The 144179-nt window shown below is 38.5% G+C and overlaps 1 protein-coding gene and 1 pseudogene across 2 annotated transcripts; both read right to left on the bottom strand.

Moving 5' to 3' along the window:
- Nucleotides 1-47146: 47146 nt before the first annotated feature.
- Nucleotides 47147-143823, bottom strand: MTMR9 (myotubularin related protein 9). Its single transcript, XM_082620303.1, has 10 exons — nucleotides 143162-143823; nucleotides 132108-132216; nucleotides 127524-127649; nucleotides 99873-100046; nucleotides 96909-97126; nucleotides 95855-96016; nucleotides 81800-81941; nucleotides 79773-79993; nucleotides 59259-59410; nucleotides 47147-51938 (listed from the first exon to the last, which is right to left on the bottom strand). Exons 1-10 carry the CDS (start codon nucleotides 143341-143343, stop codon nucleotides 51775-51777), a joined length of 1650 nt encoding a protein of 549 aa, XP_082476429.1. The 5' UTR covers nucleotides 143344-143823; the 3' UTR covers nucleotides 47147-51774.
- On the bottom strand, nucleotides 120855-122820 carry LOC309801664 (large ribosomal subunit protein P1-like; annotated as a pseudogene). The gene has a single exon. The product of its transcript is annotated as a large ribosomal subunit protein P1-like (transcript).
- Nucleotides 143824-144179: the final 356 nt, after the last annotated feature.

The raw sequence follows: 144179 nt of genomic DNA, 5'->3' as shown, positions 1-144179 counted from the left end.
CCCAAAGCACAGGCTAGCACTCTTCCAAGACGGTCCTATGCTGGAAAAGGTGTGGGACCACAGCAAGTAAAAATGCCACAAATATTTCCTGAAGTTTTCAACTTGCCTTTTTTTTAAAAAAATTCAGCATGTTCTTGGTTCCTGTAAATCTTTGACCGTTTTCCAGGCTTATGACACACATGGTTTTGCAGTTTGTTTCTTGTTGTCTCTGTGTGGGCATAAGAGGTTGGATCTGCTATTCTGTCAATTTGCTGATGTCACCCTATATGCTGTTTCAACGGTTTACTGTTTGCTGAACATTACAGTGGTTTAAAAATATTTAAAAACCATAAATTGGTTTATTAACCTCACAATATTACTTTATTATAAAAATTAATAATCTTAATCCTTTTTAACTGTACCGTTCAGTATTTTTAAGTATATTCACCACAATATATTTCCCCCTCACCCAGCCTCTGGCAACCACCATTGTACTTTCTATTGCTAGAAATTTGACTACTTTAGATACCTTATAGAAGTGAAATCATACAGTATTGGTCTTTTTGTGACTGGTTTATTCCTTTTCGCCTAATGTCCAAGTTCATCCATGTTGTAGCAAGTGACAGGATGTCCTTCTTTTGAAAGACTAAATAATATTCCATTGTATGGCTAGACCACATTTTCTTTATTCATTCATCTACTGATGGCTCTTCGTGTCGTTTCCACCTCTTGGTTATTCTGACTATTGCTGCAGTGAACATGGGTGTGCAAGTAGGTTTTAGAGATCTTGTTTTCAATTTGTTTGTGTATATAGCCAGAAGTAGGATTGCTGAATCATAAGGTAATTGTCTTTGTAATGTTTAAAAACAAGTTTCAATTTCTTGAGGCACTGTCATACTGTTTTCCATAGCGACCCCACCCTTTTACTTTGCCAGCAATTGGACATAAGGGTTCCAGCTTCTACACATCCTCAATACACCTTATTTTTTGTTTTTCCTACAGTGGCCGTCATAATGGCTATGAGATGATATCTCATTGTGGTTTTGATTTGTATTTCTCTAATGACTAGTGATGTTGAGTATAATTTCACAGCCTTGTAGACCACTTTCTTGTGGAGCAGGTGTAGTGGTAACAAGCTCCGTGGGTTTTTTTTTTTTTTCTTAATCTGGGTATATCTTAATTTTTGGAGCACAGTTTTTCTGAATATACAAATCTCAGTTGACAAGTTTCTTTCTTTCCGCATTACAAGTGTATCATCCCACTGCCTTCAGTTGATTATCAGTTGATAATTATCAAATTATCAGTTGAGAATGTCATTGAGTGTCCCTTGCACGTGTTGATTTTCTCACTGCTTTTAAGATTCCCTCATTGTGACTTTCAGTAGTTTGATTATAATGTCTTTCAGTGAAGATCTCTGTGAATTGACAGTACTTGGAAGGTTTTGAGGTTTTTGGATTTGTAGGTACATTGTCTTTCTTCAAATCTGGGAAGGTTTTGGCCCTTAACGTTTCCAATAATCTTTCTTCTCGTTTCCGTTTGACTCCCATAATCTATATGTTGTTCCACTTGATGGTGTCTCAGGTCTCTCGGGCGTATTCACTTTTCTTCATGCTTTTTCTTTCTGTTCCTCAGACGGGATAATTTAAAATTTCCTGTCTTCATCTTGGCGGATTGTTTCCTCTGCCTGATCAGATAATTTGTTGAACCCTTCTCGTTAATTTTCCGTTTCAGTTGTTGTACTTTATGGCTCCAAACTTTCTGTTTGGTTCCTTTTTCGAATGTCTTTTTGTTGCTCTTTGTATTTTGATCATACATTTTCGGGTTTTCCATTATTTCTCTGTCCATGTTTCTCTTCGGGTCATGAAGCCTCTTCAAAACAGTTATTTTAGTCTTTTTCTAGTATATCCAATGTCTGGAATTTCTCAGGGATAGTTACTTTCCATTAATTTTGTTCCTTTCAATGCACCATACTTCCTGTTTCTTTGTATGCCCTGTGAATTCTGTTGTTGTTGTTATCAAAACCTTGATGTTTGAATATTCTAGTGTGGTATCACTGGAGATTAGATTCTTGCCTAATTTGCTAGTTTGCTACGGGCTTTATGTTTGTTTTCTTATAATTATTGAAGGCTGTCGTAGTCCATTGGTTTAGTTACTTTTCCAATGTGGTTTTGAGAAGATGCATTCCTTGTCCTGTGTTGTCACTGAGGTGTGTGTTCCTTTAGCTCACGTTCACCTATTCTTTTGACAGAGATTTCTTGGAATGCCAGAAGGTTACAAAAATAACTAAAAACAAGCCAACCCAAAAGAAGAAAAACCTCTTCCAGTCTTTGCAGATCCAGTTCTGTGTTGGGGCCCTCCTTCAATACCATGCTTGCCCTGAACCTAGGGATAACTGTGAAGTGGAAATTTGGGGTCTCCTCAACGCTTTTCTAAATGTGTCTTAATCTAGGCATGCACATAGCCTCCATTACCTAAATTACCCCATGTACATGCTTTTGTTTTCGTTTTTGTTTTGGCTGCTTTGGGTGTTTGTTGCTGTGCACGGGATTTCTTTAGTTGCAGCGAGCGGTGGCTACTCTTCGTTTGCGGTGTGCGTGCTTCTCGTTGTGGTGGCTTGTCTTGTCGCTGAGCACGGGCTCTAGGCACATGGGCTTCAGGAGTTGTGGCTTGTGGGATCTAGAGCACAGGCTCAGTAGTTGTGGCGCACGGGCTTAGTTGCCCCGTGGCATGTGGGACCTTCCCAGAACAGGGTGCAGACCCGTGTCCCCTGCATTGGCAGGCAGATACTTAACCACTGCACCACCAGGGAAGACCTACACGACATTTTTGAATGTCTTAATCTGCCAAGGAATGTCCCCCAGCTTTTCCTCCCATGCTTTAGGTATCTTGACTGTTATATAGTTTGACTGTAACCTTTTCCCCCAGGTGTTTATGGGTTGTTAGTTCTCCTTGCAGTATTTTCAATCAAAGCCAACTACTTTTCCAGCCTGAGTTCTGAGTTAGGTAAAACAGAGATGAAATCCTTCTGTAAGTCCTTCAAGTATTCTTTAGACAGGTTACCACAGATATAAGCAATAATTTGTGACTAGAGTCTGCTCTCCTCGCTCGGAACCAGACAGTAGGTGCCCAAAGCACAGGCTAGCACTCTTCCAAGACGGTCCTATGCTGGAAAAGGTGTGGGACCACAGCAAGTAAAAATGCCACAAATATTTCCTGAAGTTTTCAACTTGCCTTTTTTTTAAAAAAATTCAGCATGTTCTTGGTTCCTGTAAATCTTTGACCGTTTTCCAGGCTTATGACACACATGGTTTTGCAGTTTGTTTTTGTTGCTTCTGTGTGGGCATAAGAGGTTGGATCTGCTATTCTGTCAATTTGCTGATGTCACCCTATATGCTGTTTCAACGGTTTACTGTTTGCTGAACATTACAGTGGTTTAAAAATATTTAAAAACCATAAATTGGTTTATTAACCTCACAATATTACTTTATTATAAAAATTAATAATCTTAATCCTTTTTAACTGTACCGTTCAGTATTTTTAAGTATATTCACCACAATATATTTCCCCCTCACCCAGCCTCTGGCAACCACCATTGTACTTTCTATTGCTAGAAATTTGACTACTTTAGATACCTTATAGAAGTGAAATCATACAGTATTGGTCTTTTTGTGACTGGTTTATTCCTTTTCGCCTAATGTCCAAGTTCATCCATGTTGTAGCAAGTGACAGGATGTCCTTCTTTTGAAAGACTAAATAATATTCCATTGTATGGCTAGACCACATTTTCTTTATTCATTCATCTACTGATGGCTCTTCGTGTCGTTTCCACCTCTTGGTTATTCTGACTATTGCTGCAGTGAACATGGGTGTGCAAGTAGGTTTTAGAGATCTTGTTTTCAATTTGTTTGTGTATATAGCCAGAAGTAGGATTGCTGAATCATAAGGTAATTGTCTTTGTAATGTTTAAAAACAAGTTTCAATTTCTTGAGGCACTGTCATACTGTTTTCCATAGCGACCCCACCATTTTACTTTGCCAGCAATTGGACATAAGGGTTCCAGCTTCTACACATCCTCAATACACCTTATTTTTTGTTTTTCCTACAGTGGCCGTCATAATGGCTATGAGATGATATCTCATTGTGGTTTTGATTTGTATTTCTCTAATGACTAGTGATGTTGAGTATAATTTCACAGCCTTGTAGACCACTTTCTTGTGGAGCAGGTGTAGTGGTAACAAGCTCCGTGGGTTTGTTTTTTTTTTTTCTTAATCTGGGTATATCTTAATTTTTGGAGCACAGTTTTTCTGAATATACAAATCTCAGTTGACAAGTTTCCTTCTTTCCGCATTACAAGTGTATCATCCCACTGCCTTCAGTTGATTATCAGTTGATAATTATCAAATTATCAGTTGAGAATGTCATTGAGTGTCCCTTGCACGTGTTGATTTTCTCACTGCTTTTAAGATTCCCTCATTGTGACTTTCAGTAGTTTGATTATAATGTCTTTCAGTGAAGATCTCTGTGAATTGACAGTACTTGGAAGGTTTTGAGGTTTTTGGATTTGTAGGTACATTGTCCTTCTTCAAATCTGGGAAGGTTTCGGCCCTTAACGTTTCCAATAATCTTTCTTCTCGTTTCCGTTTGACTCCCATAATCTATATGTTGTTCCACTTGATGGTGTCTCAGGTCTCTCGGGCGTATTCACTTTTCTTCATGCTTTTTCTTTCTGTTCCTCAGACGGGATAATTTAAAATTTCCTGTCTTCATCTTGGCGGATTGTTTCCTCTGCCTGATCAGATAATTTGTTGAACCCTTCTCGTTAATTTTCCGTTTCAGTTGTTGTACTTTACGGCTCCAAACTTTCTGTTTGGTTCCTTTTTCGAATGTCTTTTCGTTGCTCTTTGTATTTTGATCATACATTTTCGGGTTTTCCATTATTTCTCTGTCCATGTTTCTCTTCGGGTCATGAAGCCTCTTCAAAACAGTTATTTTAGTCTTTTTCTAGTATATCCAATGTCTGGAATTTCTCAGGGATAGTTACTTTCCATTAATTTTGTTCCTTTCAATGCACCATACTTCCTGTTTCTTTGTATGCCCTGTGAATTTTGTTGTTGTTGTTATCAAAACCTTGATGTTTGAATATTCTAGTGTGGTATCACTGGAGATTAGATTCTTGCCTAATTTGCTAGTTTGCTACGTGCTTTATGTTTGTTTTCTTATAATTATTGAAGGCTGTCGTAGTCCATTGGTTTAGTTACTTTTCCAATGTGGTTTTGAGAAGATGCATTCCTTGTCCTGTGTTGTCACTGAGGTGTGTGTTCCTTTAGCTCACGTTCACCTATTCTTTTGACAGAGATTTCTTTGAATGCCAGAAGGTTACAAAAATAACTAAAAACAAGCCAACCCAAAAGAAGAAAAACCTCTTCCAGTCTTTGCAGATCCAGTTCTGTGTTGGGGCCCTCCTTCAATACCATGCTTGCCCTGAACCTAGGGATAACTGTGAAGTGGAAATTTGGGGTCTCCTCAACGCTTTTCTAAATGTGTCTTAATCTAGGCATGCACATAGCCTCCATTACCTAAATTACCCCATGTACATGCTTTTGTTTTCGTTTTTGTTTTGGCTGCTTTGGGTGTTTGTTGCTGTGCACGGGATTTCTTTAGTTGCAGCGAGCGGTGGCTACTCTTCGTTTGCGGTGTGCGTGCTTCTCGTTGTGGTGGCTTGTCTTGTCGCTGAGCACGGGCTCTAGGCACATGGGCTTCAGGAGTTGTGGCTTGTGGGATCTAGAGCACAGGCTCAGTAGTTGTGGCGCACGGGCTTAGTTGCCCCGTGGCATGTGGGACCTTCCCAGAACAGGGTGCAGACCCGTGTCCCCTGCATTGGCAGGCAGATACTTAACCACTGCACCACCAAGGAAGACCTACACGACATTTTTGAATGTCTTAATCTGCCAAGGAATGTCCCCCAGCTTTTCCTCCCATGCTTTAGGTATCTTGACTGTTATATATTTTGACTGTAACCTTTTCCCCCAGGTGTTTATGCGTTGTTAGTTCTCCTTGCAGTATTTTCAATCAAAGCCAGCTACTTTTCCAGCCTGAGTTCTGAGTTAGGTAAAACAGAGATGAAATCCTTCTGTAAGTCCTTCAAGTATCCTTTAGACAGGTTACCACAGATATAAGCAATAATTTGTGACTAGAGTCTGCTCTCCTCGCTCGGAACCAGACAGTAGGTGCCCAAAGCACAGGCTAGCACTCTTCCAAGACGGTCCTATGCTGGAAAAGGTGTGGGACCACAGCAAGTAAAAATGCCACAAATATTTCCTGAAGTTTTCAACTTGCCTTTTTTTTTTTTAAATTCAGCATGTTCTTGGTTCCTGTAAATCTTTGACCGTTTTCCAGGCTTATGACACACATGGTTTTGCAGTTTGTTTCTTGTTGTCTCTGTGTGGGCATAAGAGGTTGGATCTGCTATTCTGTCAATTTGCTGATGTCACCCTATATGCTGTTTCAACGGTTTACTGTTTGCTGAACATTACAGTGGTTTAAAAATATTTAAAAACCATAAATTGGTTTATTAACCTCACAATATTACTTTATTATAAAAATTAATAATCTTAATCCTTTTTAACTGTACCGTTCAGTATTTTTAAGTATATTCACCACAATATATTTCCCCCTCACCCAGCCTCTGGCAACCACCATTGTACTTTCTATTGCTAGAAATTTGACTACTTTAGATACCTTATAGAAGTGAAATCATACAGTATTGGTCTTTTTGTGACTGGTTTATTCCTTTTCGCCTAATGTCCAAGTTCATCCATGTTGTAGCAAGTGACAGGATGTCCTTCTTTTGAAAGACTAAATAATATTCCATTGTATGGCTAGACCACATTTTCTTTATTCATTCATCTACTGATGGCTCTTCGTGTCGTTTCCACCTCTTGGTTATTCTGACTATTGCTGCAGTGAACATGGGTGTGCAAGTAGGTTTTAGAGATCTTGTTTTCAATTTGTTTGTGTATATAGCCAGAAGTAGGATTGCTGAATCATAAGGTAATTGTCTTTGTAATGTTTAAAAACAAGTTTCAATTTCTTGAGGCACTGTCATACTGTTTTCCATAGCGACCCCACCCTTTTACTTTGCCAGCAATTGGACATAAGGGTTCCAGCTTCTACACATCCTCAATACACCTTATTTTTTGTTTTTCCTACAGTGGCCGTCATAATGGCTATGAGATGATATCTCATTGTGGTTTTGATTTGTATTTCTCTAATGACTAGTGATGTTGAGTATAATTTCACAGCCTTGTAGACCACTTTCTTGTGGAGCAGGTGTAGTGGTAACAAGCTCCGTGGGTTTTTTTTTTTTTTTCTTAATCTGGGTATATCTTAATTTTTGGAGCACAGTTTTTCTGAATATACAAATCTCAGTTGACAAGTTTCTTTCTTTCCGCATTACAAGTGTATCATCCCACTGCCTTCAGTTGATTATCAGTTGATAATTATCAAATTATCAGTTGAGAATGTCATTGAGTGTCCCTTGCACGTGTTGATTTTCTCACTGCTTTTAAGATTCCCTCATTGTGACTTTCAGTAGTTTGATTATAATGTCTTTCAGTGAAGATCTCTGTGAATTGACAGTACTTGGAAGGTTTTGAGGTTTTTGGATTTGTAGGTACATTGTCTTTCTTCAAATCTGGGAAGGTTTTGGCCCTTAACGTTTCCAATAATCTTTCTTCTCGTTTCCGTTTGACTCCCATAATCTATATGTTGTTCCACTTGATGGTGTCTCAGGTCTCTCGGGCGTATTCACTTTTCTTCATGCTTTTTCTTTCTGTTCCTCAGACGGGATAATTTAAAATTTCCTGTCTTCATCTTGGCGGATTGTTTCCTCTGCCTGATCAGATAATTTGTTGAACCCTTCTCGTTAATTTTCCGTTTCAGTTGTTGTACTTTATGGCTCCAAACTTTCTGTTTGGTTCCTTTTTCGAATGTCTTTTTGTTGCTCTTTGTATTTTGATCATACATTTTCGGGTTTTCCATTATTTCTCTGTCCATGTTTCTCTTCGGGTCATGAAGCCTCTTCAAAACAGTTATTTTAGTCTTTTTCTAGTATATCCAATGTCTGGAATTTCTCAGGGATAGTTACTTTCCATTAATTTTGTTCCTTTCAATGCACCATACTTCCTGTTTCTTTGTATGCCCTGTGAATTCTGTTGTTGTTGTTATCAAAACCTTGATGTTTGAATATTCTAGTGTGGTATCACTGGAGATTAGATTCTTGCCTAATTTGCTAGTTTGCTACGGGCTTTATGTTTGTTTTCTTATAATTATTGAAGGCTGTCGTAGTCCATTGGTTTAGTTACTTTTCCAATGTGGTTTTGAGAAGATGCATTCCTTGTCCTGTGTTGTCACTGAGGTGTGTGTTCCTTTAGCTCACGTTCACCTATTCTTTTGACAGAGATTTCTTGGAATGCCAGAAGGTTACAAAAATAACTAAAAACAAGCCAACCCAAAAGAAGAAAAACCTCTTCCAGTCTTTGCAGATCCAGTTCTGTGTTGGGGCCCTCCTTCAATACCATGCTTGCCCTGAACCTAGGGATAACTGTGAAGTGGAAATTTGGGGTCTCCTCAACGCTTTTCTAAATGTGTCTTAATCTAGGCATGCACATAGCCTCCATTACCTAAATTACCCCATGTACATGCTTTTGTTTTCGTTTTTGTTTTGGCTGCTTTGGGTGTTTGTTGCTGTGCACGGGATTTCTTTAGTTGCAGCGAGCGGTGGCTACTCTTCGTTTGCGGTGTGCGTGCTTCTCGTTGTGGTGGCTTGTCTTGTCGCTGAGCACGGGCTCTAGGCACATGGGCTTCAGGAGTTGTGGCTTGTGGGATCTAGAGCACAGGCTCAGTAGTTGTGGCGCACGGGCTTAGTTGCCCCGTGGCATGTGGGACCTTCCCAGAACAGGGTGCAGACCCGTGTCCCCTGCATTGGCAGGCAGATACTTAACCACTGCACCACCAAGGAAGACCTACACGACATTTTTGAATGTCTTAATCTGCCAAGGAATGTCCCCCAGCTTTTCCTCCCATGCTTTAGGTATCTTGACTGTTATATATTTTGACTGTAACCTTTTCCCCCAGGTGTTTATGCGTTGTTAGTTCTCCTTGCAGTATTTTCAATCAAAGCCAGCTACTTTTCCAGCCTGAGTTCTGAGTTAGGTAAAACAGAGATGAAATCCTTCTGTAAGTCCTTCAAGTATCCTTTAGACAGGTTACCACAGATATAAGCAATAATTTGTGACTAGAGTCTGCTCTCCTCGCTCGGAACCAGACAGTAGGTGCCCAAAGCACAGGCTAGCACTCTTCCAAGACGGTCCTATGCTGGAAAAGGTGTGGGACCACAGCAAGTAAAAATGCCACAAATATTTCCTGAAGTTTTCAACTTGCCTTTTTTTTAAAAAAATTCAGCATGTTCTTGGTTCCTGTAAATCTTTGACCGTTTTCCAGGCTTATGACACACATGGTTTTGCAGTTTGTTTCTTGTTGTCTCTGTGTGGGCATAAGAGGTTGGATCTGCTATTCTGTCAATTTCCTGATGTCACCCTATATGCTGTTTCAACGGTTTACTGTTTGCTGAACATTACAGTGGTTTAAAAATATTTAAAAACCATAAATTGGTTTATTAACCTCACAATATTACTTTATTATAAAAATTAATAATCTTAATCCTTTTTAACTGTACCGTTCAGTATTTTTAAGTATATTCACCACAATATATTTCCCCCTCACCCAGCCTCTGGCAACCACCATTGTACTTTCTATTGCTAGAAATTTGACTACTTTAGATACCTTATAGAAGTGAAATCATACAGTATTGGTCTTTTTGTGACTGGTTTATTCCTTTTCGCCTAATGTCCAAGTTCATCCATGTTGTAGCAAGTGACAGGATGTCCTTCTTTTGAAAGACTAAATAATATTCCATTGTATGGCTAGACCACATTTTCTTTATTCATTCATCTACTGATGGCTCTTCGTGTCGTTTCCACCTCTTGGTTATTCTGACTATTGCTGCAGTGAACATGGGTGTGCAAGTAGGTTTTAGAGATCTTGTTTTCAATTTGTTTGTGTATATAGCCAGAAGTAGGATTGCTGAATCATAAGGTAATTGTCTTTGTAATGTTTAAAAACAAGTTTCAATTTCTTGAGGCACTGTCATACTGTTTTCCATAGCGACCCCACCATTTTACTTTGCCAGCAATTGGACATAAGGGTTCCAGCTTCTACACATCCTCAATACACCTTATTTTTTGTTTTTCCTACAGTGGCCGTCATAATGGCTATGAGATGATATCTCATTGTGGTTTTGATTTGTATTTCTCTAATGACTAGTGATGTTGAGTATAATTTCACAGCCTTGTAGACCACTTTCTTGTGGAGCAGGTGTAGTGGTAACAAGCTCCGTGGGTTTTTTTTTTTTTTCTTAATCTGGGTATATCTTAATTTTTGGAGCACAGTTTTTCTGAATATACAAATCTCAGTTGACAAGTTTCTTTCTTTCCGCATTACAAGTGTATCATCCCACTGCCTTCAGTTGATTATCAGTTGATAATTATCAAATTATAGGTTGAGAATGTCATTGAGTGTCCCTTGCACGTGTTGATTTTCTCACTGCTTTTAAGATTCCCTCATTGTGACTTTCAGTAGTTTGATTATAATGTCTTTCAGTGAAGATCTCTGTGAATTGACAGTACTTGGAAGGTTTTGAGGTTTTTGGATTTGTAGGTACATTGTCTTTCTTCAAATCTGGGAAGGTTTTGGCCCTTAACGTTTCCAATAATCTTTCTTCTCGTTTCCGTTTGACTCCCATAATCTATATGTTGTTCCACTTGATGGTGTCTCAGGTCTCTCGGGCGTATTCACTTTTCTTCATGCTTTTTCTTTCTGTTCCTCAGACGGGATAATTTAAAATTTCCTGTCTTCATCTTGGCGGATTGTTTCCTCTGCCTGATCAGATAATTTGTTGAACCCTTCTCGTTAATTTTCCGTTTCAGTTGTTGTACTTTATGGCTCCAAACTTTCTGTTTGGTTCCTTTTTCGAATGTCTTTTTGTTGCTCTTTGTATTTTGATCATACATTTTCGGGTTTTCCATTATTTCTCTGTCCATGTTTCTCTTTGGGTCATGAAGCCTCTTCAAAACAGTTATTTTAGTCTTTTTCTAGTATATCCAATGTCTGGAATTTCTCAGGGATAGTTACTTTCCATTAATTTTGTTCCTTTCAATGCACCATACTTCCTGTTTCTTTGTATGCCCTGTGAATTCTGTTGTTGTTGTTATCAAAACCTTGATGTTTGAATATTCTAGTGTGGTATCACTGGAGATTAGATTCTTGCCTAATTTGCTAGTTTGCTACGGGCTTTATGTTTGTTTTCTTATAATTATTGAAGGCTGTCGTAGTGCATTTGTTTAGTTACTTTTCCAATGTGGTTTTGAGAAGATGCATTCCTTGTCCTGTGTTGTCACTGAGGTGTGTGTTCCTTTAGCTCACGTTCACCTATTCTTTTGACAGAGATTTCTTGGAATGCCAGAAGGTTACAAAAATAACTAAAAACAAGCCAACCCAAAAGAAGAAAAACCTCTTCCAGTCTTTGCAGATCCAGTTCTGTGTTGGGGCCCTCCTTCAATACCATGCTTGCCCTGAACCTAGGGATAACTGTGAAGTGGAAATTTGGGGTCTCCTCAACGCTTTTCTAAATGTGTCTTAATCTAGGCATGCACATAGCCTCCATTACCTAAATTACCCCATGTACATGCTTTTGTTTTCGTTTTTGTTTTGGCTGCTTTGGGTGTTTGTTGCTGTGCACGGGATTTCTTTAGTTGCAGCGAGCGGTGGCTACTCTTCGTTTGCGGTGTGCGTGCTTCTCGTTGTGGTGGCTTGTCTTGTCGCTGAGCACGGGCTCTAGGCACATGGGCTTCAGGAGTTGTGGCTTGTGGGATCTAGAGCACAGGCTCAGTAGTTGTGGCGCACGGGCTTAGTTGCCCCGTGGCATGTGGGACCTTCCCAGAACAGGGTGCAGACCCGTGTCCCCTGCATTGGCAGGCAGATACTTAACCACTGCACCACCAGGGAAGACCTACACGACATTTTTGAATGTCTTAATCTGCCAAGGAATGTCCCCCAGCTTTTCCTCCCATGCTTTAGGTATCTTGACTGTTATATAGTTTGACTGTAACCTTTTCCCCCAGGTGTTTATGCGTTGTTAGTTCTCCTTGCAGTATTTTCAATCAAAGCCAACTACTTTTCCAGCCTGAGTTCTGAGTTAGGTAAAACAGAGATGAAATCCTTCTGTAAGTCCTTCAAGTATCCTTTAGACAGGTTACCACAGATATAAGCAATAATTTGTGACTAGAGTCTGCTCTCCTCGCTCGGAACCAGACAGTAGGTGCCCAAAGCACAGGCTAGCACTCTTCCAAGACGGTCCTATGCTGGAAAAGGTGTGGGACCACAGCAAGTAAAAATGCCACAAATATTTCCTGAAGTTTTCAACTTGCCTTTTTTTTAAAAAAATTCAGCATGTTCTTGGTTCCTGTAAATCTTTGACCGTTTTCCAGGCTTATGACACACATGGTTTTGCAGTTTGTTTTTGTTGCTTCTGTGTGGGCATAAGAGGTTGGATCTGCTATTCTGTCAATTTGCTGATGTCACCCTATATGCTGTTTCAACGGTTTACTGTTTGCTGAACATTACAGTGGTTTAAAAATATTTAAAAACCATAAATTGGTTTATTAACCTCACAATATTACTTTATTATAAAAATTAATAATCTTAATCCTTTTTAACTGTACCGTTCAGTATTTTTAAGTATATTCACCACAATATATTTCCCCCTCACCCAGCCTCTGGCAACCACCATTGTACTTTCTATTGCTAGAAATTTGACTACTTTAGATACCTTATAGAAGTGAAATCATACAGTATTGGTCTTTTTGTGACTGGTTTATTCCTTTTCGCCTAATGTCCAAGTTCATCCATGTTGTAGCAAGTGACAGGATGTCCTTCTTTTGAAAGACTAAATAATATTCCATTGTATGGCTAGACCACATTTTCTTTATTCATTCATCTACTGATGGCTCTTCGTGTCGTTTCCACCTCTTGGTTATTCTGACTATTGCTGCAGTGAAAATGGGTGTGCAAGTAGGTTTTAGAGATCTTGTTTTCAATTTGTTTGTGTATATAGCCAGAAGTAGGATTGCTGAATCATAAGGTAATTGTCTTTGTAATGTTTAAAAACAAGTTTCAATTTCTTGAGGCACTGTCATACTGTTTTCCATAGCGACCCCACCATTTTACTTTGCCAGCAATTGGACATAAGGGTTCCAGCTTCTACACATCCTCAATACACCTTATTTTTTGTTTTTCCTACAGTGGCCGTCATAATGGCTATGAGATGATATCTCATTGTGGTTTTGATTTGTATTTCTCTAATGACTAGTGATGTTGAGTATAATTTCACAGCCTTGTAGACCACTTTCTTGTGGAGCAGGTGTAGTGGTAACAAGCTCCGTGGGTTTGTTTTTTTTTTTTCTTAATCTGGGTATATCTTAATTTTTGGAGCACAGTTTTTCTGAATATACAAATCTCAGTTGACAAGTTTCCTTCTTTCCGCATTACAAGTGTATCATCCCACTGCCTTCAGTTGATTATCAGTTGATAATTATCAAATTATCAGTTGAGAATGTCATTGAGTGTCCCTTGCACGTGTTGATTTTCTCACTGCTTTTAAGATTCCCTCATTGTGACTTTCAGTAGTTTGATTATAATGTCTTTCAGTGAAGATCTCTGTGAATTGACAGTACTTGGAAGGTTTTGAGGTTTTTGGATTTGTAGGTACATTGTCTTTCTTCAAATCTGGGAAGGTTTCGGCCCTTAACGTTTCCAATAATCTTTCTTCTCGTTTCCGTTTGACTCCCATAATCTATATGTTGTTCCACTTGATGGTGTCTCAGGTCTCTCGGGCGTATTCACTTTTCTTCATGCTTTTTCTTTCTGTTCCTCAGACGGGATAATTTAAAATTTCCTGTCTTCATCTTGGCGGATTGTTTCCTCTGCCTGATCAGATAATTTGTTGAACCCTTCTCGTTAATTTTCCATTTCAGTTGTTGTACTTTACGGCTCCAAACTTTCTGTTTGGTTCCTTTTTCGAATGTCTTTTCGTTGCTCTTTGTATTTTGATCATACATTTTCGGGTTTTCCATTATTTCTCTGTCCATGTTTCTCTTCGGGTCATGAAGCCTCTTCAAAACAGTTATTTTAGTCTTTTTCTAGTATATCCAATGTCTGGAATTTCTCAGGGATAGTTACTTTCCATTAATTTTGTTCCTTTCAATGCACCATACTTCCTGTTTCTTTGTATGCCCTGTGAATTCTGTTGTTGTTGTTATCAAAACCTTGATGTTTGAATATTCTAGTGTGGTATCACTGGAGATTAGATTCTTGCCTAATTTGCTAGTTTGCTACGGGCTTTATGTTTGTTTTCTTATAATTATTGAAGGCTGTCGTAGTGCATTTGTTTAGTTACTTTTCCAATGTGGTTTTGAGAAGATGCATTCCTTGTCCTGTGTTGTCACTGAGGTGTGTGTTCCTTTAGCTCACGTTCACCTATTCTTTTGACAGAGATTTCTTGGAATGCCAGAAGGTTACAAAAATAACTAAAAACAAGCCAACCCAAAAGAAGAAAAACCTCTTCCAGTCTTTGCAGATCCAGTTCTGTGTTGGGGCCCTCCTTCAATACCATGCTTGCCCTGAACCTAGGGATAACTGTGAAGTGGAAATTTGGGGTCTCCTCAACGCTTTTCTAAATGTGTCTTAATCTAGGCATGCACATAGCCTCCATTACCTAAATTACCCCATGTACATGCTTTTGTTTTCGTTTTTGTTTTGGCTGCTTTGGGTGTTTGTTGCTGTGCACGGGATTTCTTTAGTTGCAGCGAGCGGTGGCTACTCTTCGTTTGCGGTGTGCGTGCTTCTCGTTGTGGTGGCTTGTCTTGTCGCTGAGCACGGGCTCTAGGCACATGGGCTTCAGGAGTTGTGGCTTGTGGGATCTAGAGCACAGGCTCAGTAGTTGTGGCGCACGGGCTTAGTTGCCCCGTGGCATGTGGGACCTACCCAGAACAGGGTGCAGACCCGTGTCCCCTGCATTGGCAGGCAGATACTTAACCACTGCACCACCAGGGAAGACCTACACGACTTTTTTGAATGTCTTAATCTGCCAAGGAATGTCCCCCAGCTTTTCCTCCCATGCTTTAGGTATCTTGACTGTTATATAGTTTGACTGTAACCTTTTCCCCCAGGTGTTTATGGGTTGTTAGTTCTCCTTGCAGTATTTTCAATCAAAGCCAACTACTTTTCCAGCCTGAGTTCTGAGTTAGGTAAAACAGAGATGCAATCCTTCTGTAAGTCCTTCAAGTATCCTTTAGACAGGTTACCACAGATATAAGCAATAATTTGTGACTAGAGTCTGCTCTCCTCGCTCGGAACCAGACAGTAGGTGCCCAAAGCACAGGCTAGCACTCTTCCAAGACGGTCCTATGCTGGAAAAGGTGTGGGACCACAGCAAGTAAAAATGCCACAGATATTTCCTGAAGTTTTCAACTTGCCTTTTTTTTTTTTAATTCAGCATGTTCTTGGTTCCTGTAAATCTTTGACCGTTTTCCAGGCTTATGACACACATGGTTTTGCAGTTTGTTTTTGTTGCTTCTGTGTGGGCATAAGAGGTTGGATCTGCTATTCTGTCAATTTGCTGATGTCACCCTATATGCTGTTTCAACGGTTTACTGTTTGCTGAACATTACAGTGGTTTAAAAATATTTAAAAACCATAAATTGGTTTATTAACCTCACAATATTACTTTATTATAAAAATTAATAATCTTAATCCTTTTTAACTGTACCGTTCAGTATTTTTAAGTATATTCACCACAATATATTTCCCCCTCACCCAGCCTCTGGCAACCACCATTGTACTTTCTATTGCTAGAAATTTGACTACTTTAGATACCTTATAGAAGTGAAATCATACAGTATTGGTCTTTTTGTGACTGGTTTATTCCTTTTCGCCTAATGTCCAAGTTCATCCATGTTGTAGCAAGTGACAGGATGTCCTTCTTTTGAAAGACTAAATAATATTCCATTGTATGGCTAGACCACATTTTCTTTATTCATTCATCTACTGATGGCTCTTCGTGTCGTTTCCACCTCCTGGTTATTCTGACTATTGCTGCAGTGAACATGGGTGTGCAAGTAGGTTTTAGAGATCTTGTTTTCAATTTGTTTGTGTATATAGCCAGAAGTAGGATTGCTGAATCATAAGGTAATTGTCTTTGTAATGTTTAAAAACAAGTTTCAATTTCTTGAGGAACTGTCATACTGTTTTCCATAGCGACCCCACCATTTTACTTTGCCAGCAATTGGACATAAGGGTTCCAGCTTCTACACATCCTCAATACACCTTATTTTTTGTTTTTCCTACAGTGGCCGTCATAATGGCTATGAGATGATATCTCATTGTGGTTTTGATTTGTATTTCTCTAATGACTAGTGATGTTGAGTATAATTTCACAGCCTTGTAGACCACTTTCTTGTGGAGCAGGTGTAGTGGTAACAAGCTCCGTGGGTTTTTTTTTTTTTTCTTAATCTGGGTATATCTTAATTTTTGGAGCACAGTTTTTCTGAATATACAAATCTCAGTTGACAAGTTTCTTTCTTTCCGCATTACAAGTGTATCATCCCACTGCCTTCAGTTGATTATCAGTTGATAATTATCAAATTATCAGTTGAGAATGTCATTGAGTGTCCCTTGCACGTGTTGATTTTCTCACTGCTTTTAAGATTCCCTCATTGTGACTTTCAGTAGTTTGATTATAATGTCTTTCAGTGAAGATCTCTGTGAATTGACAGTACTTGGAAGGTTTTGAGGTTTTGGGATTTGTAGGTACATTGTCCTTCTTCAAATCTGGGAAGGTTTCGGCCCTTAACGTTTCCAATAATCTTTCTTCTCGTTTCCGTTTGACTCCCATAATCTATATGTTGTTCCACTTGATGGTGTCTCAGGTCTCTCGGGCGTATTCACTTTTCTTCATGCTTTTTCTTTCTGTTCCTCAGACGGGATAATTTAAAATTTCCTGTGTTCATCTTGGCGCATTGTTTCCTCTGCCTGATCAGATAATTTGTTGAACCCTTCTCGTTAATTTTCCGTTTCAGTTGTTGTACTTTATGGCTCCAAACTTTCTGTTTGGTTCCTTTTTCGAATGTCTTTTTGTTGCTCTTTGTATTTTGATCATACATTTTCGGGTTTTCCATTATTTCTCTGTCCATGTTTCTCTTCGGGTCATGAAGCCTCTTCAAAACAGTTATTTTAGTCTTTTTCTAGTATATCCAATGTCTGGAATTTCTCAGGGATAGTTACTTTCCATTAATTTTGTTCCTTTCAATACACCATACTTCCTGTTTCTTTGTATGCCCTGTGAATTCTGTTGTTGTTGTTATCAAAACCTTGATGTTTGAATATTCTAGTGTGGTATCCCTGGAGATTAGATTCTTGCCTAATTTGCTAGTTTGCTACGGGCTTTATGTTTGTTTTCTTATAATTATTGAAGGCTGTCGTAGTGCATTTGTTTAGTTACTTTTCCAATGTGGTTTTGAGAAGATGCATTCCTTGTCCTGTGTTGTCACTGAGGTGTGTGTTCCTTTAGCTCACGTTCACCTATTCTTTTGACAGAGATTTCTTGGAATGCCAGAAGGTTACAAAAATAACTAAAAACAAGCCAACCCAAAAGAAGAAAAACCTCTTCCAGTCTTTGCAGATCCAGTTCTGTGTTGGGGCCCTCCTTCAATACCATGCTTGCCCTGAACCTAGGGATAACTGTGAAGTGGAAATTTGGGGTCTCCTCAACGCTTTTCTAAATGTGTCTTAATCTAGGCATGCACATAGCCTCCATTACCTAAATTACCCCATGTACATGCTTTTGTTTTCGTTTTTGTTTTGGCTGCTTTGGGTGTTTGTTGCTGTGCACGGGATTTCTTTAGTTGCAGCGAGCGGTGGCTACTCTTCGTTTGCGGTGTGCGTGCTTCTCGTTGTGGTGGCTTGTCTTGTCGCTGAGCACGGGCTCTAGGCACATGGGCTTCAGGAGTTGTGGCTTGTGGGATCTAGAGCACAGGCTCAGTAGTTGTGGCGCACGGGCTTAGTTGCCCCGTGGCATGTGGGACCTTCCCAGAACAGGGTGCAGACCCGTGTCCCCTGCATTGGCAGGCAGATACTTAACCACTGCACCACCAGGGAAGACCTACACGACTTTTTTGAATGTCTTAATCTGCCAAGGAATGTCCCCCAGCTTTTCCTCCCATGCTTTAGGTATCTTGACTGTTATATATTTTGACTGTAACCTTTTCCCCCAGGTGTTTATGCGTTGTTAGTTCTCCTTGCAGTATTTTCAATCAAAGCCAGCTACTTTTCCAGCCTGAGTTCTGAGTTAGGTAAAACAGAGATGAAATCCTTCTGTAAGTCCTTCAAGTATCCTTTAGACAGGTTACCACAGATATAAGCAATAATTTGTGACTAGAGTCTGCTCTCCTCGCTCGGAACCAGACAGTAGGTGCTCAAAGCACAGGCTAGCACTCTTCCAAGACGGTCCTATGCTGGAAAAGGTGTGGGACCACAGCAAGTAAAAATGCCACAAATATTTCCTGAAGTTTTCAACTTGCCTTTTTTTTTTAAAAATTCAGCATGTTCTTGGTTCCTGTAAATCTTTGACCGTTTTCCAGGCTTATGACACACATGGTTTTGCAGTTTGTTTCTTGTTGTCTCTGTGTGGGCATGAGAGGTTGGATCTGCTATTCTGTCAATTTGCTGATGACACCCTATATGCTGTTTCAACGGTTTACTGTTTGCTGAACATTACAGTGGTTTCAAAATATTTAAAAACCATAAATTGGTTTATTAACCTCACAATATTACTTTATTATAAAAATTAATAATCTTAATCCTTTTTAACTGTACCGTTCAGTATTTTTAAGTATATTCACCACAATATATTTCCCCCTCACCCAGCCTCTGGCAACCACCATTGTACTTTCTATTGCTAGAAATTTGACTACTTTAGATACCTTATAGAAGTGAAATCATACAGTATTGGTCTTTTTGTGACTGGTTTATTCCTTTTCGCCTAATGTCCAAGTTCATCCATGTTGTAGCAAGTGACAGGATGTCCTTCTTTTGAAAGACTAAATAATATTCCATTGTATGGCTAGACCACATTTTCTTTATTCATTCATCTACTGATGGCTCTTCGTGTCGTTTCCACCTCTTGGTTATTGTGACTATTGCTGCAGTGAACATGGGTGTGCAAGTAGGTTTTAGAGATCTTGTTTTCAATTTGTTTGTGTATATAGCCAGAAGTAGGATTGCTGAATCATAAGGTAATTGTCTTTGTAATGTTTAAAAACAAGTTTCAATTTCTTGAGGCACTGTCATACTGTTTTCCATAGCGACCCCACCATTTTACTTTGCCAGCAATTGGACATAAGGGTTCCAGCTTCTACACATCCTCAATACACCTTATTTTTTGTTTTTCCTACAGTGGCCGTCATAATGGCTATGAGATGATATCTCATTGTGGTTTTGATTTGTATTTCTCTAATGACTAGTGATGTTGAGTATAATTTCACAGCCTTGTAGACCACTTTCTTGTGGAGCAGGTGTAGTGGTAACAAGCTCCGTGGGTTTTTTTTTTTTTTCTTAATCTGGGTATATCTTAATTTTTGGAGCACAGTTTTTCTGAATATACAAATCTCAGTTGACAAGTTTCTTTCTTTCCGCATTACAAGTGTATCATCCCACTGCCTTCAGTTGATTATCAGTTGATAATTATCAAATTATCAGTTGAGAATGTCATTGAGTGTCCCTTGCACGTGTTGATTTTCTCACTGCTTTTAAGATTCCCTCATTGTGACTTTCAGTAGTTTGATTATAATGTCTTTCAGTGAAGATCTCTGTGAATTGACAGTACTTGGAAGGTTTTGAGGTTTTGGGATTTGTAGGTACATTGTCTTTCTTCAAATCTGGGAAGGTTTCGGCCCTTAACGTTTCCAATAATCTTTCTTCTCGTTTCCGTTTGACTCCCATAATCTATATGTTGTTCCACTTGATGGTGTCTCAGGTCTCTCGGGCGTATTCACTTTTCTTCATGCTTTTTCTTTCTGTTCCTCAGACGGGATAATTTAAAATTTCCTGTGTTCATCTTGGCGCATTGTTTCCTCTGCCTGATCAGATAATTTGTTGAACCCTTCTCGTTAATTTTCCGTTTCAGTTGTTGTACTTTACGGCTCCAAACTTTCTGTTTGGTTCCTTTTTCGAATGTCTTTTCGTTGCTCTTTGTATTTTGATCAAACATTTTCGTGTTTTCCATTATTTCTCTGTCCATGTTTCTCTTCGGGTCATGAAGCCTCTTCAAAACAGTTATTTTAGTCTTTTTCTAGTATATCCAATGTCTGGAATTTCTCAGGGATAGTTACTTTCCATGAATTTTGTTCCTTTCAATGCACCATACTTCCTGTTTCTTTGTATGCCCTGTGAATTCTGTTGTTGTTGTTATCAAAACCTTGATGTTTGAATATTCTAGTGTGGTATCCCTGGAGATTAGATTCTTGCCTAATTTGCTAGTTTGCTACGGGCTTTATGTTTGTTTTCTTATAATTATTGAAGGCTGTCGTAGTGCATTTGTTTAGTTACTTTTCCAATGTGGTTTTGAGAAGATGCATTCCTTGTCCTGTGTTGTCACTGAGGTGTGTGTTCCTTTAGCTCACGTTCACCTATTCTTTTGACAGAGATTTCTTGGAATGCCAGAAGGTTACAAAAATAACTAAAAACAAGCCAACCCAAAAGAAGAAAAACCTCTTCCAGTCTTTGCAGATCCAGTTCTGTGTTGGGGCCCTCCTTCAATACCATGCTTGCCCTGAACCTAGGGATAACTGTGAAGTGGAAATTTGGGGTCTCCTCAACGCTTTTCTAAATGTGTCTTAATCTAGGCATGCACATAGCCTCCATTACCTAAATTACCCCATGTACATGCTTTTGTTTTCGTTTTTGTTTTGGCTGCTTTGGGTGTTTGTTGCTGTGCACGGGATTTCTTTAGTTGCAGCGAGCGGTGGCTACTCTTCGTTTGCGGTGTGCGTGCTTCTCGTTGTGGTGGCTTGTCTTGTCGCTGAGCACGGGCTCTAGGCACATGGGCTTCAGGAGTTGTGGCTTGTGGGATCTAGAGCACAGGCTCAGTAGTTGTGGCGCACGGGCTTAGTTGCCCCGTGGCATGTGGGACCTTCCCAGAACAGGGTGCTGACCCGTGTCCCCTGCATTGGCAGGCAGATACTTAACCACTGCACCACCAGGGAAGACCTACACGACTTTTTTGAATGTCTTAATCTGCCAAGGAATGTCCCCCAGCTTTTCCTCCCATGCTTTAGGTATCTTGACTGTTATATAGTTTGACTGTAACCTTTTCCCCCAGGTGTTTATGGGTTGTTAGTTCTCCTTGCAGTATTTTCAATCAAAGCCAACTACTTTTCCAGCCTGAGTTCTGAGTTAGGTAAAACAGAGATGAAATCCTTCTGTAAGTCCTTCAAGTATCCTTTAGACAGGTTACCACAGATATAAGCAATAATTTGTGACTAGAGTCTGCTCTCCTCGCTCGGAACCAGACAGTAGGTGCCCAAAGCACAGGCTAGCACTCTTCCAAGACGGTCCTATGCTGGAAAAGGTGTGGGACCACAGCAAGTAAAAATGCCACAAATATTTCCTGAAGTTTTCAACTTGCCTTTTTTTTTTTTTAATTCAGCATGTTCTTGGTTCCTGTAAATCTTTGACCGTTTTCCAGCCTTATGACACACATGGTTTTGCAGTTTGTTTCTTGTTGCTTCTGTGTGGGCATAAGAGGTTGGATCTGCTATTCTGTCAATTTGCTGATGTCACCCTATATGCTGTTTCAACGGTTTACTGTTTGCTGAACATTACAGTGGTTTAAAAATATTTAAAAACCATAAATTGGTTTATTAACCTCACAATGTTACTTTATTATAAAAATTAATAATCTTAATCCTTTTTAACTGTACCGTTCAGTATTTTTAAGTATATTCACCACAATATATTTCCCCCTCACCCAGCCTCTGGCAACCACCATTGTACTTTCTATTGCTAGAAATTTGACTACTTTAGATACCTTATAGAAGTGAAATCATACAGTATTGGTCTTTTTGTGACTGGTTTATTCCTTTTCGCCTAATGTCCAAGTTCATCCATGTTGTAGCAAGTGACAGGATGTCCTTCTTTTGAAAGACTAAATAATATTCCATTGTATGGCTAGACCACATTTTCTTTATTCATTCATCTACTGATGGCTCTTCGTGTCGTTTCCACCTCTTGGTTATTGTGACTATTGCTGCAGTGAACATGGGTGTGCAAGTAGGTTTTAGAGATCTTGTTTTCAATTTGTTTGTGTATATAGCCAGAAGTAGGATTGCTGAATCATAAGGTAATTGTCTTTGTAATGTTTAAAAACAAGTTTCAATTTCTTGAGGCACTGTCATACTGTTTTCCATAGCGACCCCACCATTTTACTTTGCCAGCAATTGGACATAAGGGTTCCAGCTTCTACACATCCTCAATACACCTTATTTTTTGTTTTTCCTACAGTGGCCGTCATAATGGCTATGAGATGATATCTCATTGTGGTTTTGATTTGTATTTCTCTAATGACTAGTGATGTTGAGTATAATTTCACAGCCTTGTAGACCACTTTCTTGTGGAGCAGGTGTAGTGGTAACAAGCTCCATGGGTTTTTTTTTTTTTTTTTCTTAATCTGGGTATATCTTAATTTTTGGAGCACAGTTTTTCTGAATATACAAATCTCAGTTGACAAGTTTCCTTCTTTCCGCATTACAAGTGTATCATCCCACTGCCTTCAGTTGATTATCAGTTGATAATTATCAAATTATCAGTTGAGAATGTCATTGAGTGTCCCTTGCACGTGTTGATTTTCTCACTGCTTTTAAGATTCCCTCATTGTGACTTTCAGTAGTTTGATTATAATGTCTTTCAGTGAAGATCTCTGTGAATTGACAGTACTTGGAAGGTTTTGAGGTTTTTGGATTTGTAGGTACATTGTCTTTCTTCAAATCTGGGAAGGTTTCGGCCCTTAACGTTTCCAATAATCTTTCTTCTCGTTTCCGTTTGACTCCCATAATCTATATGTTGTTCCACTTGATGGTGTCTCAGGTCTCTCGGGCGTATTCACTTTTCTTCATGCTTTTTCTTTCTGTTCCTCAGACGGGATAATTTAAAATTTCCTGTCTTCATCTTGGCGGATTGTTTCCTCTGCCTGATCAGATAATTTGTTGAACCCTTCTCGTTAATTTTCCATTTCAGTTGTTGTACTTTACGGCTCCAAACTTTCTGTTTGGTTCCTTTTTCGAATGTCTTTTCGTTGCTCTTTGTATTTTGATCAAACATTTTCGGGTTTTCCATTATTTCTCTGTCCATGTTTCTCTTCGGGTCATGAAGCCTCTTCAAAACAGTTATTTTAGTCTTTTTCTAGTATATCCAATGTCTGGAATTTCTCAGGGATAGTTACTTTCCATTAATTTTGTTCCTTTCAATGCACCATACTTCCTGTTTCTTTGTATGCCCTGTGAATTTTGTTGTTGTTGTTATCAAAACCTTGATGTTTGAATATTCTAGTGTGGTATCACTGGAGATTAGATTCTTGCCTAATTTGCTAGTTTGCTACGTGCTTTATGTTTGTTTTCTTATAATTATTGAAGGCTGTCGTAGTCCATTGGTTTAGTTACTTTTCCAATGTGGTTTTGAGAAGATGCATTCCTTGTCCTGTGTTGTCACTGAGGTGTGTGTTCCTTTAGCTCACGTTCACCTATTCTTTTGACAGAGATTTCTTGGAATGCCAGAAGGTTACAAAAATAACTAAAAACAAGCCAACCCAAAAGAAGAAAAACCTCTTCCAGTCTTTGCAGATCCAGTTCTGTGTTGGGGCCCTCCTTCAATACCATGCTTGCCCTGAACCTAGGGATAACTGTGAAGTGGAAATTTGGGGTCTCCTCAACGCTTTTCTAAATGTGTCTTAATCTAGGCATGCACATAGCCTCCATTACCTAAATTACCCCATGTACATGCTTTTGTTTTCGTTTTTGTTTTGGCTGCTTTGGGTGTTTGTTGCTGTGCACGGGATTTCTTTAGTTGCAGCGAGCGGTGGCTACTCTTCGTTTGCGGTGTGCGTGCTTCTCGTTGTGGTGGCTTGTCTTGTCGCTGAGCACGGGCTCTAGGCACATGGGCTTCAGGAGTTGTGGCTTGTGGGATCTAGAGCACAGGCTCAGTAGTTGTGGCGCACGGGCTTAGTTGCCCCGTGGCATGTGGGACCTTCCCAGAACAGGGTGCTGACCCGTGTCCCCTGCATTGGCAGGCAGATACTTAACCACTGCACCACCAGGGAAGACCTACACGACTTTTTTGAATGTCTTAATCTGCCAAGGAATGTCCCCCAGCTTTTCCTCCCATGCTTTAGGTATCTTGACTGTTATATAGTTTGACTGTAACCTTTTCCCCCAGGTGTTTATGGGTTGTTAGTTCTCCTTGCAGTATTTTCAATCAAAGCCAACTACTTTTCCAGCCTGAGTTCTGAGTTAGGTAAAACAGAGATGAAATCCTTCTGTAAGTCCTTCAAGTATCCTTTAGACAGGTTACCACAGATATAAGCAATAATTTGTGACTAGAGTCTGCTCTCCTCGCTCGGAACCAGACAGTAGGTGCCCAAAGCACAGGCTAGCACTCTTCCAAGACGGTCCTATGCTGGAAAAGGTGTGGGACCACAGCAAGTAAAAATGCCACAAATATTTCCTGAAGTTTTCAACTTGCCTTTTTTTTTTAAAAATTCAGCATGTTCTTGGTTCCTGTAAATCTTTGACCGTTTTCCAGGCTTATGACACACATGGTTTTGCAGTTTGTTTCTTGTTGCTTCTGTGTGGGCATGAGAGGTTGGATCTGCTATTCTGTCAATTTGCTGATATCACCCTATATGCTGTTTCAACGGTTTACCTTTTGCTGAACATTACAGTGGTTTAAAAATATTTAAAAATCATAAATTGGTTTATTAACCTCACAGTATTACTTTATTATAAAAATTAATAATCTTAATCCTTTTTAACTGTACCGTTCAGTATATTTAAGTATATTCACCACAATATATTTCCCCCTCACCCAGCCTCTGGCAACCACCATTGTACTTTCTATTGCTAGAAATTTGACTACTTTAGATACCTTATAGAAGTGAAATCATAGAGTATTGGTCTTTTTTTGACTGGTCTATTCCTTTTCGCCTAATGTCCAAGTTCATCCATGTTGTAGCAAGTGACAGGATGTCCTTCTTTTGAAAGACTAAATAATATTCCATTGTATGGCTAGACCACATTTTCTTTATTCATTCATCTACTGATGGCTATTCGTGTTGTTTCCACCTCTTGGTTATTGTGACTATTGCTGCAGTGAACATGGGTGTGCAAGTAGGTTTTAGAGATCTTGTTTTCAATTTGTTTGTGTATATAGCCAGAAGTAGGATTGCTGAATCATAAGGTAATTGTCTTTGTAATGTTTAAAAACAAGTTTCAATTTCTTGAGGAACTGTCATACTGTTTTCCATAGCGGCCCCACCCTTTTACTTTGCCAGCAATTGGACATAAGGGTTCCAGTTTCTACACATCCTCAATACACCTTATTTTTTGTTTTTCCTACAGTGGCCGTCATAATGGCTATGAGATGATATCTCATTGTGGTTTTGATTTGTATTTGTCTAATGACTAGTGATGTTGAGTATAATTTCGCAGCCTTGTAGACCACTTTCTTGTGGACCAGGTGTAGTGGTAACAAGCTCCGTGGGTTTTTTTTTTTTCTTAATCTGGGTATATCATAATTTTTGGAGCACAGTTTTTCTGAATATACAAATCTCAGTTGACAAGTTTCTTTCTTTCTGCATTACCAGTGTATCATCCCACTGCCTTCAGTTGATTATCAGTTGATAATTATCAAATTATCAGTTGAGAATGTCATTGAGTGTCCCTTGCACGTGTTGATTTTCTCACTGCTTTTAAGATTCCCTCATTGTGACTTTCAGTAGTTTGATTATAATGTCTTTCAGTGAAGATCTCTGTGAATTGACAGTACTTGGAAGGTTTTGAGTGTTTTGGATTTGTAGGTACATTGTCTTTCTTCAAATTTGGGAAGGTTTCGGCCCTTAACGTTTCCAATAATCTTTCTTCTCGTTTCCGTTTGACTCCCATAATCTATATGTTGTTCCACTTGATGGTGTCTCAGGTCTCTCGGGTGTATTCACTTTTCTTCATGCTTTTTCTTTCTGTTCCTCAGACGGGATAATTTAAAATTTCCTGTCTTCATCTTGGCGGATTGTTTCCTCTGCCTGATCAGATAATTTGTTGAACCCTTCTCGTTAATTTTCCGTTTCAGTTGTTGTACTTTACGGCTCCAAACTTTCTGTTTGGTTCCTTTATAGAATGTCTTTTTGTTGCTCTTTGTATTTTGATCATACATTTTCGGGTTTTCCATTATTTCTCTGCCCATGTTTCTCTTCGGGTCATGAAGCCTCTTCAAAACAGTTATTTTAGTCTTTTTCTAGTATATCCAATGTCTGGAATTTCTCAGGGATAGTTACTTTCCATTAATTTTGTTCCTTTCAATGCACCATACTTCCTGTTTCTTTGTATGCCCTGTGAATTCTGTTGTTGTTGTTATCAAAACCTTGATGTTTGAATATTCTAGTGTGGTATCACTGGAGATTAGATTCTTGCCTAATTTGCTAGTTTGCTACGGGCTTTATGTTTGTTTTCTTATAATTATTGAAGGCTGTCATAGTGCATTTGTTTAGTTACTTTTCCAATGTGGTTTTGAGAAGATGCATTCCTTGTCCTGTGTTGTCACTGAGGTGTGTGTTCCTTTAGCTCACGTTCACCTATTCTTTTGACAGAGATTTCTTGGAATGCCAGAAGGTTACAAAAATAACTAAAAACAAGCCAACCCAAAAGAAGAAAAACCTCTTCCAGTCTTTGCAGATCCAGTTCTGTGTTGGGGCCCTCCTTCAATACCATGCTTGCCCTGAACCTAGGGATAACTGTGAAGTGGAAATTTGGGGTCTCCTCAACGCTTTTCTAAATGTGTCTTAATCTAGGCATGCACTTAGCCTCCATTACCTAAATTACCCCATGTACATGTTTTTGTTTTCGTTTTTGTTTTGGCTGCTTTGGGTGTTTGTTGCTGTGCACGGGATTTCTTTAGTTGCAGCGAGCGGTGGCTACTCTTCGTTTGCGGTGTGCGTGCTTCTCGTTGTGGTGGCTTGTGTTGTCGCTGAGCACGGGCTCTAGGCACATGGGCTTCAGGAGTTGTGGCTTGTGGGATCTAGAGCACAGGCTCAGTAGTTGTGGCGCACGGGCTTAGTTGCCCCGTGGCATGTGGAACCTTCCCAGAACAGGGTGCAGACCCGTGTCCCCTGCATTGGCAGGCAGATACTTAACCACTGCACCACCAGGGAAGACCTACACGACTTTTTTGAATGTCTTAATCTGCCAAGGAATGTCCCCCAGCTTTTCCTCCCATGCTTTAGGTATCTTGACTGTTATATATATTTGACTGTAACCTTTTCCCCCAGGTGTTTATGGGTTGTTAGTTCTCCTTGCAGTAGTTTCAATCAAAGCCAACTACTTTTCCAGCCTGAGTTCTGAGTTAGGTAAAACAGAGATGAAATCCTTCTGTAAGTCCTTCAAGTATCCTTTAGACAGGTTACCACAGATATAAGCAATAATTTGTGACTAGAGTCTGCTCTCCTCGCTCGGAACCAGACAGTAGGTGCCCAAAGCACAGGCTAGCACTCTTCCAAGACGGTCCTATGCTGGAAAAGGTGTGGGACCACAGCAAGTAAAAATGCCACAAATATTTCCTGAAGTTTTCAACTTGCCTTTTTTTTTTTTAAAATTCAGCATGTTCTTGGTTCCTGTAAATCTTTGACCGTTTTCCAGGCTTATGACACACATGGTTTTGCAGTTTGTTTCTTATTGTTTCTGTGTGGGCATAAGAGGTTGGATCTGCTATTCTGTCAATTTGCTGATGTCGCCCTATATGCTGTTTCAACGGTTTACCTTTTGCTGAACATTACAGTGGTTTAAAAATATTTAAAAATCATAAATTGGTTTATTAACCTCACAGTATTACTTTATTATAAAAATTAATAATCTTAATCCTTTTTAACTGTACCATTCAGTATTTTTAAGTATATTCACCACCATATATTTCCTCCTCACCCAGCCTCTGGCAACCACCATTGTACTTTCTATTGCTAGAAATTTGACTACTTTAGATAACTTATAAAAGTGAACTCATACAGTATTGGTCTTTTTGTGACTGGTTTATTCCTTTTCGCCTAATGTCCAAGTTCATCCATGTTGTAGCAAGTGACAGGATGTCCTTCTGTTGAAAAACTAAATAATATTCCATTGTATGGCTAGACCACATTTTCTTTATTCATTCATCTACTGATGGCTCTTCGTGTCGGTTCCACCTCTTGGTTATTCTGACTATTGCTGCAGTGAACATGGGTGTGCAAGTAGGTTTTAGAGATCTTGTTTTCAATTTGTTTGTGTATATAGCCAGAAGTAGGATTGCTGAATCATAAAGTAATTATCTTTGTAATGTTTAAAAACAAGTTTCAATTTCTTGAGGAACTGTCATACTGTTTTCCATAGCGGCCTCACCCTTTTACTTTGCCAGCAATTGGACATAAGGGTTCCAGTTTCTACACATCCTCAATACACCTTATTTTTTGTTTTTCCTACAGTGGCCGTCATAATGGCTATGAGATGATATCTCATTGTGGTATTGATTTGTATTTCTCTAATGACTAGTGTTGTTGAGTATAATTTCGCAGCCTTGTAGACCACTTTCTTGTGGAGCAGGTGTAGTGGTAACAAGCTCCGTGGGTTTTTTTTTCTTAATCTGGGTATATCATAATTTTTGGAGCACAGTTTTTCTGAATATACAAATCTCAGTTGACAAGTTTCTTTCTTTCCGCATTACAAGTGTATCATCCCACTGCCTTCAGTTGATTATCAGTTGATAATTATCAAATTATCAGTTGAGAATGTCATTGAGTGTCCCTTGCACGTGTTGATTTTCTCACTGCTTTTAAGATTCCCTCATTGTGACTTTCAGTAGTTTGATTATAATGTCTTTCAGTGAAGATCTCTGTGAATTGACAGTACTTGGAAGGTTTTGAGGTTTTTGGATTTGTAGGTACATTGTCTTTCTTCAAATTTGGGAAGGTTTCGGCCCTTAACGTTTCCAATAATCTTTCTTCTCGTTTCCGTTTGACTCCCATAATCTATATGTTGTTCCACTTGATGGTGTCTCAGGTCTCTCGGGCGTATTCACTTTTCTTCATGCTTTTTCTTTCTGTTCCTCAGACGGGATAATTTAAAATTTCCTGTCTTCATCTTGGCGGATTGTTTCCTCTGCCTGATCAGATAATTTGTTGAACCCTTCTAGTTAATTTTCCGTTTCAGTTGTTGTACTTTACAGCTCCAAACATTCTGTTTGGTTACTTTTTAGAATGTCTTTTCATTGCTCTTTGTATTTTGATCATACATTTTCGGGTTTTCCATTATTTCTCTGTCCATGTTTCTCTTCGGGTCATTAAGCCTCTTCAAAACAGTTATTTTAGTCTTTTTCTACTATATCCAATGTCTGGAATTTCTCAGGGATAGTTACTTTCCATGAATTTTGTTCCTTTCAATGCACCATACTTCCTGTTTCTTTGTATGCCCTGTGAATTTTGTTGTTGTTATCAAAACCTTAATGTTTGAATATTCTTGTGTGGTATCACTGGAGATTAGATTCTTGCCTAATTTGCTAGTTTGCTACGGGCTTTATGTTTGTTTTCTTATAATTATTGAAGGCTGTCGTAGTCCATTGGTTTAGTTACTTTTCCAATGTGGTTTTGAGAAGATGCATTCCTTGTCCTGTGTTGTCACTGAGGTGTGTGTTCCTTTAGCTCACGTTCACCTATTCTTTTGACAGAGATTTCTTGGAATGCCAGAAGGTTACAAAAATAACTAAAAACAAGCCAACCCAAAAGAAGAAAAACCTCTTCCATTCTTTGCAGATCCAGTTCTGTGTTGGGGCCCTCCTTCAATACCATGCTTGCCCTGAACCTAGGGATAACTGTGAAGTGGAAATTTGGGGTCTCCTCAACGCTTTTCTAAATGTGTCTTAATCTAGGCATGCACATAGCCTCCATTACCTAAATTACCCCATGTACATGTTTTTGTTTTCGTTTTTGTTTTGGCTGCTTTGGGTGTTTGTTGCTGTGCACGGGATTTCTTTAGTTGCAGCGAGCGGTGGCTACTCTTCGTTTGCGGTGTGCGTGCTTCTCATTGTGGTGGCTTGTCTTGTCGCTGAGCACGGGCTCTAGGCACATGGGCTTCAGGAGTTGTGGCTTGTGGGATCTAGAGCACAGGCTCAGTAGTTGTGGCGCACGGGCTTAGTTGCCCCGTGTCATGTGGGACCTTCCCAGAACAGGGTGCAGACCCGCGTCCCCTGCATTGGCAGGCAGATACTTAACCACTGCACCACCAGGGAAGACCTACACGACTTTTTTGAATGTCTTAATCTGCCAAGGAATGTCCCCCAGCTTTTCCTCCCATGCTTTAGGTATCTTGACTGTTATATATATTTGACTGTAACCTTTTCCCCCAGGTGTTTATGGGTTGTTAGTTCTCCTTGCAGTAGTTTCAATCAAAGCCAACTACTTTTCCAGCCTGAGTTCTGAGTTAGGTAAAACAGAGATGAAATCCTTCTGTAAGTCCTTCAAGTATCCTTTAGACAGGTTACCACAGATATAAGCAATAATTTGTGACTAGAGTCTGCTCTCCTCGCTCGGAACCAGACAGTAGGTGCCCAAAGCACAGGCTAGCAGTCTTCCAAGACGGTCCTATGCTGGAAAAGGTGTGGGACCACAGCAAGTAAAAATGCCACAAATATTTCCTGAAGTTTTCAACTTGCCTTTTTTTTTTTAAATTCAGCATGTTCTTGGTTCCTGTAAATATTTGACCGTTTTCCAGGCTTATGACACACATGGTTTTGCAGTTTGTTTCTTATTGTTTCTGTGTGGGCATAAGAGGTTGGATCTGCTATTCTGTCAATTTGCTGATGTCACCCTATATGCTGTTTCAACGGTTTACTTTTTGCTGAACATTACAGTGGTTTAAAAATATTTAAAAACGATAAATTGGTTTATTAACCTCACAGTATTACTTTATTATAAAAATTAATAATCTTAATCCTTTTTAACTGTACCGTTCAGTATTTTTAAGTATATTCACCACCATATATTTCCCCCTCACCAAGCCTCTGGCAACCACCATTGTACTTTCTATAGCTAGAAATTTGACTACTTTAGATACCTTATAGAAGTGAAATCATACATTATTGGTCTTTTTGTGACTGGCTTATTCCTTTTCGCCTAATGTCAAAGTTCATCCATGTTGTAGCAAGTGACAGGATGTCCTTCTTTTGAAAGACTAAATAATATTCCATTGTACGGCTAGACCACATTTTCTTTATTCATTCATCTACTGATGGCTCTTCGTGTCGTTTCCACCTCTTGGTTATTCTGACTATTGCTGCAGTGAACATGGGTGTGCAAGTAGGTTTTAGAGATCTTGTTTTCAATTTGTTTGTGTATATAGCCAGAAGTAGGATTGCTGAATCATAAGGTAATTGTCTTTGTAATGTTTAAAAACAAGTTTCAATTTCTTGAGGAACTGTCATACTGTTTTCCATAGCGACCCCACCCTTTTACTTTGCCAGCAATTGGACATAAGGGTTCCAGTTTCTACACATCCTCTATACACCTTATTTTTTGTTTTTCCTACAGTGGCCGTCATAATGGCTATGAGATGATATCTCATTGTGGTATTGATTTGTATTTCTCTAATGACTAGTGATGTTGAGTATAATTTCGCAGCCTTGTAGACCACTTTCTTGTGGAGCAGGTGTAGTGGTAACAAGCTCCGTGGGTTTTTTTTCCTTAATCTGGGTATATCATAATTTTTGGAGCACAGTTTTTCTGAATATACAAATCTCAGTTGACAAGTTTCTTTCTTTCCGCATTACAAGTGTATCATCCCACTGCCTTCAGTTGATTATCAGTTGATAATTATCAAATTATCAGTTGAGAATGTCATTGAGTGTCCCTTGCACGTGTTGATTTTCTCACTGCTTTTAAGATTCCCTCATTGTGACTTTCAGTAGTTTGATTATAATGTCTTTCAGTGAAGATCTCTGTGAATTGACAGTACTTGGAAGGTTTTGAGTGTTTTGGATTTGTAGGTACATTGTCTTTCTTCAAATTTGGGAAGGTTTCGGCCCTTAATGTTTCCAATAATCTTTCTTCTCTTTTCCGTTTGACTCCCATAATCTATATGTTGTTCCACTTGATGGTGTCTCAGGTCTCTTGGGCGTATTCACTTTTCTTCATGCTTTTTCTTTCTGTTCCTCAGACGGGATAATTTAAAATTTCCTGTCTTCATCTTGGCGGATTGTTTCCTCTGCCTGATCAGATAATTTGTTGAACCCTTCTCGTTAATTTTCCGTTTCTGTTGTTGTACTTTACGGCTCCAAACTTTCTGTTTGGTTCCTTTATAGAATGTCTTTTTGTTGCTCTTTGTATTTTGATCATACATTTTCGGGTTTTCCATTATTTCTCTGTCCATGTTTCTCTTCGGGTCATTAAGCCTCTTCAAAACAGTTATTTTAGTCTTTTTCTAGTATATCCAATGTCTGGAATTTCTCAGGGATAGTTACTTTCCATTAATTTTGTTCCTTTCAATGCACCATACTTCCTGTTTCTTTGTATGCCCTGTGAATTTTGTTGTTGTCGTTATCAAAACCTTGATGTTTGAATATTCTAGTGTGGTATCACTGGAGATTAGATTCTTGCCTAATTTGCTAGTTTGCTACGGGCTTTATGTTTGTTTTCTTATAATTATTGAAGGCTGTCGTAGTCCATTGGTTTAGTTACTTTTCCAATGTGGTTTTGAGAAGATGCATTCCTTGTCCTGTGTTGTCACTGAGGTGTGTGTTCCTTTAGCTCACGTTCACCTATTCTTTTGACAGAGATTTCTTGGAATGCCAGAAGGTTACAAAAATAACTAAAAACAAGCCAACCCAAAAGAAGAAAAACCTCTTCCAGTCTTTGCAGATCCAGTTCTGTGTTGGGGCCCTCCTTCAATACCATGCTTGCCCTGAACCTAGGGATAACTGTGAAGTGGAAATTTGGGGTCTCCTCAACGCTTTTCTAAATGTGTCTTAATCTAGGCATGCACATAGCCTCCATTACCTAAATTACCCCATGTACATGTTTTTGTTTTCGTTTTTGTTTTGGCTGCTTTGGGTGTTTGTTGCTGTGCACGGGATTTCTTTAGTTGCAGCGAGCGGTGGCTACTCTTCGTTTGCGGTGTGCGTGCTTCTCGTTGTGGTGGCTTGTCGCTGAGTACGGGCTCTAGGCACATGGGCTTCAGGAGTTGTGGCTTGTGGGATCTAGAGCACAGGCTCAGTAGTTGTGGCGCACGGGCTTAGTTGCCCCGTGGCATGTGGGACCTTCCCAGAACAGGGTGCAGACCCGCGTCCCCTGCATTGGCAGGCAGATACTTAACCACTGCACCACCAGGGAACACCTACACGACTTTTTTGAATGTCTTAATCTGCCAAGGAATGTCCCCCAGCTTTTCCTCCCATGCTTTAGGTATCTTGACTGTTATATATATTTGACTGTAACCTTTTCCCCCAGGTGTTTATGGGTTGTTAGTTCTCCTTGCAGTAGTTTCAATCAAAGCCAACTACTTTTCCAGCCTGAGTTCTGAGTTAGGTAAAACAGAGATGAAATCCTTCTGTAAGTCCTTCAAGTATCCTTTAGACAGGTTACCACAGATATAAGCAATAATTTGTGACTAGAGTCTGCTCTCCTCGCTCGGAACCAGACAGTAGGTGCCCAAAGCACAGGCTAGCACTCTTCCAAGACGGTCCTATGCTGGAAAAGGTGTGGGGCCACAGCAAGTAAAAATGCCACAAATATTTCCTGAAGTTTTCAACTTGCCTTTTTTTTAAAAAAATTCAGCATGTTCTTGGTTCCTGTAAATCTTTGACCGTTTTCCAGGCTTATGACACACATGGTTTTGCAGTTTGTTTCTTGTTGTCTCTGTGTGGGCATAAGAGGTTGGATCTGCTATTCTGTCAATTTCCTGATGTCACCCTATATGCTGTTTCAACGGTTTACTGTTTGCTGAACATTACAGTGGTTTAAAAATATTTAAAAACCATAAATTGGTTTATTAACCTCACAGTATTACTTTATTATAAAAATTAATAATCTTAATCCTTTTTAACTGTACCGTTCAGTATTTTTAAGTATATTCACCACAATATATTTCCCCCTCACCCAGCCTCTGGCAACCACCATTGTACTTTCTATTGCTAGAAATTTGACTACTTTAGATACCTTATAGAAGTGAAATCATACAGTATTGGTCTTTTTGTGACTGGTTTATTCCTTTTCGCCTAATGTCCAAGTTCATCCATGTTGTAGCAAGTGACAGGATGTCCTTCTTTTGAAAGACTAAATAATATTCCATTGTATGGCTAGACCACATTTTCTTTATTCATTCATCTACTGATGGCTCTTCGTGTCGTTTCCACCTCTTGGTTATTCTGACTATTGCTGCAGTGAACATGGGTGTGCAAGTAGGTTTTAGAGATCTTGTTTTCAATTTGTTTGTGTATATAGCCAGAAGTAGGATTGCTGAATCATAAGGTAATTGTCTTTGTAATGTTTAAAAACAAGTTTCAATTTCTTGAGGCACTGTCATACTGTTTTCCATAGCGACCCCACCATTTTACTTTGCCAGCAATTGGACATAAGGGTTCCAGCTTCTACACATCCTCAATACACCTTATTTTTTGTTTTTCCTACAGTGGCCGTCATAATGGCTATGAGATGATATCTCATTGTGGTTTTGATTTGTATTTCTCTAATGACTAGTGATGTTGAGTATAATTTCACAGCCTTGTAGACCACTTTCTTGTGGAGCAGGTGTAGTGGTAACAAGCTCCGTGGGTTTTTTTTTTTTTTCTTAATCTGGGTATATCTTAATTTTTGGAGCACAGTTTTTCTGAATATACAAATCTCAGTTGACAAGTTTCTTTCTTTCCGCATTACAAGTGTATCATCCCACTGCCTTCAGTTGATTATCAGTTGATAATTATCAAATTATCAGTTGAGAATGTCATTGAGTGTCCCTTGCACGTGTTGATTTTCTCACTGCTTTTAAGATTCCCTCATTGTGACTTTCAGTAGTTTGATTATAATGTCTTTCAGTGAAGATCTCTGTGAATTGACAGTACTTGGAAGGTTTTGAGGTTTTTGGATTTGTAGGTACATTGTCTTTCTTCAAATCTGGGAAGGTTTTGGCCCTTAACGTTTCCAATAATCTTTCTTCTCGTTTCCGTTTGACTCCCATAATCTATATGTTGTTCCACTTGATGGTGTCTCAGGTCTCTCGGGCGTATTCACTTTTCTTCATGCTTTTTCTTTCTGTTCCTCAGACGGGATAATTTAAAATTTCCTGTCTTCATCTTGGCGGATTGTTTCCTCTGCCTGATCAGATAATTTGTTGAACCCTTCTCGTTAATTTTCCGTTTCAGTTGTTGTACTTTATGGCTCCAAACTTTCTGTTTGGTTCCTTTTTCGAATGTCTTTTTGTTGCTCTTTGTATTTTGATCATACATTTTCGGGTTTTCCATTATTTCTCTGTCCATGTTTCTCTTTGGGTCATGAAGCCTCTTCAAAACAGTTATTTTAGTCTTTTTCTAGTATATCCAATGTCTGGAATTTCTCAGGGATAGTTACTTTCCATTAATTTTGTTCCTTTCAATGCACCATACTTCCTGTTTCTTTGTATGCCCTGTGAATTCTGTTGTTGTTGTTATCAAAACCTTGATGTTTGAATATTCTAGTGTGGTATCACTGGAGATTAGATTCTTGCCTAATTTGCTAGTTTGCTACGGGCTTTATGTTTGTTTTCTTATAATTATTGAAGGCTGTCGTAGTGCATTTGTTTAGTTACTTTTCCAATGTGGTTTTGAGAAGATGCATTCCTTGTCCTGTGTTGTCACTGAGGTGTGTGTTCCTTTAGCTCACGTTCACCTATTCTTTTGACAGAGATTTCTTGGAATGCCAGAAGGTTACAAAAATAACTAAAAACAAGCCAACCCAAAAGAAGAAAAACCTCTTCCAGTCTTTGCAGATCCAGTTCTGTGTTGGGGCCCTCCTTCAATACCATGCTTGCCCTGAACCTAGGGATAACTGTGAAGTGGAAATTTGGGGTCTCCTCAACGCTTTTCTAAATGTGTCTTAATCTAGGCATGCACATAGCCTCCATTACCTAAATTACCCCATGTACATGCTTTTGTTTTCGTTTTTGTTTTGGCTGCTTTGGGTGTTTGTTGCTGTGCACGGGATTTCTTTAGTTGCAGCGAGCGGTGGCTACTCTTCGTTTGCGGTGTGCGTGCTTCTCGTTGTGGTGGCTTGTCTTGTCGCTGAGCACGGGCTCTAGGCACATGGGCTTCAGGAGTTGTGGCTTGTGGGATCTAGAGCACAGGCTCAGTAGTTGTGGCGCACGGGCTTAGTTGCCCCGTGGCATGTGGGACCTTCCCAGAACAGGGTGCAGACCCGTGTCCCCTGCATTGGCAGGCAGATACTTAACCACTGCACCACCAGGGAAGACCTACACGACATTTTTGAATGTCTTAATCTGCCAAGGAATGTCCCCCAGCTTTTCCTCCCATGCTTTAGGTATCTTGACTGTTATATAGTTTGACTGTAACCTTTTCCCCCAGGTGTTTATGGGTTGTTAGTTCTCCTTGCAGTATTTTCAATCAAAGCCAACTACTTTTCCAGCCTGAGTTCTGAGTTAGGTAAAACAGAGATGAAATCCTTCTGTAAGTCCTTCAAGTATCCTTTAGACAGGTTACCACAGATATAAGCAATAATTTGTGACTAGAGTCTGCTCTCCTCGCTCGGAACCAGACAGTAGGTGCCCAAAGCACAGGCTAGCACTCTTCCAAGACGGTCCTATGCTGGAAAAGGTGTGGGACCACAGCAAGTAAAAATGCCACAAATATTTCCTGAAGTTTTCAACTTGCCTTTTTTTTTTAAAAATTCAGCATGTTCTTGGTTCCTGTAAATCTTTGACCGTTTTCCAGGCTTATGACACACATGGTTTTGCAGTTTGTTTCTTGATGTTTCTGTGTGGGCATAAGAGGTTGGATCTGCTATTCTGTCAATTTGCTGATGTCACCCTATATGCTGTTTCAACGGTTTACTTTTTGCTGAACATTACAGGAGTTTAAAAATATTTAAAATCATAAATTGGTTTATTGAACTCACAATATTACTTTATTATAAATATTTATTATCTTAATCATTTTTAACTGTACCTTTCAGTTTTGTTACGTATATTCACAGCAATATATTTCCCCCTCACCCAGCCTCTGGCAACCACCATTCTACTTTCTGTTGTTACAAACATGACTACTTTAAATACCTTATAGAAGTGAAATCATACAGTATTGGTCTTTTTGTGACTGGTTTATTTCTTTTAGCCTCTCAGAGTTCATCCATATTGTAGCAAGTGACAGGATGTCCTTCTTTTGAAAGACTAAATAATATTCCATTGTATGGCTAGACCACATTTTCTTTATTCATTCATCTACTGAGCGATATTCGTGTTGTTTCCATCTCTTGATTATTATGAATATTGCTGCATTGAACATGGGTGTGTAATTAGGTTTAAGACATCTTGCTTTCAATTTGTTTTTGTATATACTCAGAAGTAGGATTGCTGAATGATAAGGTAATTTTGTTTGTAATTTTTGAAAAGAAGTTTTAATTTTCTTGAGGAACTGTCATACTGTTTTCCATAGTGGCCCCACCATTTTACTTTCCCAGCAATAGGACATAAGGGTTCCAGTTTCTACACATCCTCAATACACCTTATTTTTTGTTTTTCCTACAATGGCCATCATAATGGCTATGATATCTCATTGTGGTTTTGATTTGTATTTCTCTAATGACTAGTGATGTTGAGTATAATTTCACAACCTTGTTAGCCATTTGTACATCTTCTTTGGAGAAATATCTATTCAGGTCCCTTGCGCTTATTTTAATCTCGTGATTGGTTTTTTGTTTATTTTTAAATTGTAGGAGTTGTTTGTATATTCTATTAACCCCTTTTTAGACATGATTTGCAAACATTTTCTCCCCTGTATATTGTCATTTAACTCTTTTGATTATTTCCTCTGATGTGTAATAATTTCTAGTCCAATTTTTGTAGTTTTGCTTTTGTTGCCTCTGCTTTTTGTGTCATATTCAAGAAATCATTGCCAAATCTAATGTCATAAAGCTTTTCCCATGTTTTTTTCTAGGAGTTTTATTGTTTTAAGTCTGATGTTAAAATTTTAATCCTTTCTGTATTAGTTTTTTTGTATATAATATAAGGCAATTGTCCAACTTCATTCTTTGTCATGTGGGTATCTAGTTTCTAAGGACCACTTTTTGAAGAGACTGTCCTTTCCCCATTATGTGCTCTTGGCACCCTTCTTGAAGATCATTTGAAAACGTAAACAAGGTTTTATTTTTGGACTCTCTCTTGTTTTCCATTGCTCTTTATTTCTCTGTTTATGCAAGTGCTATACTGTTTTGAATATTTTATCGTTGTAATATATTGAACCCTGACTGGTACACCAATCCTGTTTCTTAACATTTCTGAGTCACGTTATTTCAAATCTATCTGTTGTATGCAGCCAAGTTGGGTTTTGCTTTATAAGTCAACTTGAATAGCTTTTGTTTCAATATTAATAGATGAATCAAGCCCATTTATTGATATGTCTAATGTTTGATTGTAATTGTCATATTGTTTTCTTATATTTACTGTGTGCATTGTTATATTTACTGTATTTATTTATGTTGTTCCTTTGGAGTTCTTATTTCCTTGGGTATGAAAAGATTGGAATTTTTTCTGAGAGATAGAACCATAATACCGTTAATAGAGGTGGTCATAGATACCTTTATTTGAACTTTTTACAATTTGATCTGTTAGGTTTAAATATCTTTGACTATTATTTAAATGACAATCAATGAGCTTTTTCTAGTTTCTCCCTTTTTTTGTCTCTTATTTTAAAAAACTGCAGTTTCTACATTGTCAAACTGTACATATTCTGCCACCACTGTCTCTACCTTTGTCATAGTCTTGGATCTACAGTTACAACATATTTACAGCTGTAGCCTATAGTTTTCCATCATCTCTTAATTGGATAAAACTCATTCTTCCATGGATTTCTGAGGAAGCACTCTTAACTACCATATTCCCTGAGTTCTCGTAGGCTTAAAAACTTTTTCAATAGCTTTGATTCTAAAAGTACAGGTTAGCTGATGTAAAATCCTTGGGTTATGCTTTTTATTTGCATTTCTTGAAAATGCTATTCTCCTTGTCTTACTTTGTATGTTGTTGTTGGGAATTCTAATGGCAACCCGATGTGTTTTTTTAACATCTTTATTTGAGTATAATTGCTTTACAATATTGTGTTAGTTTCTGCTGTATAACAAAGTGAATAAGCTATGTGTATACATATATCCCCATATGCCCACCCTCTTGTGTCTCCTTCCCACCTTCCCTATCCCACCCCTCTAGGTGGTCACAAAGCACTGAGCTAATCTCCCTGTGTGATGCTGCTGCTTCCCACTAGCTATTTTACATTTGGTAGTGTATATATGTCCGTGCCACTCTCTCACTTCATCCTAGCTTTCCCTTCCCCCTCCCCATGTCCACAAGGCCATTCTCTACGTCTGCAACTTTATTCCTGTCCTGCCCCTAGGTTCATCAGAAACTTTTTTTTTTAGATTCCATATATATGCGTTAGCATTCAGTGTTTTTCTCTTTCTGACTTACTTCACTCTGTATGGCAGACTCTAGGTCCATCCACCTCACTACAAATAACTCAATTTCGTTTCTTTTTATGGCTGAGTAATATTCCATTGCATATATGTGCCACATCTTCTTTATCCATTCATCCAACGATGGACACTTATGTTGCTTCCATCTCCTGGCTATTGTAAATAGAGCTGCGGTGAACATTGTGGTACATGACTCTTTTTGAATTATGGTTTTTTCAGGGTATATGCCCAGTAGTGGGATTGCTGGGTCATATGGTAGTTCTATTTTTAGTTTTCTAATGAACCTCCATAGTGATTATATCGATTTACATTCCCACCAACAGTGCAAGAGGGTTCCCTTTTCTCCACACCCTCTCCAGCATTTATTGTTTGTAGAGGGTTTTTTTTACTTTATTTTTTTTAATTAGTTTCTGCTTTATAACAAAGTGAATCAGTCATACATATACATCTGTTCCCACATCCCTTCCCTCATGCATCTCCGTCCCTCCCACCCTCCCCATCCCACCCCTCCAGGCAGTCACAAAGCACCGAGCTGATCTCTCTGTGCTCTGTGGCTGCTTCCCACTATCTATCTACCTTACGTTTGGTAGTGTATATATGTCCATGCCTCTCTTTTGCTTTGTCACAGCTTACCCTTCCCACTCCCCCTATCCTCAAGTCCATTCTCAAGTAGGTCTGTGTCTTTATTCCCGTTTTACCCCTAGGTTCTTCATGACATTTTTTTAAATTCCATATATATGTGTTAGCATACAGTATTTGTCTTTCTCTTTCTGACTTACTTCACTCTGTATGACAGACTCTAGGTCTATCCACCTCATTACAAATAGCTCAGTTTCGTTTCTTTTTATGGCTGAGTAATATTCCATTGTATATATGTGCCACATCTTCTTTATCCATTCATCCGATGATGGACACTTAGGTTGTTTCCATCTCCGGACTACTGTGAATAGAGCTGCAATGAACATTTTGGTACATGTCTCTTTTTGAATTATGATTTTCTCAGGGTATATGCCTCGTAGTGGGATTGCTGGGTCACATGGTAGTTCTATTTGTAGTTTTTTAAGGAACCTCCATACTGTTCTCCATAGTGGCTGTACCAATTCACATTCCCACCAGCAGTGCAAGAGTGTTCCCTTTTCTCCACACCCTCTCCAGCATTTATTGTTTCTAGCTTTTTTGAGGATGGGCATTCTGACTGGTGTGAGCTGATATCTCATTGTAGTTTTGATTTGCATTTCTCTAATGATTAATGATGTTGAGCATTCTTTCATGTGTTTGTTGGCAGTCTATATATCTTCTTTGGAGAAATGCCTATTTAAGTCTTCTGCCCATTTTTGGATTGGGTTTTTTTTTGCTATTGAGCTGCATGAGCTGTTTATAAATTTTGGAGAGTAATCCTTTGTCAGTTGCTTCATTTGCAAATATTTTCTCCCATTCTGAGGGTTGTATTTTGGTCTTGTTTATGGTTTCCTTTGCTGTGCAAAAGCTTTTAAGTTTCATTAGGTCCCATTTGTTTATCTTTGTTTTTATTTCCATTTCTCTAGGCGGTGGGTCAGAAAGGATCTTGCTGTGATTTACGTCAAAGAGTGTTCTTCCTATGTTTCCGCTACGAGTTTTAAAGTGTCTGGCCTTACATTTAGGTCTTTAATCCAATTTGAGTTTATTTTTATGCATGGTGTTAGTGAGTGTTCTAATTTCATTCTTTTACATGTAGCTGTCCAATTTTCCCAGCACCACTTACTGAAGAGGCTGTCTTTTCTCCGCTGGATATTTTTGCCTCCTTTATCAAAGATAAGGTAACCATATATACGTGGGTTTTTCTCCGGGCTTTCTATCCTGTTCCATTGATCTATCTTTCTGTTTTTGTGCCAGTACCATACTGTCTTGATTACTGTAGCTTTGTAGTATAGACTGAAGCCAGGGAGCCTGATTCCTCCAACTACGTTTTTCTTTCTCAGGTTTGCTTTGGCTATTCGGGGTTTTTTGTGTTTCCATACAAATTGTGAAAGTTTTTGCTCTAGTCTGTGAAAAATGCCATTGGTAGTTTCATAGGAATCGCACTGAATATGTACATAGCTTTGGGTAGTATAGTCCTTTTCACAACGTTGATTCTTCCAATCCAAGAACATGGTATATCTCTCCATCTGTTGGTATCATCTTTAATTTCTTTCATCAGTGTTTTATAGTTTTCTCCATACATGTCTTTTGTCTCCTCAGGTAGGTTTATTCCTAGGTATTTTATCCTTTTTGTTGCAATGGAAAATGGTAGTGTTTCCTTATTTTCTCTTTCAGATGTTTCATCATTAGTGTATAGGAATGCAAGAGATTTCTGTAATTTTGTATCCCGCTACTTTACCAGATTCATTGATTAGCTCTAGGAGTTTTCTGGTAGCATCTTTAGGATTCTCTACGTATAGTATCATGTCATCTGCAAACAGTGACAGCTCTACTTCTTCTTTTCTGATTTGGATTCCTTTTATTTCTTTTTCTTCTCTGATTTCTGTGGCTAAAACTTCCAAAACTGTGTTGAATAATTGTGGTGAGAGTAGGCATCCTTGTCTTGTTCCTGATTTTAGAGGAAATGGTTTCAGTTTTTCACCATTAGGAACAATGTTGGCTGTGGATTTGTCACATATGGCCTTTATTATGTTGATGTAGGTTCCCTCTCTGCCTACTTTCTGGAGAATTTTTATCATAAATGGGTGTTGAATTTTGTCAAAATCTTTTTCTGCATCTATTATCATATGTTTTTTTTCCTTCACTTTGTTAATATGGTGTATCTCATTGATTGAGTTGCATATATTGAGGAATCCTTGCAATCCTGGGATAAAGCCTACTTGATCATGTTGTATGATCCTTTTAATGTGCTGTTGGATTTTGTTTGCTACTATTTTGTTGAGGATTTTTGCATCTATGTTCATCAGTGATATTAGCCTGTAGTTTTCTTTTTTTTGTGACATCTTTGTCTGGTTTTGGTATCAGGGTGATGGTGGTGTTGTAGAACGAATTTGGGAGTGTTTTTCCCTCTGCTATATTTTGGAAGAGTTTGAGAAGGATAGGTGTTAGCTCTCCTCTAAATGTTTGATAGAATTCGCCTGAGAAGCCATCTGGTCCTGGGCTTTTTTTTGTTGGAAGATTTTAAATCACAGTTTCAATTTCAGTGCTTGTGATTGGTCAGTTTATATTTTCTATTTCTTCCTGGCTCAGTCTGGGAAGGTTGTTCTTTTCTAAGAATTTGTCCATTTATTCCTGGTTGTCCATTTTATAGGCATATAGTTGCTCATAGTAATCTCTCATGATTCTTTGTATTTCTGCAGTGTCAGTTGTTACTTCTCCTTTTGCATTACTAATTCTGATGAGCCTTCTCCCTTTTTTTCGTGATGAGTCTGGCTAGTGGTTTAACAATTTTGTTTATCTTCTCAAAGAACCAGCTTTTAGTTTTATTGATCTTTGCTATTGTTTCCTTCTTTTTCATTTATTTCTGATCTGATCTGATCTTTATGATTTCTTTCCTTCTGCTAACTTTGGGGTTTTATTGTTCTTTCTCTAATTGCTTTAGGTGTAAGGTTAGGTTGGTTTGAGATTTTTCTTGTCTCTTGAGGTAGGACTGTATTGCTATAACCTTCCCGCTTAGAACTGCTTTTGCTGCATCCCATAGGTTTTGGGTCATCATGTTTTCATTGTCATTGCTTCTATGTATTTTTTGATTTCCTCTTTGATTTCTTCAGTGATCTCTTGGTTATTTAGTAGTGTGTTGTTTAGCCTCCATGTGTTTGTATTTTTTACAGATTTTTTCCTGTAATTGATATTTAGTTTCAGAGCAGTGTGGTCAGAAAAGATATACAATATGATTTCAATTTTCTTAAATTTACCAAGGCTTGATTTGTAACCCAAGATACAGTCTGTCCTGGATAATGTTCCATGAGTACTTGAGAAGAAAGTGCAATCTGTTGCTTTTGGATGGAATGTCCTATAAATATCAATTAAGTCCATCTTGTTTAATGTGTCACTGAAAGCTTGTATTTCCTTATTTATTTTCATTTTCGATGATCTGTCCATTGCTGAAAGTGGGGTGTTAAAGTCCCCTACTATGATTGTGTTACTGTTGATTTCCTCTTTTGTGGCTGTTAGCATTTGCCTTATGTATTGAGGTGCTCCTATGTTGGGTGCATAAGTATTTATAATTGTTATATCTTGTTCTTGGATTGACCCCTTGACCATTATGTAGTGTTCTTCTTTGTCTCTTGTAATAGTCTTTAAAGTCTATTTTGTCTGAGAATTGCTACTCCAGCTTTCTTTTGATTTCCATTTGCATGGAATCTTTTTCCATTCCCTCACTTTCAGTCTGTATGTGTCCCTAAGTCTGTAGTGGGTCTTTGTAGACAGCATATATACAGGTCTTATTTTTGTATCTATTCTGGCAGTCTATATGTCTTTTGGTTGGAGCATTTAACCCATTTACATTTAAGGTAATTATCGATATGTATGTTCCTATTACCACTTTCTTAATTGTTTTGAGTTTTTGTAGGTTTTTTCCTTCTCTTGTGTTTCCTGCCTAGAGAAGTTCCTTTAGCGTTTGTTGTAAAGCTAGCTTGGTGTTGCTGAATTCTCGTAACTTTTGCTTGTCTGTAAAGGTTTTTATTTCTCTGTCAACTCTGAATGAGATCGTTGCTGGGTAATCTTGGTTGTAGGTTTTTCCCTTTCATTACTTTAAATTATGTCTGGCCATTCCCTCTGGCTTGCAGAATTTCTGCTGAAAGATCAGCTGTTAAGCTTATGGGGATTCCCTTGTATGTTATTTGTTGCTTTTCCTTTGCTGCTTTTAATATTCTTTCTTTATATTTCATTTTTGATAGTTTGTTCAATATGTGTCTTGTTTTGTTTCTCCTTGGGTTTATCCTGTATGGGACTCTCTACGATTCCTGGACTTGATTGACTATTTCCTTTCCCATGTTGGGGAAGTTTTCAACTATAATCTCTTAAAATATTTTCTCAGACCCTTTCTTTTTCTTTTCTTCTTCTGGGATCCCTATAATTGGAATGATGGTGCGTTTAATGTTGTCCCAGAGGCCTCTGAGACTGTCCTCAATTCTTTTCTTTTTTCTTTATTCTGCTCTGTGGTAGTTATTTCCACTATTTTATCTTCCAGGTCACTTATCCATTCTTCTGCCTCATTCTTCTATTGATTCCTTCTAGAGAATTTTTAATTTCATCTATTGTGTTGTCATCATTGTTTGCTCTTTAGTTCTTCTAGGTCCTTGTTAAACATTTCTTGTATTTTCTCCATTCTGTTTCCAAGATTTTGGATCATCTTTGCTGTCATTACTCTGAATTCTTTTTCAGGTAGACTGCCTATTTCCTCTTCATTTGTTTGGTCTGGTGGGTTTTTACCTTGCTCCTTCATCTGCTGCAACCCAATTTTAAATGACTCTCTTTGCCTAGAGGCCCTGGAGATTTTTACCCCCTCTTCATATGTAAAGTCTAATGGTTTAACTAGGATATGTCTTGAAACTGACCAATCTGTATCCAAGTCTACTCAGACTTTATTTCTGGAAACATTTCTTGGATTGTAGGTTTAAATATTTGTGCTGTTCCATTATTCTGTTTTTCTTCTTCAGAGACTCCGATTATTCATATATTGGCTCTTCTCTGAGTGTCCTCTATGTCCATCACTTTCTCTGTCATCCTTTTTGCTTACTATTTTTATTTTCACTCTTGGCCTTTCATGCTTTTCAACGTTTTAAAATAAATCTTCAGTTGAACCTATTCTCCCTTGAGTAATTTCACCTTCAAGATGACTTTGTCTTTATTCCTCAAATTCTTTCCTGAGCTCGTTTAACTCTTTTCTACCTTCCTGTTTCATTTTTGGTTATTTCTGTTGTGAGTTTTCTGATTTCTCATTTGAGGTTTTTTCCATATCATATACAGAAATTTTGTTTAAAGGTATTTATTCCTTTTGGAATGTGTGTTAAGAGTTTTATTTTGCTTAATGTTTCATTTATTGGGGGATAATTTTCATCAGCTGAAATATTTTCTCATTTTAATTTTATAGCTTTGCATAGATACTATTTTCTGTTCACTTTGTGCTTTTAAATTTTTTAAAAATAATTTTAAACTTACGAATACGTTTTCAGTCTTTTTCCTCTATAAGCCCCATAATTTACAAGAAAACAGACTTATTTGGTAGAATGTCCCTGAATTTAATGTTTGCCTGATGTTTCCTCATAATTAGATTCAGGTTGTGCTTTTTGTTTTTTGCAAAAAATGCCATAAAAGTGATGCTGTGTTCTCAGTGGATCCTATCAGAAGGCACATGATGTTGATTTGTTCCATTACTAGTGATGTTAATTATGTTTGGATTAGGTGGTATCTACCAGGTTCCTTAACTGTAAAGTTACTGTTTTGCTCTTTGTAACTGGGATTTTATGGAAAGATACTTTGAGACTATATGCTTTTGCTCACAAACTTTCACCTGCTAGTTTTAGCATCCACTGACAGTGATTCCCTAGATCAGTTATTACTAGTGACTAAACAGTGATTTTCTAATGTCTTCATTCTTTCTATATTTCATAGTTGGCATTCTACCCTAAGGAGGAGCTTTGCCTTTTCCCTCATTGATTTATTCATATTAATACATACTGAATAAATAGTACGTGTAATATATACTCCTAATTCTTGGGAGATATAGGTAGAAAATATTTAGGTGGAAAGGTCATGTCTGCAGCTTACCCTCAAATGTTGCAGCAAAATAACAGCAATCATACATACACACACACACACACTCAAGGGTGTTAAAGCAAATGTGAAAAATGTTATACTGTTCACCTAGATTGAATATTTAAGGAATATCACTGTACTATTTTGCAACTTTTTTGCAGATCTGAATTTTTTCAAACTATAAGGTCCAAATATATATATAGCAATTTTAATCAAGACACTGCCAAAATCTTCACAAATATTTGAAAAAAAGTCAGCCTATAGATTTAATTTACTGCATTTGAATGTATTCAAAGTTTATTACCATTGTCTATAGATATTTAACACTAGCATCTGTGCAACAGTCCTCTGAGGCAGAGGGAGAACATGACACATAAATCTTACATACTAAGATAACAGTACCATGTTCCACACGTTTGTTTGATTCAGTAAACCAAGCATGACAAAGCAGCCAACTCAAGATAAATGATTCCAGTCTTAGGACATAAGTGAACTTACCACTTATGGGAACATTACAAATAATATTAAAATGTTACACAGACTTAACAGAAGTTCAGGATTTCCCCTATATGCTGACAGGTTCATCATGTAGAAACCTGTACATTATAGCACTCTGAGGTTTTAGCAAAGCATACATTACAGACACATTTGGCATACAGTGCAGTTTTATTGTGTAAGACACGAATAATAGTGCACTTAAATCCAGGAGTCACATTCAAATATATCAAGAGTACAGTTGAAATACATGGCTACTGAAGAAATACATACTCTTTTTTTAAATTTATTTTTTAAAATAACTAAGTTGTGCAAATACAACACTTTCAGTGTAGATGATAATAGATCTATAAGGATTCTAAAAAGCAGAACTCAGGGTGTATTTGTGTAGAATAATCCACCTCTCCAAACATACATGCATTTGAAAAAGTGAAGCAAATGTCTTGGGCAGACAGACACAGGCAGTGTTGCACAACTTGTTTTTATTACAAATCACAAATATATTTAATCTGTATACTCACAGATAAACAGAACGGCCCTAGAAGACAGTAAGCTCTCATCGTGAAGTATTTTCCACGACAATGTAGTGTCCGCAGTGAGCCCCATTATTTTTCATTAATTAAGCAGAAACTACAGTTCTGCACTGTAGTTCAAAAATAGGACATTAGTTTATTTTAAAGGGAACTTAGATTACAAGTTCAGACTTTCTAAAACCTAGCCCTAGAGTTTCAGAAGGTCTCTTCTTGGCTTTTGGTTTAAAGGAAGAAAATGCTGTGGACAGTAGATTATAAGGACTGAGTGAAGGCATAAGTCGTTTTATTCAAGAAAACAAAAATTAGCATTTCATACCATCTGAGAATAAATATTAATGTAGAAACCAGTCTTCTACTGTTTTTTGTTAAGATAGTGAATTACACAAAAATACTACTATAATAACTTATTGTACCAGCTCTGGAGGGGGAAGATCTGAGCCATGTTAAAGAATAAGAAATAATTAATCTGTGTTGTCCTGAGGTATAGAGTAAACCTGTATCAGAGGTACTGAATGAATGACTTCATTCTCATAAATTTCAAAGCTTCCAGAACCAGGGGACTAACTGTTCTAAATATTGCCCATTTTTTGTCCAGGAAATACCTCTCTGATAAAGAGTGCTCCTAATAGACTCATGTTTTAATTCATTAAATCTGGATATGGGTAAATACCAAAACTGTGTCTCAGGTTAAGGTCTGATAGTAAGTGAACCTGATGACTTAGTTAAAACTGATAATTAAAACAGCTAATCTTGAAACCAGATAACTTTAAGAGTTACATCTTTAAGCAGATTATTTTTAAATGTAGCAAAATGTTCCCCGTTTTTCACTTCAAGAAACAATTACCGGTCAAATCTTTTCCATGATATTGACTTTTTTATTTAACATAAATGCTGACTGAATCAAAGACTAAAATCTCACTAAATTTTCATCCTTTAAAATGAAAAGCAGTGACACATCACCTCTACAAAATCAGGCTTTAGAATTCAAAGAAAAGTTTTAAAATTCTCCATACGGATCTTAAATGACTATCTATTGTCTTCCAAAGTTTTCCCAAAAATCACTTTAAAAACTTGCTTCAAAGGCCTAATTTTTCTTAGAAATAAAACAAATTTATAGGTGTCTTAAACCTATAAGGTTTTATAATTTCTGCTTGTTTTCTTCCCATTTAATAAAATGAAAATGAAAAATTTCAAACTACTGAAAAGTCTTAGACCACCCAAAAAGTTTCAGCATTTTTATATAACCAACAAACTATGTTCTTCTGATTTTTGAAAAAGTATTAATTTAAATCTAAGCATCCTTGTACTGTAGCAATATTTTAAAAATATTCTTTGTGGGGCTTACTTTTTTGCATTCCAAAAATGTATACCAACCTTCACAATAATGTACACTAACTTGATTATATCTCATTTTATTATTGGCTTGTAATGGGGTAATCTGCATACTCACTAATTCGGCCATCATTCTCTTCATTAAAGTTTTTAAAGCCATATTTACCAAAGACAATTCTCCAAACTTAACCTTTAATAAGTAGCTTCTCATAAGTATACCCACTGTAATTATTCTTTTCATCCAAGGGATGAGTAATTTAATAGTATTACTAAAAACCCTCTTCAAATTATATTGATAAAGCACTTGTCTTTGACAGAGTTCTCAGGTTTGGGGAAACCTTAGTATCTGTCTTATTAGATGACCCCTTTGAAATTGCATTGATACCAAAGTTTGTTTTTACACCCTGTAAACAGAACTGAGGTTTGGACAATCCCTAATTATAAATTAACACTAAAACACAAACTTGTCCAAACAGCTTATGATTGCTGTCTCAATAAGAGAAAGAAAAAGAAATTGAAACACTATGCTATTATTGTACTCTGGCTCACATGTAAAATGTTCATCAGGAAGACAGGTATAAGTTGATGGCATACAATTTCTCCATGACCAAAGCTAATAAAAAATCCCTCCAAAGTTTCCACCCACAGAAGCCTTATGGCCAATTAATATTACCAGTGAGAGTCACTTCTAAAGAATCACTAAAAGAAAATCTCTAAATGGTTTTTCTTATGGGTCCATTAACTGAGCAGAAAAAGGCTCCTTCTTCAATTTTGAGGATCCATAAAATGCTAGGGTGTTTCCTCTTTTAAAAAATTAATAGACATTTCACACAACACACAGATATCTACAGCAAGAAAGTATATCTTCTTTGCTCCTTGCCTTATTAGCCTTTATGTGAGGGCTTTAATGCCCCAAGATTCATAACTATAGCCAACAAAACAGGTCACGAATAAAACTGGGCTTAGAGGAGAAAGCAGACAAATTTACCAAAAGAGAGCTCTAACTGTGGATTGCTGTCTAGCCTTTTGCTACAAGTCTAAGGAAACAGAAAAAAAAAAGTTTGGGCAACTGGAGATAGAAAGTATTTGCCACTTTCTAAGGTTTCTGAATGTGGCTATAGATTTTGCTACAGTCGATTTTGAAGAATTAAAATTTTAACTCAATACATAGCCCTAAAGCAGGGTTCAGTTTTGGTGTGTTTTACAATGAAATGGTTACATATAGATGGGATAGAAACGGTATTAAAGATTGCCCTTCAACTATCCTTTTAAAGGAAAACTAGAATTGACAGTATCTGTTAAAATGACCTGTGCCACAAAACAAAAATGTATAAGGAAAGCACCAAACCACAAACTTTTAGAATTGCAGGCATAAACCAGCATAGCACATAAATACAGTCGTCATTGTTTCTGTAACACTGAAACATTTCAAATTGGCTTCTGAAGTTTAAAACATAGCTGCATCACGTTCATAAACTTTCACCTCCACTTAAATTATTATTTGCCTAACATATAATGGACAAATCAGCAGAGTCAAGATAAATGTTCAAAAGGCTCAAGACAGTAAGAAAATTTTAACCTTAGTATTAGTGAACTCTTAGAATATTTAAAAATAAAACAAAACACAATAAAACACACATATCTGTACATAAACCAGTGCAGTAAGAACTTCAGACAAGGGCGGTGCATCTCTGGTTTAAGGAAACCGTATTTGTAGCTTAATCATAACAAATTAACATCTATTCTAAATGATGGTTTAACATTACATCCAGCATTTGACACACATTTAACATCTGTGTCAAAACCCTAAAAAACCAATTCAACACTAAAGATACCTTATCAGTAACAAATTCCTACTTTATTTCTATATTGCACATATTTTAGTGTCTGTTACAATAAATTTACTTCTTCTTAATGTAAATATCAGAGGACTATACCTGTTGCCCTTGTAAAAATAATTTACCTTGAATAACTATTCAGCTTTTGTTTTCTTGACAAATCAGAATGAGGATGAATTCAGCTGTCAGTCCAAAACTATTTTAAAGAGAATGGTGTTTTTATGTGGCAAAGATATTGGAAATGGCATGTTAAACACAAAATTCTTCGTTTACCAACCATTTCAGGTTTGAAAAATATTTCTATATTTGGAGTGCTTCAAAGTCTGATCCTTTTTTTTAAACTAACAGATATTCCCTAAGAGATTAATCATATCCTTGACTGGTCTGGAAAGTGGATGCAGAGAAAAGCTTAGGGTGAAATGGCGTAAAACACATATGGCATTAAATAGGTCACTTGTTTCATGTAAAATAAAATGACTAGCACCTCCTTCCTGCTCCCAAAGTGAAGAGGCCTAACAGGCCACATGAAACATGAATAATTATAGTAAGTTCCATTCATAAAATTTTGAGGAGTCCATTATATTAGAAGGTTCTCATATCTAAAGCCTTAAGCTTAAGGCTACTGTGTGAAAGTGAACTGAAGGGCAAGGGAGAGAGAGATGGCATACCAGTCCGGACTGTCCTCTGAGGGCTGCAGGGGATCTGGAATTCAGGGGCTCTCCTGCATCCCATCCTCAGTCTCCAGTTCTGCCAACTGCCGCCTAAGGATATTTACTTTTGCTTGTAATTCCTTGTTATATTCAATGATGTTAACCATTTCTTCATATGCTTCATCCAAATACTTGGAAGATCTGTTCCAACGCAGAAAAATACCTATTGAATCCACGAAAGGAAAAGAGAAGGGAAAAAGATACACACAATGGATTAGCATTATAATTGTGGTTAATATATAACTCCATGCATTATAATCCTTCTCATTTTTTCAGAATTCACATCTGTGTTTTATTATACTCCAAAATATACAACAATCTTGAGGTACTGAAAGAGTACAACTGAATACAGTATTCAAGAAGTCACTGTGAGGGAACCTCTATAAGGTTAACAGCTGATTTCTCAGCAGAAACTCTGCAAGCCAGAAGGGAGTGGCAGTACACATTTAAAGTGATGAAGGAGAAAAACCTGCAACCAAGATTACTCTACCCAGCAAGGATCTCATTCAGATTTGATGGAGAAATTAAAAACCTTTACAGACAAGCAAAAGCTTTACAGGCAAGCAAAAGCTAAGAGAATTCAGCACCACCAAACCACCTCTACAACAAATGCTAATGGAACTTCCCTAAGAGGGAAACACAAGAGAAGAAAAGAACCTACAAAAACAAACCCATAACAATTAAGAAAATGGTAATAGGAACATATATATCGATAATTACCTTAAATGTGAATGGATTAAATGCTCCAACCAAAAGACACAGGCTTGCTGAACGGATACAAGAACAAGACCCATATATATGCTGTCTACAAGAGACCCACTTCAGACCTAGGGACACACAAAGACTGAAAGGGGATGGAAAAAGATATTCTGTGCAAATGGAAATCAAAAGAAAGCTGGAGTAGCAATACTCATATCAGACAAAATAGACTTTAAAATAATGTTACAAGAGACAAGGAAGGACACAACATAACGATCAAGGGATCTATCCAAGAAGAAGATAAAACAATTATAAATCTATATGCACCCAACATAGGAGCACCTCAATACATAAGGCAACTGCTTACAGCTATAAAAGAGGAAACTAACAGTAACACAATAATAGTGGGGGACTTTAACACCTCTCTTACACCAATGGACAGATAATCCAAACAGAAAATTAAAAAGGAAACACAAGCTTTAAATGACACAATAGACTAGATAGATTTAACTGATATTTATAGGACATTCCATCCAAAAACAACAGATTACACTTTCTTCTCACATGCACATGGAACGTGCTCCAGGAAAGATCACATCTTGGGTCACATATCAAGCCTCAGTAAATTTAAGAAAACTGAAATCATATCAAGCATCTTTTCTGACCACAATGCTATGAGATTAGAAATCAATTGCAGGGAAAAAAACATAAAAAACACAAACACATGGAGGCTAAACAATACGTTATTAAATAGCCAAGAGATCACTGAAGAAATCAAAACATACCTAGAGACAAATTACAATGAGAACACGACCATCCAAAACCTCTGTGAGGCAGCAAAAGCAGTTCTAAGAGGGAAGTTTATAGTAATAAAAGCCTACCTCAAGAAACAAGAAAAATCTCAAGTAAAAAATCTAACCTTACACCTAAAGGAACTAGAGAAAGAACAAACAAAACCCAAAGTTAGCAGAAGGAAAGAAATCATAAAGATCAGAGCAGAAATAAATGAAATAGAAACAAAGAAAACAGTAGCAAAGATCAATGAAACTAAAAGCTGGTTCTTTTACAAGATAAACAAAATTGATGAAAAACAAAAAGTTACAGCAGACACCACAGAAATACAAAGCATCCTAAGAGACTACTACAAGGAACACTATGCCAATAAAATGGACAACCTGGAAGAAATGGACAAATTCTTAGAAAGGTATAAATTTCCAAGACTGAACCAGGAAGAAATAGAAAACATGAACAGACCAATCACAAGTAATGAAATGGAAACTGTGATTAAAAATCTTCCAACAAACAGAAGTCCAGGACCAGATGGCTTCACAGGTGAATTCTATCAAACATTTAGAGAACAGCTAACACCCATCCTTCTCAAACTCTTCCAAAAAATTACAGAGGAAGGAACACTCCCGAACTCATTCTATGAGGCCACCATCACCCTGATACCAAAACCAGACAAAGATACTACAAAAAAGAAAATTACAGACCAATATCACCGATGAATATAGATGCAAAAATCCTCAACAAAATACTAGCAAACAGAATCCAGCAACACATTAAAAGGATCATACACCATGATCAAGTGGGATTTATCCCAGGGATGCAAGGATTCTTCAATACATGCAAATCAATCAATGTGATACACCATATTAACAAACTGAAGAAGAAAAACCATATGATCATCTCAATAGATGCAGAAAAAGCTTCTGACAAAATTCAACACAAATTTATGATAAAAACTCTCCAGAAAGTGGGCATAGAGGGAACCTACCTCAACATAATAAAGGCCATATACAACAAACCCACAGCAAACATCATTCTCAATGGTGAAAAACTGAAAACATTTCCTCTAAGATCATGAACAAGACAAGGATGTCCACTCTCACCACTCTTATGAACATAGTTTTGGAAGTCCTAGCCACAGCAATCAGAGAAAAAAAAGAAATAAAAGGAATACAAATTAGAAAAGAAGAAGTGAAACTGTCATTGTTTGCAGACGACATGATAGTATACATAGAGAATCCTAAAGATGCTACCAGAAAACTACTAGAGCTAATCAATGAATATGGTAAAGTTACAGGATACAAAATTAATGCACAGAAATCTCTTGCATTCCTATACACTAATGATGAACACTCTGAAAGAGAAATTAAGGAAACACTCCCATTTACCACTCCAACAAAAAGAAAAACATACCTAGGAATAAACCTACCAAGGGAGACAAAAGACCTGTATGCAGAAAACTATAAGACGCTGATGAAAAAGAAATTAAAGATGATATAAACAGATGGAGATGTATACCATGTTCTTAGACTGGAAGAATCAACATTGTGAAAATGACTCTACCACCCAAAGCAATCTACAGATTCAATGCAATCCCTATCAAATTACCAATGGCATTTTTTACAGAATTAGAACAAAAAAATATTAAAATTTGTATGGAAACACAAAAGACCCCTAATAGCCAAAGCAGTCTTGAGGGAAAAAAATGGACCTAGAGGAATCAGACTCCCTGACTTCAGACTACACTACAAAGCTACAGTAATCAAGACAGTATGGTACTGGTAGAAAAACAGAAATATAGATCAATGGAACAGGATAGAAAGCCCAGAGGTAAACCCATGCACCTATGGTCAACTCATCTATGACAGAGGAGACAAGGATATACAATGGAGCAAAGACAGTCTCTTCAATAAGTGGTGCTGGGAAAACTGGACAGCTACATGTAAAATAATGAAATTAGAACACTCACTAACACCATACACTAAAATAAACTCAATATGGATTAGAGACCTAAATGTAAGACTGGACACTATAAAACTGGACACTACAGAGGAAAAAATAGGAAGAACACTCTCTGACAAAAACCACAGCAAGACCTTTTTTGATCCACCTCCTAGAGTAATGGAAATAAAAACAAAAATAAACAAATGGGACCTAATGAAACTTAAAAGCTTTTGCACAGCAAAGGAAACTACAAAGAAGTTGAAAAGACAACCCTCAGAATGGGAGAAAATATTTGCAAATGAATCAATGGACAAAGGATTAATCTCCAAAATATATAAACAGCTCATGCAGCTCAATAGCAAAAAAACAAACAACCCACTCAAAAGGGCAGAAGACCTAAATAGACATTTCTCCGGAGAAGATGTACAGATGGCCAAGAAGCACATGAAAAACTGCTCAACATCACTAATTATTAGAGAAATGCAAATCAAAACTACAATGAGGTATCACTTTACAGCGGTCAGAATGGGTATCGTCAGAAAATCTACAAACAACAAATGCTGGAGAGGGTGTGGAGAAAAGGGAAGCCTCTTGCACTGTTGGTGGGAATATAAATTGATACAGCCACTATGGAGAACAGTATGGAGGTTCCTTAAAAAACTAAAAGTAGAATTACCATATGACCCAGCAATCCCACTACTGGGCATATATGCAGAGAAAACCATAATTCAAAAAGACACATGCACCCCACTGTTCACTGCAGCACTATTTACAATAGCCAGGTCATGGAAGCAACCTAAATGCCCATCAGCAGATGAACAGATAAAGAAGATGTGGTACATATATACAATGGAATATTACTCAGCCATATAAAGGAACGAAACTGAGTCATTTGTTGAGACGTGTATGGATCTAGAGACTGTCATACAGAGTGAAGTAAGTCAGAAAGAGAAAATGAAATACCATATATTAACGCATATATGTGGAACCTAGAAAAATGGTACAGATGAACTGGTTTGCAGGGCAGAAATTGAGACACAGATGTAGAGAAGAAACGTATGGACACCAAGGGGGGAAAGCAGCAGGGGTGGGGTGGGGGTGGAATGAATTGGGAGATTGGGACTGACATGTCTACACTGATGTGTGTAAAATGGATGACTAATAAGTACCTGCTATATAAAAAATAAAAAATAAAAAGAAGAGCAGTCACTATGTACATGCTCATTAATTCTTCAAAAACCCCACAAAGTTATGAAGTAGATCAAAATCCTGTTCTCCGATACATTCAGGAATACAAACTGATCATTTACAATGGGATAAATTTTATAGTTTCACAATACAAATCTTTTCTTTCTTTAAACAATTACAGAACTTTATCCAGACCTGTAAGACCTACATGTGTGAAATCACTTTCACTGTAAAAGTGGCAGTTACACAAAAGCAGAACTACACAGACTGTTATTTAAGAGCCTAAACTTCAGCACTCTCTCTCCCTCTCTGTTACTTAGGAGACAGTCTTCCAATTCTGTAGGCAACTGCTTCTTTCCCCAAATAACAATATTTATCCTTTTATTATGGAGTAAAAGACATTTTCTCCTCTACACAGATGTACGTTAATGATATCAGCCCAAAGTAATGGCTTAAAGATACTCAAGTCAGGAGGCACAAACACCTTCCAGGCTGCAACAAGTCAGCAGCTGGCAAGTTCACAAAGGTTTTATGATTAGAATACTTTACATTAGAATACTTTCCATAAACCAAACTGCCATGCACCCTAGAGAGTCCTTCTGTAATGTGTCCAAATGCTAGATAGAAGGAGAAGATAGAAACAGACTAAAGACTGACCTGTGTTGATTTTTCTATTAAATGAGCTTATTTTTAAAATCCTGTTCTTCAATACAGGAATTACTTAATATTAATGGTTGACTACGATGACTACAATGTAATTATAAACAGTAGAGAGACACTTTAAGGCCCGAGTAGTGTCATTATACAGTCCATATACTTACCATGAGAATATTTTACCTAACATAGGATTTCTTCCAGTTCTAAGTTGAGGAGGTACTAAACATACAGAGAAACCCCTTTCTTAATGGTGTAGGAGGAACCCATTCATATAACAAAAAAATTTTCTTCTATCACATAATCCCTAAACTGTCAATGAGGTTTGGTAAAAACAGGTTAAATCGTCCTTTAGGCCATCAGACTCCCAATTTTGGCTTTCCTCCCAACTAACTAGATTCTTGTTTCAGTTATTAAACATGACAGTGGCTTTTAGGTAAATTGTCCCAGAAGTCTTAAACAAGTAGTACAGCTGTAATCTCTCATTTAAGAGATCACCTGTCCTGCATCTGTGACTATCTAAACACTCAATAAGCAAGGAGAAGTTCTGAGCAGCCCCAAATCCCCAAAGCACTAAAGCTCAGACTCAGAGACCCTGGAGACTGAGGCCACTTTCCTACAATTCTAACTAGGTGACGCCTCGACTGATAAGATTAGAAGAATAAACTGAGGGGGAGGAAGCAGCTAATGACAGCTATGCCTAGCGGAACAAGCCGTGAGAACTGATGGCCGGAGAGGTGACAGAAACAGGCTCGGTCTCAAAACAAGGAAGCAAAGCAACCTGAGACCCTTTTAAACACAACGGGCAGTTTCCACACAAGAATTGCCCTTGAGAGCATAATGTATTAGAACACAGTATACTAACTGACATTTATAGTACTTCAATTTACCAAACAGCTATCATTCCTGTGTGTATGCCTTATATTGTTTAATATAAAGATGAATAAAAATGTACTTACTACCTTCAAATTGGTTAAAAAGAAATTAAATGGTATTTTATAGTCTTTGTTTAATGAATGGATAATATGTTTTAGATAGGTTTTGGTTATTTTTTAAAAAACAAGCTTTAGTATTTAAGGAGATAAGCTTCAAGAATCTGAAAAATTAATGCAGGTAAACACGTTCTTTAGAATAGACATGAAAATTAAGCCTGGATTACTGTTCCACACAAACAGGATATCTGTATTACTGCACTGATGGATGGCATTTATGTACGTTTTATGGAATCTTACTAGAATGACTAGTTCATTACCCCTTCAACAGCCTTCAACAGAACAATCTACCTAATGACTACTTAATAAAGCAAACAGAAACCATCTCCTAGGAGCTTACAGTTTATTCCTGTCCCAACCACCTATCACTTTTCTACGCAAAAAGTAATGTACTTTTCCTCACACCCATTAGGATGGCCTATCAAAGGGGGGAAAAAGCAGAAAATAACAAGCATTGATGAAGATGTGGAGAAACTGGAACCCTTGTTCATTGCTGGTGGGGTTGTAACATGATGCAGTCATTACGGAAAACAGAATTACTGTTCCTCAAAATACTGAACGTAGAATTACCACATGATCCAGCAATTCCACTTCTGGGTACATACCCCAAAGAATGGAAAGCAGGGCCTCAAAGAGATGTTTGCACGCCTATGTGCCAAAATGTGGAGGCAACCCAAGTGCCCACTGACAGATGGATAAACAAAACGTCATGCACACACGCAACGGAAAATTACTCAGCCTTAAAGAGGAAGGAGATCCTGTCCCATGCTACCACATGGATGAGCCTTGAGCACATTAATTATGCTAAGTGAAATAAGCCAGTCACAAAAGGACAAATACTGTATGGTTCCACTTATATGAGGTACCTGGCATAGTCAAATCCAGAGACAGAAAGCAGAAGGGTGGTTGCCTGGGGCTGGAGAGGGGCACTGAGAAGTTGATTGTGGGTACAGAGTTTTAGATTTACAAGATGAAAAGTTCTGGAGACCTGTTTCACAGCAACATGATATACTTAACCATACTGAATTGCACACTCAAAGATGGTTAAGTTGGTAAATTTTGTGTTTTTGTCACAATAAAAAAAAGTAATGTACCTTCTTATCTTGAGAAAATATCTGATATAAACAGCAATATCCATGTACTCATGTACCCACAGGCAGTCAAGAGAACATCCTAGACTATATTAATAAAAGGTTTGCAAAGGATGTGTGGCTTACCCTCCCACAGCTGAAGACTCTGTGGAGCAACCGAAGGCCAGATGACAAGATTGTTGGCTTCAAAGAGAGGGTTGGTGAACTTACTCAGTTCACAGGGCCGGTTGACCCAAGACCATAGAGACATCGTTTTCTGCTGTAGCTTCAACTTGCATCTGATCAAGAAAGAAAATTGCCATTAAAGCAATTAATTTATGACAACCACTATTAAATGCTCCTTCTAATAGGACAATTTCTTTTCTCTGTATGTTAGAGAGCAGAACACAAGACTTTTAGCAGAGCAACAAAATGTAAAATTAAAATATTTGTCAGCATTTTTAACTGTCAACAACATCAAAACAAAGACTGTTTTGCAGGCTTCCAAAGCTGGCAACAAAGAGTTAATCCACCAAGAAGATATAATAATTATACATATATATGTATGTTGCACCCAAGCCACAAAACATAGGAAGCAAAAACTGACATAATGGAACACAGAAACAGACAATTCTCTAATATAGTTGAGGATTTCACTATCCCAGTAACTAGATAGAAGATAAATAAGGAAATACAGGTCTTGAACAAAATGTAAGACAAATATAGAAAACTCTAACCAACAGCAGAACACACATTCTTCTCAAGTGGACATGAAGCATTCTCCAGGCCAGACCACGTGGTAGGCCACAAAACAAAGCTCAATAAATTTTAAAAGACTGAGATCATGCAAAGCATCTTCTTCAACCACAAGGGAATGAAGTTAGAAATTGATAACAGAAGAAAAACTGGAAAATTCATAAGTATGTGGAATTATATAACACACTTTCAAACAACCAATGGTTTAATGAAGACATCACAAGAGAAGTTAGAAAATAGTTACAGATGAATGAAAACAAAAACACAACATGCTAACACAACTCCAGTGAAAGTAATGCTCAGAGGAAAATTTATAGCAAGAACCTATGTTAAAAAGGAAAGATCTCAAATCAATAATCTAACTTTACACCTTAAGGAACTAAACAAAGGAGAGCAAACTAAGCCAATGCTTGCAGAAGGAAGGAAAAACTAAGACTACAGAGGAGACAGACAAAAAAAACATTTTTAAAGAATAACATCAATGAGACCAAAAGTCGGTTCTCTGAAAAGATCAACAAAATTGTTCCTCTGGATAGAATGACAAAGAAAAAGGAAGATGCAAATAACTAAAATCAAAAATGAAAATGGGACATTACTACTGACCTTACAGAAATAAAAAAGATTTTAAAATACTGTTAACAGCACACCAACAAATTAGATAATCTGGATGAAATGGACAAAATTCCTATAAACACAAAAATTACCTAAACTGACTGAAAGAATAAAAAATCTCAACAGACCTATAACAAATAATCTCTCCACAAAGAAAAGTCTAGGACCAGATGGTTTCGCTGGTAAATTCTATCAAATATAAAAGAAAAATGAACACCAATCCTTCTCAAACTCCCCAACAAATAGAAAAGGAAGGAATATTTCCTAACTCATTTTATGAAGCTATTATCACCCTGATGCCAAAGCCAGACAATGATACAAGAAAACTGTAACAGAGGGAGCCCAAGGAAGATGGTGGAAGAGTAAGACGCAGAGATCACCTTCCTCCCCACAGATACACCAGAAATTCATCTACACGTGGAACAACTCCTACAGAACACCTACTGAACGCTGGCAGAAGACCTCAGACCTCCCAAAAGGCAAGAAACTCCCCACATATCTGGATAGGGCAAAAGAAAAAAGAATAAACAGAGACAAAAGGATAGGGACGGGACCTGCACCAGTGAGAGGGAGCCGTGAAGGAGGAAAGGTTTCCACACACTAGGAAGCCCCTTCGCGGGCGGAGACTGCGGGTGGCAGAGGGGGGAAAGCTTCGAAGTAGCGGAGAAGAGCACAGCCACAGTGGTGCAGAGGGCAAAGCGGAGAGGTTCCCGCACAGAGGATCGGTGCCAACCGGCACTCACCAACCCGAGAGGCTTGTCTGCTCGGCCTCCGGGGCAGGCGGGGCTGGGAGCTGAGGCTTGGGCTTCGGTCGGAGCGCAGGGAGAGGACCGGGGTTGGCGGCGTGAACACAGCCTGAAGGGGTTAGTACACCACGGATGGCTGGGAGGGAGTCCGGGAAAAACTCTGGACCTGCCGAAGAGGCAAGAGACTTTTTCTTCCCTCTTTGTTTCCTGGTGCGCGAGGAGAGGGGATTAAGAGCGCTGCTTAAAGGAGCTCCAGAGACAGGAGCGAGCCATGGCTAAAAGCGTGGACCCCAAAGATGGGCATGGGACACTGGGGCTGCTGCTGCCGCTGCCAAAAGGCTTGTATGCGAGCGCAGGTCACTGTCCACACCCCCTTTCCAGGGAGTCTGTGCAGCCCGCCACTGCCAGGGTCCTGGGATCCAGGGACGGATTCCCCAGGAGAGCACATGGCACGCCTCGGGCTAGTGCAACGTCACGCCGGCCTCTGCCGCCGCAGGCTCGCCCCAGACTCCGTACCCCTCCCTCCCCCGGGCCTGAGTGAGCCACAGTCCCTGAAGCGGCTGCTCCTTTAACCCCGTCCTGTCTGAGCAAAGAACAGATGCCCTCCGGCGATCTACATGCAGAGGCGGGGCCAAATCCAAAGATGAGACCCCGGAGCTGTGAGAATAAAGAAGAGAAAGGGAAATCTCTCCCAGCAGCCTCAGAAGCAGCGGATGAAAGCTCCACAAACAACTTGATGTACCCTGCGTCTGTGGAATACTTGAATAGACAACAAATCATCCCAAATTGAGGAGGTAGACTTTGAGAACAAGATTTATGATTTTTTCCCCTTTTCCTCTTTTTGTGAATGTGTATGTGTATGCTTCTGTGTGAGATTCTGTCTGTATAGCTTTGCTTCCACCATTTGTCCCAGGGTTCTATCTGTCCGTTTTTTTTTAATAATTATTTTTTATTTTACTAACCTTATAATATTTTATCATACTTTATTCTATTTTGCTTTATCTTCTCTCTTTTTTTTCTACCTTTCCTCCTCCCCCTCCCACTCTCCCTTCTCCATCCTTCTTCTTCTTATTCTACTACTACTACTAATTCTTATTTCTAATTTTTCTCCCTTTTATTCTGAGCCGGGTAGATGAAAGGCTCTTGGTGCTACAGCCAGGAGTTACTGCTGTACCTCTGAGGTGGGAGAGCCAACTTCAGAAAACTGGTCCACAAGAGACCTCCCAGCTCCACATAATATCAAATGGCAAAAATCTCCCAGAGATCTCCATCTCAACACCAGCACCCAGCTTCACTCAACGACCAGCAAGCTACAGTGCTGGACACCCTATGCCAAACAACTAGCAAGACAGGTACACAACCACACCCATTAGCAGAGAGGCTGCCTAAAACCATAATAAGTCCACAGACACCCCAAAACACACCACCAGACGTGGACCTGCCCACCAGAAAGACAAGATGCAGCCTCATCCACCAGAACACAGGCACTAGTCCCCTCCACCAGGAAGCCTACACAACCCACTGAACCAACCTTAGCCAATGGGGACAGACACCAAAAACAACGAGAACTACGAACCTGCAGCCTGCAAAAAGGAGACCCCAAACACAGTAAGATAAGCAAAATGAGAAGACAGAAAAACACACAGCAGATGAAGGAGCAAGATAAACACCCACCAGACCTAACAAATAAAGAGGAAATAGGCAGTCTACCTGAAAAAGAATTCAGAATAATGACAGTAAAGATGATCCAATATCTTGGAAATACAATAGACAAAATACAAGAAACATTTAACAAGGACCTAGAAGAACTAAAGATGAAACAAGCAACGATGAACAACACAATAAATGAAACTAAAAATACTCTAGATGGGAACAATAGCAGAATAACTGAGGCAGAAGAACGGATAAGTGAGGTGAAATATAAAATAGTGGAAATAACTGATGCAGAGCAAAATAAAGAAAAAAGAATGAAAAGAACAGAGGACAGTCTCAGAGACCTCTGGGACAACATTAAATGCACCAACATTCGAATTATAGGGGTTCCAGAAGAAGAAGAGAAAAAGAAAGGGACTGAGAAAATATTTGAAGAGATTATAGCTGAAAACTTCCCTAATATGGAAAAGGAAATAGTTAATCAAGTCCAGGAGGCACAGAGAGTCCCATACAGAATAAACCCAAGGAGAAATACACCAAGTCACATATTAATCAAACTGTCAAAAATTAAACACAAAGAAAACATATTAAAAGCAACAAGGGAAAAACAACAAATAACACACAAGGGAATCCCCATAAGGTTAACAGCTGATCTTTCAGCAGAAACTCTACAAGCCAGAAGGGACTGGCAGGACATAATTAAAGTGATGAAGGAGAAAAACCTGCAACCAAGATTACTCTACCCAGCAAGGATCTCATTCAGATTTGATGGAGAAATTAAAACCTTTACAGACAAGCAAAAGCTGAGAGAGTTCAGCACCACCAAACCAGCTTTACAACAAATGCTAAAGGAACTTCTCTAGGCAAGAAACACAGGAGAAGGAAAAGACCTACAAGAATGAACCCAAAACAATTAAGAAAATGGGAATAGGAATATACATATCGATAATTACCTTAAATGTAAATGGACCAAATGCACCCACCAAAAGACACAGATTGGCTGAATGGATACAAAAACAAGACCTATATATATCCTGTCTACAAGAGACCCACTTGAGACCTAGAGACACATACAGATTGAAAGTAAGGGGATGGAAAAAGATATTCCATGCAAATGGAAACCAAAAGAAAGCTGGAGTAGCAATTCTCATATCAGACAAAATAGACTTTAAAATAAAGACTTTACAAGAGACAAAGAAAGACACTACATAATGATCAAGGAATCAATCCTAGAAGAAGATATAACAATTGTAAATATTTATGCACCCAACATAGGAGGACCTCAATACATAAGGCAAATACTAACAGCCATAAAAGGGGAAATCAACAGTAACACATTCATAGTAGGGGACTTTAACACCCCACGTTCACCAATGGACAGATCATCCAAAATGAAAATAAAGAAACACAAGCTTTAAATGATACATTAAACAAGATGGACTTAATTGATATTTATAGGACATTCCATCCAAAAACAACAGAATACACATTTTTCTCAAATGCTCATGGAACAATCTCCAGGATAGGTCACATCTTGGGTCACAAATCAAGCCTTGGTAAATTTAAGAAAATTGCAATTGTATCAAGTATCTTTTCCGACCACAGTGCTGTGAGTCTAAATATTAATTACAGGAAAAGACCTGTAAAACATACAAACACATGGAGGCTAAACAATACACTACTTAATAACGAAGTGATCACTGAAGAAATCAAAGAGGAAACCAAAAAATACCTAGAAACAAATGACATGGAGACATGACGACCCAAAATCTATGGGATGCAGCAAAAGCGGTTCTAAGAGGGAAGTTTATAGCAATACAATCCAACCTTAAGAAACAGGAAACATCTTGAGTAAACAACCTGACCTTGCACCTAAAGCAATTAGAGAAAGAAGAACAAAAAACCCCCAAAGTTAGCAGAAGGATAGAATTCATAAAAATCAGATCAGAAATAAATGAAAAAGAAATAAAGGAAACGATAGCAAAGATCAATAAAACTAAAAGCTGGTTCTTTGAGAAGATAAACAAAATTGATAAACCATTAGCCAGACTCATCAAGAAAAAAGGGGAGAAGACTCAAATCAATAGAATTAGAAATGAAAAAGGAGAAGTAACAACTGACACTGCAGAAAATACAAAAGATCATGAGAGGTTACTACAAGCAACTCTATGCCAATAAAATGGACAACCTGGAAGAAATGGACAAATTCTTAGAAATGCACAACCTGCCAAGACTGAATCAGGAAGAAATAGAAAATATGAATAGACCAATCACAAGCTCTGAAATTGAAACTGTGATTAAAAATCTTCCAACAAACAAAAGCCCAGGACCAGATGGCTTCACAGGTGAATTCTATCAAATATTTAGAGAAGAGCTAACACCTATCCTTCTCAAACTCTTCCAACATATAGCAGAGGGAGAAACACTCCCAAACTCATTCTATGAGACCACCATCACCCTGATACCAAAACCAGACAAAGATGTCACAAAGAAAGAAAACTACAGGCCAATATCACTGATGAACATAGATGCAAAAATCCTCAACAATATACTAGGAAACAGAATCCAACAGCACATTGAAAGGATCATACACCATGATCAAGTGGGGTTTATTCCAGGAGTGCAAGGATTCTTCAATATATGCAAATCAATCAACGTGATACACCATATTAACAAATTGAAGGAGAAACACCATATAATCATCTCAGTAGATGCAGAGAAAGCTTTCGACAAAATTCAACACCCATTTATGATAAAAACCCTGCAGAAAGTAGGCATAGAGGGAACTTTCCTCAACATAATAAAGGCCATATATGACAAACCCACAGCCAACATCGTCCTCAATGGTGAAAAACTGAAACCATTTCCACCAAGAGCAGGAACAAGACAAGGTTGCCCACTCTCACCACTCTTATTCAACATAGTTTTGGAAGTTTTAGCCACAGCACTCAGAGAAGAAAAGGAAATAAAAGGAATCCAAATGGGAAAACAAGAAGTAAAGCTGTCACTGTTTGCAGATGACATGATACTATACAGAGAGAATCCTAAAGATGCTACCAGAAAACTACTAGAGCTAATCAATGAATTTGGTAAAGTAGCAGGATACAAAATTAATGCATAGAAATCTCTGGCATTCCTGTACACTAATGATGAAAAACCTGAAAGTGAAATCAAGAAAACACTCCCATTTACCATTGCAACAAAAAGAATAAAATATCTAGGAATAAACCTACCTAAGGAGACAAAAGACCTGTATGCAGAAAATTATAAAACACTGATGAAAGAAATTAAAGATGATACAAATAGATGGAGTGATATACCATGTTCCTGGATTGGAAGAATCAACATTGTGAAACTGACTCTACTACCCAAAGCAATCTACAGATTCAAGGCAATCCCTATCAAATTACCACTGGCATTTTTCACAGAACTAGAACAATAAATTTCTCAATTTGTATGGAAACACAAAAGACTCCGAATAGCAAAAGCAATCTTGAGAACGAAAAATGCAGCTGGAGGAATCATGCTCCCTGACTTCAGACTATACTACAAAGCTACAGTAATCAAGACAGTATGGTACTGGCACAAAAACAGAAAGATAGATCAATGGAACAGGATAGAAAGCCCAGAGATAAACCCACGCACATATGGTCACCTTATCTTTGATAAAGGAGGCAGGAATATACAGTGGAGAAAGGACAGCCTCTTCAATAAGTGCTGCTGGGAAAACTGGACAGGTACATGTAAAAGTATGAGATTAGATCATTCCCTAACGCCATACACAAAAATAAGCTCAAAATGGATTAAAGACCTAAATGTAAGGCCAGAAACTATCAAACTCTTAGAGGAAAACATAGGCAGAACACTCTATGACATAAATCACAGCAAGATCCTTTTTTTTTTTTCCTTGCTGCGTTTTTTTTATTTTTTCATTTACGCTTCTATATCATACGCTAATAGTTTAGGGTAACCTCAGGTTAGTTTTAGGTCCACTCTTTACGTAAATGTTGATGTACTGCATACGCAACTTTTTTTTTTTTTTTAGTTTCTGCTTTATAACAAAGTGAATGAGTCATACATATACATCTCAGCAAGATCCTTTTGGACCCACCTCCTAGAGAAATGGAAATAAAAACAAAAATAAACAAATAGGACCTAATGAAACTTCAAAGCTTTTGCACAGCAAAAGAAACCATAAACAAGACCAAAGGACAACCCTCAAAATGGGAGAAAATATTTGCAAATGAAGCAACTGACAAAGGATTAATCTCCAAAATTTATAAGCAGCTCATGCAGCTCAATAGCAAAAAAACAAACAACCCAATCCAAAAATGGGCAGAAGACCTAAATAGACATTTCTCCAAAGAAGATATACAGACTGCCAACAAACACATGAAAGAATGCTCAACATCATTAATCATTAGAGAAATGCAAATCAAAACTACAATGAGATATCAGCTCACACCAGTCAGAATGCCCATCATCAAGAAATCTAGAAACAATAAATGCTGGAGAGGGTGTGGAGAAAAGGGAACACTCTTGCACTGCTGGTGGGAATGTGAATTGGTACAGCCACTATGGAGAACAGTATGGAGGTTCCTTAAACAACTACAAATACAACTACCATATGACCCAGCAATCCCACTACTGGGCATATACCCTGAGAAAACCATAATTCAAAAAGAGTCATGTACCAAAATGTTCACTGCAGCTCTATTTACAATAGCCCAGAGATGGAAACAACCTAAGTGTCCATCATCGGATGAATGGATAAAGAAGATGTGGCACATATATACAATGGAATATTACTCAGCCATAAAAAGAAATGAAATTGAGCTATTTATAATGAGGTGGATAGACCTAGAGTCTGTCATACAGAGTGAAGTAAGTCAGAAAGAGAAAGACAAATACTGTATGCTAACACATATATATGGAATTTAAGAAAAAAAATGTCATGAAGAACCTAGGGGTAAAACAGGAATAAAGACACAGACCTACTTGAGAATGGACTTGAGGATATGGGGAGCGGAAGGGTAAGCTGTGACAAAGTGAGGGAGAGTGGCATGGACATATATACACTACTAAATGTAAGGTAGATAGCTAGTTGGAAGCAGCCGCATAGCACAGGAAGATCAGCTTGGTGCTTTGTGACTGCCTGGAGGGGTGGGATAGGGAGGGTGGGAGGGAGGGAGACGCAAGAGTGAAGGGATATGGGAACAGATGTATATGTATGACTGATTCACTTTGTTATAAAACAGAGACTAATACACCATTGTGAAGCAATTATATTCCAATAAAGTTGTAAAAAAGAAAGAAAGAAAGAAAACTGTAACAGGCCAATGTCCCTTACAAATATAGATGCAAAAATTCTCAACTACTAGCAAACCAAATACAACAGCACACTGAAAGGATTATATACCATGACTAAGCAAGATTTATCCTAAGTATACAAGAGTGGTTCAACATAAGAAAATCAATGAATGTAATACACCATATCAATAGAACAAAGGGAAAAAAACCACATGATCATTGCAATTAATGCAGAAAAAGCAGGTGACAGAACATCTTTTCATGATAAAAACACTCAATAAATCAGGAATAGAAGGGAACTTCCGGACCCTGGGAAGATGGCGGAAGAGTAAGACGCGATCACCTTCCTCCCCACAGATACATCAGAAATTCATCTACACGTGGAACTCCTACAGAACACCTACTGAACGCTGACAGAAGACCTCAGACCCCCCAAAAGGCAAGAAACTCCCCACATACCTGGGTAGGGCAAAAGGAAAAAGAATAAACAGAGACAAAAGGATAGGGACGGGACCTGCACCAGTGGGAGGGAGCCGTGAAGGAGGAAAGGTTTCCACACACTACAAGGCCCTTCGCGGGCGGAGACTGCGGGTGGCGGAGGGGGGAGCTTCGGAGCCGCGGAGGAGAGCACAGCCACAGGGGTGCGGAGGGCAAAGTGGAGAGATTCCGGCACAGAGGACCGATGCCCTCAGGCACACACCAGCCCGAGAGGCTTGTCTGCTCGGCCGCCGGGGCAGGCGGGGCTGGGAGCTGAGGCTCGGGTATTGGCTTTCAGTCGGAGCGCAGGGAGAGGACTGGGGCTGGCGGCAGGAAGAGAGCCTGAAGGGGTTAGTGCACCACGGCTAGCCCGGAGGGAGTCCGGGGAAAGGGTCTGGAGCTGCCGAAGAGGCAAGAGGCTTTTTCTTCCCTTTTGTTGCCTGGTGAGCGAGGAGAGGGCATTAAGAGGGCTGCTTGGGGAAGCGCCGGAGACGGGCGCGAGCCGCGGCTAAAGGCACGGACCCCAGAGACGGGCGTGGGACGCTGGGGCGCCTGCTGCTGCCGCCGCCGCGGGGCCTGTGTGCGAGTACGGGTCACTGTCCGCCCCACCTTCCGGGGAGCCTGTGCACCCCGCCACTGCCGGGGTCCCGAGACCCGGGGACGGCTTTCCCGGGAAAGCGCACGGAGCGCCACGGGCTGCTGCAACGTCACGCCAGCCTCTGCCACCGCAGGCCCGCCCCACTCTGCGCGCCCCTCCCTCCCCTCTGCCTGAGTGAGCCAGAGCCCCCGCATCAGCAGCTCCTTTAAACCCGTCCTGTCTGAGCGAAGAACGGACGCCCTCCGGCGACCTACGCGCAGAGGCGGGGCCAGGTCCAAGGCTGAGACCCGGGAGCTGTGAGAGCAGAGACAGGGAAATCTCTCTGTGCAGCCTCGGAGGCAGCGGATTAAAGCTCCACGGTCCATTTGATGTGCCCTGCTGTCTGTGGAGTGCATGAATGGACAGCGAATCATCCCAAATTGAGGAAGTGGACTTTGAGGACAAGATTTAAGACTTTCCCCCCTTTTCCTCTTTTTACAACGAATTATCCCAAATTAAGGAGGTGCACTTAGCAAGATTTCAGACTTCTCGCCCTTTTCCTCTTTTTACAACGAAGTATCCCAAATTGAGGAGGTGGACTTGGAGAGCAAGATTTTTGATTTTTCCCCCTGCTCTCTTTTTGTGAATGTGTATGTGTAATCTTCTGTGTAAGATTCTCTCTGTATAGCTTTGCTTCCACCATATGTCCCAGGGTTCTATCGTTCCGTTTTTTTTTAATATTTACTTTTTAATTTTAATAACGCTACTATATTTCATACTTTATTCTATTTTACTTTACCTGCTCTTTCTTTTTTTCCTACCTTCCCTTCCTCCCTGCCTCCCTCCGCCCCTCCTTTCCTTCTTTCTCTCTTTCTTTCCTTCTTCCCTCTCTCCCTCCCTTCTTCCTTTCACTCTTTCTTTTTCTTTCCTTTCTCCCTCCCGTCTTTCTTTCTTTCCTTCCTCCCTCCCTTCTTCCATTCACTCTTCCTTTTTCTTTCATTCCTCCCTCTCTCCCTCCTTTCTTTCTTCCTTCCTTCCTTCCTTTCTTTCTCTCTCTCTTTCTTTCTTCTACTAATTCTTTCTTTCTACTTTTTCTCCCTTTTATTCTGAGCCGGGTAGATGAAAGGCTCTTGGTGCTGCAGCCAGGAGTCAGTGCTGTGCCTCTGAAGTGGGAGAGCCAACGTCAGGACACGGGTCCACAAGAGACCACCCAGCTCCACATAATATCAAGCAGCGAAAATCTCCCAGAGATCTCCATCTCAACACCAGCACCCAGCTTCAGTCAACGACCAGCAAACTACAGTGCTGGTAACCCTATGCCAAGCAACTAGCAAGGCAGGAACACAACCCCACCCATTAACAGAGAAGCTGCCTAAAAACATAATAAGGCCACAGGCACCCCAAAACACACCAGCAGGCGTGGACCTGTCCACCAGAAAGACAAGATCGAGCCTCAACCACCAGAACACAGGCTCTAGTCCCCCCCACCAGGAAGCCTACACAACCTATTGAAACAACCTTAGCCAATGGGGACAGACACCAAAAACAACAGGAACTACGAATCTGCAGCCTGCAAAAAGGAGACCCCAAACACAGTAAGATAAGCAAAATGAGAAGACAGAAAAACACACAGCAGGTGAAGGAGCAAGATAAACACCTACCAGACCTAACAAATGAAGAGGTAATAGGCAGTCTACCTGAAAAAGAATTCAGAATAATGATAGTAAAGATGATCCAAGATTCTATTTCCAAAATCCAAAATCCTGGAAATAGAATAGACAAAATGCAAGAAACAGTTAACAAGGACCTAGAAGAACTAAAGATGAATCAAGCATCGATTAAAAACACAATAAATGAAGTAAAAAATACTCTAGATGGGAACAATAGCAGAATAACTGAGGCAGAAGAACGGATAAGTGAGGTGAAATATAAAATAGTGGAAATAACTGATGCAGAGCAAAATAAAGAAAAAAGAATGAAAAGAACAGAGGACAGTCTCAGAGACCTCTGGGACAACATTAAATGCACCAACATTCGAATTATAGGGGTTCCAGAAGAAGAAGAGAAAAAGAAAGGGACTGAGAAAATATTTGAAGAGATTATAGTTGAAAACTTCCCTAATATGGGAAAGGAAATAGTTAATCAAGTCCAGGAGGCACAGAGAGTCCCATACAGAATAAATCCAAGGAGAAATACGCCAAGACACATATTAATCAAACTGTCAAAAATTAAACACAAAGAAATCATATTAAAAGCAGCAAGGGAAAAAAAAACAAATAACACACAAGGGAATCCCCATCAAGTTAACAGCTGATCTCTCAGCAGAAACTCTACAAGCCAGAAGGGAGTGGCAGGACATAATTAAAGTGATGAAGGAGAGAAACCTGCAACCAAGATTACTCTGCCCAGCAAGGATCTCATTCAGATTTGATGGAGAAATTAAAACCTTTACAGACAAGCAAAAGCTGAGAGAGTTCAGCACCACCAAACCAGCTTTACAACAAATGCTAAAGGAACTTCTCTAGGCAAGAAACACAACAGAAGGAATATACCTACAATAACGAACCCAAAGCAATTAAGGAAATGGGAATAGGAACATACATATCAATAATTACCTTAAATGTAAATGGACTAAATGCTCCCACCAAAAGACACAGAGTGGCTGAATGGATACAAAAACAAGACCCATATATATGCTGTCTACAAGAGACCCACTTCAGACCTAGAGACACATACAGACTGAAAGTAAGGGGATGGAAAAAGATATTCCATGCAAATGAAAATCAAAAGAAAGCTGGAGTAGCAATTCTTGTATCAGACAAAATAGACTTTAAAATAAAGACTATTAGAAGAGACAAAGAAGGACACTACATAATGATAAAGGGATCGATCCAGGAAGAAGATATAACAATGGTAAATATTTATGCACACAACATAGGAGCACCTCAATACATAAGGCAAATACTAACAGCCATAAAAGGGGAAATCGACAGTAACACAATCATAGTAGGGGACTTTAACACCCCACTTTCACCAATGGACAGATCATCCAAAATGAAAATAAATAAGGAAACACAAGCTTTAAATGATACATTAAACAAGATGGACTTAATTGATATTTATAGGACATTCCATCCAAAAACAACAGAATACACATTTTTCTCAAGTGCTCATGGAACATTCTCCAGGATAGATCATCTCTTGCGTCACAAATCAAGCCTTGGTAAATTTAAGAAAATTGAAATTGTATCAAGTATCTTTTCCGACCACAATACTATGAGACTAGACATCAATTACAGGAAAAGATCTGTAAAAAATACAAACACATGGAGGCTAAACAATACCCTACTCAATAACGAAGTGATCACTGAAGAAATCAAAGAGGAAATTAAAAAATACCTAGAAACAAATGACAATGGAGACACGACGACCCAAAACCTATGGGACTCAGCAAAAGCAGTTCTAAGGGGGAAGTTTATAGCAATACAATCCCACCTTAAGAAACAGGAAATATCTCGAGCAAACAACCTGACCCTGCACCTAAAGCAATTAGAGAAAGAAGAACAAAAAACCCCCAAAGCTAGCAGAAGGAAAGAAATCATAAAGATCAGATCAGAAATAAATGAAAAAGAAATGAAGGAAACGATAGCAAAGATCAATAAAACTAAAAGCTGGTTCTTTGAGAAGATAAACAAAATTGATAAACCATTAGCCAGACTCATCAAGAAAAAAAGGGAGAAGACTCAAATCAATAGAATTAGAAATGAAAAAGGAGAAGTAACAACTGACTGCAGAAATACAAAAGATCATGAGAGATTACTACAAGCAACTCTATGCCAATAAAAGGGACAACCTGGAAGAAATGGACAAATTCTTAGAAATGCACAACCTGCCAAGACTGAATCAGGAAGAAATAGAAAATATGAATAGACCAATCACAAGCTCTGAAATTGAAACTGTGATTAAAAATCTTCCAACAAACAAAAGCCCAGGACCAGATGGCTTCACAGGCGAATTCTATCAAACATTTAGAGAAGAGCTAACACCCATCCTTCTCAAACTCTTCCAAACAATTTCAGAGGAAGGAACACTCCCAAACTCATTCTATGAGGACACCATCACCTTGATACCAAAACCAGGCAAGGATGTCACAAAGAAAAAAAACTACAGGCCAATATCACTGATGAACATAGATGCAAAAATCCTCAACAAAATACTAGCAAACAGAATCAAACAGCACATTAAAAGGATCATACACCATGATCAAGTGGGGTTTATTCCAGGAATGCAAGGATTCTTCAATATACGTAAATCAATCAATGTGATACACCATATTAACAAGTTGAAGGAGAAAAACCATATGATCATCTCAATAGATGCAGAGAAAGCTTTCGACAAAATTCAACACCCATTTATGATAAAAACCCTGCAGAAAGTAGGCATAGAGGGAACTTTCCCAACATAATAAAGGCCATATATGACAAACCCACAGCCAACATTGTCCTCAATGGTGAAAAACTGAAACCATTTCCACTAAGATCAGGAACAAGACAAGGCTGCCCACTCTCACCACTCTTATTCAAAATCGTTTTGGAAGTTTTAGCCACAGGAACCAGAGAAGAAAAGGAAATAAAAGGAATCCAAATGGGAAAAGAAGAAGTAAAGCTGTCACTGTTTGCAGATGACATGATACTATACATAGAGAATACTAAAGATGCTACCAGAAAACTACTAGAGCTAATCAATGAATTTGGTAAAGTAGCAGGATACAAAATTAATGCACAGAAATCTCTGGCATTCCTGTACACTAATGATGAAAAATCTGAAAATGAAATCAAGAAAACACTCCCATTTACCATTGCAACAAAAAGAATAAAATATCTAGGAATAAAGCTACCTAAGGAGATAAAAGACCTGTATGCAGAAAATTATAAGACACTAATGAAAGAAATTAAAGATGATACAAATAGATGGAGAGATATACCATGCTCCTGGATTGGAAGAATCAATATTGGGAAAATGACTCTACTACCCAAAGCAATCTACAGATTCAATGCAATCCCTATCAAACTACCACTGGCATTTTTCACAGAACTAGAACAAAAAACTTCAAAATTTGTTTGGAGAAACAAAGGACCCCGAATAGCCAAAACAATCTTGAGAACGAAAAGCGGAGCTGGAGGAATCAGGCTCCCTGACTTCAGACTATACTACAAAGCTACAGTAATCAAGACAGTGTGGTACTGGCACAAAAACAGAAAGATAGATCAATGGAACAGGATAGAAAGCCCAGAGATAAACCCACACACATATGGTCAACTTATCTTTGATAAAGGAGGCAGGAATGTACAGTGGAGAAAGGACAGCCTCTTCAATAAGTGCTGCTGGGAAAACTGCACAGGGACATGTAAAAGTATGAGATTAGATCATTCCCTAACACCATACACAAAAATAAGCTCAAAATGGATTAAAGACCTAAATGTAAGGCCAGAAACTATCAAACTCTTAGAGGAAAACATAGGCAGAACACTCTATGACATAAATCACAGCAAGATCCTTTTGGACCCACCTCCTAGAGAAATGGAAATAAAAACAAAGATAAACAAATGGGACCTAATGAAACTTCAAAGCTTTTGCACAGCAAAGGAAACCATAAAGACCAAAAGACAACCCTCAGAATGGGAGAAAATATTTGCAAATGAAGCAACTGACAAAGGATTAATCTCCAAAATTTATAAACAGCTCATGCAGCTCAATAGCAAAAAAACAAACAATGCAATCCAAAAATGGGCAGAAGACTTAAATAGGCATTTCTCCAAAGAAGATATACAGGCTGCCAACAAACACATGAAAGAATGCTCAACATCATTAATCATTAGAGAAATGCAAATCAAAACTACAATGAGATATCAGCTCACACCAGTCAGAATGCCCATCATCAAGAAATCTAGAAACAATAAATGCTGGAGAGGGTGTGGAGAAAAGGGAACACTCTTGCACTGCTGGTGGGAATGTGAATTGGTACAGCCACTATGGAGAACAGTATGGAGGTTCCTTAAACAACTACAAATACAACTAGCATATGACCCAGCAATCCCACTACTAGGCATATACCCTGAGAAAACCATAATTCAAAAAGAGACATGTACCAAAATGTTCATTGCAGCTCTATTCACAATAGCCCGGAGATGGAAACAACCTAAGTGTCCATCATCGGATGAATGGATAAAGAAGACGTGGCACATATATACAATGGAATATTACTCAGCCATAAAAAGAAACGAAACTGAGCTATTTGTAATGAGGTGGATAGACCTAGAGTCTGTCATACAGAGTGAAGTAAGTCAGAAAGAGAAAGACAAATACCGTATGCTAACACATATATATGGAATTTAAAAAAAAATGTCATGAAGAACCTAGGGGTAAAACGGGAATAAAGACACAGACCTACTTGAGAATGGACTTGAGGATATGGGGAGGGGGAAGGGTAAGCTGTGACAAAGCGAAAGAGAGGCATGGACATATATACACTACCAAACGTAAGGTAGATAGATAGTGGGAAGCAGCCGCATAGCACATGGAGATCAGCTCGGTGCTTTGTGACCGCCTGGAGGGGTGGGATGGGGAGGGTGGGAGGGAGGGAGATGCATGAGGGAAGGGATGTGGGAACAGATGTATATGTATGACTGATTCACTTTGTTATAAAGCAGAAACCAATAAAAAAAATTAAATTAACAAAATAAATAAATAAAGGGGGAAAAAAGGAAAAAAAAAAAAAGAAGGGAACTTCCTCAACATGGTAAAGGGTACTTATGAAAAAAAAAAAACACAGCTAACATCATACTCAACATCACACTCGTGAAAGACTGAAAGCTTTCTCCCTAAGATCAGGAATAAAACAAGAGTGCCTGTTTTCACCACTGCCATTCAATGCTGTACTGGAAATTCATTAGACATGAAAAAGAAAGAAAACACATCCAAAGTAGAAAGGAAGACGTACAATGATTTCTACTTGCAAATAACATGATCCTATGCATAGACAATCCCAAAGAATCCACACACACACACAAACTACTACAGCTAATAAATAAATATGGCAAAACTGCAGGGTACAAGATAGACACACAAAAACAGTCATGTTTCTATATGCCAGCAGTGAATACTCCAAAAAAATTAAGAAAACAATTCCATTTACAACAGCATTCAAAATATTAAACTACCAAGAATAAATTTAACTGAAGAGGTAAAATATTTGTATACTGAAAACTATAAAATATTGCTGAAAGGAATTAAAGACCTAAATAAATGGAAAGACATCCCGTGTTCATAGACTGGAAGACAACACTGTTAAGGCAGTAATAACTACCCAAAGTGATCCACAGATTCCAATGCAATCTCTATCAAAATTTTCTTACAACTCAACAATAAAAAGACAAATAACCCAATGAAGAAATTGGCAAAGTATCCAAATAGAGATTTTTCCAAAGAAGTGATACACAAATGCCCAACAAACACATGCAAAGCTGATCAACACCACTGGTCCATTAAGGAAATGCAAATCACGATAATGAGATTTACACCACTTTACACCCAGGAGGATGACTAAATCAAAAGGGCAGACAATAAAAAATGGTGGAGGTGTGGAGAAACCGGAGCCCTTATACATTGCTGGTGGGAATGTAAAATGGTGCTGCTACTTTCTTTCACGGCTCCTCAAAATGTCAGTTACCATATGACCCACAATTCCACTCCTAGGTTTATATCTAAGATAAATGGATATATGTCCACACAAAAACTTGTATACAAATGTTTAACGCAGCATTATTTATGGTAGCCAAATGATGGAAACACCCCATTCTACAACATGGATGAACCTTGGAAATATGCTTAGTGAAAGAAGCCAATCATAAAAGACCACATATTGTATGATTCCATTTATATGAAATAGTCAAACAGGCAAAGTTATAGACTAAGAGCAGATTTGTGGTTATCAGGGGCTAGGGGATGGAGGGAGGGAAAATGGATAGTGACTAGTAATGGATATGGGGTTTGTTTGGGAGGTGATGAAAATGTTCTAAAATTAGGTGCAGTGCTGGCTGCACAACTCTGAATATACCATTTTAAAAAATCACAATAAATACACTTTAAATGGCTGAATATTATGGTAAATGCATTATATCTCAATAAAGCTGTTTTTAAAAAATGTTACATCTTCCTTTTTAACTGAAGTCATCTTTTACCAAGAAGTTTCAGTGGTTTTTAAAGATGTTTTTTAAATCTTTAAAGATTTTTTTTAAATCATATTAGGCTAGTTAATACTCCAATCTCCCAAATTCACAGGGTTCAAGTAATTTCACACTTTGTATTCATAACAGATCTTAAAAGTTCTTATTCTTTCGTATGTAATATTTAAAAGGGAAAAAAAAGGATGGTCATTGCTTTCTTAGGTCATCTCTTCTAATTAAACTCTTCTGACTAGCAGAATTCTAGAACAGAGATGAATAGAACCCTAAAGTCAGGAAGCATTAAACTTTTCATCTATTGTTAATAAGGAAAAAAATAGGAAAAAATTAATAATTTATGTTCTATTTGGATTAACTACTTGTTACAGAATAGGTTCTGGGGTGGGAAGGGAAATATTAATGGCAGCTCCATCACAAATCAATCCAAATCCTACTTTTTGGAAGTAGGCCTGTTCTTTTGGCATAAGTAATGAATTCAAGTATAACAATATAAGTATAATCATTTCTATAAAGTCAACTTAAAATGATACTAAAACACCGAAAGTACATTTCATGAATTGAAAAAACTGAGGTACGATGTTCAAAGATTCATTTAAGCCTAAACTATGAATGAACAGCTCAGGGACAATCCCAACCACCAACCCATCTGAAGGTTTTCACAAAGGTTCGATTTTGCAATGCCAACATAATGTAATAGGGAAGAACAAATCTGGCTCCATACTGCATCTGTTTCTTTAATCTTTGTATTCTACTGCTTTTGCTACAAGTTAATCACTCAAGGAATGTTGCTTATAGCTTAAAGAATACATAATGGCCCATCTGGGGAACCATGTCTCCCATCCTGAGCAGTAAGCTAAAACACCTTTGTTTAGCTCCCAGGAAACATCCGGAACAGGACCACCTGTGAACAACTGCAGGGACGAAGAAATGAACTGCATCCCCTCCAGAGTCTGGGCAGGAACCAGGAAACATTTGCAACAACTTATCACCTTGTTTTTTTTCTTTTTTAACTTTACCTCCTTACCTCCCCTTTTTGTTTTATAAAAGAAACTAGCATCCAAACCCAGGCAAGATGGTTCTTTGGGACACTAGTCCACCAACTTCCCAGTCTGCTGGCTTTCTGAATAAAGTTGCTATGCCTTGCCCCAACACCTCGTCTCTCGATTTATTGGCTTGTCGTGCAGCAAGCAGTACAAGCTTGGACTCGGTACCAATAAGACATTTTATCTTGAGCAAGTTAGTCCTCTCCCAACTCCATGTATTATCAGAGAAAACACTCAGAGCAAATACCCTTGGGATACAGAAGAAACAGTGCAAACTATAAACAAATCCATTAAATCAGTCAAACTGATCATATGAATCACGTGTGGCTGCAGTAACTACAGCCAAAGCACAGTGAGAAAACTGTGCTGACACAGAACTTTCTAGAGCAAATAGTTCTAAATTTTTCCCTACTTCTGAAGACAAGAATCTGTAAGAAACTCTAAAGTTGAAATATCTGCCAATTCAGCTTTAAGTAAAAAAACATGTATTGCTCTATGTGCTTGAATTTCAAACAGGTAAAGATGCAATAATTCTATTCTTTTATGGAAACTGTTAATTGTTTAAATTTATTATTCAACTAAATGATGCCAGGTACCAGCCAAGGGACAAACCCTGCCTCCCACCCAGAGGATGCCTTTAGACTGTACCCAAATGAGAAGATTACCAGTTAAGCATCTTTAATGATCATTCTGATATGAATCTTCTAATTAAACCTATAAACTTGATGGTGTCTGGGTTATGAAGTAAGATTGTCACTCTGGGCCTGAGGACAGTTTCTTGGTATAAGAGAAAAATCTAGAGCAGGAGTAGGAAGACCTGTACTACAGCCATACTTTTGGTGACCAGCAGGCTGTGTGTCCCTGGACAAGTCATTCACTTCTCTGGATATTACCTTCCTAATCTATAAAACTGGATGGAGGGTAGAATTGAATTATATGTTAAAGCTTCTTTCAGATGTAAAATACTATGCTCCTATATAAGGAAAGTAACATTTTAATGGTTGCTCAATTATTCAAAGCTTTTTAATCAGTGTATGGACTAATTTTAATCAAATAGAACAAAATCCAGGATATGCTCTCACCTAGCATGTGACAGGCTCACAATAAATTACGTAATTTAATTTATACTAACTGTAACCTCTGTCATCTTATAAATAACATTAATGTAGGACCAAATCCTGGTCTCTTAGGAAATGACCAAAACAGCTAAAAATAAAATGGCGCCCACATGAGCAGGTACCCACCTTTCACTTTCATTGTTGCCCAGAAACGTTCCAAACTGTGAGGCATATGCATGCTCAAAGAGCAGGATGAGGAGATTCTCATTAAATTCAAATGAACAAGGGAACTGACGAAGTATCTGCCACACACAGTCCAGGAAGAGAAGAAATACAGGCGACTCCCACTTCTGCTTACTACTACAATAGGCCGACTGTGCACAGCGCTGTTGGAATGGGTGACCAGCCTAAGAGAAAAGACGGAAATGCAGCAGTCATACCCTTGTGAGATCACATTGTAGCACATTATTAACAAATTTCACACAGTTGCAACAATACTGTTAAATGGAACATCATATAATTTGGGTAGCTGCTCTTTAATGATTTCTTGGTTTAAGACAATCTTCACCAACTAAGGAAAAAGACAAGATTTCCAAATACTTAACAAGGGTATATATACAGTTAGCCATAACGTCTGCAGTTGGTCTTGGAATATCAAATAGAAGAATAATGAACTTCAGTAATAATAAGCATAAAATAAACCTTTCTAAGTCTGTAAAATCTGGAACAAAGTCAAAGAACATAAGCTCTTCAGGTATAAACAAAGGACAGCTATCCCCTTCTATCCATCCAAAGCACTGTAGACTACTGTAAGCTACAGAAGCCTCACCACTAAATGCAGATAGATATGGGGTTCTCATACACAAATTTTTATCAGGTTACTCCTGATAGTAAGTCTTTAATTACATAAGAAAAAAAGTTACTGTCATGATGACATCTGTATGAATACTTTTATATTAGAGACAAAGCTGTCTTTAGTTTCCCCCTCCCCGCAAAAAGAACTAGAAGAGTCTGTCATCTACTGACCAAAGGAAATTTAAGAATCATTTGGCTCTCTGGCCCACCTGGAACCTGAGTACTGACCTTATCCCCCCAAATCACACCCTTCTAGGTATTTCATAGACATGCTTTATCTTTGGGTCCTCGTGCTACTTTATCTGACAAAGATAATGCCAGGAACGTGAATGGGATTTTGATGCCCATGAAAATGGTAATGCATAAATAAATCAATCATACTCATTTGTTTGTTTGCTATGCATCACAAGGAATGTAGCTGAATAAGATCTGCACCAAATATTTAGGATGGTCTGACTTAAACAGATAAAGGTCAGCTGTCAGGGTGGGCAGACATGGTAAACATAACAGCATTAACATATAATAAATCTGAATTGTAACTAGAAGGGCCAGAAGTGATTTTTCTCCAGAGATACTTCAAGACATATCTAAACATTTGTTTTCAATCACAATTACATACTAAGTTACATGGTGTGTATATATTTAAATTAACCTCTGGCCTGAAGGATTTCCATCTATTTTATGAGACCTTTATTTTAGCTGTCCTTCAGCATTTATATAGGACAGCACTGTGTTGTGCCCTAGGGATAAACAGCTGAATTGGGCAAGGTTCCCTGAACTCAAAGAAGTCACTATATCTGAGTCTAGTTCAGGAAACAAGGTGTGAGGAAAATGGATCAATTTTATCTGTGAAGGAAGTTAAGGTCCCAGAGTCTTCATGAAAGTAGAGATATTTAGCTGGATCTTACAGGATGAGAAGGATTTCACCTGGCTGAGGAAGACGACAGGACAGAGATGAGCAGAAGGTAGAAAGCACTAAAGCACATGCCTTGTACTTACAAGTCCCCACTCCTTCTTTCCCCCTTGTTTATGTCTTTTATCTCTAGCAAGACTAAGTTCTGTGAGACAAGACCATATTTTACACTTTCTTTGTGTTTCCCCTATAGGTAACAAGGTACAACTAATAACGTTTGTTAGGGGAATGAAGTGCCAAATGAGCAATATAAGCAAAGAGGGAGACAGAAATTGAGAGGCAGTAAAGATTACAGGCATTTATTAAGAGGAAGAGAGATTAACTGTCCCTCAGAAAATTAAACATCTGAATCAATCAGAATTTCATATATTATATCCATTCCCACAAACCAGGATCAAACATCAATTATGAGCAGTTCCTCTGTGGACAAAATAGCTTTTCTCACCTGAAGCCACTCTCTCTCTATCAAGGCCTCAAAGCCCTGGATGGTCCTGCTTCTTGGTTCCAAGATGATCTGGGCCAGGGAGGTAACCTGGAGTGTGGAATCAGTTCCTTCTGTTCCATGAATCAGTATGGATGCTCCTTCCCTGGTAGGAAAATTCAGAGGACAAATGGGACACTCCTGACACGGTCAACCAACTCTGTTAATAATAAACATTTCTTGAGTATAACAGTTGAAAGTCTTTTGCATTCTGCTCTGTCCAGTAGGTTTAGAGTCTAAAATGAGGTACATGAAGACAGCTTCCCTTGGAGAAAATATAAAACTATAAGTCCCAAATTTAATAGGGCAAGAACCCATTTACATTATAACAAATTTCATAAAACCTTTTCCTGAATGTTTTCTTCCTTTACAAAACCAGAAAGCAGACCTCATCATTCACTAGATGCTGAACTTTTCTGCTTTAATATAGTTAACTAAAGCCTTTTCTCATCAAGCCTAGAAACACACAATTAAAGTTGTTTTTCTGTATCTCTCTGACCTTGATGCCACCTTTCCACCATCAGTTTACTATAAGGATGCCTTCATAAACCATAATGAATCTGGGAAACAAGTCCTAAACCACACTTTGAGAAGCATGAAAACAGAAGAAAATTTTTTAAATATTATATATACAAGTGTCAATCTAGGGACTGCCCTGGTGGCACAGTGGTTAAGACTCCATGCTCCCAATGCAAGGGGCCCAGGTTTGATCCCTGGTCAGGGAACTAGATCCCACATGCATGCCACAACTAAGAGTTTGCATGCCACAACTAAGAGTTCACATGCCACAACTAAGGAGCCCACGTGTTGCAACTAAGGAGCCAGCAACCCGCAACTAAGGAACCCATGAGCTGCAATTAAGGAGCCCACATGCTGCAACTAAGGAGCCAGCAACCTACAACTAAGGAGCCTGCAAGCCACAACTAAGGAGTCCGCCTGCCGCAAATAAGACCCGGTGCAACCAAATAGACCCAGTGCAACCAAATAAAATAAATAAATTCCTTAGGGGGAAAAAAAGTGTCAATCTAGAAAGTCAGTGGCAATGATACCACTATACATTCTGTAGGTGGTGCCTAGGACCCCATTATTATAAAGAGTGGGAGGAAACACCAGAAACTAAACTACATTTTCTCCCCTCCCCTTCTTCTACCTCTTTTTATTGAAATGACAGTGAAGGAAATTGTGGAAAAAAGGAAAATGAGCTCACCACTTTCCCATAAAAGTTTTATGTTTGGTTACTGTTAATTCTTTCCTCATGTACAGATATACTTTACATAGCTGTAACAAAAGGTAACTTATTATTTCCACTTTTATTATAAACATTTTTCCATGTTCTATGTCATCTATAAAAGTATATTGTATTAGGGCTTCCCTGGTGGCTCAGTGGTTGAGAGTCCGCCTGCCGATGCAGGGGACACGGGTTCGTGCCCTGGTCCGGGAAGATCCCACATGCCGCAGAGCGGCTGGGCCCGTGAGCCATGGCCACTGAGCCTGCGTGTCTGGAGCCTGTGCTCCACAACGGGAGAGGCCACAACAGTGAGAGGCCCGCGTACCGCAAAAAAAAAAAAAAAAAAAAGTATTGTATTAATGGTTACATAATATTCTATTAAGTGATGAACTACAATTTACTTAATCCTATAGTTGGACATTCCTGTCACTGCCAATTTTTGTTACACTTTAGATGGTGTACTTAGCTTTTTGTCTTTTGCTGAATTATTCTGGAGTTCTTAATTTGAAAATAAGACTCCCTGAAGTTCACCTATGGTTAAGTTAACAACCCCATTCTCAGGATGCAATCTAATGACTAGACTGAAGGGTACGAGCAAATGTTTTCAGGCTTTTGATATATATTAGATATATATCCTAGTTATCTGTGGTATACTCTAAATTTAATTCAATTAACTTAAGGTCTATTTTTACATTTTGAGTGTTGTAAGGGCAGACTTTTATGGAGGTATAACTAATGAGCTAATATACATCAACAAAGGGAACTCAAACATGGCAAAATAAAGCAAAAACTTCAATTCTCCTAGGAGTATGGAAATCCCCGTTTGTTTAAGGTAGCCCAAACTAAACAAAGGTGGAGAGAGCAAACACTGTTCTGCTCCTGGGATTACATTCACCTGCATCACCTCTTATTGTGGCTGAAAATTTAGACAACATTGTTATAAGGGTTTATGACAATTCATGTTTCATAAGCAAACAAAGCCTCTGTACTCATCATGTAAGGGGAAATATTTTTAACTTAGGTTAAAAAAACCCAAACCCTTAATATATACATCTCATCATTCTGTATTATTTATTTCTCTGCCACAGAACCTTGGTCTTTAACTCCCATATTTTATAAGATAAATGGGCTTCCCTTCTTTATTCTTTATTGTCTTGGCTGCATCGGGCCTTAGTTGCGGCATGCAGGATATTTTCGTTGCAGTGTGGGCTTCTCTCTACTTGTGGCGTGTTGGTTTTCTCTCTCTAGTTGTAGCGCGTGGGCACCAGAGTGAGTGGGATCTGTAGTTCGCGGCACATGGGCTCTCTCATTGAGGCGCATGAGTTCAGTAGCTGTGGCGTGTGGGCTTAGTCGCCCCACGGCAAGTGGGATCTTAGTTCCTTGACCAGGGATCAAATCCGTGTCCCCTGCATAGGAAGGTGGATTCTCTACCACTGGATCACCAGGGAAGTCGCTACACCAGGAATCCCAGGGAATCCTGATTCATGGCACTTGGTGCCCCTGTGGTAAGTTGCTTGCTAACTCACCACATGATCTTAAGCAACCTGTTCTATTATCAATTTTTCATTAATTATTTTTTAAATTACATATATATTTCCCTAATTTGGAAGCATCAATAAAACAAAATCTCAAAGAAAAGTGCCACCCAACTATGTGGTGACAACACTTCTACCTACCTACGGTTTCAGTGGGAATCCCCTTCTTAAAAAGGGCATTCTAACAGAGGGCAGACAGCAGAAGCAAGAAGAACTACAATCCTGCAGCCTGTGGAACAAAAACCACATTCACAGAAAGACAGACAAGATGAAAAGGCAGAGGGCTATGTCCCAGATGAAGGAACAAGATAAAACCCCAGAAAAACAACTAAATGAAGTGGAAATAGGCAACCTTCCAGAAAAAGAATTCAGAATAATGATAGTGAAGATGATCCAGGACCTCAGAAAAAGAATGGAGGCAAAGATCGAGAAGATGCAAGAAATGTTTAACAAAGACCTAGAAGAATTAAAGAACACACAAACAGAGATGAACAATACACTAACTGAAATGAAAACTACACTAGAAGGAATCAATAGCAGAATAACTGAGGCAGAAGAACGGATAAGTGACCTGGAAGACAGAATGGTGGAATTCACTGCTGAGCAACAGAATAAAGAAAAAAGAATGAAAAGAAATGAAGACAGCCTAAGAGACCTTTGGGACAACATTAAAAGCAACAACATTTGCATTATAGGGGTCCCAGAGGAGAAGAGAGAGAGAAAGGACTAGAGAAAATATTTGAAGAGATTATAGTCGAAAACTTCCCTAACATGGAAAAAGAAATAGCCACCCAAGTCCAGGAAGCGCAGCGAGTCCCATACAGGATAAACCCAAGGAGAAACACGCCGAGACACATAGTAATCAAATTGGCAAAAATAAAGACACAGAAATATTATTAAAAGCAGCAAGGGAAAAATGACAAATAACATACAAGGGAACTCCCATAAGGTTAACAGCTGATTTCTCAGCAGAAACTCTACAAGCCAGAATGGAGTGGCATGATGTACTTAAAGTGATGCAAGGGAAGAACCTACAACCAAGATTACTCTACCCAGCAAGGATCTCATTCAGATTTGATGGAGAAATCAAAAGCTTTACAGGCAAGCAAAAGCTAAGAGAATTCAGCACCACCAAACCACCTCTATAACAAATGCTAAAGGAACTTCTTTAAGTGGGAAACACAAGAGAAGAAAAGGACCTACAAAAACGAACCGAAAACAACGAAGAAAATGGTCACAGGAACATACATATCGATAATTACCTTAAACGTAAATGGATTAAATGCTCCAACAAAAAGACACAGGCTTGCTGAATGGATAAAAAACAAGACCCATATATATGCTGTCTACAAGAGACCCACTTCAGACCTAAGGACACATACAGACTGAAAGTGAGGGGATAGAAAAAGATATCCCATGCAAATGGAAATCAAAAGAAAGCTGGAGTAGTTATACTCATATCAGATAAAATAGACTTTAAAATAAAGAATGTTACAAGAGACAAGGAAGGACACTACATAATGATCAAGGGATCAATCCAAGAAGAAGATATAAAAATTATAAATCTATATGCACCCAACATAGGAGCACCTCAATACATAAGGCAACTGCTAACAGCTATAAAAGAGGAAATCGACAGTAACACAATAATAGTGGGGGACTTTAACACCTCACTTAAACCAATGGACAGATCATCCAAAATGAAAATAAATAAGGAAACAGAAACTTTAAATGACACAATAGACCAGATAGATTTAATTTATATTTATAGGACATTACATCCAAAAACAGCAGATTACACTTTCTTCTCAAGTGCACACAGAATGTTCTCCAGGACAGATCACATCTTGGGTCACAAATCAAACCTCAGTAAATTTAGAAAACTGAAATCATATCAAGCATCTTTTCTGACCACAATGCTATGAGATTAGAAATGAATTACAGGGAAATAAATGTAAAAAACACAAACACATGAAGGCCAAACAATACATTACTAAATAACCAAGAGATCTCTGAAGAAATCAAAGAGGAAATCAAAACATACCTAGAGACAAAAGACAATGAAAACACGACCATCCAAAACCTATGGGATGCAGCAAAAGCAGTTCTAAGAGGGAATTTTATAGCTATACAAGCCTACCTTAAGAAACAAGAAAAATCTCAAGTAAACAATCTAACCTTATACCTAAAGGAACTAGAGAAAGAACAAACAAAACCGAAAGTTAGCAGAAGGAAAGAAATCATAAAGATCAGAGCAGAAATAAATGAAATAGAAACAAAGAAAATAGCAAAGATCAATAAAACTAAAAGCTGGTTCTTTCAGAAGGTAAACAAAATTGATAAACCATTAGCCAGACTCATCAAGAAAAAGAGGGAGAGGACTCAAATCAATAAAATTAGAAATGAAAAAGGAGAAGTTACAATGGACACCGCAGAAATACAAAGCATCCTCAGAGACTACTACAAGCAACTCTATGCCAATAAAATGGACAACCTGGAAGAAATGGACAAATCCTTAGAAAGGTGTAACTTTCCAAGGGTGAACCAGGAAGAAATAGAAAATATGAACAGACCAATCACAAGTAATGAAATTGAAACTGTGATTAAAAATCTTCCAACAGGGGCTTCCCTGGTGGTGCAGTGGTTGAGAGTCCGCCTGCTGATGCAAGGGACACGGGTTCATGCCCCGGTCCGGGAAGATCCCATATGCCGCGGAGCGGCTGGGTCCGTGAGCCAGGGCCACTGAGCCTTCGCATCCGGAGCCTGTGCTCTGCAATGAGAGAGGCCACAACAGTGAGAGGCCCACGTACTGCCAAAAAAAAAAAAAATCTTCCAACAAACAAAAGTCCAGGGCCAGATGGCTTCACAGGTGAATTCTGTCAAACATTTAGAGAAGACCTAACAGCCATCCTTGCAAACTCTTCCAAAAAATTGCAGAGGAAGGAACACTCGCAAACTCACTCTATGAGGCCACCATCACCCTGATACCAAAACCAGACAAAGATACTACAAAAAAGAAAATTACAGACCAATATCACGGATGAATAAAGATGCAAAAATCCTCAACAAAATACTAGCAAACAGAATCCAACAACACATTGAAGGGATCGTGCACCGTGATCAAGTGGGATTTATCCCAGGGATGCAACGATTCTTCAATATATGCAAATCAATCAATGTGATACACCATATTAACAAATTGAAGAAGAAAAACCATATGATCATCTCAATAGATGCAGAAAAAGCTTCTGACAAAATTCAACACCCGTTTATGATAAAAACTCTCCAGAAAGTGGGCATAGAGGGAACCTACCTCAACATAATAAAGGCCATATACAACAAACCCACAGCAAACATTCTCAATGGTGAAAAACTGAAAGCATTTCCTCTAAGATCAGGAATAAGACAAGGATGTCCACTCTCCCAACTCTTATTCAACATAGTTTTGGAAGTCCTAGCCATGGCAATCAGAGAAGAAAAAGAAATAAAAGGAATACAAATTGGAAAAGAAGAAGTGAAACTGTCATTTTTTGCAGATGACATGATAGTATGCATAGAGAATCCTAAAGATGCTACCAGAAAACTACTAGAGCTAATCAATGAATATGGTAAAGTTACAGGATACAAAATTAATGCACAGAAATCTCTTGCATTCCTATACGCTAATGATGAAAAATCTGAAAATGAAATTAAGGAAACACTCCCATTTATCATTGCAACAAAAAGAATAAAATACCTAGGAATAAACCTACCTAAGGAGACAAAAGACCTGTATGCAGAAAACTATAAGACACTGATGAAAGAAATTAAAGATGATACCAACAGATGGAGAGATATACCATGTTCTTGGATTGGAAGAATCAATATTGTGAAAATGAGTATACTACCCAAAGCAATCTACAGATTCAATGCAATCCCTATCAAATTACCAATGGCATTTTTTACGGAACTAGAATAAATAATTTTAAAATTTGTATGGAGACCAAAAAGGCCCCGAATAGCCAAAGCAGTCTTGAGGGAAAAAAAACGGACCTCGAGGAATCAGACTCCCTGACTTCAGACTGTACTACAAAGCTGCAGTAATCAAGACAATATGGTACTGGCACAAAAACAGAAACATAGATCAATGGAACAAGATAGAAAGGCCAGAGATAAACCCACGCACCTATGGTCAACTAATCTATGACAAAGGAGGCAAAGATGTACAATGGAGAAAAGACAGTCTCTTCAATGAGTGGTGCTGGGAAAACTGGACAGCTACACGTAAAAGAATGAAATTGGAGCACTCCCTAACACCATACACAAAAATAAACTCAAAATGGATTCGAGACCTAAATGTAAGACCAGACACTATAAAACTTTTAGAGGAAAACATAGGAAGAACACTCTTTTTCATAAATCACAGCAAGATTTTTTTTGATCCACCTCCTAGAGTAATGGAAATAAAAAGAAAAATAAACAAATGGGACCGAATGAAACTTAAAAGCTTTTGCACAGCAAAGGAAACCATAAACAAGACAAAAAGACAACCCTCAGAATGGGAGAAAATATTTGCAAACGAATCAACGAACAAAGGATTAATCTCCAAAATATATAAACAGCTCATGCAGCTCAATATTAAAGAAACAAACAACCCACTCAAAAAATGGGCAGAAGACCTAAATAGACAGCTCTCCAAAGAAGATGTACAGATGGCCAAGAAGCACATGAAAAGCTGCTCAACATCACTAATTATTAGAGAAATGCAAATCAAAACTACAATGAGGTATCACCTCACAGCGGTCAGAATGCGTATCATCAGAAAATCTACAAACAACAAATGCTGGCGAGGGTGTGGAGAAAAGGGAACCCTCTTGCACTGTTGGTGGGAATGTAAATTGATACAGCCACTATGGAGAACAGTATGGAGGTTCCTTAAAAAACTAAAAATAGAATTACCATATGACCCAGCAATCCCACTACTGGGCAATCCCACTACACAGAGAAAACCATAATTCAAAATGACACATGCATCCCAATGTTCATTGCAGCACTATTTACAATAGCCAGGTCATGGAAGCAACCTAAATGCCCACCGACAGACGAATGGATAAAGAAGTTGTGGTATATATATACAATGGAATATTACTCAGCCATAAAAAGGAATGAAATTGAGTCATTTGTTGAGACGTGGATGGATCTAGAGACTGTCATACAGAGTGAAGTAAGTCAGAAAGAGAAAAACAAATATATATTAACGCATGTATGTGGAACCTAGAAAAATGGTACAGATGAGCCGGTCTGCAAGGCAGAAGTTGAGACACAGATGTAGAGAACAAACGTATGGACACCAAGGGGGGAAAACTGCAGGGGGTTGGGGATGGTGGTGTGCTGAACTGGACGATTGGGACTGACATGTATACACTGATGTGTATAAAACTGATGACTAATAAGAACCTACTATATAAAAAAAAAAAACTAGCACTAAACTTTCTTTGGGTTATTTGTAAGGAAATATGTTAATATAAATTTTTCAGACATTACATGAAATTTCTAAAAATCTTATATGTTCTGGTATAATGTTAGAAGTCAGAATTCTAGTTATTACTTTAAAATGTATATCTCAGAAATAACTAAATTTCCTTGTCAACTGCATTATTATGAACTTTTATCAAATCTTTAACCATGGTCATTTTTAAGTCTTTTGTCATTTACAGACAGTTCTGGGTGTACTCTGATGCTTTTGCAAAAATGTTCCTATAAAAGGGTTTCATCTTCAAGGAATTCATGGAAAAGACTGACAAGTACAGGTTTCTGATAACTGACTATACTGATGAACTGAATGAATAAGCATTTTCAGAACTCTAATGGAAAACTGATGAATTCATAAAAGTGCTAACAAAAGATCAAGATGAAAAAAAATTAATTACATGGGACTGAGTGAACTGATTAGGATGATTATACTTTTTGTGCCTCTGTGTTTGAATAAAAAAGAAAAAATGTTAATTAAAAAAAGGTAAATGATCTGTAATGTGCTTGGAAGCATCAAAAAGTAAGACGAATTAATGGATAGATCGGATGAATAAATGGAAAGAGATGTCATAAAAAAAGAACAATGCATGTATGAAAACGGGATCCTAACATCATCATTAATTAAATTGTTCCATTATATCTAAGAATGCATGCTACTGTCTATGTAAATTTTTTGTAGTCAATATGCTTTTTTCAAAGCTGAGAACAACTGAATCTTCTTGATGACTTAAGAAATAACAGAAGTAGGCGTTTTCTTTTCGGGTTTGATAATTTAGCCAATTCTCTCACCAGTATCTGTGACTGTGTGGTCAACACAATTGCTGTCCTGATTATAATGTCTGATTATATTGTCTAATTAATGTTGAATCTAAAATTTTTACTTACTCACAGAGCTTCATATAGTACTAAAACGTCTACCTCAAGCCCAAGTCACAGCTTCTGGCTTGTCACTTATGACCTGTCTTTGTGGAAATATTACAATTAACCCCTCAGTGTGCTGGGAAAACTGGACAGATACATGTAAAAGAATGAAATTAGAACATTCTCTAACACCATATACAAAAATAAACTCAAAATGGATTAATTAAATGTAAGACCAGATACTATAAAACTCTTGGAGGAAAACATAGGCAGAACACTCTGACGTAAATCACAGCAATATCTTTTTCAATCCACCTCCTAGAGTAATGAAGATAAAAACAAACTGACACAGCAGTGTAAAGCAACTACACTCCAATAAAATAAAAGAAAAACAAAAAAAACAAATGGGACCGAATAAACTTAAAAGTGGGACTTCCCTGGTGGCACAGTTGTTAGGGATCTGCCTGCCACTGCAGGGGACATGGGTTCGATCCCTGGTCTGGAAAGATCCCACATGCCACGGAGCAACTAAGCCCATGCGCAACAACTACTGAGCCTGCACTCTAGAGCCCACAAGCCACAACTACTGGAGCCCGCGTGCCTAGAGCCCGTGCTCCACAACAAGAGAAGCCACCGCAATGAGAAGCCTGCACACTGCAATGAAGAGTAGCCTCCACTCGCCGCAACTAGAGAAAGCCTGTGTGTAGCAACGAAGACCCAACGCAGCCAGAAAAAAAAAACGTAAAAGCTTTTGCACAGCAAAGGAAACCGTAAACAAAAAGAAAACCCACAGAATGGGAGAAAATATTGGCAAACGAAGCAACTGACAAGGGATTAATCTCCAAAATATACAAACAGATGATGCAGAAAACAAATAACCCAATCAAAAAATGGGCAGAAGACATATAGACATTTCTCCAAAGAAGACATACAGATGGCCAAAAAGCACATGAAAAGATGTTCAACATCGCTAATTATTAGAGAAATGCAAATCAAAACTACTGAGGTATCCCATCACACCAGTCAGAATGGCCATCATCAAAAAGTCTACAAATAATAAATGCTGGAGAGGGTGTGGGGAAAAGGGAACCTTCCTACACTATTGGTGGGAATGTAAATTGATATAGCCACTATGGAAAGCAGTATGGAAGTTTCTCAAAAAACTAAAAATAGAGCTACCATATGATCCAGCAATCCCACTCCTGGGCATATATCTGGAGAAAAACATACTTCAAAAAGATACATGCACCTCACTGTTCATTGCAGCACTGTTTACAACAGCCAAGACAAGGAAGCAACCTAAAGGTCCATCGATAGATGAATGGATAAAGAAGATGTGGCACATATGCACAATGGAATACTACTCAGCCATGAAAAGGAATGAAATTGGGTCATTTGTAGAGACGTGGATGGATCTAGAGACTGTCATACAGAGTGAAGTAAGGCAGAAAGAGAAAAACAAATATCGTATATTAACGCATATATGTGGATCCTAGAAAAATGGTACAGATGAACTGGTTTGCAGGGCAGAAATGAGACACAGATGTAGAGAACAAACGTATGGACTCCAAGGGGGGAAGTAGCGGGGGTGGTGGTGGTGGTGTGATGAGTTGGGAGATTGGGATTGACATGTATACACTGATGGGGATAAAATGAATGAAAAAAGAATGAAATAATGCCTTTTGCAGCGACATGGATGGACCTAGAGATGATCATTCTAAGTGAAGTCAGACAGAGAAAGACAAATATCAAATCATATCACTTATACGTGGAATCTAAAAAACGATACAAATGAACTTACTTACAAAACAGAAACTGACTCACAGACTTAGAAAACACACTTATAGGTTACCAAAGGGAAAGGAGGGGAAGGGATAAATTAGGAGGTTGGGATTAACATATACACACTACTATACATAAAATAGATAATCAGCAAGGACCTACTGTAGAGCACAGGGAACTCTACTCAATACTCTGTAATAATCTGTATGGGAAAAGAATCTGAAAAAGAATAGATATATGTATATGTATAACTGAATCACTTTGCTGTACACCTGAAACTAATACAACACTGTAAATCAAATATACTTCAATTAATTAAAAAAAGGAATTAACCACTTAGGAGTATAAAATAATTTATGACTCTAGAAAGTTTGATTTTGTAATTATTTTCATATTTCTTTTTTAAATTGTTTAGAAATGAATAACAAAATATGTTTCCCCCTCCAAAAGTCTAGCTTTAATATGATATCAATATGTTTTTTCTGGCAGACAAATAGATTATTATTTTAAATAACTCAGTTGATAGGAAGATATCTTTGGAAGTTTTTGTTGTGTACATATACTAGCCCCTGGGAATTAAATACTGTTGTCAGGGCTAGGTTTAGAAATTTGACCCAAAATAAGCATGCAAAATGCTTTCAAAAAAGAAAAATCACTCTGATAAACTGAAAAACATTATAAAATCAGTAACTACCAGTAAAATTATCTGTTGTTCTTCTTGGTTATAAGTATTTCTCATTTTATTCAGAGATGTATGTTTTTGTTGATGAAATTGTTGGTGTGCAAACATTTAAAAATTAACCCCTCAAAAGGCAACTGGGGTCACATCTGCCCTCTTTTAAAGCAGCAGCCTAGATTTTTTTTAATATAGAAGGATAATGTATCAAAATATTTCATGTTCCATCTTACACAAGAGTGGGGCAAGTTTTCACGCTTTCCTATAGAAAAAGTTGTTAGCATATATTAATGTGCTCCCAGAGTCTTCCTTCAGCTTTCTGAAGCAAACAAGGAGTCCCTTCTGAAACAACCAAGGGATGGACATTTTTCCCTGTGAAATAGATTTGCTCTCCCAGCTAGAAGTTTGTATGTTAACCATCCCTGATGTTACTTAAACCAAAAACAACAACAACAAACAAACAAAATAGCATAGAAAATATCAGAGCAGAACAACAGCCATTTAAAGATCCAGGAAAAGATCCAGAGACATACACTCAAGGGTCTATCTGTGTTATTCCTCAATTATTTCTTACAAAAATGTTGGACTCTCAGCACTGCCACTGGGCTGTAATCAGCACAACACAGGCAACTTACTCTGATTTTATTTTTCCTTATCTATAGAGGTAGGGTAATAATACATAACAATTGTTGTTTGGAAGCTTAAAGGAAATTATATGTGTATAGGAATTTGAGACATGACTGAGGCAAATCAACAAAGAATAATGCAGGTAGACTTAGAAGTTCAATCCAGGAAAGAAAGAAAAAAGGTGACTGAGGTGGACATGTGGTTTATGAAAAGCAACGTGCCTGTTGATGTTTGAACTGTTCCTTGAAGACAAGGCTTTTGTGCTACTTGAGATACAGAAAGACAAAATCAAGGAGAAATAGCTCAGTGCTCCTTGGACTGCTCTGGCCATTACTCCTGGCAGGGCTTCAATACCAATTGAATGTGATGATAACAGTCATTTAGAAAACAGGAAGGAATAAAAGAGACAACGGAAACAAGATGGGAAAGAAATTAAATTTAAGGCATCCTTTTAAAAATCTGGTTTGCAGAAAACCTCCTTTCAGTCTTTCTCCTGTCTGCTTTCAAGTGGAGTAACTGATGCCTTATCGAGGAGACATCTATTCTCTGTGGAAGCTAATGAAGACATTAGAGTAGAGATGGACCAAGACAAGGACTTAGCCAGCTCTTCTAGGGCCTGTTGCAGCATCCTATGTGAATGCAGATCGGGGTTCTAATTGAAATTCATGTTTATATGGGTTCATTTTTAAGCAAAGTGTTCTGTCTTTGAATTGGCTGCTAGGAAGTTAAGCACCCCCCTCCACCCCATCTTTGCAAGTGTATAAGATTTTAAAACGACTTCCCCTGGTGGTGCAGTGGTTAAGAATCCACCAGTGCAGGGGACACGGGTTTGAGCCCTGGTCCCGGAAGATCCTGCATGCTGCGGAGCAACTAAGCCTGTGTGCCACAACTCCTGAGCCTGCCTGCCACAACTACTGAAGCCCACACACCTAGAGCCTGTACTCTGCAATAAGAGAAGCCACCACAATGAGAAGCCCGCACACTGCAACGAAGAGGAGCCCCCGCTTGCGGCAATTAGAGAAAGCCCGCGTGCAGCAACGAAGACCCAACGCGGCCCTAAATAAATAAATAAATTTAAAAAAAAAGAACAGGTTTAAAATGAAAAATAAATAAAATAAAATAAAAGGGCATTCTAAACTTCTGCAACACCTTATACCAATCCTTCTACCCCTGTTCAAGTCTTCAGCCTCAAGCAAGTCTCAAGGACTAGCAACTTTCAACTGAGTGAATAAACTAAAACCACTTCATATACTTCACATCACTACCATCCGGTCTTCTCAACTTGAGATCCAGATATAACTGCACATATCAAGCAGTTTGTAACAAGATAGCTGAGACATTAGAAAGGATCATTTACTGTGTAACAAAATTACATGTTTCCTTTCATTGCTATTTCAAAAGTTCCTTGAAGGCCAAGTTTGGCCCTCTAAGGAGAAATAAGAAAACTTTTCATTCTTTTTCAGTCTAAGAAAAGGAAAATTGGTAGATTCACATTTTAAGGATTTTTATAGAAAAAAATACATCCTTTAGTACTTAAAAAATTTTTGTCATGGAAGACATGTATATGTACATGGTTCACATTCATTCAAGACACATTATCAATTAAATGCCAGACTCTACACACACACTTCACTGACACTGAATGGCACTGACTATCTTCTATAGTTATTCGTAAAATGATGTGAACATAAGATACAGACAGGCGTGAACAGTAACATAATACACAACCACAGGTCTGGATGGAAGCGAAGTCTAGTTGGTGTGAGTGCCCCGCTCCAGAACCCGGAGATGCACTTTACCTGTCGAGACACTGAGCTGCCAGACAGGCAGTTGTCAGAATCTCTTTGATGTGAGTCAGCCAGTTGGAGGCCTCCAATCTACTGAGCCATCGGTCCATGTTATGTGTTTGGTCATTACAAGCTTCCACGAGTTTGATTAAGCTCTCCTGAAGAATGTGATACCTTTCAAAAACAAGAAAAAGTTAAAAAGAAGAAAGAAAGAAAACAGCACATAGAACAATGAAAGAAGAAACCAAATCAAAAACTCAGCCCCCAATATATATCCAAGGGAAAAAGCAGCTCAAAATACTATAAAAATATTTACCTTGCTATATAATAACTTACAGGGTTAAAGACTGAAAAACTAATATTTAAACATGATTGTGAAATGCTTAAATGCCTGCGATGGTAAACTCTTCCTCATCTGAACAGATTAAACCCAGTTTGCATAACTGAATTACCTGACTGAGGAGAGGGCCTCAGCACTGCTTCTTGTGACGGGTCACACAACAGCACCAGTAACATCTGTGTCCCGTTCCCACAGAATCAACTCTGGACACCGGTACTGCCAGCAGGGATGCCCAAGGCCAGCTCAGATCCCATTGTTTTCTTAGCTCCAACTCCCACCCACTCACCCACCCAGAAGCAATTATAAACCTCTAATGGCAAGCATAAAGGAGATGATATAGGTAGAGGAAACAAGGTGTGAAAATAAGTGCGTAGCAGGGAAATTAAACGTCTAAGTCTTTTTGACTTAGGAAAATATAATTAGGCGTACCATATTTTGTCAGTAAGTTTGGTGACTCTGATCTACAAGTAGAGGAGCAGACCTCATGGTGATGAAATTTCAGAGCTAACAGAGGAAAAATGCTATCTGATCAAAACTCACTTCTGAGCATCCACCATTAAGTGTTCTGCTTATCTTATAAAACACAAGGACAGGATATCCAGCCAATTTTTTGACTCAAGTTAATATGAAGGGTCATTTGAAAACTTGTGATTTTTGAACAGCTAAGGCTCACTCACTCTAAATATCTTCAAATAAGAGTCCAGTACTGCCTCCCGAATCTTTTACCTCTCAATGTACTTATGAATCCGCCTCCACTGGGGATAATGAGCTTCTTGTTCAAAGCCACCTCCTTTGGCTCTAGCTTGCTGAGCTACGTTTAGAGGTCGGGTGTCAATGATGTAGCCACGCTTTCCTGCCCTGAGGGTAGCATTTATCAGCTTCTCATCTTCTTTGCACCGTCTCCCATTTGTGCCAGTGAGTGGCTGACCACTTCGCATAATAACCTACAAGGACAATAGAGTCTAAAATTTAACAGTAGCTGCTTTTTAAAGTTTCTGCAAACAGAAATGAATTAGCTAGATTAAGAGTATCTCAAAAAACAATTCTGCGAGGAGTCATGTACCACAATGTTCATTGCAGCTCTATTTACAATAGCCAGGACATGGAAGCAACCTAAGTGTCCACAGACAGATGAATGGATAAAGAAGATATGGCACATATATACAATGGAACATTACTCAGCCATAAAAAGAAACGAAATTGATTTATTTGTAGTGAGGTAGATGGACCTAGAGTCTGTCATACAGAGTGAAGTAGGTCAGAAAGAGAAAAACAAATACCGTATACTAACACATATATATGGAATCTAAAGAAAATGGTCATGAAGAACCTAGGTGGGGCTTCCCTGGTGGCGCAGTGGTTGAGAATCCGCCTGCTGATGCAGGGGACACGGGTTCGAGCCCTGGTCTGGGAAGATCCCACATGCCGAAGAGCAACTAGGCCCATGAGCCACAACTACTGAGCCTGCGTGTCTGGAGCCTGTGCTCCGCAACAAGAGAGGCCGCGATAGTGAGAGGCCCGCGCACCGTGATGAAGAGTGGCGCCCGCTTGCCACAACTAGAGAAAGCCCTCGCACAGAAACAAAGACCCAACACAGCCCAAAACAAACAAATAAATAAATAAATTTAAAAATAAATAAATAAATAAAGACTCCTGTTCTCTGTTTAAAAAAAAAAAGAATCTAGGGGCACAACAGGAATAAAGACGCAGACCTACTAGAGAATGGACTTGGGGATGCAGGGAGGGGGAAGGGTAAGCTAGGACGAAGTGAGAGAGTGGCATGGACATATATACACCACCGAATGTAAAATAGATAGCTAGTGGGAAGCAGCCGCATAGCACAGGGAGATCAGGTCGGTGCTTTGTGACCACCTTGAGGGGTGGGATAGGGAGGGGTGGGAGGGAGGAGATATGGGGGTATATGTATATGTATGGCTGATTCACTTTGTTATATAGCAGAAACTAACACACCACTGTAAAGCAATTATACTCCAATAAAGATGTTTAAAAAAGTAAAAAAACAGTGTGCCACTTTGGAGATGAATTTGATCCTAAAACAAAGAAATGTTTCTATGTATTGACAATAGTTAATCATTGTAAAACAAAAACAAGACTTGTACTTTTACACGATTTTTCTTCCTACTATCTCAAAATACTTTCACATAATAAATTATAGTTCCTCTTTAAGATCAAATATTACAATTCATTTAATCAGTGAATTAATTATCCAGATCTGGGCCTGTAATTAAGATAATGATAACAGCCTACACACCAGGAAACTTTGGCTTCAACTACATAAACTTAGGGTTGGCAGGTTTTATCAATAATTATAAAGAGAAAAGGCACCGATGGTAAAATAAAAAAAAATTTATGTACTATTATTCTTGTTTTGGGAACCACTTTCAATATCTTGAAAGCTACTTATTTATTCTTTATTCTCCAGTGGGCTTCTTCCAGTATTCCAGGACTTAACCATTTGTCTCCAAAGTCCAAAAACTACATACTTCAAAGTCTGCTTTTGAAACTTTTCTCAAGAAATCCATATCTGTTATACTGATCTATTCCCTGGCGAATGGTTTAGAATTATTTCAAGCTCATCCCATAATACAGGGGTCCCCAACCCCCAGGCCACAGACCAGTGCCAGCCCACGGCCTGTTAGGAACCGGGCCACAGAGCAGGAGGTGAGTGGTAGGCAGGCGAGCAAAGCTTCATCTGCCGCTCCCCATTGCTCGCATTACTGCCTGAGCCATCCCCCCACCCTTTCCATGGAAAAACTGTCTTCCATGAAGAGTCCCTGGTGCCAAAAAGGTTGGGGACCAGTGCCATAATACATACTGTTATCTTAACTACCTTGAAATTTAACATAAGGAAGGTCATCCAGAGGATGACAATGGCTAACTCTCAGACTGCACTTACCATGTAACTGGACACAATAATGTATTTTATGAGTTGTTAAAATGCTTTATGGTGAACCCTAGTGAAGAGAAATACTGCTGAGCAGGCAAGATAGGTGACCTGATTTATAGAAATCCCTTTATCCTAAATATCTACATTTGACTTACTACCAGGGGAAAAAGGAAAATGGAAGATAGCTATAACTTACCCACTCATTTACTATTGGATTCAAAATGAGAAGCAGAGTTTACTGACAAAGAGAAAATAAGAGGAGAGAAATAAACTTCGAAAATATTTAGGAAACGAACACACAGTGAGCACTTGCCCATTCAATTCCTGACTCCTGTGTTTACTTAAGTGGTGACTAATGACATGTGTCACTCTTTTCCCTTTTGAAAATAAAAACGTCTGTTCAATTTACCTTTCACAGGAAAATCTGGTGAGAATAATTAAAATAAAATATATACCATTATTCTGGTCAGAGAAATTTATTTTTCTACTTAAGAGTGTTAATTTTAAGTATCAACTAAACATTAGCTCCCTTTGTACTGAGTCCTAAAGATAAACTTCTGTGGGCTTTTCTAAGGTTAAGCAGCATCATGGAAAGAATTCAAAGTCATGTCCTGATCACAGAAAACACTCTACTCCTGATTCCCTAAAGCTTAAATAACAGAAGTCCCAGCAGGAGAGACTAATCACTTCAATGAACAGGTACACAGAAAAGGGGAACATTTCTAAGAATCTCAAACCAAGTCTTCCAGTCGATTAAGCAGCAGTATTTATTGTTCACTTACCATTCCATTTTTTTTATGATAATAGCTGAGTACTGGGAAGCGTCCTCCATGTCGAAATGTAGCTACCTTCCGAAGAGCTTCATCATCGATGGCTTTGGGTACTATGACAATTGGTGGGTAAGAGGGGCAAACAGCAAATTCCTTATTGACATAGCTTAACCTCCATTCACTGGTCTGAAAAACACAAAATACTTCAAAGCTAAGCAAGTATCTCAATGTCACAAAATAATCTGAAAACTTTTATAGGAACTTAGAGATCAATTTTCATACAGTGAAGAAGCCATCTCACAGGAATTTAATAGAAGGATACCTAGCCCATACTTAAATACTTCCACAGAAAAGGAGCTCCACTCTTCAGAGCCAGCTTCCTACAGTGCTAGGTATCCCTAGTTCCTAGAAAGTTCTTCCTCCTATTGAGCAAAACTTATTGCTCTGTAACTTCCTCTATTGTTTTTTACTGTGATTTCAGTACAAGTTCCCCATTTCACATGACATCTTATGGAATATATGAAAGATAGTTGTTTCTCCCTTAGTCTTCTATTCTCCAAGTTAAATATATTAAGTATATTTATGAATATCAGGGTCAACATCATCTCATTCATTCTTGTCTTGGTACCATTTACTTTGTTAATGGGACTCTAAAAGCACAGCAACAGGAAGACTAAAACTCCAGATGATGCTTAACCAGAACAGAACACTGCTAATACTTACATCAAACCCCTTGCTCATTTCTGTTATTTAAAAAAGGAGAAAAATGAGGAAAGACTGTTAACATCTTTCTTAAAGCAATAACAACTTAATACTAAGAAACATTATACTTTTAAGTCAATGAAATAATTTCAAACTCAGTATGCTAAGAACCAAAAGTACAAACATAAAACTATCAAATGACAACTTATTTCTAACATCAAAAATGAAAATCACTTAAAGACTGTAAAAAGCTTTGCACAGCAAAAAGCAAACAAAATTATGTGTAGTAAATTTCAATGTGTTCCTATAAATCAGAGTTGCCCTAACATGCTGGCCATGGCTTGTAATATGAGGAGGATAAACCAAAGCATGTTTGATAAGTGTATTTAGAAAAAAAATCCTTGACACACTAGGAAGCCCCTTCGCAGGTGGAGACTGCGGGGGGCAGATGGGGAAAGCTTCGGAGCCGCAGAGGAAAGCACAGCAACGGGTGCGGAGGGCAAAGCGGAGAGATTCCCGCACAGAGAATCGGGGCCGACCGGCACTCACCAGCCCAAGAGGCTTGACTGCTCACCCACCAGGGCAGGCGGGACTGGGAGCTGAGGCTCGGGCTTCGGTCGGAGCGCAGGGAGGGAGAGGACTGGGGTTGGTGGCGTGAACACAGCCTGCAGGGGGTTAGTGCACCACGGCTAGCCAGGAGGGAGTCCAGGGAAAAGTCTGGACCTGCCGAAGAGGCAAGAGACTTTTTCTTCCCTCTGTTTCCTGGTACGCGAGGAAAGGGGATTAAGAGCGCTGCTTAAAGGAGCTCCAGAGACGGGCCCCAGCCGCGGGTAATAGCGCGGACCCCAGAGACGGGCATAAGACGCCAAGGCTGCTGCTGCCGCCACTGAGAAGCCTGTGTGCGAGCACAGGTCACTATCCACACCCCCTTTCCAAGGAGCCTGTTCAGCCCGCCACTGCCAGGGTCCCAGGATCCAGGGATGGCTTCCCCGGGGGAGCGCACGGCACGCCTCAGGCTGCTGCAAAGTCGCGCCGGCCTCTGCCGCCGCAGGCTCACCCTGCACCCCGTGCCCCTCCCTCCCCCCAGCCTGAGTGAGGCAGAGTCCCCGAAGCGGCTGCTCCTTTAACCCCATCCTGTCTGAGCAAAGAACAGACGCCCTCCAGCAACCTACACGCAGAGGCGGAGCCAAATCCAAAGCTGAGCCCCGGCAGCTGTGAGAACAAAGAAGAGAAAGGGAAATCTCTCCCAGCACCCTCAGAAGCAGCAGATTAAAGCTCCACAATGAACTTGATGTACCCTGTATCTGTGGAATACATGAATAGACAACAAATCATCCCAAATTGAGGAGGTAGACTTTGAGAGCAAGATTTATGATTTTTTTTGTCCTAGGGTTCTATGCATCAATTTTTTGTTTTTGTTTTTTTGTGGTTTTTTTGTTTTTAATTTTTTTCTTAATAATTATTTTTTATTTTAATAACTTTATTTTATCTTACTTTATTTTATTTTACTTCTTCTTTCTTTCTTTCGTTCTTTCTTTCCTTCCTTCCCTCCTTTAGACAACGAATCATCCCAAATTGAGGAGGTGGACTTTGAGAGCAAGATTTATGATTTTTTCCCCTTTTCCTCTTTTTCTGAGTGTGTATGTGTATGCTTCTGTGTGACATTTTCTCTGTAAAGCTGTGCTTCCACCATCTGTCCCAGGGTTCTATCTGTCCATTTTTGCTTAATAATTATTTTTTATTTTAATAACTTTATTATATTTTATCATACTTTATTTTACTTTATCTTCTTTCCTTTTTTCCTTCCTTCCCTCCTTGCTTCCCTCCCTCCTTTCTTCCTTCCTTCCTTTCTTTCTTTCTTCTTCTACTAATTGTTTCTTTCTGCTTTTTCTCCTTTTTATTCTGACCCGTGTGGATGAAAGGCTCTTGGTGCTTCAGCCAGGAATCAGTGCTGTGCCTCTGAGGTGGGAGAGCCAACTTCAGGACACTGGTCCACAAGAGACCTCCCAGCTCCATGTAATATCAAACGGCGAAAATCTTCCAGAGATCTTTATCTCAACACCAGCACCCAGCTTCACTCAACGACAAGCAAGGTACAGTGCTGGACACCCTATGCCAAACAACTAGCAAGACAGGAACACAACGCCACCCATTAGCAAAGAGGCTGCCTAAAATCATAATAAGTCCACAGACACACCAAAACACACCACCTGACGTGGACCTGCCCACCAGAAAGACAAGATCCAGCCTCATCCACCAGAACACAGGCACTAGTCCCCTCCACCAGGAATCCTACACAACCCACTGAACCAACCATAGCCACTGGGGACAGACACCAAAAGCAACGGGAACTATGAACCTGCAGCCTGCAAAAAGGAGACCCCAAACACGGTAAGATGAGCAAAATGAGAAGACAGAAAAACACGTAGCAGGTGAAGGAGCAAGATAAAAACCCACCAGACCTAACAAATGAAGAGGAAATAGGCAGTCTACCTGAAAAAGAATTCAGAATAATGATACTAAAGATGATCCAAAATCTTGGAAACAGAATAGACAAAATGCAAGAAACAGTTAACAAGGACGTAGAAGAACTAAAGATGAAACAAGCAATGATGAACAACACAATAAATGAAATTTAAAATACTCTAGATGGGATCAATAGCAGAGTAACCGAGGCAGAAGAACGGATAGGTGACGTGGAAGATAAAATAGTGGAAATAACTACTGCAGAGCAGAAGAGAGAAAAAAGAATGAAAAGAACTAAGGACAGTCTCAGAGACCTCTGGGACAACATTAAACGCACCAACATTCGAACTATTGGGGTTCCAAAAGAAGAAGAGAAAAAGAAAGGGACTGAGAAAATATTTGAAGAGATTATAGTTGAAAACTTCCCTAATATGGGAAAGGAAATAGTTAATCAAGTCCAGGAGGCACAGAGAGTCCCATACAGAATAAATCCAAGGAGAAATACGCCAAGACACATATTAATCAAACTGTCAAAAATTAAATACAAAGAAAACATATTAAAAGCAGCAAGGGTAAAACAACAAATAACACACAAGGGAATCCCCATCAGGTTAACAGCTGATCTTTCAACAGAAACTCTGCAAGCCAGAAGGGACTGGCAGGACATATTAAAAGTGATGAAGGAGAAAAACCTGCAACCAAAATTACTCTACCCAGCAAGGATCTCATTCAGATTTGATGGAAAAATTAAAACCTTTACAGACAAGCAAAAGCTGAGAGAGTTCAGCACCACCCAACCAGCTTTACAACAAATGCTAAAGGAACTTCTCTGGGCAAGAAACACAACAGAAGGAAAAGACCTACAATAACGAACCCAAAACAATTAAGAAAATGGGAATAGGAACATACATATCGATAATTACCTTAAATGTAAATGGACTAAATGCTCCCACCAAAAGACACAGATTAGCTGAATGGATACAAAAACAAGACCCATATATATGCTGCCTACAAGAGACCCACTTCATACCTAGAGACACATACAGACTGAAAGTAAGGGGATGGAAAAAGATATTCCATGCAAATGGAAACCAAAAGAAAGCTGGAGTAGCAATTCTCGTATCAGACAAAATAGACTTTGAAATAAAGACTATTAGAAGAGACAAAGAAGGACACTACATAATGATCAAGGCACCGATCCAACAAGAAGATAAAACAATTGTAAATATTTATGCACACAACATAGGAGCACCTCAATACATAAGGCAAATACTAACAGCCATAAAAGGGGAAATCGACAGTAACACATTCATAGTAGGGGACTTTAACACCCCACTTTCACCAATGGACAGATCATCCAAAATGAAAATAAATAAGGAAACAAAAGCTTTAAATGATACATTAAACAAGATGGACTTAATTGATATTTATAGGACATTCCATCCAAAAACAACAGAATACACATTTTTCTCAAGTGCTCATGGAACATTCTCCAGGATAGATCATCTCTTGCGTCACAAATCAAGCCTTGGTAAATTTAAGAAAATTGAAATTGTATCAAGTATCTTTTCCAACCACAACGCTATAAGACTAGATATCAATTAAAGGAAAATATCTGTAAAAAATACAAACACATGGAGGCTGAACAATACACTACTTAATAATGAACTGATCACTGAAGAAATCAAAGAGGAAATCAAAAAATACCTAGAAACAAATGACAATGGAGACACGATGACCCAAAACCTATGGGATGCAGCAAAAGCAGATCTAAGAGGGAAGTTTATAGCAATACAATCCCACGATAAGAAACAGGGAACATCTCGAATAAACAACCTAACCTTGCACCTAAAGCAATTAGAGAGACATGAACAAAAACACCCCAAAGTTAGAAGAAGGAAACAAATCATAAAGATCAGATCAGAAATAAATGAAAAAGAAATGAAGGAAACGATAGCAAAGATGAAAAAAACTAAAAGCTGGTTCTTTGAGAAGATAAACAAAATTGATAAACCATTAGCCAGACTCATCAAGAAAAAAAGAGAGGACTCAAATCAATAGAATTAGAAATGAAAAAGGAGAAGTAACAACTGACACTGCAGAAATACAAAAGATCATGAGAGATTACTACAAGCAACTCTATGCCAATAAAATGGACAACCTGGAAGAAATGGACAAATCCTTAGAAATGCACAACCTGCCAAGACTGAATCAGGAAGAAACAGAAAATATGAACAGACCAATCACAAGCACTGAAATTGAAACTGTCATTAAAAACCTACCAACAAACAGAAGCTCGGGACCAGATGGCTTCACAGGCGAATTCTCTCAAACATTTAGAGAAGGGCTAACACCTATCCTTCTCAAACTCTTCCAACATATAGCAGAGAAAGGAACACTCCCAAACTCATTCTACAAAGCCATCATCACCTTGATACCAAAACCACACAAGGATGTCACAAAGAAAGAAAACAACAGACCAATATTACTGATGAACATAGATGCAAAAATCCTCAACAAAATACTAGCAAACAGAATCCAACAGCACATTAAAAGGATCATATACCATGATCAAGTGGGGTTTATTCCAGGAATGCAAGGATTCTTCAATATACGCAAATCAATCAACGTGATACACCATATTAACAAATTGAAGGTGAAAAAAACATATGATCATCTCAATAGATGCAGAGAAAGCTTTCAACAAAATTCAACACCCATTTATGATAAAAACCCTGCAGAAAGTAGGCGTAGAGGGAACTTTCCTCAATATAATAAAGGCCATATATGACAAACCTACAGCCAACATCGTCCTCAATGGTGAAAACCTGAAACCATTTCCACCAACATCAGGAACAAGACAAGGTTGCCCACTCTCACCACTCTTATTCAACATCGTTTTGGAAGTGTTAGCCACAGCAATCAGAGAAGAAAAGGAAATAAAAGGAATCCAAATTGGAAAACAAGAAGTAACACTGTCACTCTTTGCAGATGACATGATACTATACATAGAGAATCCTAAAGATGCTACCAGAAAACTACTAGAGCTAAACAAAGAATTTTGTGAAGTAGCAGAATGCAAAATTAATGCACAGAAATCTCTGGCATTCCTGTACACTAATGATGAAAAATCTGAAAGTGAAATCAAGAAAACACTCCCATTTATCACTGCAACAAAAAGAATAAAAGATCTAGGAAAAAACCTACCTAAGGAGACAAAAGACCTGTATGCAGAAAATTATAAGACACTGATGAAAGAAATTAAAGATGATACAAATAGATGGAGTGATATACCATGTTACTGGATTGGAAGAATCAATATAGGGAAAATGACTCTACTACCCAAAGCAATCTACAGATTCAATGCAATCCCTATCAAACTAACACTGGCATTTTTCACAAAACTAGAACAAAAAAATTCACAATTTGTATGGAAACACAAAAGACCCCGAAGAGCCAAAGCAATCTTGAGAACGGAATACGGAGCTGGAGGAACCAGGCTCCCTGACTTCAGACTATACTACAAAGCTACAGTAATCAAGACAGTATGGTACTGGCACAAAAACAGAAAGATAGATCAATGGAACAGGATAGAAAGCCCAGAGATAAACCCACGCACATATGGTCACCATATCTTTGATAAAGGAGGCAGGAATGTACACTGGAGAAAGGACAGCCTCTTCAATAACTGGTGCTGGGAAAACTGGACAGGTACATGTAAAAGTATGAGATTAGATCACTCCTTAACACCATACACAAAAATAAGCTCAAAATGGATTAAAAACCAAATGTAAGGCCAGAAACTATCAAACTCTTAGAGGAAAACACAGGCAGAACACTCTATGACATAAATCACAGCAAGATCCTTTTGGACCCACCTCCTAGAGAAATGGAAATAAAAACAAAAATTAACACATGGGACCTAATGAAACTTCAAAGCTTTTGCACAGCAAAGGAAACCATAAACAAAACCAAAAGACAACCCTCAGAATGGGACAAAGTATTTAAAAATGAAGCAAATGACAAAGGATTAATCTCCAAAATTTATAAGCAGCTCATGCAGCTCAATAGCAAAAAAACAAACAACCCAATCCAAAAATGGGCAGAAGACCTAAATAGACATTTCTCCAAAGAAGATATACAGGCTGCCAACAAACACATGAAAGAATGCTCAACATCATTAATCATTAGAGAAATGCAAATCAAAACTACAATGAGGTATCAGCTCCCACCAGTCAGAATGGCCATCATCAAAAAATCTAGAAACAATAAATGCCTGAGAGGGTGTGGAGAAAAGGGAACACTCTTGCACTGCTGGTGGGAATGTGAATTGGTACAGCCACTATGGAGAACAGTATGGAGGTTCCTTAAACAACTACAAATACAACTACCATATGACCCAGCAATCCCACTACTAGGCATATACCCTGAGAAAACCATAATTCAAAAAGAGACATGTACCAAAATGTTCATTGCAGCTCTATTCACAATAGCCCGGAGATGGAAACAACCTAAGTGTCCATCATCGGATGAATGGATAAAGAAGATGTGGCACATATATACAATGGAGTATTACTCAGCCATAAAAAGAAACGAAACTGAGCTATTTGTAATGAGGTGGATACACCTCGAGTCTGTCATACAGAGTGAAGTAAGTCAGAAAGAGAAAGCCAAATACCGTATGCTAACACATATATATGGAATTTAAGAAAAAAAATGTCATGAAGAACCTCGGGGTAAAACGGGAATAAAGACACAGACCTACTTGAGAATGGACTTGAGGATATGGGGAGGGGGAAAGGTAAGCTGTGACAAAGCGAAAGAGAGGCATGGACATATATACAGTACCAAACGTAAGGTAGATAGATAGTGGGCAGCAGCCGCATAGCACATGGAGATCAGCTCGGTGCTTTGTGACCGCCTGGAGGGGTGGGATAGGGAGGGTGGGAGGGAGGCAGACGCAAGAGAGAAGGGATGTGGGAACAGATATATATGTATGACTGATTCACTTTGTGATAAAGCAGAAACTAATAAAAAAAATCTTCCAACAAACAAAAGCCCAGGACCAGATGGCTTCACAGGCGAATTCTCTCAAACATTTAGAGAAGGGCTAACACCTATCCTTCTCAAACTCTTCCAAAATATAGCAGAGTGAGGAACACTCCCAAACTCATTCTACAAGGACACCATCACCTTGATACCAAAACCACACAAGGATGTCACAAAGAGAGAAAACTACAGGCCAATATCACTGATGAACGTAGATGCAAAAATCCTCAACAAAATACTAGCAAACAGAATCCAACAGCACATTTAAAGGATCATACACCACGATCAAGTGGGGTTTATTCCAGGCATGCAAGGATTCTTCAATATATGCAAATCAATCAACGTGATACACCATATTAACAAATTGAAGGAGAAAAACCATATGATCGTATCAATAGATGCAGAGAAAGCTTTCGACAAAATTCAACACCCATTTATGATAAAAAGCCTGCAGAAACTAGGCATATAGGGAACTTTCCTCAACATAATAAAGGCCATATATGACAAACCCACAGCCAACATCATCCTCAATGGTGAAAACCTGAAACCATTTCCACCAACATCAGGAACAAGACAAGGTTGCCCAATATCACCACTCTTATTCAACATCGTTTTGGAAGTGTTAGCCACAGCAATCAGAGAAGAAAAGGAAATAAAAGGAATCCAAATTGGAAAAGAAGTTAAGCTGTCACTCTTTGCAGATGACATGATACTATACATAGAGAATCCTAAAGATGCTACCAGAAAACTACTAGAGCTAATCAATGAATTTCGTAAAGTAGCAGGATGCAAAATTAATGCACAGAAATCTCTGGCAATCCTGTACACTAATGATGAAAAATCTGAAAGTGAAATCAAGAAAACACTCCCATTTATCACTGCAACAAAAAGAATAAAAGATCTAGGAATAAACCTACCTAAGGAGACAAAAGACCTGTATGCAGAAAATTATAAGACATTGATGAAAGAAATTAAAGATGATACAAATAGATGGAGTGATATACCATGATCCTGGATTGGAAGAATCAATATTGGGAAAATGACTCTACTACCCAAAGCAAACTACAGATTCAATGCAATCCCTATCAAACTACCACTGGCATTTTTCACAGAATTAGAACAAAAAAATTCACAATTTGTATGGAAACACAAAAGACCCCGAAGAGCCAAACCAATCCTGAGAACGAAATACGGAGCTGGAGGAATCAGGCTCTCTGTCTTCAGACTATACTACAAAGCTACAGTAATCAAGACAGTATGGTACTGACACAAAAACAGAAAGATAGATCAATGGAACAGGATAGAAAGCCCAGAGATAAACCCACGCACATATGGTCACCATATCTTTGATAAAGGAGGCAGGAATGTACACTGGAGAAAGGACAGCCTCTTCAATAACTGGTGCTGGGAAAACTGGACAGGTACATGTAAAAGTATGAGATTAGATCACTCCTTAACACCATACACAAAAATAAGCTCAAAATGGATTAAAAACCAAATGTAAGGCCAGAAACTATCAAACTCTTAGAGGAAAACACAGGCAGAACACTCTATGACATAAATCACAGCAAGATCCTTTTGGACCCACCTCCTAGAGAAATGGAAATAAAAACAAAAATTAACACATGGGACCTAATGAAACTTCAAAGCTTTTGCACAGCAAAGGAAACCATAAACAAAACCAAAAGACAACCCTCAGAATGGGACAAAGTATTTAAAAATGAAGCAAATGACAAAGGATTAATCTCCAAAATTTATAAGCAGCTCATGCAGCTCAATAGCAAAAAAACAAACAACCCAATCCAAAAATGGGCAGAAGACCTAAATAGACATTTCTCCAAAGAAGATATACAGGCTGCCAACAAACACATGAAAGAATGCTCAACATCATTAATCATTAGAGAAATGCAAATCAAAACTACAATGAGGTATCAGCTCCCACCAGTCAGAATGGCCATCATCAAAAAATCTAGAAACAATAAATGCCTGAGAGGGTGTGGAGAAAAGGGAACACTCTTGCACTGCTGGTGGGAATGTGAATTGGTACAGCCACTATGGAGAACAGTATGGAGGTTCCTTAAACAACTACAAATACAACTACCATATGACCCAGCAATCCCACTACTAGGCATATACCCTGAGAAAACCATAATTCAAAAAGAGACATGTACCAAAATGTTCATTGCAGCTCTATTCACAATAGCCCGGAGATGGAAACAACCTAAGTGTCCATCATCGGATGAATGGATAAAGAAGATGTGGCACATATATACAATGGAATATTACTCAGCCATAAAAAGAAACGAAACTGAGCTATTTGTAATGAGGTGGATACACCTCGAGTTTCTCATACAGAGTGAAGTAAGTCAGAAAGAGAAAGCCAAATACCGTATGCTAACACATATATATGGAATTTAAGAAAAAAAACTGTCATGAAGAACCTAGCGGTAAAATGGGAATAAAGACACAGACCTACTTGAGAATGGACTTGAGGATATGGGGAGGGGGAAGGGTAAGCTGTGACAAAGCGAAAGAGAGTCATGGACATATATACAGTACCAAACGTAAGGTAGATAGATAGTGGGCAGCAGCCGCATAGCACAGGGGAGATCAGCTTGGTGCTTTGTGACCACCTGGAGGGGTGGGATGGGGAGGGTGGGAGGGAGGGAGATGCATGAGGGAAGGGATGTGGGAACAGATGTATATGTGTCACTGATTCACTTTGTGATAAAGCAGAAACTAATAAAAAAACAAAAAATAAAAAATAAAAAAAAGAGACATGTACCAAAATGTTCATTGCAGCTCTATTCACAATAGCCCAGAGATGGAAACAACCTAAGTGTCCATCATCGGATAAATGGATAAAGAAGATGTGGCACATATATACAATGGAATATTACTCAGCCATAAAAAGAAACGAAACTGAGCTATTTGTAATGAGGTGGATAGACCTAGAGTCTGTCATACAGAGTGAAGTAAGTCAGAAAGAGAAACACAAATACCGTATGCTAACAAATATATATGGAATTTAAGAATAAAATGTCATGAAAAACCTAGGCGTAAAACAGGGATAAATACACAGATCTACTTGAGAATGGACTTGAGGATATGCGGAGTGTGAAGGTGAGCTGTGACAAAGCAAGAGAGAGGCATGGACATATATACGCTACCAAACGTATGATAGATAGATAGTGGGAAGCAGCTGCATAGCACAGGGAGATCAGCTCGGTGCTTTGTGAATGCCTGGAGGGGTGGGATAGGGAGGGTGTGAGGGAGGGAGACGCAAGAGGAAAGGGATATGGGAACAGATGTATACGTATAACTGATTCACTTTGTTATAAAGCAGAAACTAATTTAAAAAAAAGAAGATCTGGCTCATCTATACAATGGAATGTTACTCAGCCATAAAAGGAAACAAAATTTATTTATTTGTTGTGAGGCGGATGGACCTAGAGTCTATCATACGGAATGAAGTATGTCAGAAAGAGAAAAACAAATATTGTATGCTAACACATATATTTGGAATCCAAAAAAAACATGGTTCTGATGAACCTAGGGGGAGGACAGGAATCAAGACGCAGATGTAGAGAATGGACTTGAGGACAAAGGGAGGGAGAAGGGTAATTTGGGACGAAGTGAGAGTGTAGCATTGACATATATAAACTACCAAATGTAAAACAGATAGCTAGTAGGAAGCAGCTGCATAGCACAAGGAAAACAGCTCAGTGCTTTGTGACCATCTAGAGGGGTGAGATAGGGAGCGTTGGAGCGAGACACAAGAGGGAGTAGATATGGGGATATATGTATACATTTAGCTGATTCACTTTGTTATACAGCAGAAACTAACATAACTTTGTAAAGCAACTATAGACCAATAAAGTTGTTAAAAAAAAGAAAAATGAAAAAGAAATGAAGGAAACGATAGCAAAGATCAAAAAAACTAAAAGCTGGTTCTTTGAGAAGATAAACAAAATTGATAAACCATTAGCCAGACTCATCAAGAAAAAAAGAGAGAAGACTCAAATCAATAGAATTAGAAATGAAAAAGGAGAAGTAACAACTGACACTGCAGAAATACAAAAGATCATGAAAGATTACTACAAGCAACTCTATGCCAATAAAAGGGACAACCTGGAAGAAATGGACAAATTCTTAGAAATGCACAACCTGCCAAGACTGAATCAAGAAGAAATAGAAAATATGAACAGACCAATCACAAGCACTGAAATTGAAACTGTGATTAAAAATCGTCCAACAAACAAAAGCCCAGGACCAGATAGCTTCACAGGAGAATTCTCTCAAACATTTAGAGAAGGGCTAACACCTATCCTTCTCAAACTCTTCCAAAATATAGCAGAGGGAGGAACACCCCCAAACTCATTCTACGAGGCCACCACCACCTTGATACCAAAACCACACAAGGATGTCACAAAGAGAGAAAAGTACAGGCCAATATCACTGATGAATATAGATGCAAAAATCCTCAACAAAATACTAGCAAACAGAATCCAACAGCACATTAAAAGGATCATACACCATGATCAAGTGGGGTTTATCCCAGGAATGCAAGGATTCTTCAATATACGCAAATCAATCAACGTGATACACCATATTAACAAATTGAAGGAGAAAAACCATATGATCATCTCAACAGATGCAGAGAAAGCTTTCGACAAAATTCAACACCCACTTATGATAAAAACCCTGCAGAAAGTAGGCGTAGAGGGAACTTTCCTCAACATAATAAAGGCCATATATGACAAGCCTACAGTCAACATCATCCTCAATGGTGAAAACCTGGAACCATTTCCACCAACATCAGGAACAAGACAAGGTTGCCCACTCTCACCACTCTTATTCAACATCGTTTTGGAAGTGTTAGCCACAGCAATCAGAGAAGAAAAGGAAATAAAAGGAATCCAAATCGGAAAACAAGAAGTAAAGCTGTCACTCTTTGCAGATGACATGATACTATACATAGAGAATCCTAAAGATGTTACCAGAAAACTACTAGAGCTAATCAATGAATTTCCTAAAGTAGCAGGATGCAAAATTAATGCACAGAAATCTCTGGCATTCCTGTACACTAGTGATGAAAAATCTGAAAGTGAAATCAAGAAAACACTCCCATTTATCACTGCAACAAAAAGAATAAAATATCTAGGAATAAACCTATCTAAGGAGACAAAAGACCTGTATGCAGAAAATTATAAGACACTGATGAAAGAAATTAAAGATGATACAAATAGATGGAGTGATATACCATGTTACTGGATTGGAAGAATCAATATTGGGAAAATGACTCTACTACCCAAAGCAAACTACAGATTCAATGCAATCCCTATCAAACTAACACTGGCATTTTTCACAGAACTAGAACAATAAATTTCACAATTTGTATGGAAACACAAAAGACCCCGAAGAGCCAAAGCAATCTTGAGAACGGAATACGGAGCTGGAGGAACCAGGCTCCCTGACTTCAGACTATACTACAAAACTACAGTAATCAAGACAGTATGGTACTGGCACAAAAACAGAAAGATAGATCAATGGAACAGGATAGAAAGCCCAGAGATAAACCCACACACATATGGTCACCTTATCTTTGATAAAGGAGGCAGGAATGTACAGTGGAGAAAGGACAGCCTCTTCAATAACTGGTGCTGGGAAAACTGGACAGGTACATGTAAAAGTATGAGATTAGATCACTCCCTAACATCATACACAAAAATAAGCTCAAAATGGATTAAAGACCTAAATGTAAGGCCAGAAACTATCAAACTCTTAGAGGAAAACACAGGCAGAACACTCTATGACATAAATCACAGCAAGATCCTTTTGGACCCACCTCCTAGAGAAATGGAAATAAAAACAAAAATTAACACATGGGACCTAATGAAACTTCAAAGCTTTTGCACAGCAAAGGAAACCATAAACAAAACCAAAAGACAACCCTTAGAATGGGACAAAGTATTTAAAAATGAAGCAAATGACAAAGGATTAATCTCCAAAATTTATAAGCAGCTCATGCAGCTCAATAGCAAAAAAACAAACAACCCAATCCAAAAATGGGCAGAAGATCTAAATAGACATTTCTCCAAAGAAGATATACAGACTGCCAACAAATACATGAAAGAATGCTCAACATCATTAATCATTAGAGAAATGCAAATCAAAACTACAATGAGATATCATCTCACACCAGTCAGAATGCCCATCCTCAAAAAATCTAGAAACAATAAATGCTGGAGAGGGTGTGGAGAAAAGGGAACACTCTTGCACTGCTGGTGGGAATGTGAATTGGTACAGCCACTATGGAGAACAGTATGGAGGTTCCTTAAACAACTACAAATACAACTACCATATGATCCAGCAATCCCACTACTAGGCATATACCCTAAGAAAACCAAAATTCAAAAAGAGACATGTACCAAAATGTTCATTGCAGCTCTATTCACAATAGCCCGGAGATGGAAACAACCTAAGTGCCCATCATCCGATGAATGGATGAAGAAGATGTGGCACATATATACAATGGAATATTACTCAGCCATAAAAAGAAAGGAAATTGTGCTATTTGTAATGAGGTGGATACACCTAGAGTCTGTCATACAGAGTGAAGTAAGTCAGAAAGAGAAAGACAAATACTGTATGCTAACACATATATATGGAATTTAAGAAAAAAAATGTCATGAAGAACCTAGGGGTAAGACAGGAATAAAGACATAGACCTACTTGAGAATGGACTTGAGGATATGGGGAGGAGGAAGGGTAAGCTGTGACAAAGCGATAGAGAGGCATGGACATATATACAGTACCAAACGTAAGGTAGATAGATAGTGGGAAGCAGCTGCAGGGAGATCAGCTCGGTGCTTTGTGACCACCTAGAGGGGTGGGATAGGTAGGGTGTGAGGGAGACGCAAGAGGGAGGGGATATGGGGATATATGTATACTTACAGCTGATTCACTTTGTTATAAAGCAGAAACTAACACACCATTGTAAAGCAATTATACTCCAATAAAGATGTAAAAAATAAATAAATAAATAAATAAAATAAAAAATCCTTTTACAAGATACTATATTTTTAATTAAATGTTTTCACTGTTCAGTTATTCACATCACTAATTTAAAAGACAGTTTCTAATAAATTATTTTTTAAAAAGGAACTTACCTGTTTCCTGCTCACCCATCATCTAATTCCCTTTCCCCAGAAGCAACCATTTTCAACTCTTTCAGCTTTTTTTTTTTTTTTTAATTTTTGGCTGTTTTTCACAATTAGGTATTACTTACTGATTTCCTACTCCAGAGAATGCTATGATTCTTCATTGACCTGCAATGCCACTTCTGTCAAATATTAACTTTCCACACGTTGGCCTCTCTATTCTGTCCCACTCGTCTAGCTGCAGCATGTCCATCCATGGCTTTTAGAATAAGCTTTGTATTTAGTAGGCTACGTCTCCTAGAGTCCTCTTCGCTCTTTCTTGTTCTTCAAGAGAACCTTGGCTCCCCTTGATCCTTTGCTCTTTCATGTAACTTTTATCAAATTCCACTTAGAAGCCCACTGGTTTTTTAATAAGATGGCACCAACTTTATAGATTGATTTGGAGACATCTTTATAATATTTAACACCCTTATCTATGAGCATAGTGTCCCTCCACTTACCAAAGCTTTCTTAATTTTTCAATAAAGTTTTAAAATTCTCTCAATAAACATCTTTCATATCTTTTCTTAGATATACTCCTAGGAACCTTATATTTTTATTGCATTTTAGTTGTATGTCTTCAAAATTATGTTTGGGGGCTTCCCTGGTGGCGCAGTAATTGGGAGTTCACCTGCCAATGCGGGGGACACGGGTTCGTGCCCCGGTCCGGGAGGATCCCACATGCCGCAGAGCGGCTGGGCCTGCGGGCCATGGCCACTGGGCCTGCGCTTCCAGGGCCTGTGCTCCGCAGCGGGAGAGGCCATGGCGGTGGGAGGCCCGCATACCACACACACACACACAAAAAAAGTTTGGTGTAGAGAAATGCCTACAATTTCAAGATTCTTTCAGTTTCCTATGTAGAAAAGCATATAATCAACAACTAAGAGCAGGGACTTCCCTGGTGGTCCAATGGTTAAGACTTCGCGCACCCAATGCAGGGGGGCAGGTTTAACCCCCGATCGGGGAATTAAGATCCCATGTACTGTGCGGCCAAAAAAAACAAAACAAAAAAAACCGACTAATAGCAATTTTGCTTCTTTCATTTCAATCCTAATACCTTTTATTTTTCCTTCTTGTCTTCTTGAGTCAGCTAGGAGTAGCGATGGCAGGCATCTTTGTCTCGCTCTTGAACTTAAAGGGAATAATGAAAGATTTGCTTTTTGTATATTTTTGTTTTTGTAGCTACCTTGTATCAGATTAAATAAATTCCTTTCAAATCCAACTCTGCTAAGAGCTTTTGTCATAAGTAGATGTTTAATTTTATCAAATTGGTTTTTTTTCTCTTCTAATTTTGTTTCACCATGTATGTAATTTGTCTTTTCTCTTTGGTTAATATTGTGATATTCTCTTTGCCTTACTGTTCGATAGCTGAACTCAATACATCTAAGTAAAAATTTCCTTTTGATTATCCTACATGGTGTTTGCTGGGATACCCTTGTGCATCTTTGCAGTCCATAGATTCCCCTCCACACCCAATACAAGGAAATCACTAATCTGCTTTCGGTCACTTTTAGTGTCTTATTTAAGAAATCTTTGCCTAATCGATGGTCATAAAGATTTTCTCCTGTGTTTTCTTCAAGAAATTGTATACCTTTAGCTCTTATGTTTTAGTCTATAATATATTTTGAGTTAATTTTTGTGGATGGAAGTAAAGGTCTAGATCTATCTTTTATCAGTCCAATTGTTCCAATGCCATTAGTTGAAAAAAACTCTCCTTTACCTATAGAATTGTCTAGGCACCTTTGGCAAAAATTGACCACAAATGGGAGAGTTTCTCTCTAGACCCTCTATCCTGTTCCATGGATTTATATATCTATCCTTAAGCCAATATACCACATTCTCTTGATTACTGTAACCTGATAGTAAATTTTGAAATCAAGTAATGTAAATAATTTAGCTATTTTTTTTCAAAGTTGTTTTGGCTATTCTAGTAACTCTGCAGTTCCATATAAATTTCAGGATAACCTTGACAATTTCTACAAAGACATCTATTGGAATTTTGATAGGAGTTGCACTCAATCAATAAATCAATTTGGAGAGAATCAGCATCTTAATGAGAGGTCAGCAAACTATAGTCCACAAGCCAAATCCAGGCCCCTGCTTGTTTTTGTAAATGCGGACATACCTCAGAGACATTGCAGGTTTGGTTCCAGACCACTGCAATGAAGTGAATATTGCAACAAAGCGAGTCACAAATTTTTTGCTTTCCCAATGCATGTATATGTTTACACTATACTGTAGTCTATTAAGTGTGCAACATCAATATGTCTTAAAAAAATAAAATGTACATACTTAATTTTAAAATATTTTGTTGCTAAAAAATGCTAACCATCATCTGAGCCATTAGCAAGTCATAATCTTTCTGCTGGTGGAGGATTTGAAATATTTTCAGAATTACCAAAATGCAACAGAGACATGAAGTAAGCAAACGCTGTGGAAAAATGGCACTGAAAGACTTGCTTGACATAGGATTGCCACAAACCTTCAATTTGTAAAGAACGCAATATCTGAAAAGCACAATAAGATGAAAACGCAATAAAATGAGGTATGCCTGTAAGATACTATTGGAACACAGCACCACCCATTCATTGATATATTATCTATTGCTGTTTTCATGCTGTTAACAGCAGAGTGGAGCAGCTGCAACAAAGATTTCATGACCCCCAAAGCCTAAAGTATTTACTATTGGGTCCTTTACATAACTCAGCCCATTACTGATCTTAATCATATTGTCTTCCAATCCATGAACATGTGTTTCTCCTTTTATTTAGATGTCCTTTAACTTCTCTCAGCAATGTTTTGTGTTTTTCAGTGTATAGATCCTGCCCTTTTGTTAAACTTATTACTAAGTATTTTATTCATTTTAAGATTGCTTATTGCCAGTTAGATTTTGTACACTTGTATCGAGCAACCTTGCTAAACTTATTAGTTCTAGTTATTTTGTTCATTTCTACTCTTATTTTAATCATTTCATTCTTTCAAGTTACTTTGCTCATTTTTTCCCCAGTTTCTTAAGTTGGAGCTTAAGTTGGTGATTTTAGAACTTTCTTCTTGTTTTATATTAGCACTTTAACATTATAAGTTTCTCTCTAAACATTGCTTTAGCTATATTCTACAAATTTTGATATTATCATTCAGTTCAAAATATTTCCTAATTTCCTTTCTGATTTCATCTTTGAGTTACAGATTATTTACAGGCATTTTGTTTAATTTAGAAAGACTGGGTATTCCTCGATACCTTAGTGTTAACTGATTTCTAATATAATTACTCTGTGATCAGGGATTATATACTGTATGGTTTCAATCCTTTTAAATTTATTGATATTTATTTAATAGCCCAGCGTATATTCTCTCTTAGAAAACATACCATGTGCTCTTGCATGTTGTTTATTCTGCAGAAGTTGGGAAGTAGTATTCAATGAATACCGGAGAGTGCTGTTCAGATTCTCTGTCTCTACTTGTTTTGTTGTTGTTTTGTTTCAGTTTAGTTGTTCTATTACTTGCTGAGAGGGCAGTTTAAACAATCTACAATCATCACAGAATTGCTTATTTCTTCATTTCCATCAATTTTGGCTATCAAGCACAAATATTTATTTTTATATATAAATCATAATGTTGTCCTGATGAATTTTATTATTATGGAATGACCCTCTTTATTTGATCATATTCTGTCTTGAAGTTTTTTTTTAATCTGGAATGAATAAAGCTACCTCTTTTTTATACTTACTATTTTCATGGCACATTTTCCCCACCCCTTTATTTTCAATCCACCTCTTTATATTCAAAATACATCTCTTGTACACAGCAATATTTGCATCTTGCTTTCTTTTCTTCTTCTTCTTCTTTTTTTGGCCACACCACGCAGCTTGAGGGATCTCAGTTCCCCGACCAGGGACTGAACCCAAGCCTTCAGCAGTGAAAGCCTTGGAATCCTAACCACTAGGCCACCAGGGAACTCTCTTGCTTTTTTTTCTTTAATTCATTCTGACAGTCTCTGCCTTTTAATTGGAGCATTTAGCTCACCAATATTAAATAATGATACAGCTGGATTTTAGTCTAGCATTTATTTTGTTTGCCCCTTCAGTTTTTATTGCTGTTTCTTCTTTCCCACTTTCTTTTGAATTATTTAAATACTTTTTAGAATTGCACTTTAATGTATCAATTTTTTAATTATACCTCTTAACATTTTTAAGAAGTGACTGCTTAAGACAATGGTTCTCAGCTAGGGGTGATTTTGCCCCAAGAGAACATCTGTCAATGACTGAATAAACAAGACCAAAAGACAACCCTCAGAATGGGACAAAATATTTGCAAATGAAGCAAATGACAAAGGATTAATCTCCAAAATTTATAAGCAGCTCATGCAGCTCAATAGCAAAAAAACAAACAACCCAATCCAAAAATGGGCAGAAGACCTAAATAGACATTTCTCCAAAGAAGATATACAGACTGCCAACAAACACATGAAAGAATGCTCAACATCATTAATCATTAGAGAAATGCAAATCAAAACTACAATGAGATATTATCTCACACCAGTCAGAATGGCCATCATCAAAAAATCTAGAAACAATAAATGCTGGAGAGGGTGTGGAGAAAATGGAACACTCCTGCACTGCTGGTGGGAATGTGAATTGGTACAGCCACTATGGAGAACAGTATGGAGGTTCCTTAAACAACTACAAATACAACTACCATATGACCCAGCAATCCCACTACTGGGCATATACCCTGAGAAAACCATAATTCAAAAAGTCATGTACCAAAATGTTCATTGCAGCTCTTCCAGAGATGGAAACAACCTAAGTGTCCATCATCGGATGAATGGATAAAGAAGATGTGGCACATACATACAATGGAATATTACTCAGCCATAAAAAGAAACGAAATTGAGCTATTTGTAATGAGGTGGATAGACCTCGAGTCTGTCATACAGAGTGAAGTAAGTCAGAAAGAGAAAGACAAATACCGTATGCTAACACATATATATGGAATTTAAGGAAAAAAATGTCATGAAGAACCTAGGGGTAAAACAGGAATAAAGACACAGACCTACTAGAGAATGGACTTGAGGATATGGGGAGGGGGAAGGGTAAGCTGTGACAAAGTGAGAGAGTGGCATGGACATATATACACTACCAAACGTAAAATAGATAGCTAGTGGGAAGCAGCTGCATGGCACACGGAGATCAGCTCAGTGCTTTGTGACCGACTGGAGGGGTGGGATAGGGAGGGTGGGAGGGAGGGAGACGCAAGAGGGAAGGGATATGGGAACAGATGTATATGTATAACTGATTCACTTTGTTATAAAGCAGAAACTAATACACCATTGTGAAGCAATTATACTCCAATAAAGTTGTAAAAAAAAAAATGACTGAAGACTACTGGGGTTGGAGGAAAAGAATGCTCCTGGCATCTAGTGGCAGGCCAGGGATACTGCCAAACATCCTACAATGCACAGGACAGCTTCTCACAACAAAGAATTATCTAGCCCAAATGTCAACAGTGCCAAGTTCGAGAAACTCTGCTCTAGGGATTATAATATATATTGTTAATTTAAATATTAGCCCACATTATGTAATATGTAAAAAACTTAAAGCTGTATTAGTCTATATCCATTCAGCCACACCACACCCAGTCATTTTTAATGACATAGTTTCCATACGTAATATGTCTACATACACTATAAACACCACAAAGGCAATGCCATAGTTTGTTTTTGTTTTTTTAATAAATTTATTTATTTTTGGCTGCATTGGGTCTTCGTTGCTGTGTGCGGGCTCTTCATTGTGGTGGCTTCTCTCGTTGCAGAGCACAGGCTTCCGTAGTTGTGGCACGCGGGCTCAGTAGTTGTGGCTCGCGGGCTCTAGAGCGCAGGCTCGAACCCATGTCCCCTCCATTGGCAGGCAGATTCTTAACCACTGTGCCACCAGGGAAGCCCCCAATGCCATAGTTTTTGCTTTAAGTAGTCATACATATTTTAAAGACACTAAAAATAAAAAAAATAGCTTGTTATATTTACCTAGAATTTACCATTTCCAATATTCTTCAATCATTTTGAATATTCAGGTTTCCCTCTGGTATTATTTCCCTTCAGTCTGAAGAAATTCCTTTAACATTTCTTATAGTGAAGGTCTCTTGGTGACAAATTCTTAGTTTCTTTTTATCTGAAAATGTTGTCTCACCTTCCTCCTTGAAAGATACTTTCACCAGATACAGAATTCAGGGTTGGTAGGTTTTACTCCTTTCAACACTTTAAAAGTTTTGTCTAATAAAAAAAAATTAAAAAAAAAAATTAAAAAAATTAAAAAAAAAGTTTTGTCTTCTAGTCACCATGATTTCTGATGAATAGTCCACGGTCATTTGAATTGTCTCTGTGTATGTAATGTGTTGTTTTTATCTGGCAGCTTTCAAGATCTTCATGTTATCATGGTTTACCGACAGTCTGACTATGATGTGCCTAGCATGATTTTCTTCATACTTATCCTGTTTGGGGCTTGCTGAGTTTTTTGAATTCAGAAAATTCACCAAATTTTTAGTTTCTGAACATTATTTCTTTAAGTATTTTTTCTACCTATTCTGTCTATTCTCTCCTGGATCTGTAATTACACATATACTAGACATTTTGATATTGTTCCACATGTTCCTGAGGCTCTGTTTATTTTTCCATAATTTCTCTTCTCTCTTTATTTCTCCAAATAATTTCTATTGCTCTAATTTCAATTTTACTGTTTCTGTCCTCTGTTATTTAGCCTACTGAATATTTTATTTCAGATACAAATTTTTCAAAAAATGCTGAGTTCCATTTGACTCTTCTTAATGTTTTCTATTTCTCTGCTGAAGTTTCCTGTCTTTTCTCTCATTTTAAGCATAGTTTCCTTTATGGAAAATTGGGCAGTTTAAACAGCTGCTCGAAAGATCTTGTATGATCACTTGAACATCTGAGTCATCCTGGGGTGGGCAATTGCTGATTGTCTTTTGTTTTTTGTAAAGAGCCCAGCTTTTTGTGTTACTAAAGAGGTTTAGTTTAGTCAAAAAAACCAAAGCCCATGTCATCATCAGACTCTTCAGATCCTTCTTTCTTTGCTTCCACTTTCTTCTCCTCAGCTGGGACAGCACTGGGGGAGGGGTCAGGACCTCCTGCTGGGGCAGCACCAGCTGCTGGGGCAGGTCCACCTGCCCCCACATTGGAGATAAGGCTCCCGATGTTGACACTGGCCAAAGCCTTTGCAAACAAGCCTGGCCAGAAAGGTTCAACATTTACACCTGCTGCTTTAATGAAGGCATTGATCTTATCCTCTGTGACCCTCACCTCAGTCGTGCAGGATGAGGGCCGAGTAGATGCAGGCGAGCTCCGAGACGGAGGCCATGGTGCAGGTGAGTGCTAGGCAGGTGCTGCCAGGAGCGATGCTAGTCACCGGACGAAGTGAGGGCTGCACCCCAATGCAGCCTTAGCTTCCTCAGAAGGACCAAGCACCTTAGCGGCAGCTGAGGAAAGGGAGCTGACTGTCTTTTTTCTTGAGAACGGGTCATAATATCCTGGCTCAACTTTGGACTGTATCCTGGACATTGTGCATGTCCAGAAACTGCATTCTATTACACACCTTTGAAGAGTGTTATGGTTCTGTTTTACAAGGAACCAGCTTGTTCAGACTTAAACTGCAAAATCTGAGGTGCACGGCAGCTCAGACCTTAGCTCTGACTGCTCCCAGTCTGTCCCATGCAATCATGGGTCAAGAGTCAGCCAGAGATTCAGGGTTATATAGAGAATCAAGGTTCCCCTCCTCTGGCTCTCTGGCTCCCCAAGCCCTTCCCCTGGTTCCTCCCACCAGAGAGAAAGTGGGCTTTTCACCAGAATGTTAGCTGTCCTATACCATCAATGCCATAACTTCACTGACCTCAGGACAAGGCCTGCAAAATAGGAAATTCACCCTGTCACTCACTTCCCCTAAGTTTTGACTCCCCTCTAAAATATGCTGATTTCTGTTCACTTACCAGAGCCTCCAAGTAGTAGTTTCCTGTATTTTATTCGTAGTTTGTCATTGTGTATCTGCAGGGGGGCTTGTCAGATAGAAGCTACTCAACCATTACCTTATCATCATCTTTGCTGTATATTATTTCTGAAGTAGTAGATTGGGGGAGTACAGATATACTACATACGTGTATTTCAGCAAAGTGTCTGAAATAATATTTCATGATATCCTAGAATAAAAGCATGTTAAAAGGGGAGGAACTCTTAAAGATCATTTGTCCAATACTTTCATTGTGTAGACTTGGAAACTGAGTCCCAGAAAGTCAAGCAGCCAACATATCTGGGATGCAACATAAGATATCTTGATAGCTAGTTTTAGTACTCTGTCTTCTCAATACCATACATCTCTTTTGGATATAACAGAGAAGAAGGGACTGGCTAATACTATTTAGAAAGTTTTTTAGATGGTCAAAAAACCTTACTCAATGAATACTGACTGATTAAGTGATATATGTCTACCTGGCAGAGAATTCCAATGATATATAGAAGGCATTATTGTCCTTTTGTCCTATCCTGCATAAATGCACACATTCCTATATTCATTCGCTCAACAAATAACTACTGCTTGCCAATCATGTGCTAAGAATACAGTAGATACCCTGAGAAAACCATAATTCAAAAAGAGTCATGTACCACAATGTTCACTGCAGCTCTCTTTACAATAGCCAGGACATGGAAACAACCTAAGTGTCCATCAACAGATGAATGGATAAAGAAGATGTGGCACATATATACCATGGAATATTACTCAACCATAAAAAGAAACAAAATTGAGTTATTTGTAGTAAGGTGGATGGACCTAGAGTCTGTCATACAGAGTGAAGTAAGTCAGAAATAGAAAAACAAATACCGTATGCTAACATATATATGGAATCTAAAAAAAAAAAAATAAGGTTCTGAGGAACCTAGGGGCAGGACAGGAATAAAGATGCAGACGTAGAGAATGGACTTGAGGACACAGGGAGGGGGAAGGGTAAGCTGGGACGAAGTGAGAGAGTGCCATGGACTTATATATACTACCAAATGTAAAATAGATAGCTAGTGGGAAGCAGCTGCATAGCACAGGGAGATCAGCTCGGGGCTTTGTGACCACCCTAGAGGGGTGGGATAAGGAGGGTGGGAGGGAGACGCAAGAGGGAGGAGATATGGAGATATACGTATATGCACAGTTGATTCACTTTGTTATGAAGCAGAAAGTAACACACCATTGTAAAGCAATTACACTCCAATAAAGATGTTAAAAAAAAAGAATACAGTAGAGAATAAGAATGACATGTATGTTTCCCACTGTCCTAAAGTTTATATTCTAGCAGCTTGTATCCTAGACAAGAGAGACAATAAACAAACAATGAATAAGAAGCTTTCACATTAGTGACCCCCTCCTACTTGAAGCTCGCTCTTCCCTTGGCTTTTTCCTCCACTCATCCCTTACATGGTTCATCCTTGGCCCCCTACTTACTTTAGATGCTTTCCCTTGGCAATATCAACTTCTCCCCATGGTTCCCACAATGTATACACTGATTATGCTCAATATTTCATTTTTAACACAGATCTCTCAAATAAGCTCTGAAGTATCTCTTGTACATATTCAATGACATGTACCACACAGGCCCTTTGAATTTGTCATCCCCAAAACTGAACTCAGCTCATTCCCTGTCAAACACATTTCTCTTTCTGTCTTTCCCATCTCAATGGTAAAACCTAGATGCCACTGCCTGTTTTACTTCTCACATCCAGGGAGTGGGTCACCAACTCCTTTTAATTCCACTTCCTGAATCTTTTTGCACTATAACCACTCTGCTACTGATCCAACCATCTTCTTTATATTATTACAGTATCCTATTAAGCAGTTTCTCAGCATTTTGCAACAGAACTGACTTTCTATAACACAGATCTAATAATTTCATTTCCCCTGTGCCTCGTGGAAATTTTGTCAGCACTTATTTTATTGTATTCAATTACTTAGATAATTATTAGACTTTGAACAATTAGAAGGAAGGGACCATGTTTTGCTTATCTAAAATTTCCATAATCTAGCAATAGTAAGTAAATACCTCAAATCAAGGCATTAAAGATGTTCTCATTAAATTTGTAGATTACAAAATTTGTGGATTACAAAATTTGCAGGAATGTAAAACAGAAATTCAAATATACAAATTGCTTAAATAATTAGCTAACCCCAAAAGGAAATGCCTACGAGGAAAAAAGTGTTGAATATAAGAATGAATGAATGGACAAACAAACAAAAAGGCAAGGAGGATCCCTTAATAACACATGTATAAGGATGAAGGAATTTTAGTTTATTTCATTAGTAATTTAATTCTGAAAAAGGCCAATGCAACTTTGGGGTAAAGTATCAGTAATAGTTCCAATCTACGCTAAATGTTACGGGTACCATGTTTTAACAGAATCAATGACAAACTGAAGGCCTTGCTGAGGAAAGCAGCCAGGACACGGTGGGGCCCTGAGTTCAGTATTATGGGAAAAGGCTGAAATAAATACTGATATTTAATCTGTAGAAGAGGAAACTTAATGGGGACATAAAAGTTCTTAATTTGAAGAACAATTCATAGTAGAGGAATAAGAGAACCTGAAAAACACAAGGCAACATCAGAAACATGGGGTCTAAGTACAGGGGAACTTCAGGTTGGTATTAGGACTATTCCCATATGGGACGTTACTGTGTGATTTTGCAAATTCTCTTGCACTAGAGATTTCAAGCAGAACCTGGACAACCACACCGTGGATGTGTTAGCACAGAGGATTTCTGCACAGAGTAGGAGAGTGATTTGAATGTTGGCTTGTTGAATGTAGACTTAGACTGGTTCACATATGGCACCTAACTACAAGATAAATCATGAGCAAGTCATTTATACAGACGTTTTTGGATAACCAAGAAAATCATCCAGACATCTCCCTTCCAGATCAAATTCTGACTGCCATTTTCCACCTAGGAAGTAACTAAGGATTCCTCTAGGTAGCTGTTAGCTAGTAGTTAATTGATACAAAAGAAAAGCATCATGCATTTGAGAATGTTTACTATGCAGTTTTTAATGCTATAAAGACCCTGAATATAAATGTAAATACAAGTAGTTATCCACAAACTATATAAAAATGCTCCATACACAAGAATGTAAAATTCCCCTTCCTTTCTCAGTTTGCTGCTATGGACATCTTTGTTCTTTAAATTACATGGCACCCTGCTCCCTACTTCTTGATCCTCCTAGGACCCATTTACAGAGGTATGTTGGAAAAAGAAAAGTAGTAAAAAAAAAAAAAAAAAAAAAAAAAAACTTTTTTTTTTGAAGACCAACAGCGTCTATTTATTGGACAATTGCAGTTTCTTTCCTAATGAGATACAGCCCATTCCTTTTTTCGGCTATTTGTACATTTCAGCCAGTTAGGGGAGAAGGGGAAGGAACACTCAATGACAGACACAGATGTTTCTTTTTTGGTGAAAACAAAAAACCTTTATAAACAACATCCCACTCGTAAGTAAAAGTGGGATAGAAAACACTTGATTGTTTTTAATCTGGCATTTATGTATATCTTCTTATTTCATATGTACAGGTTATTTGGATACTATTACCGTCCACTGGCAGAATACTTCACAGTAGAGACAAGTATCAGGATGGAAAAAGTATTAACAAAAGCTAAGAAAAAAATGGCTTCAGGAGGGTGGGCAGCAGTAGAAGCACAGAGTGTGCAGGAAGGTCCTGCCAATCTTCCAATCTTCCAGAAAGAACATGTGGCTCTAGTACACTGGTCTTAGTAACCCAAATTATAAAATCACAAAAAGCATCCCCCAAAAACAAATTGATACATGGTTCTCTAGTGCTCTCCCAGACACACAATGGGTTCAACAGACTTTGGGGGAGATGGCTCAGAACCTAATCACTGTATACAAAGCTGTTTCCAGGGAGACACTTTTAAAACACCCCCAAATTAAAACGTGTCAGGACTATCTTTATGAAGATCTTAATGTTTTATCAGTAAATCCACCGAAGAAAAATTACTTCAGCTGCAGCAGTGGGAACAAACTATGCAAACCTCTGAAGGGCAAAGGCTGCAGCACTAACAGCTAATAGATACTTCCTTTAGGCAGGGATACGTCAACTGCACCTTATCACTCGTCGAAAGGAAGTGATCATTTTCACAAGTAAAGTGCTGCGTTATTTCTCATTACCCATAGTTCTCTCAAAAGTTACTCACAGCTGAAGAGTAGCGTTCAAACTCTTGCTCAGGAAGGAAAGAATGCCAGCCATCTTCTATCACTTCAAACATGGGCCGGTAAAAGAAAGGGTACATCAGAGTGATGGAGTCCAGGGTAGATAATGCCTAGGGGAAAAAAGAAATAAAAAAGAAAATTGGAACATATCACAATTTTAAACACTTTCTAATTGCCAAATTGGCATTAAATACGGCCTAATAATGATGGACACCCAATATATTTCTCTAACATGGTATTTATCACTAGACACAATTATACCTTACTTAGGCTAATTACCATGCTTTCAGCCTCTAACAAAGTTTCTGGCACATAACATACACTCAATTAGCATTTGCTGAATGAACAAAAGAACAAAACAATGTGCACACCTACTCAGGAGAAAAATGAAAAAACTCCTTCTTGAGACCATTTAGTAAGCCCTAATAAAAAGGTTCAAATATTTCTAGGGATCAGAGAACAGGTTTTGGTTAGTCAGTAAGGCCTTGGCTCAAAATCCAGTTATTAACTATATATAAACATATGTAAATTATTTAAAATCAGTGTGTGTTAGCAATTGTAAAGAAGCTTAGTAGCCAAAGAGTCAGAAGGGAGTCAGAATGCTGGACTCAAATTCCAGATGCCAATGCAAGAGTGTTTAAGTAATGTAACCACTCTACGCCTCACTTTCCTTAGCTGTAAAATAGAGGAAATAACCTCATAGGGCTACCTCATAGTACCTACCTCTTAGGGCTGTTGGGAGCATTAAGAGAGAAAATGTATGTAACAGGGCTAGAACAGTGCCTGGCACATAATAAACTCTAAAATAATCTTAGCTGTTACATGCTCCACATCGCCTCCATCGATGTGAAATTTCCTCCCTTCCTAGAGTGATATGGTCAGGTATCCTCATACCTTTATGTACACTGACCCAAAACCGGGGCAATAACTCTGTGGTCCCAAAATGAGCCTATTGCCATCTGAAGCATGAATTCGGTGACACCACCAGGGAAACCTGACTAGATGGAGGAACTGAGAAACGGAACATCACCTGGCAGTTTCATCCTTCTGACAGGGGACTTTTAGAAACATTTCTATGAGCAGAAAAAAAAGGCAGCAAAATCAATTAGCATAATTCAAACTGCAGTAATTTTGGAGACACTCAGCTGGAGTGGGGGAAGAGGGCCCAACATCATGCTAACATCCCCAGGCTCTCAGAATAAAGCTACCTCCTTTTAGGTCAGTAGAACCTTTATTTTATTTTATTTATTTAATTTTTAAATTTTATTATTTAAAAGATATTCTTCTTAATATTAAAAAAAATTTTTTTTCAGCTTTACTGCGGTATAAATTGACAGTTTTATTAAACTGTAAGATATTTCAAATGTACAAAGTGATGATTTGATACACATGCACATCGTGAAAGGGTTTCCCCCATCGAGTTAATTAACGCATCCATCACCTCACATATTTACCTTCTGTTGTTGTTTATGAAAACATTTAAGTTCTACTCTCTTAGCAAACTTCAATTACATAATACAGTGTTATCAACTATAGTCCATGTTACACATTAGATTCTCAAACCTTATCTCATAAATAAACATCTGTAACTTTTACCAACCTCTCCCTATTTCACCTACCTCCAGCCCCTGGAAACCACTTTTCTACTCCCTGTTTCTATGTTTGCTTTTTTTTTATTTTTTAGATTCCACATATAAGTGATACCATGCAGTATTTGCCTTTCTCTGTCTGGCTTATTTCACTTAACACAACGCCCTCCAGTTTCATCCATGTTGTTGCAAATGGCAGGACTGCTTTCTTTTTTAAGGCTGAATAATATTCCATTGTGTGTGTGTGTGTGTGTGTGTGTGTGTGATTTTCCCTATTCATTCATCCATCAACAGACACTTAGGTTGTTTCTATACCTTGGCTATTATGAATAATGCTGCAGTGAACATGGGAGTACGGATATCTCTTTAAGACAATGATTTTGTTTCCTTCGGATATATACCGAGAAGTGGGACTGCTGGATCATATGGTAGTTCTATTTTTAATTTCTTGAGGAACCTCCATACTGTATTCCATAGTGATTGGTACAACCATTATTTTAAATGCATGCCAGCAACCATTCTGGCAGGCAATAAGCACTCAGGCTCAGACTTGTCGTGATTACATTTCATGTCACTAGAGACAGAACTTTTCCTTTAAACACATTAATGCTCAAAGAACTGAAGTCATTTCAACCCTAAAAGGCCATTGAAACTATACAGAAAATAAGATTCATCTGACTTCCTGCTATAATTTAGAAAACCAAGCACTTGCCAGTTATTCTTCCAATGGGATTCTATTTATGGCAACAGAATATATTTGGGTATATGGATTTTGATAACAAAGAATAGTTCAACTGTGCTTTATAAGAAATGCACTGGGCTTCCCTCGTGGCGCAGTGGTTGAGAATCTGCCTGCTAATGCAGGGGACACAGGTTCAAGCCCTGGTCTGGGAGGATCCCACATGCCGCGGAGCAACTAGGCCCGTGAGCCACAACTACTGAGCCTGCGCGTCTGGAGCCTGTGCTCCGCAACAAGAGAGGCCGCGATAGTGAGAGGCCCATACACCGCGATAAAGAGTGGCCCTCACTTGCCACAACTAGAGAAAGCCCTCGCACAGAAACGAAGACCCAACACAGCAAAAATAAATTAATTAATAAACTCCTACCCCCAACATCTTCCTTTAAAAAAAAAGAAATGCACTTATTACTACCAAATTATGTCAAGATGTATAGAAGAAGGGAGGGAAATTGGATGCCAGGAAAAGGCTAGAGGCCAAGGACACTATGTGTATTTACTACGTTGTTAAAACAATCAACAGAGCATTCATTTTCTAAGGTCAAATTACTTGTGGCTTCTTTCCAGCTGTAAGGGCTTCTACATAATCAGTCAGTTTCTACAGAGCTTTAGGTAATATGTGTAGCTAAATAAACAAGTGATTAGTGTCAGGTGCCAAGAAGTTAAGTAAATGCAATCAGCAAGTGGGGTAACAGGCTTTGCCCTGTTTCTTCACCACAGGCAACTTCACTAACTCCCACCAGCTATCTTACAAGTTATAAAAGGGATAAGGAAAAAAAAATGTGGACGGCTCAGTGAAAATCCAACCCCACAACTGAAAGAAAACACATGCTCAACTGAAGTGGGTGAGTGGCATTCCCTGGCCCAAAGAGCAGGACAGCATTTCCCTTTAACAGCCTAGAAGCCACAGTGCTTTTCTCACTCATGTCAGCAAATTCAGCCAAAGCAACATTACTGTGTTATTTCCAAATGATGAATATGTAAGACAAACAGTTCAGCTCATCTTCTCATTTCCTTAAGTAAAATTTAGCAAAAGCAGAAAGAAAAATGCTACATGCCATTTTCTCAGTACCATAACGGTGGTTCCTCTATTTCTCTATTTTTGTTTAAAAGCCAAATGAGATCCTACAGATTTAAGCCTTTCTGCCCCCGTTAACAGTTAAGCCAATAGCATTTATTTTGCATACAAAGCCCAGATCAGTCACTCAAAGACAGAAGGGAAAAAAAAGAATCAGTGTGTCTCTATAATTACCTAGAAAATACTGTAAACATAAAGTTAATTGCTATAATTTAGTGGCAATGATTTAAAATAAAGCAACTTAAAATCCGAGGGTATAACAAAATCGTTGGTTAAAGTGGGAAAGAAAACAGTGAGCTCTTCAATTTAAATATTAAATTACCCAAGTAAAATTTCTATTATTTGTTATCTGAACAGGTATTCAATATCATTTCTGTAAATATAAAACAAATACATCCTGTCTTAAGCAAACATAATATATGGAAATTCAGATTTAACTAAAAACAAACAAAAGACTACAATCATTGTTAATAATTACTTGCTTTACAAAAGAAATAACGTTTTTAAAAAGTCTCAGCATTTATATACACACAATGGAATATTATTCAGCCTTAAAAGGGAAGGAATTCCTGTCACATGCCACAACATCGATAAACCCAGAAGAATAAGCAGCATTAAAACCTGCTGTAAGTCAATAAAATCTGTTTACATTCCTATAACAATGACTCAGGGTGAGGCTCTTCCATTCAGTCTTCAATAGCTGAGTCACAAACATGACTAAATATCTAAAAGAAACATACAGGGGCAGGACAGGAATAAAGACTCAGATGTAGAGAACGGACTTGAGGACACGGGGAGGGGGAAGGGTAAGCTGTGACAAAGTGAGAGAGAGGCATGGACATATACAGACTACCAAACGTAAGGTAGATAGCTAGTGGGAAGCAGCCGCATAGCACAGGGAGATCAGCTCAGTGCTTTGCGACCACCTAGAGGGGTGGGATAGGGAGGGTGGGAGGGAGACGCAAGAGGCAGGAGATATGGGGATATATGTATATGTATAGCTGATTCACTTTGTTATAAAGCAGAAACTAACACACCATTGTAAAGCAATTATACTCCAATAAAGATGTTAAAAAAAAAAACATAAGAGCTACATTGAAGCAGAAAATAAGGTTCCTTTTAATGATTATTTATTTTCATCACATTTTGCTTCCAAAATACTTACCTCAATGGAACTGGCTATATTCAAACATTCCTCCATTCCAGGAATATCCAACTGAATAATTCGAAAATCCTTGCATTTTATGATGATGGTACCCAGTGATCCCACAAACCTATAAAAAATTATAAATTATGCTTAGGGACCTATATACTCCCAACTCAAAGTATATGATTATTTCTTTAAAAAGAGGAGGTTATAATCACCATCTATACAGGCAGACGTTCTTTTATTGCACTTCACTTTATTGAGCATCGCACATATTACGTTTTTTAAAGACTGAATGTTTGTGACAACCCTGTGTCCAGCAAGTCTATCGGCGCCCTTTTTCCAACAGCATTTGCTCACTTCATCTCGCTGCATCACATTTTGGTAATTCTTACAATATTTCAAACTTTATTATTATTACTGTTGTTGTTATTATATTTGTTATGGTGATCTGTGATCAATGACCTTTGATGTTACTATTTTAATTGTTTTGGGGCACCAGTAACCATGCCCATATACTACAGTGAACTTAATTGATAAATGTGTGTCCTCTGACTGCCCCACCAACTGCCATTTCCCCAACTCTCTCTCTCTCCTCAGGCCTCCTATTCCTTTAGACACAAAAATATTGAAATTAAGCCAATTAATAACTCTATAATGCCCTCTAAGAGCTCAAGTAAAAGGAAGAGTCACACATCTTACTTTAACATCAAAAGCTAGAAAGGATTAAGCTTAGTGAGGAAGGCACATCAGAAGTCGAGAGAGGCCAAAAGTTATACCTCTTATGACAAATAGGTAGCAAGGTGTGAATGCAAGGAAAAGTCCTTGCAGGAAATTAAGTGTTGCTCCAGTGAACACAAGAATGATAAGAAAGCAAAACAGGCTAATTGCTGATATGAAGAAAGTTTTAGTGGTCTGGATAGAAGATCAACCAGCCACAACATTCCCGTAAATCAAAGCCTAATCCAGAGCAAGGCCCTAACTCTAATTCTCTGAAGGCAGAGAGAGGCAAGAAAGCTATGAAAGAAAAGTCTGAAGCTAGCAGAAGTTGGTTCATGAGATTTAAGGAAAGAAGCCATCTCCATAACATAAAAGTAAAAGCAAAGCAGCAAGTGCTGATGTAGAAGAAGCAGCAAGTTATCCAGGAGATCTAGCTAAGATAATTCATGAAGGCAGCTGCACTAAACAACAGATTTTCAAGGTAGACAAAGCCTTATATTGGAAGGAGATGCCATCTGAGGACTTCCGTAGCTAGAGAGGAGAAGTCAGTGCCTGGCTTCAAAGATTCTAAGGACAGACGGACCCTCTTGTTAGGGGATAATGTGGCTGTTGACTTTAAGCTGAAACCAATGCTCATATACCATTCCCAAAGTCCTAGGGCCCTTAAGAATTATGTTAAATCTACTCTGCCTGTGCTCTATAAATGGAACAACAAAGCGTGGATGACAACACATTCATCAGCACTGAGGCGAGACCCTCCACCAGCAAAAAGATTACAACTCACTGAAGGCTCAGATGATGATTAGCGTTTTTTAGCAATAAAGTATTTTTTAATTAAGGTATGTACACTGTTGTTTTAGATATAATGCTACTGCACACTTAATAAACTACAGTATAGTGTATAATAACTTTTACATGTATTGGGAAACCAAAAAATTCATGTGACTTGCTTTATTGTCATATCGGCTTTACTGAGGCGGTCTGGAACTAAACCTGCAATACCTCCGCCATGTGCCTGTATTCAACTTTCTTCTCCCCTAGTAATCTAATTAAGGAAGAATCAAGCCTGCATCATTAAAATATGAGCCACAAATAATTTTAAATACATGTATTTAAAATTTTTTTCAAATATATAAAGTAATTCATGCTAGGCCAATTCATTTAATGGAAATTATTAGGGGCCTTACTTCAAATAATAGGAAAAACAGATCTGTAATTAATGTATTAAGTGTTTGTGTAGAGATATTTCCAAAGCATAGAAAAACAGTTCATTTCAGATTTTACTTACTTCCAAACTTACAACAGTTGATTTGAAAAATAAGTATCTTTTTTTCAGTGTTTAAAACCTATTAACTTGCAATATCTATTCTAAGTCAAGGAAAACTTCAGAGTAAATGCCACGTGTAATCATAAATTTTGTATCAGTAAGTTTTGAACAAATTTAATTTTACCTTAGTTGGGATTTTTGTCTTCCTTTTCTTGTTTTTTTTTTTTTTGTCTGCACTTGCTGATAGCTCTGATTTTTCTTTTGCTTTGCCACTGACTGCCTCAATTCTTTCCCATTAATACTTCTGAGTATTCCCTAAACTAAGAATTCTTAGATTGATCTAAAGCAGATAATTTTATTTATACTGTGCCTAGCTTAGGAAAACGACTCCTACAGCTACTCTTCCCAATTTCTACTTCAGCTGTAAATACCCCCATGCCCAACATCACTGCACTGTGAATTTGGATATGCAAAACTTATCAACATGGGTCAAATCCTAGCAAAGAAAATTCCACCAGATATCCACAACTAAACAACATAGTGGAATGCCTCTTATGAAATGTATTTTGAAAACTCATACTCTTGGCCCTTCCACTTCTGGCAAAAGTGGAATAACAGGGACCAGATTTACCCTCCTACCTGAAACAACCAAAATAACTGGGCAAAATATAAGGAAAGACTGTTTTCAAGACACTGAACATCAGACAACAAAGAACAGAGCTCTCTGGGAGATGGGTGAGTTCAGTGACTGCCCCAATTTACTGTTTTGAGATTTTCCAAGTTATAGTGAAGGGAGAGGAAAGTTGGGTGGGGTTGAGAGTCTGAGGAGACCACCTGTATTAGGAAAGAAGGAAATTAATGAAGAAAATTTGGGTCTCAAATTAGTGATCTCAGATTCCACTATACTAGAAATAGAACAGCAAGTTAAATCCAAAGCAGAGAAAATTAAATAATAAAGATAAAAAGAAAAAAAATTAATGAAATAAGAGAAGATTCTAGGGAAAAACAATGAAAGCAAAAATGATTGTTTCAAAAGATCAATAAAAGTGATAATACTCTAGCCAGACTGATCAGGAATAAAGAAAGTCACAATTTACCAATGTCAGAAATGAGAGAGGTTACAATCACTACAGACTCCACAGACATTAAAAAATAATAAGGGAATATTAGAAACAATTTTATGCCAATAAATTCAACATGGTAAATGATATGGACAAATTCCTCAGAAGACACAAACTACTAAAGATCATTCAAGAATAAATAACCTGGTTAGAGCTCTATCTATTAAATAAACTGAAATTTTCAATAAAATCTTCCCCACAAAGAAAACTCCAGTCCTGGGTGGCTTCACTGATGAATTCTATAAAACATTTAAGAAAAAATACTATTAAGTCAAGACACACTCTTTCAGAAAACTGAGAAGAGGCAATTACTTCTCAATTCACACCTAAAGTCCAGCATTTCCCAAATACAAAACTCAAAAACATTACAAGAAAACTACAGACGAATATCCCTCATAGACATAGATGTAAAATTTCTAAACAAAACATTAGCAAATTAAATCCAACAATATATAAAAAGGATAATGTATCACGAGCAAATGGGGTTTATCCCAAAAATGCAAGGGTGGTTTAACAAAGTAATTTACCATATTAACAAACTGAAAAAGAAAAACAATATGCTCATCTCGATAGATACAGAAAAAGCATTTGACAAAATCCAACAGCTATTCATGATTTTAAAATGAAACAAAACAACCCAACTCTCAGCAAACTAGGAACAGAAGTGAACTTCTTCCACCTGATAAGAGCATTTACAAAAACAAAAAAACCAAAAAACTCTACCACTAATAGCATACTTAATGAGAAAGACTGAATGCTTTCTCACTAAGATCAGGAATAATACAAGGATGTTCCCTCTCACCACTTCTATTCAACATTGTACTGGACTTCCCTGGTGGCGCAGTGGTTAAGAATCTGCCTGCCAATGCAGGGGACATGGGTTTGAGCCCTGGTCCAGGAAGATTCCACATGATGCGGAGCAACTAAGCCCATGCACCACAACTACTGAGCCTGCGCTCTAGAGCCCGTGAGCCACAACTACTGAGCCCATGCGCCACAACTACCGAAGCCCACGCGCCTAGAGCCCATGCTCCGCAACGAGAGAAGCCACTGCAATGAGAAGTCTGTGCACCACAACGAAGAGTAGCCCCCACCTGCTGCAACTAGAGAAAGCCCGTGCACAGCAATGAAGATGGAATGCAGCCAAAAAATAAATAAATAAAAATTTAAAAAAAATGATTAATACAAACAAGTAACTGGAAACTGAATTTGAAAAATATCACTTGAAATAGCATAAAAAATATGAAATACATAAAGGAAATTCGACAAAAGATGTGAAAGACCTGTGAGTGAAAACTATAACACATGGCTGAAAGAAATTTGAGACCTAAATAAGATAAATGGAGAGAAATTTGTTCGGAAGTCAGAAGACTCAATATTATGATATCCTATGTTAATTCTCATCAAGTTCATTTATCAACAGGTTCACCACAATTCTCACAACAGGCCTTTCTTAAAAAGAAATTGACAAGCTGATTCTAAAATTCATATGGAGGAATTCCCTGGTGGTCCAGTGGTTAGGACGCCACGCTTTCATGGACGAGGGTGTGGGTTCAATCCCTGGTCGGGGAAGATCCTGCAAGCTGCATGGCGCAGCCAAAAATAAATAAATAAATAAATATTTTTAAAATTCATATGGAAATTCAAATGACTTCAAATAACCAAAACACCTTGGAATAAGAACAAAGTCAGACAGCTAACACTATATAATTTAAAGACTTAATATAAAAATAAAGACTGTGGCAGCAATGGCATCAAATAGATCAATGGAATAGAGCAGAAAGTCTAGAAATATATTCACTTATATATGGACAAAGGTGTGCAAAGACAATTCATTGAAGAAAGGGCAGACTTTTCAAGAAATGGTGCTACAATGATCAGATATGTATATGAAAAAAAGAATTTGGATCTATACATGAACCATATACAAAACCAACTAAAAATGGATCATATATCTAAACCTAAAACTATAAAACTCCTAGAAGAAAACATGGGAGAAAATCTTTGTGACCTTTGGTTAGGCAAAGATTTCTTAGCTATCACAACCCCAGTCTATAAAAGAGCTAATAAACTGTATGCCTTCAAATTTTTTAATGTTTGCTCTCTGAAAGACACAGTTAAAGAGAATAAAAAGACAAGCCACAGACTGAGAGAAAACATTTGCAAATCTTATATTTGATAAAAGACTTGTATCAGAATATACTTAGGAAAAAAAAAACCCTCAAAACTCAATAAGGGAAAGGATTCTGGAAGACAGTGGAATCAGAAGCATTAGGAATCTGTCTTCCCACCTAGATAACAATTGCACTGGCAGAATCTCTTTGCTGTACCTATTTTGGAACTCTGATGTCTATTAAAGGCTTGCAACTTCCAGGGAAAGACATGGATAATAAATTGCAGTTAATTTTGGATAAATTCAGCTCTTAGCAAAATAGCAGCAGCTACCCATTCCCCACCCCCACCCAAGTGACAGGCAGCTGTGGGTATGTTCCTAGAGCAGCTTGCACACAGCTTATAGGAGCCAGGGTGGGCAGAAAGGACCCTGTCCTCCAAATATCAGAGATCTGTTCTGTGATTGTAGATTGCTGATTCCGATCACAGAGGTGCAAAGAGGCAGGCAGCCACTGTTGCAATTCCTCCCACTGTTGCAAGCTGCCTCCAGCCCCCAATCTGTGACTTTCAGTGGATTTACACGGTCAGCTCTCTTCCCACTCTTCTTCATTTTTCACTTTTCCCCTTTCAGGAACCAGACATTAAAGATCCGGACATTTGAAAACAACTGTATATATAGGAAAATTAGGAAGTGACTGTGACTGCACATACCCAGGCTCAGAAAAGACCTGAGAAAGCCTTAAGTTTACACCTCAGGCTGATCCTTGGCATATAGACATCCTACAGCAGTCAAAAAAACAAAAATAATAAACAAAAGAAACCCCCCCAAAACAGCAAACACTGGGGAAGAGGGAGAATCTGTTTTCCATTGTTACCACATTATTAGATCTAAATGTCCAGTGTTGAGCAAAGAAAAAAAAAATCACAAGGCAGAGAAATTATCAGGAAAGCATAGCCTATTCAAAAGGTAAAAAAATAAATAAACAGAAACTGTCCCTGAAAAAGACTTGATGGAAGATGATATCTTAGACAAAGACTTTAACAGTCTTAAAGATGCTCAAAGAACTAAAGGAAGATATGGAGAAAGTCAAGAATATAATGTGTGAACAAAACAGAAATATCAATAAAGAGATAGAAGACCTAAAAAAAAAAATTCTGGAGCTGAAAAGTGTAAGAACTGAAATCAAAAATTCACAAGCGGGATTCAAAAGCAGATTCTCAGCAAGCAGAAGAAAGAATCAGCAAACTTGAAGACAGGGCAATGGAAATTATCGTCTGAGAAACAGACAGCGTGCAGCAACGAAGACCCAACACAGCCAAAAATATATAAATAAATAGTTATTTTTTTTAATCTAGTATTATTGTAACAATGGTTTGTAAACGCACATTTTATTTTCTACATCATTTAAGAGACTAATACATTTAAAAGAATTATTAGATTATGTTTTCAGGCCCAAATACATAAAAATGTAATTTTATGACATCAATGGAAAGCAGTGGGGACAGAGCTATAAAGGAGTTTTTGTATGTTTTTCAAGTTAAGCTGGTATAAATTCAAATTAGAGTATTATAACCTTAGGATGTTAAATTTAATCCCCATGGTAACCACAAAGAAAACAGCTACAGAATATACACAACAGTAAATGAGAAAAAATTTTAAACATTTCATTACAATAAAATCAACTATGTGCAAAAGAAGACAATAATGAAGGAAATGAGGGACAGAAAAGCTTTAAGGCATATATGCAGCACAATGACAGAAGTAAGTCCCTCCTTACCAATAATTACTTTAAATGTAAACGGATTAAACTGTCAAAGGATAGACATTGGCAGAATGGATAAAAACATATGATCCAACTATAGCCTGTCTCACAAGAGACTCACTGGAAATCCAAAGACACAAACAAGTTGAAATTGAAGGGATGGAGGAAAAAGATATTCCAAGCAAACAGTAACCAAAAGATAGCAAAGAAGGCTTCACTAGTATTAGACAAAATAGTCTATAAATCAAAAATGGTTATGAGAGACAAAGGACATTATCTATTAATAAAAGGTTCAACACAGCAAGAAGGTGTAACAATTATAAACATTTACACATCTAATGACAATCAAAATATTTGAAGCAAAATCTGACAGAAGTGAAAGGAGAAACAGACAGTTCTACAATAATAGCTGGAGACTTTAATACCCCACCAGACAGATATACATATGGAAACAGAGGACTTAATACAATAAACTAACTAGGCCTAACAGACATAGACACGCTACCCAACAACAATAGGATACACATTCTTCTCAAGTGCACATGGAACAATTTTCAGGATAGACTGTTTGTTAGGCCACAAATCAAGTCTCAACAGATTTAAAAAGATAGATATAGAGACCTCCCTGGCACTCCAGTGGTTAAGACTCTGAGCTTCCACTGCAGGGGGTATGGGTTAGATCCCTGGTGTGGGAACTAAGATCCCATGTGCCGCTAGGTGCAGCCAAAAAAAAAAAAAAAAAAGATATCATACAAAGTATCTTCTCTGACTACATGGGATGAAGTTAGAAATCAGTAACAAAAGTAAAACAGAAATTCACCAAATTATGGAAATTAATACACTTTTAAACAACCAATGGATCAAAGAAGAAATCACAAGGGAAATTATAAAACACAGACAAAAAAATGAAAACAAAAACGTGACATTACAAAACTTATGGGGCACAGAAAAAGCTGTATATATTATATATACATATATATAAAACCACCTGATATATGATAAATCAGTCAAGGATGGGTGTTACATGATGGTTTTAGGAAAACTGGCTTTTGCTACATGAAGAAAAACAAACTTGGATTCTTATTCTTATCACACTTGAAACAAAGGTAGAATCCAAATGAATTAAAGACCTAAAAGTGAAGGGTAAAACTATAAAGCTAATATGGAAGAAAAGTAGGAGAATATCCTAGTAATTTTGGGATAAGGAAGGACTTCTTAAGACTTAAAAAGCACAAACCGTGGGGCTTCCCTGGTGGCGCAGTGGTTGAGAGTCCGCCTGCCGATGCAGGGGACACGGGTTCGTGCCCCGATCCCGGAAGATCCCACATGCCGCGGAGCGGCTGGGCCCGCGAGCCATGGCCGCGGAGCCTGTGTGTCCGGAGCCTGTGCTCCGCAACGGGAGAGGCCACAGCAGTGAGAGGCCCGCGTACAGCAAAAAAAAAAAAAAAAAAAAAAAGCACAAACCGTAAAGTATCGATGAATTTTGTATTAAACTTAGGACTTCCGTTCCACAAACGGCACCACACAAAAGTTAACAAATGGGTGAGAGATATGGAGAAGATATCTGCAATGTCTAAGGGAAGAATTAATACCTAGAGAGTATGTAAGGAACTGGTGCCAAAAAAAAAAAAAAAATCACCAGAAAAACAAACACCGAGGAAATTCACAGGCAATCCACAGAAAGGGAAAAAAATTTTTAATGATTTGCTAACAAATCACTCCCCTTCTACAATCCATTTTCTGCCAGCCACCAGAATCATCTTCTAGAAGTCTACCGATTGCTACTTCCACGCTTTCAACTCTCCAAGGCTTCCTATGAAAACCATCCCAATGGCGTAACAGGCCCTACACCATCTGGCCCCTGCTTATCCCTCCAACCACGTTTCTGCCGTCTCCCTAGTCCCCCTAGCTTCTACCCCGTGCTCACTGCCCTCCTGCCACACCTGCCTCTTTGTTCTTCCTCCTACATGCCAGGCATGGTCCTGTCTCAAGTCTCTGCCTTTGCATTCCCTTTGGCTGGAACGCTCCTTCCTCCAATATTCACACTGCAGGCTTCCTCCCTTCATTAATTCAAATGTCACTTGTCTTCTCGAACATTCTTTCTAAATACACTGACTCCAGGCATCCTCTATCCTAACATCTTCCTGTATTTTCCTTCCTGGCATTTATTACCTGACGTTGTTATATATTTATTTGTTGATTTATGTGAATGTCCATCTCCTCCACTAGTACATAAGCTCCTCATCTGTCTTAAGTCACCACTGCATCTGCACAGCCCAGACAGAGCTTAGCATACAGAAGACACATGGAAGTAACTCTTTTTTGAAAGCAACAACTCAACAAACTCTGATCTGACCACCTAGCTCTTTCCATTACATCATGCTGCTTCCCAGGAAAAAGATAAATGTGTACAGTTTGTCATTTCTCCCCTAACAGATTAAAAAGTGCTTATCTTAAATACTTGGTTTAGCCCAACCAGGCCCAGCGTGTAGTAAACGCTAGGTAAATACGATGAAATGAGAGTGAAAAGCAACTACAGAAAGAGGTAAGGAAGAAAGAAAAGAGTTGGTGGCATGGAGAAACTCTAATTCGTATTCTATGGCACCACTGGCCATTCAGTGGTTAATCGTTTTATTTCCTATGTGCCTATCTGCCCATGCCACAGTTTTCTCTTTTTTTTTTTTCTTTTTTTTTTTTTTTTTTGCGGTACTGGGGCCTCTCACTGCTGCGGCCTCTCCCGTTGCGGAGCACAGGCTCCGGACGCGCAGGCTCAGCGGCCATGGCTCACGGGCCCAGCCGCTCCGCGGCACGCGGGATCCTCCCACACCGGGGCACGAACCCGTATCCCCTGCATCGGCAGGCGGACTCTCAACCACTGCGCCACCAGGGAAGCCCCACAGTTTTGAAGGAGATAAAAATTAACCAAATTCGTGTCCTGGCTTCAAGGAGCTAACATATATGTAACTATCAAAATTCAGGTTGTAAAATATACTTATGAAAGAGGTATAATTAAAGAGCTATAGGATTTCAAGGTGAGGGGAATTACTTCTCATTGTGGGATTAACAGAAGAACCTGTGAAAGGCGTGGCAGACTGAAATGGTTAAACTGCATATTGATAGATGAGTAACAGCTGAAAACTTTTCCACAGGAGAAGGTGATCTCAGGAATCTAACAGGAGCCCTCTGCTTGAAAAAATAAATTTATCACCACTTCACCCGTTTTGTTTAACTTCTACTATTAGAAAGTATTTTATTTTAAGGCATAACCTCTCTAGGAATCTTCTTAATACTGTATCCAAATTCTCTTGAGAGGTAATAGAAAAAGCTGTTGTCATTCATTTATACTTTAGTGTTCACTGGATAACCAATTTACCTTCTTCTGGCTAGAGTAAGTACAAAGCCATTGGGGAAATGATAATTCTGACTGCAAAGAAAGTATAACTTTTTGTCTCTGAGGCACTACCCTGGAAAGACAGAGTCTGGGGTGCAAAATAAGAGGTTAATTAATTAATACCTTTAAGAGCCTACTCTGTTCTTTCCAAAAGCCAAACAGAGTAAAAATAAATAAAAGACATTATAATCTCCCATAATGGGAAGTCTTAAATTGATGACCCAGAAGGTAAGAAATAAGGAGAAATATGATAAACTGAACATTTTTGAGAGGAGGGGGAAAGGTTTTGTGGAATTTAGACACTACATACTGAAGTCTACATACTCGAAAGTGGCAAGTAAAGACTTTACCTAAATCACATTCAATCACAACTTCATGAACTAAGATGGACAATTAACATTCAGGGAATATGACGGTGCAAGGAAAAGAAATTTTAAAAGAAAACGTTGCATATCCCCCCACACGGTGTTATGTACCAAAAATGGTATCACGATAACAACTACGTGATAACCCAGCCAGACTGAATGGAAACCATGTATCTCATTTGGATGGTTTTCTGCTTTCTAAAATTCAAATCCTCAATCTAGGCCAGAGGGGGCTCGATCTACTGGATGGTTGGGCGATGGGACGCGTTTCCGCAGACCTGCACCTGAGGACCCCAGGTTCCCCGCGGAATAGGGGGTGGGATAGGCACTCACCGCTTGTCGATGGCGTCGATGTTTGAATGGAGGAGCCACAGCTCCTCCGTGTTGTCTTGCCGGGAGGACAGGATCAGGTGGTGGCCAGTAAGACACAAGGTCCCCTCGACGGCCGGGTAGAAAGGCCGGTGCAGCACCACATTGTCCACCCGTGGAGTCTTAATCAGCTCCGCAAACTCCATGTTCCCCAGCGGCCGGAGCCGGGGGACTGCCCAGTCCCGGAGGGGCGAGACGGTTACGCCGCCGCTGGGCTGAAGGGAATGACCAGGCGCTAGGCAGGCAGAAGGGGCAGGGACGCGGGCAGGGACGCGGGCGGGGAGGTCGTGCCCCGCCCCAGGCTGGGGTGAGCGCGGCGAGGCCTGTGGCCACCGTCACAATTCCCGGGAAAGCCGGAGCTGGACCGGGGCTGGACCAGGCCGGGCGTCGCTCCCTCACCGCTCTGTTCCCCCAGGCCCAGGACTCGGGCAGAGAGAACGCTCCGCGACAGGCCCAGCCGCCGCCGCCGCCACCTGGGGACCCGGCCTCGGGGTAGGCAGGCTGAGGGGACAAGAAGGAGGCCGACCCAGGGCCACTTTCCACGTCCGAGACGCTACGGACTCTTGACGGACGTAGCTCCTCGCAGCCGGAGCCTAAAGCAACTCCGGGCGGAAGCGGAGGGCTCGAAGACTGGGAAGTCCGTACCGGAAGTCGGTCCCCGCCTAGGTCCGATGAGAATGCTTCCGGAAACACAGCGGGAATCGAAGATTTGTGTTCCTAGCAGGAAAAAGCTCTACCTGCAAGCCAACCGCCGCACCCGCCACCCCTACAAACATTCCGCTTGAGAAAAGGCTGGGGAAAAAGGGACAACGAGAAGAGGTCCCTGACCTGCCTCCCTCCACCTGAGCAGTAATCCCTCTTCAGAGCGTGGGGCCGCCGTAAATTTTGGCGATTTTCATCCATTGGCCGTGAAGAGATGACACGTGCGATTGAGTCGGTGATTGTGACCCCACAGAAGCGCCAGGTGTAAGGGAGGGGCACG

This window comes from Mesoplodon mirus (genome assembly GCF_964341445.2).
Source record: "Mesoplodon mirus genome assembly, chromosome: 1".
In the NCBI taxonomy this organism is placed as follows: domain Eukaryota; kingdom Metazoa; phylum Chordata; class Mammalia; order Artiodactyla; family Ziphiidae; genus Mesoplodon; species Mesoplodon mirus.
The sequence above is the reverse complement of the archived record's forward strand: the minus strand, read 5'-3'. Positions and strand labels throughout refer to the sequence as shown.

Excerpts from the sequence above, each read along its gene's own strand:
- MTMR9 (XM_082620303.1), bottom strand. The coding sequence starts at position 143,343 with ATGGAGTTTGCGGAGCTGATTAAGACTCCACGGGTGGACAATGTGGTG. Across the intron at positions 79,994-81,799 it reads TAGAGAGAGAGTGGCTTCAG|GCTGGTCACCCATTCCAACA; the intron begins GTGAGAAAAGCT and ends CTTTTCTCTTAG. Across the intron at positions 51,939-59,258 it reads GAGTCTTCAGCTGTGGGAGG|GTATTTTTCTGCGTTGGAAC; the intron begins GTAAGCCACACA and ends TGGATTCAATAG.